The sequence below is a fragment of the Copadichromis virginalis genome, linkage group LG19 (genome assembly GCF_057382275.1).
Source record: "Copadichromis virginalis isolate Kocher_CV1m ecotype Utaka linkage group LG19, C_Virginalis_male_GT1.1, whole genome shotgun sequence".
NCBI lineage: Eukaryota > Metazoa > Chordata > Actinopteri > Cichliformes > Cichlidae > Copadichromis > Copadichromis virginalis.
Window position 1 is genome coordinate 34706996 of NC_140636.1, and position 112160 is coordinate 34819155.

General features: G+C 41.8%; 6 protein-coding genes and 1 non-coding gene across 11 annotated transcripts in view; 6 read left to right on the top strand and 1 right to left on the bottom strand.

The window, feature by feature from the left end:
• The window catches only part of LOC146686661 (delta-like protein 4), a 6303-nt gene extending 4659 nt beyond the window's left edge, over window positions 1-1644 (top strand). The window contains exons 9-11 of the mRNA XM_085441782.1: window positions 1-272; window positions 361-469; window positions 571-1644. The exon at window positions 1-272 is cut by the window's left edge and continues 470 nt beyond it. Of these exons, the coding sequence (XP_085297908.1) occupies window positions 1-272; window positions 361-469; window positions 571-576 (387 nt within the window). The 3' untranslated portion in view covers window positions 577-1644. The remainder of the gene's footprint in view (window positions 273-360; window positions 470-570) is intronic.
• A 1448-nt stretch (window positions 1645-3092) lies between these two features.
• On the top strand, window positions 3093-4676 carry LOC146686662 (glutathione-specific gamma-glutamylcyclotransferase 1-like). The gene is made up of 3 exons (XM_085441234.1): window positions 3093-3271; window positions 3440-3475; window positions 4122-4676. The coding sequence occupies exons 1-3, from the start codon at window positions 3101-3103 to the stop codon at window positions 4536-4538; spliced, it is 624 nt and encodes a 207-aa protein (XP_085297360.1). The 5' UTR covers window positions 3093-3100; the 3' UTR covers window positions 4539-4676.
• An 11272-nt stretch (window positions 4677-15948) lies between these two features.
• LOC146686663 (rho-related GTP-binding protein RhoV-like) lies at window positions 15949-16998 on the top strand. Its single transcript, XM_085441476.1, has 3 exons — window positions 15949-16166; window positions 16247-16305; window positions 16390-16998. The coding sequence occupies exons 1-3, from the start codon at window positions 16007-16009 to the stop codon at window positions 16837-16839; spliced, it is 669 nt and encodes a 222-aa protein (XP_085297602.1). The 5' UTR covers window positions 15949-16006; the 3' UTR covers window positions 16840-16998.
• A 3177-nt stretch (window positions 16999-20175) lies between these two features.
• LOC146686664 (zinc finger FYVE domain-containing protein 1-like) lies at window positions 20176-29351 on the top strand. Its single transcript, XM_085441419.1, has 11 exons — window positions 20176-21696; window positions 21786-22290; window positions 23262-23476; window positions 23590-23696; window positions 23798-23906; window positions 24030-24127; window positions 24308-24425; window positions 24531-24701; window positions 24916-25096; window positions 25216-25329; window positions 27213-29351. Exons 1-11 carry the CDS (start codon window positions 21187-21189, stop codon window positions 27443-27445), a joined length of 2361 nt encoding a protein of 786 aa, XP_085297545.1. The 5' UTR covers window positions 20176-21186; the 3' UTR covers window positions 27446-29351.
• A 287-nt stretch (window positions 29352-29638) lies between these two features.
• Window positions 29639-56057, top strand: LOC146686665 (zinc finger protein DPF3-like). The gene is made up of 11 exons (XM_085442704.1): window positions 29639-29694; window positions 42302-42462; window positions 43220-43327; window positions 45439-45566; window positions 46425-46520; window positions 46700-46760; window positions 49998-50039; window positions 50635-50775; window positions 51192-51305; window positions 51403-52211; window positions 54043-56057. Exons 1-10 carry the CDS (start codon window positions 29663-29665, stop codon window positions 51561-51563), a joined length of 1044 nt encoding a protein of 347 aa, XP_085298830.1. The 5' UTR covers window positions 29639-29662; the 3' UTR covers window positions 51564-52211; window positions 54043-56057.
• A 2099-nt stretch (window positions 56058-58156) lies between these two features.
• On the bottom strand, window positions 58157-107861 carry LOC146686666 (regulator of G protein signaling 6-like). 5 transcript variants are annotated; one of them, XM_085442702.1, is made up of 17 exons: window positions 107369-107860; window positions 104808-104903; window positions 79878-79977; window positions 77701-77751; window positions 77508-77614; window positions 76107-76158; window positions 75532-75596; window positions 74296-74372; window positions 73673-73754; window positions 73217-73291; window positions 65069-65170; window positions 64767-64939; window positions 64328-64453; window positions 63916-64102; window positions 63267-63356; window positions 60613-60669; window positions 58157-60317 (listed from the first exon to the last, which is right to left on the bottom strand). In XM_085442702.1, the coding sequence occupies exons 2-17, from the start codon at window positions 104889-104891 to the stop codon at window positions 60267-60269; spliced, it is 1479 nt and encodes a 492-aa protein (XP_085298828.1). In that variant the 5' UTR covers window positions 104892-104903; window positions 107369-107860; the 3' UTR covers window positions 58157-60266. The 5 variants fall into 5 exon arrangements, with proteins under 5 accessions (XP_085298828.1, XP_085298827.1, XP_085298826.1 ...); XM_085442701.1 differs by having other exon boundaries at window positions 60613-60672; window positions 107369-107859; XM_085442700.1 differs by having other exon boundaries at window positions 58157-60669; window positions 107369-107861.
• LOC146686667 (U6 spliceosomal RNA) lies at window positions 100765-100870 on the top strand. Its single transcript, XR_014916991.1, has one exon. It is a non-coding gene; the product is annotated as a U6 spliceosomal RNA (small nuclear RNA).
• Window positions 107862-112160: the final 4299 nt, after the last annotated feature.

The window sequence follows — 112160 nt, forward strand, 5'->3', positions numbered from 1 at the left end:
AAGGAGCAGGACTCGGACACCATGAACAACCTCTCCAAGGTTGACCTTCAGAAGGAGAACCTCATCTCTACTCTAGAGCTCAAGAACACCAATAAAAAGTTTGAATTGGAGGTGGACTGTCCCAGGGAAAAGTCTAATCACAAATGCATCAACCACTACCACCTGGACTATAAACCCTCCGCGAGGTACAAGGATGAACTGTCCCTTGTGGACAAAGATGAAAACTGTGAAAAGTCAATAGAAGACACGAAACATTTAAGTAGAATGTACAGGTAGGTGGATGAGAAGAGATGCATATGTTGACTTATACCACCATGCACTGTTTTTGTGCCGTGTGCCTGACATGTTGTGTCTTTACAGTGAGAGACCAGAGTGTAGAATATCTACAATAAGTTCTTCTGGAGATTCAATGTACCAGTCTGTCTTTGTAATAGCAGAAGAGAAAAATGAATGCATCATTGCAACTGAGGTAAATCTATTTACTTGTTCCAGCCCTTTAATAACTGGTCATTTAGATCTTGCACGTGTTGCTGTGATTGTCACTAAATGTTTGGACTCTGTCTCTTTCAGGTATAATAAATTGAATATATTATTCATCGTCAACATTGGATTTCTTGTGGACTGTTTACAAGTGTGGAAAGACTGGGATTTATTTAAACGCAAGTTGCTGCTCTTGAAAACTTGATAACTGGATAGAGCTTGTGTGCTCTCTGAATGCAATAGAAGTAAAGCTACTAATCTATGTGCGAATGTAAAGACTGGGATTTCTTTTTTTTTAAAAAAGGGAAATAATGAGCCAATCAGGCTTGCTCTCGCAACCTCGTCCGCTCTGTTCAAGTTCCTCCGAGGGCAACGGGCCAAGATGCGTGTGCCCGCATGCTGAGTGGAAGAAGCGGGCTATCCCGATGGACGCTTTCCATCTTATTGCAGTAATCGGCAATCAAACAAATCAACTCACCGCCAACGGGAATGTGGATGGAGCCGGCTTTTTTTCCATTTCATCTGACCTGCGACGCGCTATGCAAACAAAAACCAGCATTGTGCTAAAGAAGAAAAGAAAAAGGGACTGAAAAAAAGAAAACTACTGAAAACGGTTCATTTTTGAGAGATGTTTAGGATTATCGTTTGAAAATTCAATCCGTTTTATAAAGAATGTATTCAGCCTTGATCACAAAGCCTTATACCCCCTTTTTTAAAGGGAATTGTTGTGCCCTGCTTATCTTGATTTCTTTGTGTGAAAGATCAAATGATGCAATATGCTAAAGCGCCGTGCAGGGAAAACTCATAATAAGGCCTTGTTTTACTTTATGCAAAATCCCCCTTAAATCAAGACAAAGAAATACATGTTGTGACTATCGTACCGAGAACGCCTTTAATGGAAATTACTGAATCAATAATGTTATTTTGTAAGATTAGTATTTCATTAGTAATTTAAGTATATGAAGCACTGATTTTTCTCTTTCTATGTTTTATAAGATTATTTTGTATATAGTGTATATTTATATGTTGAGATTAGAAGTATGACTTGTACATCTGTTTTTAAGTTGATGCCTCGCAAAGGTGAATATATTTTTAAAGTGTTTTTGTTTTGGTGTTTTTATTGTATTGTTATTATTTTTGCTATGAAAAGAAACAAGAACTACATATCTGGTACACTGTTTGTTTGTCGGTCTTCGTCGGTTGAGTGTCCATCTGGTCGAATAGAGATCCTAAATTAAATGTTGGAATCATCTAGAAGCTTTATTTGTGTCGCCTGGTGTGAAAGTGACGTCATTGTCTATAGATGCAGTAATATTTGGCCTGGTAGCTTCTTCTGATGATACTATGTCTATGAGATCTGTGTCTGCGTGATATGAAATCATTGTGCTAGCAATCATTCAGTGGGCAGCATTGTAATTGGCAGGAAATGTAAGAAAATACTCAAACATATATATATATATATATATATATATATATATATATATATATATATATATATATATATATATATATATATAAGTCTGTATGTCATAATAAAGAGTCCTTGTTGTCTTTTCTGCTTAAATGGATCTTGGAACTGCTGCATCTCTTGATATCTGCGTCTATAATGATCAATAATTGATTCTTGTAGCTGACTGAAAGGTGAAAGGTGTGAGAAACACAGCAAAACTAGTGCGCGGAGAAAATCTATATGTCCTCGAACTAATGGCGCATGATCACAGCAAACAAAGGGCCCCGCAGCCAAGGCTCCATGATGCACACAGGGACTAATAACAATTGCACCCTCTCTTTGGAGATCTAACACTTTACTTACTTAACCCAGCCTTCAGCCAATATCAAAGCACCAGGCTGATGTTTCTCTCAAGTAAAGAGCCATGTCTTTCACAACCACCTGGTGGCAGTAGGTTTTATGTGAAGTAACAAGAAAGTAGTTCTCTCCTTTCTTAACCCATCAAATATCATCCTCACCGACTTACAGAGGACAAACTGATCTCAGTTATCAGCCACTGCGGTGTTAAGCTCGTCTATAGAGAACACAGACACCTAATGAGCTTAAGAGAGCACAGATATAACAGTCCCGGCTATTTATAGGTAATGTGATTACCTCTGCACTATGAGTTTGACCCTATGCTGTATATTGAAAGTGCTCATAAAGATTAAAACGTTAGAAACAAAGACAGTTTCTTTCTTCTTTTCTTTAAAATATATCTGCTTATTCTTCTTATTTCCCTGCCCCGGGTGCTTGCGTGTTCTCATGCGCAACGACTCAAAACTTAGGCGAGGCGTCGCCACAAAAGAGCCCCGCCCCTTCTATTTAATTGGCCAAGGTCGTGTCTCTCTGACGTACTTTGATCAACAAATACACATGTGTGCACGTCGGTATACTAAGGAGGAATGGACAGTATTTGCATTTTGATGACACTGACTAATTACTGATGTAATGATCATTGTGACGTGAAAGATGGTTCCTCCTTTCAGCGCTTTATTTATCTATATATCTATATATAGGAGCAGCCTGATGTATGAGACTCTATGAGGTCGTAGAAGACTGGAAATAACATCGAGCAGCTACTTGTGGACTTTTGTTTTTTCTCTTCCCAAACGAAGTTAAGTGCCTACAATGAAACCTCAGGACATTATAAAGGAAAAGAGCAGCCTGTGGATATTTGGCTATGGCTCCCTAGTGTGGAAACCCGATTTTGAACACAAGAGAAGAAAAATAGGGTACATTAGAGGATACAAGAGACGGTTCTGGCACGGAGATGACTTTCATCGAGGGGACAAGGAAAAGGTGAGATTTGCAGCCACACCTGGAACACAAGTATTTCCTGCTGATTCTGATCCTTTAGGAGTTCGCTCGTGCATTTTTAGATGTAGGCTACAGTATGTTGTTGTGAAGTATGAAGCATTTTCTTGTTGGTTGTTGAGTTCTCACTGTCGGTGTTTTTGCTCTCTACAGCCAGCCAGAGTTGTCACACTAATAGCAGATGAGGAGGTGAGTGAACCACTTAAATATTGAATGTGTAAGTAAAGCAGTGGATTCAGAAATTCTATAACCCTTAAAAAGCAAAACTAAAACTAAAATATCTTAAAAATATCTTCTTCTTCTTTTTTTTTTTAAATGTCAGCACAACAAGCCCGATGAGGCTGTGTTGTTTACTCAGACTGGAATGTCTGACTGTGAGTCACTGGTCTTCTCAGATGTATTGCAATACAAGTGACAAATAAAAACAAATAACAAGTAATAACTCTGCTCAGAAAATAATTAGCTAACCGGCCAATCACACTAAAAGAACAACTTTGCTATTTTAAACTTTCCACCTTTCTGATTATGAGTTTTTGTGTGATGTGTTGCAATAAACTGTAACTGTGGCGTGATAAACAGGGAAAATGTTAAACCCATTATTTACTGGTTGTCTACTGTTTGTTCTACTGTTTAATGTTCTAATTTCTATTAAATTCTGGCACTGGGTCAAGTAAAAACTGGACTTTAAATAACATCCTATAGGCTCAATCAATGTTGTTTGACAAACCAAAACACTGTAGTTTTATTTTTAGGTTTTTCTCTCTGAATATGTTCACAAAGTCAAGTCTTGCAAGTGTTGCAAGTGTGTCAACCTCCACCTGTTTGTACTCTGCAGGCTTGCACGTGGGGCGTGGCCTATGAAGTGACTGAGTGCCAGGTCGAAGCGTCTCTTCAGTATTTAAACATGAGAGAGGTTGTCCAGGGCGGGTACATAACAGAGATGGTGGAATTCATTCCTAAAGACGGTCACGGTTCAGTGTTGTCCCTTGTTTACATCGCCACACCTGACAACCCCATCTACCTCGGGCCGGCCTCGGACGGGGAGATTGCCGCCCAGATTGCCATCTGCAGAGGCAACACCGGCCACAACATTGAGTACCTGGTCCGCCTTGCAGAATTTATGAGGCACCACTGTCCGGAGGTGGAGGATGAGCACCTTTTCTCTATCGAGACAGCTGTTTTGAACATTTTCAGCAACTGCAGAGAGCTCAGATCCAACGACAGGAAATCCCTGCTGCTGGAAGTTATATAAAGAGTAAACTCCGCTTTTTATGAAAATAATTTTCATTTTAGTAGAAAAACAAATGAAGTCTTGGTAAATGGCCTGTATTTATATAGCGCTTTACTAGTCCCTAAGGACCCCAAAGCGCTTTACATATCCAGTCATCCATCCACACACACACACACACACACACACACACACACACACACACACACACACACAGGTGATGGCAGCTACATTGTAGCCACAGCCACCCTGGGGCGCACTGACAGAGGCGAGGCTGCCGGACACTGGCGCCACCGGGCCCTCTGACCACCACCAGTAGGGAACGGGTGAAGTGTCTTGCCCAAGGACACAACGCCCGAGACTGTCCAAGCAGGGGCTCGAACCGGCAACCTTCCGATTACAAGGCGAACTCCCAACTCTTGAGCCACGATCGCCCCATGGTGCTTTAAAAGGAAATACTTTATTTGGTTTCAACTAAAAGGGAGAAAACTATCTCATGTCACTCGGAAATCTATGACATTCTCATCTCATCTCATTTTTCAACTGTTCACTTTAATATGCAGGCGACTCTCATTGTATTTCATATTGCACACAAAAATCAGCACGTCATGTTTTTAAGATTCCACACTATCCACAGAGAAGGTCTGACATTTTTATGATATGTTATGATATTGTAACCTTGTTAATATTATGAAATGTTAATGCACATTTTTTAAAATAAAGTTTTTGAATAAAAACATACAAATCTGTATGAGAAAATTGTGTTCGGGATTTCCTTCCCTGTTTATCTAGTCTCATATACATCTCTTATATTTTGTCCGTGCATACAGACCCTCCTGATTCATATTCCCACATCATATCGCCAAAGAAAGCCACCTCTGGCATTATGAAAGTGCTTAGTTTTCCTCAGAGAGCTGTTAAAAGCATGGGCCAAGAATCTTTAAGACACTCTTTTGTGAATTTATATTAAATTGGATGTAAGAAACTTCAAAGCCTCTCTATGCAGATTCTTGTGACTTATAGAATGCTTTAAAACTATTTTCCTTGCTGCTCCCAGGTTTATGCCTCTTAAATTGTTCCAAGCACAGTGGTTGGTCCAGCTTTAAAGGGTCATTTTTTAATTCAAGGCATTCCTCAAACACACAAAATGCATTAGCATCTCATTTTGTAAAACCTCATAAAGTCTTTTAACCGTCGTAAAGAAAACTGACGGTGAAAAATAGCAAAATACTGATAAACATGGTGCAATGTTCAGTGGTGTTGGCGTTGGGAATAATCTGTTTACCAGAGTGCACATAAGCTATTATAGAGGACCCACAGTCCTTACAGTATAGAGGGAGCGTTAGGGGCTCTGCGGGCAGGTGGGGTGCAGATAGGGTTTCTTTCCCTGTCTGGGCTCCTTCCATGGATAAACAAGCCACAGTTCTGTCGCACTGCTCTGCTTTCCTAGAACTCAGTCCCAAACTAGGTCAAAGGTTTAGAGCCATGAAAACAGCAGAGCAAAGAGATCTCACATGCACAAAACATGTAAAACAGACAGAATATCCTCTCAGGTAGAAAAATCTGTAGAACTCATTACATAACTCTGTTCTCAGAGATAAAGGTTTCAGTGAAAGTACATTTCTGTCAATACAAGTGCAAGCTCTCCCTCGGACGAATTACTGAACCGTAAATTATGTTTTCCAAGTGCCAAAAAAGGTACATAACAAAGCAGTAAAGGCTGCATATTTTCACAGTTTGTTCAAGACTTTTAAGGTGTCATGTCAGCTGCTAGTCAGAATTTAGTCCTACAGAAAAGGAGATTAGGTACAAATAATAATAATGAATAAGTCTTCAACTTATAAATGAACATATTTAGTGTATTCTGACATATCTGATTCTGTATCTGTCTTATTACGGTCACACGGGATGAAGTTCTGGGTCCAAATCTTTGTGTGCCATTTATTCTCACCGAGCTTGGTCTGATTCTTTGGTTTCTTTGTTTCTGTTTCTAAGTGATTACCCCTGCGCCCAGCATGCACTTTCTATTGTTGTTACTATGCTTAATTTTTCCAGCATTACATTAAAGAACAAAAGTGTTCCTCGAGATTCAGCGCTGGTCTCTGTTAGGTACAAACCACTGTCCAAGGTACAACGATAGTACCTGAAAGAGCATCACCCAAATGATAAGCCGGGGTTGACCATACAGTGACCCAATAAGATACTGTTTGCAGAAAAACAGTAAAGTGAAGCGAGCTATCAGTGTTGTCTGAGACGTGGCGTTTTCATTAAAACTAATGAGATTATCCAGATAAACAAGACAGAGTCATGTGTTTGTTAGTGGTTTTCTACACCCCATGTGGTCACATGTGGTACACAGAAACCTGGTACTGTGCAGTCCTGGTACAAGCTGTTCATGACAAAAATGTCAGATGACCGTGATGACTCAGAAAATATGAGTACTCGTTTCCCTTCAGTCCACGCCCAACATGCTTTTAATTTTTACTAGTCATGAGTTTACTAAAGAAAGAGACGCTAAATGAATCGAGAGTTTCTGTTTGCACAGCATTCAGTTTCTTCTTTTTTTGATGAGATTTTATTCTTCTTCCAGTCTATTCTTCAACGTATAAGTAAGGCTGCACCTCTACTTCTTGCCATGTTAGGATTTGAAGACACTAATACCTGTTGGGTGCATCCTTCTCCAGCTGGCACAGCAGGCCTTTATCATAAAGTTCTTTCATTCTTGAGTTTTTATTCATTTTTGTGCTTGGTTAGGTTTAAGCATCAAAACTACTTGGGAAAAGTAGTTATTGTAGTATGTTGTAGGAGGGTTGTTTTCACAGTTAAGCTAAGGAAATAATGACACTGACATGGATCTGAGGTCTATTACAGGCTTTGGTCTAACGCTGGGCTGTACACCACCTGATCAGTTTTTACAAAAACTCAAGACAGCCTGAGTCACACGAATCATCGGCAATCACACGCTGTGTGCTCAATCTAAAGTATAATTATGGGAGCTACGACGACTGGTAACAGATAACATTTAATGGACTGATAGCATTCAAAGCAGATGACTGCATGATTTACCGCTTACTGTGGCTATAACAATAAAGATAAGTCAGTCAATAAAACCTCTTTACCATACCAGTGTTTGGCAAAGTGCAGAGGAAATGTGAGACCTGGGATCAATATTCTTAGGAGGTAATTCTTCACCAACATATGTGCAAACATCTCCATATGTCTGACATTTTGCATTCTTTTTTTACTCTTAATTGCATTGCTATTTAAGCCCACAGAATTGGTTCTATGAAGCTTTTTCTTTTAATAAGTAAATTAAAAAGTAAAGTGCATATTTTGTGCTCCATGTGCATTGTGAACCACAATTTTAGGAAATTATGTTGTTAAAAAAGAGCCCTAGTTGTAAAGAACATTGACAATAACACAAAGAGACTGAGGTCATGTGCTCAGCATGTTCAAGCTGTTCTATCCACCACTACACAGAACAGTTGTCACGTCCCTAAAAAACACTGTTTCTTGTGTTTGGAGCCTCCACCTGCATGCTAATGTGTACTCAATCTGAACTCTTGACCTTGGTTTGGTCAGTCAATGGCTGATGGTCATCTTGGAAATATGTTAAAGAGAAAGTGATTAGGCCGCTAATGGAGTCCATCCACTTTAGAGCCCTTGCCCTCTTACACTGGATGGTCAGCTCTGTCTCCTGAGGGTCACCTCACCCCTCTATGAGAGGACCTGAGTGTTTTTTTGATTGGGAAGGCAACTTCATCGAAACAGGAAGACCATCTATTAATAAGACACAAATAATGTTTCAATCGTCTAATAGACGCAGAAGCTCGTACTTCACGTAGTAAGTGCATTATACGAAATATAAAGCTTTCAGGTTACTCAGATCAAAAGCGTAAATCTGACTTCTGGTTTGGGCCTGAGCTGCGTCTGATCTGGTTACATGTGGCAGAAGAGAAAGATCACAGTTGGTATTCATCCATCATTGTGCGGCAATCAACACAACTCATTCATTATCACTAGCAGTTTGCATGAAAAGTGTTTCTTCTCGTCAAAGCAGAACATGACTCATGTGGGCTGGATCTCTTAATTCAATCTGCACAGAGCAGGAACGGGGACCTGCTGCCTCGATCCCTGAGGAACGTCACTTTTGCACCACTTAATTTCATTTCCCTAATCTCATTTACACCCAAACTCACCGCGGTGTCACTGGTCTGGCCGAGGGGTGTTGTGCACTGAGGTGAGAGTTTCTAAATGTACGCAATCTGACTTTAAATCCAAAACACCACAATAACTGTTAAAATTACTCTACGCTGCTTTGTGTGATGTATAATCATGAATCGGGATGCCAGTGGTAGCAGGGCCAGTCTATTTGCCATCCTAATAACGAGCAATGAACACACACAGCACAGCTGCTCTTGAGTAATTACTGAGGAAATGAAAAAGAAAGAAATGTCACAGATGTTTGCACTCTGTTCTGAGTGACACCGTGAATACAACTTTTCATATTTCCTCTACTCTTTGGCAAAGAGTGTGGCAGGGAGCAGTTATTGAATGTCCTATCTTTATTGTTGTAGCTATAATGAGAGCTGCTGGAGGCAGTCGTAAATTATCAGTGCTCTAATGTGGCTCGATCGAGCTCTTACTCCAAATAAAACAGTCTTTATGAACTGGCAGATGCTCTGGGCAGCTTCAGTCAGTCACACCCAGAATGTACTGTCCCTGACACACATCACACCAAAAAAGTATCGGTGGAGTGTGGTACTTGGCATTGACAACAAAGAACAGAACTGGTTTTGAAGGAACAAATTAATTATAGGGTGTACTCTTACAGACAAATACTACATAAACAACGCCTGAGTCATCGGAATTTTTTGGTTGGAACATTTTGTAGCAGGTTTGGCATCTGGTCACTGCATCGTAACACTGGAAAGCAAAACAAACAAACAAGAAAACCAAAAACGAAGTTCACCCACACAGCAAAATCTCCAGTGTGAAATTAACACTGGAGAGTGTCTATATGGGTCCACACCTCTGAGTGTTAAATACAACACTGTTGAGTGTTAAATTAACACTTTTGACAGTGTTATATGTTTAAAAGTAACCTAGTCAGTTTTGAAGATCAACAATGGCTAACACTGAGCAGTGCTGATTTTCTAACACTGGAAAATAACTCAAAATGTTAGAAATATTTTAATTGATGAAATATGTTCATCTACTGGCTCATTTCAGACACTACGAGGTCTCCAAGCTCTCAGGTAGCTTGACTTGATTTCTCAGAGTGAATCAAAAGGCCCTGGAGGTTTCCGGCCATTTTTCTCTTGAGTGTTTTCTCTCAAAGAACAGGAAAGGCTGCTCTGTTTCCCACACACTCACAGAGGTTCCATATCAGTGCTATTTTACAGGACAGCAGTTAATAATCAAGCAGCTGCAGGGTCACTGTAACTTTGTCTTTAATCTGAAAGACTGTGCTTAACCAAAAATGCTGGTCTGAAGTTTTCTAGAGGGAATACTATCTTTAAACCCAACCAACCATCCACCCATTATCTTCCAATAAATCCATTCAGGGTTTCAGGGGGCTGGGGCAGAACTCTACGAGTTAGGTACTCATGGATTTATAAGGGACTTATTTAGCGCTGTTTAATAAAAGCCAACTGTGTAGTTCATATGATAGTGCGAGCATTTCACTCACTTTGCTGTGATATTTGACATGATATTTAAGTGTGTAATCTTAGAAGTGAAATCCACAAATGATACTCTGTGTTTGTCTGTGATGTTGTGTCTATTTGGAAAGTTCATGTTCTCATGTTAGTCAGCCAATTACAGCAGAGCTTCCTGTTTGAAGAGATTGTAATCAGGCCTTGGGAGAACATATGCTGTGTGGATTGATGCGGAGCCAGTTGAAACTAAAATAAGGAGAAAGCACAGATGCTTCCAAAGGCCAAAGGGTGAAACCTCTGTTGATGTTGTTATCAATTTCATAAATGAATTATTGTGATTTGCAGGCCTTTCTGACAACAGGGTTCCTGAATATTATGGCAAAAGTAAGACTGAGATGATGCCATCAGTGACTCACCTGGAAACTAAAAGGTTCAGGTTTTCCATTTCTATAAATGAGAGCAGTCAACAATCCAGATTAAAGCTGTCAGCTATGTGACGTAACCATAAAAAATACATGGGAATATCCAGCAGCTGGTTTTGTATTTGCATTGTGTAGCAGCTGGAAACTTTTCCTAACAAGTGTCTGAGAGAGTCTGCCAGAAAACATTTTGTTTGCAGGTAAAGATAACTACAAAATGGCAAAACAAAGTAACCGAACTACTGCAAATGTTCACAATGTTCCTCACACGAGTTTCTGCAAATTTAGTCAACCTGCGAGTTTTATTACATGTTCACAGTGTGAGGATGATCATGTGAATGTGCCCATTCACAGGCAGCTGGGGGCTTCCCTGCAGTATGTTAAACATGGACATGTATGGTTCATCATGGTGACGCTAAAACACACCTGTGAATCTGAGGTTTGTTCAGATCTGATCCGTTCTTCATCCTTCTCTCGTGGAAGTGTGTGAAAACTAGAATATATACCAGCATCTTTAAAAAAAAATCAGAAACCTGTGTAAACCCACATTTGTACTTTAGGAAAAACATATATTAGCTCAGCTTATATTTTTGTTACGGAGCCAGGTCACCTGCTGGCCGTACCTTTATACGTACTGCATAAATGTAAGTTCAGTATCAGTATTCTCAACTAAGTTCCGAGGAATTTCAAAACTATACCATGGAGTCCACTGTGTGGAAATATCAGCATTAGCTGACTGATTTTTAGAACTTCATTCAATATTTTTTTTCATTCATATCTACAAAGCTAGTAAATGTGTAACTGCCAGGCTGCACATGAGCTAGTTTAAACTAAACGTTTCTCTGCAAATATCGATATAACATCCATAAATATTGATTAGTAAATGCATGTGAATCAACATAAAAGAAAGCTATTATTTATCCTTCTTAGAGTGATCTAATTCTTATTTTTAATTCAGACAACAAAATCTTCTCATAGTTTTAATATTGCTCAGTTGTGACTCATGTAAAGTCCCAGCAGGCGTAACATGTCGACGTTTTGTCTCGTCCCGCAGCGTTCCTGAGGAACGCGAAAGGAGACCTTCGGCGTTCTTATGGTACGCGGCGGGTTATGGCTGGAATCCAGTGCAATGACGCTCCCGCGGTAATGGACGTTCCAGCCCTAACCATAACCTTATTCCTGATCTTAACCAGGACTATAATGATGTTAAATAGCGTGTTTCGAAGCGATTTGAAGAAAAAGAGCGAACATGTGTAGACGGAGTCCAGACGGTTCTCATGTCCTCTTTTTTCCGAGGTCGTCATTTAGGAACGTGGTGGGTAGCCGAAAGCGTAATATGTTGACGATTTGTCACCTAGCGTAAAATGTTACGCTTTGGGAGCGAGAACGTGTTGCAGAAAGAAGATCAATCGATATCTACAGAAATTCATCAACTTGTCCTAAAGCCACTTTGCATAGAGGATGATTTAGAAAACATTTTTCAGGGCTTTTAAATGTGTGTTAATAATCCACATTCCCATGGTGCAGACAAATAAATATTTTTTTTAGTTTTTGAACAGGTTCATGGGAGAGCAGCTCTTTTTTCACTGAGGGCAGAGGACAGACCCCTTACGATGCTCTCTGGAGGGTAAAGTGGGATTAGTCTGCTGCTTCTGGACCCCAGCAAGGATTTAATGGAGCAGAGGTAACTAAATTGGCATGGGTTCTTGCTGGCTAACAAAAGCCCCCAAAATCATTAAGCTTTACTTAAAAATTGGGGCAGGATGACTTACCATAAGCTGGCTCAGATCCAAATGGCTACAATGTCAATCCAGATTAACTGAAAATGCACTGATACCACAGTGCATCTCAATAACTGGCAACAAGGCAAGAATACAAGCAAGGGTCATGTGCAGAACAGACGAAATCCACACAAGTCTCAACGTGAATCACTTTGTGTGGTGAGCATAAGGTGCGAGAATTTGAGATTCACTGAGAAGAGGGCCGCAAAAAAACTGAAGCGGTATCATCACACTAACCCAGCTCCCTACTATCCCTGCACTACTAAAAACAAGTCCAGGTCTGAAACGCATTTATAAACTGGAAGGTCACTCCTACTATATGAACAGTGCCTGGCACAGACTTCCTTCGTCATTTTTGTCTAGCGCTAATAAAAAGTTGAAAGTTTTGAGATGGTGTCAACAACATCAGGACGAAATCTTCCTTTCACTCCCTTGAGCTGGTACGTGTGAGTTCCTCAAGCTTCGCTCTTCTGGACAGAGACCTCGAGGTTGTGTTTTTTATACTAATATGCTGAAGCAATAGAGTAAGTTATGTCAAAAATGTACCTCCTTAACTTAGCATGTTAGTTTTTATGATTGTCTGGCATATCTGCTTTGGGAGTTAGCATGTATTAAAGTATTTAGTACAGCTGCTAGATTAGGTTTTCTCATAGATTCAGAGTGGAGCATGTTAGTGAGGGCCGCACGGAGAAGACTGAACAACAAAGCACTGTTTTGTGAGTGTTTGTAATTGGACTTTTCAGAGAACAGTGGTTTATACTAGAACAACTTAAGTTTAATGACGTATAAGGTAAAGTGTTCCTGTTATGTGGAGTGTGATGGATGCACCCCTCCTGCTCTAATCCTCATCTACTTAAAATGAGATACAGGAAATGTTATGCAAATGGCTTGTTTATCAATCCATGTCGGCATCAGCCACTTGTTTTGTGGCCTGAGAGTGCCATGCTGAGCTCCGGCTTAGGGGGCAGCATAATCTTTTAACACCTATCTGGCAGAGATTCCCTATTGTTGTCAGATTTGATATGAGACAGGAAGTGCAGGCAGATGTTGAGTTTATTTTTAAAATACTGGGCTAATAGTTTGGGTCGAGACGGATGCGTTTGTGCTGATCTCAAACTATGCCTTTAAATAAATAGACTGCAGTCAGAGCACACTGACAAGATTTATCACTACATATTGAAGGTGTGGAATTTGAAGTGAGCTCTATGCATGCCAGAGGGCTCTCCTAAGCCACACACACAGAGAGTCTCTTCCTAAGCAGATTACCTAAATAAATCTATGTCGGTATTCACTTCTGCATGTCTAGTTATACAAAAATAGACCGTGGGAATGCATAGACTAAACATGTTTATAGCAACGTATGCATCCCAGGACACTGAGCCATTAACACTCTGCTGACATCTGCTGCACGAGTTAAGGGTGATGCAAGCCTTTCACAGACATTTGCTTCTATTTGAAAAGCTCTGTGACAGATCTGAGATGATAAAAGAAAGTTACAGAAAAACAATCTTTGGATGCAAGGGTATTTAAAGACGACTTCCTGCATTTGACATTTACCTTGGATTAAGGAACAGCACATTGTGACTCACAGCTGTCAAAGGTGTAGCATGGGAGTTGAGCAAGCAGAATGATTTGTATGGAGAGGAGGTGGGGTGGGGACCAGATGTTGTCCTCCTACCACGGGGAATAAACTCTATCACTCGCACCGCAGGTGGTGGGAAAAGGGGGGAGAGAAAGGGAGAAGAGAAAGAGTAAGTGAGAAACAACGGCAAACAGGAAGCAGAGACCTTACAACACAATGCTCGCAGAGTTTCCTGCAGGTTCAGACAGATAAGGAGCAACACTTTGTTTAAAGCTGCAGTTTCAACCCCCCAAACGTTTCCCGGGCTCTAAAATATGTTGCGCCGCTTGCTGGTACAATTCTTCTGCAGTACAGCTGTGATATGTTGGAGTGCAAAATTTGGATTGTTTGCGAGGGAAACAAGCTCAAGGCTCAGTGCAAATGTTGCAACAAGACATGACTGCAATAGCAAGTTCAATTAAGGAAAAGTACAGTAAGATAATAACCAATTATTTTTGCAGACATTACTAATATTACCATAATGGCTTTTTTGTAAGGTCAGAGACTGGCCTTAAAAGTGTGGCGTAATGTAATCTAGATGCTGGATCATAAGAAAATGACTCCAGCTGCATTATAAACCAATTATAAATCAGTTGTGCAGAAGAGGTTTTCCAAGCCAAAGTTTTATTAATTTATGATTTTTTGTATTTGGTCAAAACTTCCATAACGTCAGGCTTAAAATGCTTTAAATAACTTATTTAATGCATTTGGTATTTCTGCCTAGAAACACAAATCAAATGCATGATGGGAATTCAGACAAACTACAGACTTCACAATTAAGCAGTTTCCCCTGAACTAAGGCCAGCATGTGATCAAAGAATTATCAGTGTGAGCTCCTTTAACGTACTGTGATTAGTTATACTAGCAGAGTAATATGCTGAGTTTCTGCAGATGTGGAAGTCGCTGAATTGCAGATGCAGTCTGTATGAGTGTGTTTGCAACAGAGGAAATGTAAATATGAGATTTAAAAAATATATATTTGGGATTTGTGTGTGTGTGTGTGTGTGTGTGTGTGTGTGTGTGTGTGTGTGTGTGTGTGTGTGTATTTATGAACCCAGTCACCCTGAAAAAAAAAAAGACAGATGGGACCTGACGTCACTACTATGAACTGGACTTGATGACAAACAATGACCTCCACTACTTCCCTTCAGCTCTGCTCTTTGCTCTTTGCGTGGAAGAGTAAAGCTGGTATTGAAATGTAATGTATATACCCAATGAAAACAAACCGGCCTGAGAAATGTTGTTTGGAGCTTCTGGGTGCTGAATATTTCGCTGTGTACTGATTAAAGGAATATTAAAATGAAAAAAAACCCGTTAAGCTTATTTTCTGTCACTTCAGAAAACAAAAAATAATTTTCTGAAAGTTGTGAATGAGTCAGAATAATTACCTTTTCTGGTTCGTTTCACAAAATCAAGAAACTGCACCTGAGTGAAGCACCGTGAAGTACCCGCTCCATGCTGGAGCAACACTGCCCTCTAGTGGCCGGCGATGGTATTACATCACTGTCGCGCGAACATAATGCATCTCCGCACAGAAGAGAATTTAGGAGTTCGTAAATCTACTCTCGCGATAATATCGACGTTATTACTACAGCTGTTCACGTTAGTATATTCAGAATTGGGCATGTATAGAGTTTGTAAAGTCTTCCACAAATTTGTGTGTGTTAAGTTTACACATTTACAAACAAGCACTCTGCGAAATAAAATTAATTATCCTCTTATGCCGTCTTTAACGTCCAGTTAAGTGACCTTTATTGGATGAGTCACATCGAGTGTTTGGTGGGAGTGACTATGTAAATCTGCATCAAACGGAAACAGTCAAAGTGTTGAGAAGAGGTCACTCATCTGATTGGGCGCCTTTGTTCTTTCAAATCGAGGTGGCCTTCTCCCTTTATTGCCACTAACAGGCCCCCGGGGTGGAAGAAGACATGTTTTACATTAGTGCTGCACTCCTGCATAGACTTTCGCACTGCTGGGATTCTAAGATAGTGCAGTGATAATATAAGGGAAGATGGCCTGTCATAGAACTGATAAAGCAAACAGAATGAGAGAAGAAGTGAGCTGCATGCTGGTTGGTGATGGAGCAGTGGGAAAAACCAGCATGGTTATCAGTTACATCTTCAATGGATACAACACTGAGTACAGGCAAACTGCATTTGATGTTTTCACAGGTAAGTGAAGGAGCTCTTTTATTTAAAGGTCAGATATTTCACCCAGCAATAAAGCCTGCTTGTCTCTACCTAACGTCCAGGATTAGTTCATGTGAATGGAATCCCAACCCACATTAAGCTGATAGATACTGCTGGACAGGTAATTATCACATATCACAGTTTTTTTTTTCTAAACAGACAAGTGGGTCCAGTGCTTCTCATCTCTCAATGTTTGATCTATCAGGAGATGTTTGGCCATCTGCGCTCTCTGTGCTATGCCCATGTGGACGTCTTCATCCTCTGCTTCAGCCTCGTCAACCCCATCTCATTTGACAATATCACCTCCAAATGGATCCCACAGATTCGAGCCGCCAACCCAATCTCCCCCATCGTTCTGGTTGGAACTCAGTCAGACCTTCGACACAGTGTGGACGTCCTCATTCATCTGAACCAGCGGGGCACCAGACCGGTGCTCTTTAACAAGGCCAGACGGCTCGCGAGCAGGATCAGAGCTCATGACTACGTGGAGTGCTCGGCTCTCACACAGCACAACCTTAAAGACGCCTTTGACTGTGCTGTATTTGCTGCCATTAAGCACAAGCACGGTGGCACTAAATACAAAAAGCTCAATTTGCTTAACAGTTTAAAGTCTCTTTATGATGGTGGATGGAGGAAAATCTTTAGATTCTTGTGATCTGAAATCCAAAGTGCAGAGCGGGTATCCTCACTCGACCGTAACAAACCATGATTTTTGTTTTTTTAAACAAAGTGTCTGTCTACAAATTGTGGGCTGTGGATTTAAAGAACTGATCTCAAAATCTCCATCTTTGTGTGAAATGTGACAAACCGGACAAACGGTGACTTCAGCCAGCTACACTTCCTCTCTTTATACCTTTGTGTTTCTTGTTTCATATTTTGGCTGTTGTTGTTATTATTTATATTTCTGTGTGCTAGGTAAGTTTTGTAATAAATGGATTAAGAAATGCAGTGGTTGTGATTTGCTTGCTTTCAAAAAGACAACATCAAATTTAAGGATTTGCCTTTAGAAGTTACTGTCAGTGAAGAAACGGAGGGAAAGCGCAGACTGGCATTTAGGACAAATGGTCCCCTGCTGCTGCTTTGAAGTGCTACTTTACAAGATAAAAGCCATTTAAATCCATCCTGAGCCTGAAGCCTGATGATGGGACTTGTTTCCCAAACCTACTTTTAAAACACCCACCCACATTTTCCTAGCTATGGCGATGATTGGTAATGGAGTTTTAATTTCAGTGATTAGATTAAGGATAAGATTTGGCCAACTAGAAGCAACAGGTAGATTTGGATTAGATATTAATTTAAAGAGATATTTAGAGCTTTTCACAATGTTGTGCTTAACAGGACATTATCGTAGACCATGGGCTAGACCAACTGGTTGTTCTGTCAGTGTACGGTAATTTAAATGCACTTTTAAGATAAGAGAGAGATAAGATAAGATAAAACTTTATTAATCCCTCGGGTGGGTTCCTCTGGGAAATTCGGTTTCCAAAAAAGCACAGCACCGACAGAAGTTACAGAGTTACAGAATATTATATATATATATATATATACACATATATAAATACAGAGACATATATACATAAAATATACAAAGGGGATAAATAGAATAAATAGGAATAAAAATAAAAATACAAGTGAAATTGCACATTTCAAGTCTATTGCACCGTTGACTATTAACAAAAGTATTGCACAGTGAGGTGCAGAGGCACTACAGCTTAGTTGTTCCCCCCTCCTTTGTCCTCCTGTTTCCCCTCCCTCTCCCCTCCAGAGAGGAGTTAAACAGTCTGATGGCGTGTGGGACAAAGGAGTTTTTAAGTCTGTTAGTTCTTGTCTTTGGAAGAAATCCCAAATTAATTAATCCCTGCAGTATGTGAATATAATAAAAAGAAGTGCAATTTCAAGAGTATGTTTCAGTTTTTCTACTTGATAAAGAAATGCTGTGGTTGACTAATGAAATCTGCCAACATTACTCTTTGGACTTAAATTGTAAAATTACAGAAATATAACTTTTTGGGCCAAATTGGAGTTTTTGCTTTATGTTTGACACACCTGGTCTATATGACATTTATATCCATATTTATATCCAGTTTATATCCATATTTATATCCAGTAGATATCATCTCTTGCAGATCTCAGTGTTATCTGCAAATGTTACAGTTCATGCAGACTCCTGCCTCACCTCATCTGTCAGCCTGTCCGTCTCCACTACAAACAAGAAGGGGCTCACAGCCGATCCTATCCCCACCTTGAAGCCATCTGTCACTCCTACTGCACACCTCACCACTCTCTTCCTGTCCTTGTCATGTCCCTGCACAACCCTCACATACTTGTCTGCCATTCCTGACTTCCTCATGTAGTACCACAGTTCCTCTTTTGGTACCTGCCTATCAGCTTTCTCTAGATCCACAAAGACACAGTGCAATTTCTTACCACCTTCTCTATACTCCTCCATCAACACTCTCAAAGCAAACATCACATTGTAGTGTTCTTTTTTTGGCATGAAGTCATACTGCTGCTCACTGATTCTCTCCTCTCTTCTGGACTTTTTTTTTTAAACTTTGTTTATATTATATTATCAGAATCAGAATCAGAATCAGAATACTTTATTGATCCCTGGGGGAAATTATTTTTTGTTACAGTGCTCCATTTTAAACCAACATTAAGACAAGACAGACAATACGCTAACTAAGAATAGTACAATATATACATATATATACATACATACATACATAAGTCACTTATAAATAAATATTTGGAAAAGAAACGTGTAGCTGTAGCAGCAAACAGTGTGTTAAGTGGATGCGTTGTACAGGGAGATGGCCACAGGCAGGAATGATTTCCTGTGTCGTTCAGTGGTGCTTTTCGGTAATCTCAGTCTCTCACTGAACGAGCTCCTGTGACTGACCAGCATGTCATGGAGTGGGTGGGAGGTGTTATCCAACATTGTCTTTATCTTGGACAGCATCCGCCTCTCCGACACCACCTTGAGGGAGTCCAGCTCCATCCCCACAACATTGCTGGCCTTACGGATCAGTTTATTAAGTCTGTTGGCATCTGCGACCCTCAGCCTGCTCCCCCAGCATGCAACAGCATAGAGGATCGCACTGGCCACAACAGACTCATAGAAAATCCTCAGCATTTTCTGGCAGATGTTGAAGGACCTCAGTCGCCTCAAAAAATAGAGACGACTCTGGCCCTTCCTGTAAAGTGCTGTGGTGTTTTTAGCCCAGTCCAGTTTATTGTCAATGTGTACTCCAAGGTATTTATAGTCCTCCACAATGTCAACACTGACCCCCTGGATTGAAACAGGGGTCAAGTGTTTCCTGGTCTTCCTGAAGTCCACGATCAGTTCCTTGGTCTTTGCCACGTTGAGCTGCAGATGATTCTGCTCACACCACGTGACAAAGGAGTCGACCACAGCCCGGTACTCTGTCTCATCATCCCTGCTGATGCATCCAACCACCGCAGAGTCATCAGAAAACTTCTGAAGATGGCAGGTCTCTGTGCAGTGGCTGAAGTCTGTGGTGTAGAGGGTGAAGAGGAAGGGGGAGAGGACAGTCCCCTGTGGTGCCCCTGTGTTGCTAATCACCTTGTCAGACACACACTGTGGGAGACGTACATATTGTGGTCTTCCTGTCAGGTAATCAACAATCCAGGACACCAGAGAAGCATCCACCTGCATCGCTGCTAACTTATCACCCAGGAGGGTCGGCCTGATGGTGTTGAAAGCACTGGAAAAGTCAAAAAACATGACCCTCACAGTGCTCGCCGGCTATATTATATTATATTATATTATATTATATTATATTATATTATATTATATTATATTATATTATATTATATTATATTATATTATATTATATTATATTATACAAAAAATTCAAAAAGAAACGTTTTAATATGTGAGCTTTTAGGAGTTGCACAGAATGTAAACAGAGCAAACTATTAGCAAGAACTACGTTTCCCATGATGCAACGTGGCGTCACCCTGCTCTGACCCTGTGACTGAAAATAATCTGATCAGCTGATCTGACCTGGCAACAAAATAACGTAGCTAGAGCAATCTATCAGGGAGGGGGGCTGAAGAACAAAACAATGACACTGCTTGGAAGAATTTAAATACAGTAACTCTTCTAAAGACTTTTAAAACCGAATCGCGCCGATTTCCCTCCCGGTGTTTAGTGAAAGAGCCCACAGATATTCGAGCTTTTGACATCGACTAGCTGTTGTTTGTTGATATGTTGTTGCTGTTTAGTTGACAGACTGGAGGCTAGCTGCTTGCTTGGACGGCTGTGAGCTGTGGTGGTTTGCTGGCTCGCTAATTGCAGCTTTTGTTTGAGGTGGGGGGGAAAAGTTGAAATTGTCCGGCTAAAGTAGCTAGCTCTAAGCTAGCTGTTCACATTTGGTTGCCAAGTAATTTACTGAATTTGCAAGGTATAGACCCACAGAGGGTCAGCTTGCTAGTTAGCCTGTTGTTAGCATTAACATTTGCTCATTTTTGTTTTGGTATTTTTTTTCCCCAAGGAGGGTTCTTTGTGTCGTTAGGTACTGGTTACCTGTACACACACTTATGTGTTACCTAACTGTTTCTTTCTTGCCTTAGATATATATTTTAGGTAATATTGCTGCTAAATGCTAACTTTAATGCATGAACAAGCTAACAGGATCAAAGGATATTAAACGTTACTGAAGAAGACGACGGTTTTTACTTCACTGCCTTTGTTAGGTGCACTAAATGGCATTAGATCAACCCGTTTAGGTGTCTGAATTTCATACCGCTAAAACTAATTTGATCACTTACATCAGTGTTTAAACTTTGTATTAAATCAGTGTGATAGCTGCCCTGTTATCATGCAGCTGTCTTAAGTTTATTTCATTGTATTTGAGTTTTTCAGTATTACTGCACTGTGCATTTTTCATTAACTGCTATTGGAAGTAGCTGGTGCTGTTGTCAAAGCTGTTCCAATAAGCGCCAGTCTGTATTCAAGCTCACTCCTTAAGAAACGATGAATGGGTATGGCTCATCTTCAGAAAAGGGAGTCAATACTAGTCTGATATGTCAGGAGAGTTATTCCTGTGGTGGCTCTGAGGAGGCGGCATTTGAGTGTGTTGATTGCAAAAGCCTGCAGTGTGTTCGCTGTGAGCTCGACCTCCATAGTCATGACCGGCTAAAGAACCACAAGCGGGTCCAGCTAGGTCCTGGACATGTCCCATACTGTGACAACTGTAAAGGAGGTAGTGGGGATAGTGGCACGCGCCATCGGTCTGTGGTCCGTTGCCAGAACTGCAAAGTTAACCTGTGTCAGGACTGTCAGAAACGTACCCACAGTGGAGGCAACAAGAAGAAACACCAGCTTACACATTATCCTCCACCACCCAAACCTGCAGAAGGCAACTCTGTCCAAACATCTGCCCAGCCTGCTGTCTGTATAGCCGATGAGACCAAATCTCAGAAGGCTAAACTTCTGGAGAAGGTATCAAGCTTTCTTCTGGTTGATGAGAATGAGGAAATGCAGGTAAGTTGTGCAAGTGGGCATTAAATAGGACTGTATTCCATTTTCTTTGTTTATGCTTTAAAGTTTTTACACTTGTTGTTTGTCCTAAGATAAAAGATGAAGCTTCCTTCATGAAGAGCCTCAGCTGCTCGCCCGACCAGCTGCTGAAGGTGGTGTCCATCTTTGGTAACACTGGAGAGGGCAAATCTCACACCTTAAACCACACGTTCTTCATGGGCAGAGAGGTGTTCAAGACTTCTCCTGCACAAGAGTCATGCACAGTGGGAGTGTGGGCAGCATTTGATCCCATCCATAAATTAGTGGTCATTGATACAGAGGGGCTGCTTGGGAACAGTTCCAAACAAGGCCAGAGAACACGTCTCTTACTCAAGGTGCTCGCCATCTCTGACCTCATCATCTACCGCACCCATGCTGACCGTCTCCACGATGACCTCTTCAAGTTCCTCGGAGATGCTTCAGACGCATATTTGAAGCATTTCACCAAGGAACTGAAGGCAACGACAGCACGCTGTGGCCTGGATGTTCCACTGTCCACCCTGGGTCCCGCTGTAGTCATCTTCCATGAAACAGTCCACACTAAGTTGCTGGGTTCAGGTAAAACACCTCCTCCTGTTAAAGGGTGCAATGCAATAACTTAAACCTTTTTAAAAATAACTTTATTTAACATTTTCACTCTGACACTCTGAATATACAGTAGTTATGGATCATTGCATCAAAGGACTACAAGTGGCCCCTTTAAAGTCAACTGAGGGTTAAGCATTGCATATAATTTGGGGTTTAGCAAATATTAGCCTTCTATCCCTGTTATCTGGAGGTCGAAATCAGCTTTCCAACTTTAGTTAAATCTGGAAATGATAAAGAAATGTACATTTCTAGCTGTAGTCACACCAGTTTTTACACATTTACATCTAGTTTTAACACCAGGTATTGTACATTATTGGGAATCATTATTTGAATTTGTCTAAACTCTAATAGTGTGATGTGTTTTCCAGTCCTCAGTATCTACTGGTTTGTGTTCCTCTCGCTCTGGTATAATAATCAGCTTGCAGAGACTTGCAATTTGCTCAAGTTAGATAAGCCCTTTTACTGAGGAAGACTGCCTGTTTTTACCATAGTCTCATATCTTTCATACTCTTTCTTTAAAAAAAAAAATCCTGTTTGTCTGGCAGCTTTTGCATTCAGAATTGTGATTTGAATTCACCGTTGTGCCAAACACATTTTGCTTTTCCAAGATGAGCTCTAAAAAATCTCCACAGGTTCCTCCTGTTCAGGGCTTATTTCTTCATTTCTATTCGTGTTTATTTCAGGTATTACATTATATGTGGTATACCTTGCTTACCATATATTGCTCTTTGGTAGATGCAGGCCATTTTATTACCCACTCTGTTTTTTTGGAATGAAAGGCACATTTGTATTTCTTATAAGGCAAATATTGTCTATTTCCCCTCACATGTCACATGCATTCTTTCAAGCACACTATTTTAAGAACTGTCGATAAATGCTAAATATATCTGCAGTATATTTTAGCTGATGTTAATAATCATTAAATTTTTGTCCTGTTGTAGATAAGTCATTCGAGTCAGTAGATCGGCTGCTGTTGGAGCGCTTCAGGAAGCTTTCACGCTTTCCAGAGGCCTTTAGTTCTGTCCACTACTGGGGTACGCAGACTCTCAGTCCTCCTACTGACTTTCGCGGCCTACAGAATAAACTGGAGCAGCTCCTGGATAACAACGCCACCCGTTCTCCACGCACACCTGTGGTCATCTTCAAAGCCCTGCAGGTAGGGCTGCATTTAGAAGTCTGCTTGTTTCTGCATCACATGGAAATGCATTTTTGAATTGGTCTGACAGCAGTTTATGGATTAATATCTGCTGATCTTTAATTTCCCTGCAGGCACTGAGCGAGCGCTTCAGTGGGGAAATCGCAGGTGAGCTGGTAGCACACAGTTGCTTCTTTCCTGATGAATACTTCACCTGCTCTAGCCTGTGCCTCAGTTGTGGGTAAGTATTTCTTGCCAGTCTTTTTTTTTTTTTAATCATTTTTGCTTCAGTCTTTTTCTGTTTTTGCTGTTTTACATTCTGTGTTAATACGATTACCTCAGCTCTGGCTGCAAGAACAGCATGAACCACTTAGGAGAGGGAGTGCGCCACGAGGCGAAGCATCGCTGTCGTTATTCTGCTCAGTATGATAATCGCATTTACACCTGTAAAGTAAGTGTGGTGACTCAGCTTTGACTTTTAGCTTTCTCTGTTTTGACCATAACACTGTAATTACTTCTGTGTCATTGCCAAAGAGCCTTAAATTGAAATCATTTATGTTGTGCATCAAATCAGGCTTGCTATGAAGGAGGAAAAGAAGTGATAGTAGTCCCAAAGACCTCAGCCTCCTCGGATTCTCCATGGATGGGCCTCGCAAAGTATGCCTGGTCTGGGTAAGTAGTAAGGAAATGACCTGCGAGGGCATCTGTACCTAGGCTTTGGTTAACATCATTTTAAAGCTCTGGCCTAAAATTAAATTCTTCTTGTCACTCCAACATGCATGCTCCACATCAGATTACATACCAGATTATTGTCACAAAAAATGAGTTTCATTTTTTTAAATATATGTTCAGGTATGTTATTGAATGTCCCAACTGTGGAGTGATCTATCGAAGCCGACAGTACTGGTATGGAAATCAGGATCCTGTTGATACAGTTGTCCGCACCGAGATCCAACATGTTTGGCCGGGAGTAAGTGACGCCAAGTATTTAATTTATTTATCAGATGCAGACTATATTTCACTGATTTGCATAGACCATAATTATGGCTACAGATAACCTGTCTGTTTCTTGCAGTCGGATGGCTTTTTAAAGGACAACAGCAATGCTGCACAGCGGCTTCTGGATGGAGTCAACCTAGTGGCCCAGTCTGTGTCAGAGCTCAGTGTCAAACCCGCCAAGGCCGTCACCTCTTGGCTGACAGATCAGATCGCCCCAGCCTACTGGAAACCCAACTCCCTCATCTTGGTGAGTGACACACACAGCCCCATCCTTTGCCACCAGCTACCAACGGCCAAGTCAACACTTTCATGTTCACAAGGATGTTTACTGTCTGCGGTGTGCCTATTACACAATCTACATTTGCACGTCTCATGATGAAACTTGGATTCGTGTTGCATCCGCACTCTTTTAGCTCTTGCTCAATACAACACGGACTGTGATTATTTTTCTCTCATGCAAGGTGTGCCACAAGTGTCACACAGTCTTCCAGGATAACGACACCAAGCATCACTGCCGTGCCTGCGGGGAGGGCTTCTGTGATGGCTGCTCTTCCAAAGCTGCACCCGTCCCCGAGAGAGGCTGGGGTCTTGCCCCTGTCAGAGTGTGTGATGTCTGCTTTGAGCAGAGATCTTCATATGCAGGTACACACACTCTAAATAATGTCAGATCTCCTCTGTTTTTCTCAAACCTCTGTTATGCTGCCATTTAACATCTATGAGCATGGCTTTAGTAAGGGTCTTTTTTTTTTAAATTTATCCAGAACTACTTGAAGCAGAGCAAGAAGAGGAAGAAGGTGGAACGCTTGCTAGGAAGGTTGGAGAAGCTGTCACCAACACATTCGGAGTCGTGGTCACTGCTATTGACATCCCACTAGGTGAATGTTTCCCCGAAACAAAACCTAAAGGGGAAGGGTTATGCAACCTAAACAAATGACCCAGTAAATGGTAGTACACCAGAGCGATGCCCTCTTGTGGCGGAGGCCCATTCTGCTTAATTTCAGTTAAAAAGAAATGAAGTCTTTTCCCTTTATTTATGTCATACTGGAGTCTCGCCAGGAATATGAGATGCCCTAATGGCCTAGTTTTAACATAACATGTACTGCTATGAAAAGCAGGTCTCTATGCCGCAAATCAAGGAAACAGTTGAGCCATCTGAAGTGTTTTAAGTTAATGGCAGTAAAATGATTACATTTATATGGAGATTGCATTTTCCTGTAACTAGTTCCTCTTGCCAGCAAAAAATATTTATAAGCTAAAAAACTGAAACCCTCCCACACACACTGGCCACCGAACCTAAAAACGCCTTGGACACTCTGTTCAGGACATATCTGTGGCAACACCTCCATGCAGAAGTGCTCTCCCATCTAATGTTTAACACTGCCAGTGTTTCAGTTCTTGTATCTACCAGATGTCTTTAGTGCAGCGATGTGATCGATGACCAGTTATATTGTTCTTTTTGTTTATGAGACTTTGCCAGGCTTGTGAGTCTCCTTTGCTTTGTACTTGTTTAATATTGATGTTAGGTTGCCTACACAGCATACATCTGTGAGAATTCCTCAGTGATCGTTTAACTACTCGGGATCAATCATTTCTGTACCCTTTGAACTAACCTCCAGGATGCACTTTGGCCAGTGGATATGAGAAAAAGCTTTTGTTAAGTGTGTTTGTTAAGCCAGTGTGACAGGATTCTGCCAGGATTATCCAACAGAAAGAACAAGTTCTGCTTTATAAGAAGAGAGTGTCAACTTTTGTACTTTTTCAGTTAGGCCACAAACTTATTCAGATTTCTTTATTAGCATTCAAAACCAAAGTATTTGTGTAATCCAAACACAAGTTAAATATTTATAGATGTGAAGATACTATATATATACCTGCAGGTCTAAATTTACTGGTAAAGGGCATAGATAATTATGCTTTGGACCACATGATATCTCACTGAAGATATCTCCATATCTGTGACTACCCCAAAAATACCACAGAGTGACGTCCTCTCCAATCACAACAAAATTAGCCAACTTACTTTTAAACCCAGCTCTTGTTTCTGTGTTCCCGTCACAACTTGAAACAGGGCTGCACTTCAGGTAGTACTGGGGAAAGCTAAACATGGGGAAAGCTCAAAAGATTTAAGCCGTTTTAAATTTACAGGACTGAAAGGAATAATTTAAAGGAGATTAATGTGAGTGTTTACTGACCACTTGCTCATCACCCAACAGAAATTCAGGGAAAACATTAAAAGAAGGCGACTGGGACTAACCCCATATAAAACATTATGTTTTACTAAAATTTTTGTATGAATTAATCATGGGTATAATTAGATCAAATTAGAGAGCATTCATCAGCTGGATCAGTTGACATAGTTTATGGGGAACTTCCAGTGTTGCCAACAGATATCCAGGCCAGGACTGCTCAGTCAGCTCTGACCAGCTGTTCAGTGTTGGAGAATGCAAAAAAATAATGGATAACGATTGGATGAATGTTTTCAAGAATGCAGACTGCATGTAGCCTAGATCTGACATTGGTCAGTATTACTATAACAAGACTACAAGTGAAAATTTGAAAGAATTTGGTCCCACAGTTTTTGTCCCTTGCCTACATATTCTACATATTCATATGCAGATATCGTTTTACAGACAATTATTGCGTGACAGAGATTCTATTAGGTTATATTGCAGTATAAACTTAAGCGAACAGGATGTGGTGTCATATAAAGTTTCCAGACCTGTGAGTGTGGCGCATTTATTTTCCACCCTCCTTTTAGGCCTAGTGAAAGACGCAGCTCGTCCTGCCTACTGGGTTCCTGACCAGGACATCCTGTCGTGCCACAACTGCCAGCGCGAGTTCACTGCCAAGCTGTCCAAGCACCACTGCCGCGCCTGTGGCCAAGGAGTGTGCGACGACTGCTCCCCTGAGCGCCGAGCCGTTCCATCGCGTGGCTGGGACCACCCTGTGCGCGTGTGCACCAGCTGCAACCAGAAACCCGGAGAACTTTAACAGGGACTGCTTTCCTTCCTCAGAACACCGTATTGAACCGCTCACTAACTCAGCAGCCTGTCTCTGCTAAAGTATACCTCTCTTGCTCTACCGATTCTGTCTCGTATCAGTGGAAGGGAAATCTTTAGGCATATATGTAGGACATTTAGCAGATTTGGGATTTCAGCGTTCCCGTGGCCTTTGTAGAACAGCCAGAACGTGTGAGCTACTCGACTCGAGTGTGAAACCTGCGTTTCTACTCTGATCATCCGCGGTGTCAATGTTTTGATTCTTATTGACACGAATCCCTAATTTTACATGTAATAAGGCTGTCGAGCTATTTTTCTACTGTCAGAAAATATAACGAAAAACATAATTTAAATAATAATAATAGCTAGTTGAGAATGCTGGATGGGTTGGTGTGATTAGTTTCCAGCAATTCCTGTTATTGAGCATTTTCTCTGATGTCATACACGTAATGGCAAAGAGATATTTTAAACATATGCAGCTGACTGCAGGTTCCTTTGCATGCATGTACTGCAACATTTTAGTTTTTGCACTACGCCTTGTTCAGCTGTTATAGGCTGTTGCTTACCATGGCCAAAAAGCCAGATATCCAGGTGACAAAGCGGTCGCTGCAAACTCAGTTGAAATCTACCGCAGGAGGTCTTGAGTTTGGATATCTGGCGTGCCAAAAATCATTCAGGTCACTGTGTCTGTGCTGGTATTTTATCATATAATATGTGGTCGTATGAAGACGTAGAACTATGTTAGAGGAAATGTTGAAAGTTATTTAAGTATCGACAATTGAAAAAAATATATATATTAGCACTCTGGCATGCATGACAGTGTGAGAGATCATGGCCTTTAATTTGTTCAGAGGACGGTCTCTGAATAAACCTCACTATCTCTTTTACTTAGCGGCATTTCAGTGTTCTTATGTTACAACATGTACTTCATGTTCAAAATGTTTTTATTGACAACTTTTGTTTGAATTATTATATAAATATTTAATATTTGCAGTTCCTGCCTGCGTTGCATATGGATGTTGTCTTTCAGAACTCAAAGATACACAAATAGTCTTCAAACTGGTTTTACTTATTCCACTCATGCCTCCAGGTCGCTGTAGATGCAGTCTGTCATGATAAAGCCTCTTGACAAAGCACAATGGTATTTTTGTTCTGCTTATAATGACTTGTTTTTTCTGTTACTTTACATCCGTTATTGAAAACTGTTTGCTTTAGCTTTTTTTTGGTTGACATCATTCACTGTATGTATATTTATAGACTTTGTAGTGACACTTTGTGAACCACCCTTTTTCTGTCTTGTTTGTTTTTGTGTTTCAGCGTTACGCAGAAATACTAATGCGCGAATGTGTCGAAGGCGAGACGTCGGCCCATATGTAGCGACTGAGAGCTTTAATTGTGTCTTTCATCATTAACTAGTTTTGTTTTATTGAGTATTGAGACCATTGTCATATAAAGCACATGGCGATGCCTTTTAGACGTATGCTAATATTTCATTGTCAAAAAAAAGCAACAAGGAAAAAAAGGGGTTTGTTGATTGTATGCTTTGTAGATAAAGTTAATTCTCCCTGTTGGAAACTAACTTGAAGAAATGGTGGAAGATTTGCATAAGATTAAAGTTGTATCAGCTCCCGTCTGTTAAAACATAATCTGCAACTGCCTCCATGTCTTAAGTGTGTGTGTGTGTGTGGGGTTTAAATCTCCCTGTGTCAAACCACTTACTGTACTGTATGTGGGAGGAATAGATCGTGTGCAACATCCTTGTGTTATGAGCCTTGCTTTCATTCCCTCCAGCACTGCAGTTTCAGATAAACGAGAGAAAAAAATCAAGTAATACTTGCTTGGTGCTTATTGATAATAATAAATGATTTATAATTATTTTAATAAATAATTAAACCCAAGCTTCCATGTTGATATTCTGTGCCAATACACTGCATGGTATCAGTGAGCCAATAGAGGAAGTTGCATGTGATATCTATCCAAAGCTACAGTAAGGGTCTCTTTAAAAGTGCTGTTATTCAGTTGTGTACAATATAAATACAAGGGAAAACCCTTTAAAATAATTTTGACAGTTTACCCCATTAAGCCACGCCCTATCCGCTCATGCTGCAGATGTATTGGTCCACGAATTCACCCTGAGCTCCGATTGGTCAATTTCCGTAGGTTTCCCTCAGAACTGCAAGACGCCGATATTGCGTTACATTGTAGCAAAATGGCGGCTGTCATTCAGAATCCACTAAAAGCGTAAGTAATTTAGACATTGAGGAAATTGTGAATATCTACTTTGTTGCCAAGTCGTACATTTAAACTGAGCGCTAGCGCATGCCATTTCCAGCCGTGTGCATATGAGCTATTAAGCTGTCCAAATTCATTTTGTGTACTTCTTGCATAGCAAAGTAACCTCGTATAGTTTCTTTTTTATTTTTTTAATTCCGCTACATTTCAACATTTGGTTTTAAACAACGTGCGTTCGGCTGCTTGACATTTTCGCTGTACTAGCGGGGCTTTTCCTCTACACGGCTTTGCATACAACACGGGAGAGTGTCGTCTTTTTCTGGGCTGTAAATTTATTTGGAAAAAAAAACTGTCCACAACGTGCCTTTGCGCCGTTACGAATAATTAAAAAGCCGAATTTCTTCCTTCGCTCGGTGGGGCATAGCGGCGGAATATCATCGGACATTCCGAAAGTCCTTTATAGTTGGTGTGAATTGTCGACATGTCAACTTTGGCTCCTCCGAGCGCAGACGTGGTCAGGACCCGGTAAAGCAAGGGAGGAGGCATTTTGTATTTGCATGCTTGCTGGCGAAATCGACAAAAGTGACAGCAGTTGACTCCGCCGCTGAAAATAGGCTGTCACCCTGCGCTCAAATAGTGCATGCACGGCCGTTTTTTGTCCCTCAACTTCAAAGAAATACTCCACCTTTCCCTCCCATTTTCTCCTTTGTTCTTCTGTATTGTTTTACCAGTTCCTACTGGTAGACGTATCACTGCAAGTTAGACACACTTGGCCTCTCGCTCCTTGTCATTTTTGTACTGCACATTGTGGTCTGTTAAATCTTTAAATGCATGTTAAGTTGCGCGGCTGTCACCAAGCAGTCCGTCTGTATTGATGTGTTATAATCACGGGACTGTGGAGGTATAGTGCAGGCTGTCTCCACTGTGCCTTTAAGTGGAGGAGTGCTGGAGATTAGCTTGGTCCAGGATCCTGGGCCCATCTGTCAGAGAGATGCTCCGACAGAGAGGAAGTGTTGGGCACAAGCAGGAGAACCATCTGCTCCTTCACAGAGGTACCCTGCCACCTCAGTGGACTGTGAACACAAGGAGTGGACCTCACAGCACCTTGCACATCCATGCACCCCATGCTGCCATTGTTATTGAGGCATTATTACACCTAGGAAAGGATGCTGGAAAGGATGGTGTTTTTTGCACCATCTAGGGAGAAGTTAATTTTAAGCATCCAGAGTATATATGTATATGTATTTGTGATGATCCAGTAAAGTGGGCTCCTAGTAAGATAACCTCCCTGCACACAAAAAAAAAAGAAATTGGGGGGGCATGTTGAATCGTTATGTACTCCTCAGTCGACTGCGCATGCTCTCAATTTTCGCTCAAACTGCTCAACAGTTTTACTCACCGGGGAATTGCCCGGTGCAATCACAGCCTCCTCCTGCTGGCACCTGAGCAGCTCAGCGAACACACTCGATGTTCATTGCAAATGTTCAATAAATAATTCCCTCCCCATCTAAACTGCTGCTGTTCTCGTACCTCACGCCTTTTCACGAGAGCACGCAGAGGTGCATTTCATGACTACCGGTGTTGGGCCATTTCTCTTGTGTCCCAGCAAGCCTCGGTATCTGTCTGCTGTCAAGCCGCTGCTTCATCTCACTGACGTTTTAGCATTCTGATGTGGAATGTCTCCTTGCTATAAGCTGTGCTTAATGAAGTGTTTCAATCTGCTATAATTAGCCTCTGTCTCGGGTTTCTGACTTCATTTCACACGTTTGTCAGATTATAATTAGTCACACTTGACACTAATTGGATGTCGCTCCCGTAGACCAGTTTGACCTTTTTTGTATTAAGATGATTCACTTCAGGGAAATTGAACTGCTAGTTTGACTTTGTGAGGATGAGGCTGATGGAGCAGGAGCATGCAGGCCCGCTCACGCCTGGTTGAGGTCTGTCGCCTTCTCTGAGCTCTGTTGGACGACAGTAATCTCCAGAATCTGCTGATTAAAATGGAGGCTGGAATATTTAATTAATAAGGGGAGCGCATAAAGCTGCTCATTAAAATTTGAGCCACAGCTGGAGTTTATCTGCCGCCTGGACACATCTTCCATCCGCAGCTCTCCTGACGTTCCACCCGCCGGATTCGTGTTGTCAGCTTTCTTGTCATTTGCTGTTGAGTAGACTTTGAGTGAGTCAGGCTTGCTGTTTATTGGTACTGCAGTGTGGAGGTGTATGGTCTGGTTTTTTTTACCCCTGCCCTCAGCCAGACTGTGTTGTTCTGATTGGTGTAATCAGAGGTTGCTATCAGGATGCAGTCACTCTGTAGGCCCTCCCCCTACCCTTGTTATGTGGTAGCTCTTGCTTCCTGTGGAGCAGCAGTGCACCTGCAAGTTTGAGATACCTTCTAAATAGAGCACACGAGACAGAAGTTGTTTTATATCAGATTTTTGTTGTTGTTTTGTTTTTGCTCTTACATATTCTCCTTACAAGCCGGGCTATTGTAAAGCACTAGCTTTTTGTCATGACTGCAGCTCACTCGTAGCTCTCCTGCTCTCTGTTTGTCGTTAGATATGCAAAACGTGAGTTGACACACGCTTACATTACGGACGCAGCCATGTGACACGGTGAACCGTTGACAGGAACACGCTGATAGCGGAGGCCCCACTGGCCACAAGATTTGCTTTTGTTCTTCACCCTCATGCGCACACTCACCTTCTCTGCTCAGCTGGAAGACATCGGGGATGTGTTGTACATACCTCTGAGGCTGTGGCATGCACACAAGTCTCAAGTGTTTATGGCTAATTCTAACAGCTAAATCTGGTTTAGTGCAAATTTGAGCTCATTTTTGTGTATTTTTCTTCTGTGTCTTGTAATAGAAAACAGACAAGCTAAAAATGTAGCCAGATTGTCTAAACCAGTGGATTGCACACCTCTCTAAGGCTCCAGAGATACATTTTAGTTGTCTGTAGTTGGTCAGAACATAATTGTATTATTCAGCTGCATACTTGAAAGCTTTATCCAATCATCTAACTGCGCATGTGTGATCAGTTCTTCTTCAAACTGTTGCTTCATTCTCTGATCTTAACTCGATTATGAAAATAATGTCCAAAAATATAAAGTTGAAGTTATCTTTCAGCCAAGTCAACAGACTAGTCTCTCAGAACAAGGCGGAAGGTTGTGAATACTGAGTTGGAGGTGGTGTCTGAATGTGTGCGCGCCCCCCCACCCCCCTCCTGAGTCGCTGGACATGTGGGTCTTGTCACTCATTACAGGTGTCAGAAAGTTCTCTCACCTAAGCTGGAACACCTGCTGCTGGGGGAGGCAGGGCTCTGATGCAGCTCGTGCTGTTGCGCACACAGCTAGCAACCACCAGAAGTCTTTCACCCACTTACATGTTCAGATGCTCCACCATCCTCCCTCCTCAAACCCCCTTGCACTCCAGGATTCACTTGAGACCAACCGGCATCCTCTCCCGCCTTCATTCAACTCGAGTAATCGCAGGGGTTTCTTGGCACTAGCGTGCGCCCGTAGCTGACTTCGGGGAGCACTCGCAGCCGATCTGCTTTTAGTAAACTGATATGTCACACTATGCCCCATTGCAGCTGTGTGTTGATATCAAGGAATGCCACTGAAGCACACAGGTTAGGTTGACAGGGATTTACTGTTGGAAACGAGACACTCCGCACATGGTACACATTTGACAAATCTAATTTATGCGTTTTATTAGCAAGCCGCATGCTATTATTTTTTTTCATGAGCTAAACATTTCTCTTAAATCCTCGATGAAGCTACTAGCAAGCATGTCAAACCGCTGATCCTGTGTGGTCATGCTTTGTGGCAAATCTGTTTTGAGTCTATCCCTGTGTGAATACGCTTGTAAAAATTCCTGCACCTTAAAGCCAGAGAAAGCCCTGCTACATGTGAGAAATTTATGTTGTTTTTGGCTTTGTATGCAACGCAAATCAATCAGCTACGTCTTTATTAGGCAGGGAGCAGTAGTAATGCAATTATTCATTAGAATAAAGTCCTGTGTTTATTAGTCATGATCTGCTTGTTAGCTTTTCCTTCCCTCTCCCTTTTCATCTCCCTCACACTTTTCCACCCCTCCCTGCGCAAGCTCTGTACCTGCGACTGTTTACTCTTCTCAATCACACTGACACGAAGCCTGTCCTTCCCGGAAACTTCACACACACACACAATCTGGTTTTGTCTCAAATGCATAGCTGGACGTTGTCTCAAGGGTGGTGGCAAAGACGGAGGTAAAGGAGGAGTGTGGGATCCGAGCAGCACTGACAAATCAGCCTTCCAGCACCTCTACCTCCGCTTTAAAATTCCAGCCTCGACTCATAACCCGCAGCTCATTAGTTTCACTTCAAAATGGCCGTCCTTCTAATGCTGTAATTGAGAACACATGGAGGAACTTCATTATTTGGATGTGGGGATGTTTATACCAGAAGAACCAGTAGCTATTATTGGGCCCTCTTGGCCCTGTGATATAATAGCAAACTGTAGAAAACGCATCCAAAGTACCGTGTCATGATTTCAGAGTTGAAGCAGTTACCTTCGTCTTTGATATAGTCAAATTAGAACCTGCCCTTGTGCTAGGCACTCTGCTGAGATTAATTAAGTAGGCTAATTACCATACCAGGCGTGTGGCAGCGATTGAGGGCTTGAATGTGAAATTTCCTCCCCCATTTCACTCTGAATATTAACATTGAAACCCTCGGGGAGTGCCAAAATCTCAGCAGCACTAAGAAAAGTGGAACTAAAGTGCGAGAGTCTTGGCTGCTTGCTGGTCGGAGGAGTGACTTTATATCAGACCCCAGATTCAGTGTTTGCGTGATAATCTAACACAGTCAGCGTCAGTGTAGCTCACAGCCTGTCTTGAATCAGATCAAACAAAGAGCCCACAGAGGTAATAATATGTTTAACCTCAGGAGTGGGAGCAGCAGAGTGGTCGAACTGTTGTAAATGGGATGCATTGTTTTTTTCTCTTTCCACAAATTCCCCCTGTTGGCAAGGTGGAGACAGCAGTGAGAAGCTCAGCTGTCAGTTTGATCCCTAAATTGAACAGGGTTTGATGCTAACAGCATTGCTGGGTTCTTGCGGACTTGAATATACAGGAAACAGATAGTGTGAAAGATGCACTTTATCTTTGCGGTCTTTTTTTTTTTTTTTAAAGAAGCAACGTGTTTCTTCCCTTGTTTTGTTTTGATCTGGCTTTCTATCAGCTTATAGCTGCTTCAGCTAAGTGATCTGCAGCCAGCAAAGCAACAGGCCTTTATCGTAGCATTTGTACATGATGAACATCTTGGATGTCAGATGCTGCGTATGTATAGTCGCCCTTATTGTTAGCAGCACAGCACTTCTTGACCGGTTCTTCAAAGAAGCTTCCACATCAGTGTCCCAGCTGTGTCAACAGTGGTGAGAACTACAAGAGTAGATTTACTCAAGTCTGATTAGTAGTTGCACTTTAAAAGAGCATCCCCATTTTCTACAGTCTGTTTCTACTCCACTATAGTGCAAAGGCAAATATTGCATGTTTACCGGATATATCATTATTAAATTCAGTCCCACTGGTGCTAGCTGTAATATGAATTGCTAATAAACCGATCTGTTCTGTAAGAGTTGTTAAGCTTTTTTAACTTTTGAGTATTTTTAATATAGACTGTTTTCTTGACTTTTCTGTGCTCCTTTTTTGTTCTTCCACTACTCTACATAGACTGTATATAAAAGATGGATGTAGCTTGTGGGTCTTGTGGGTTGTGGCCAGCAGAGAGCGACTCCACCGATTGTAAAAAAAGTATTCTGGAAGAAATACTTTGATGTTGAAATTATACTTCAGCAGTGGTAGCACAAAGGCAGTCCGTGGGCAGTCGTAGAGTGCCCGTCTACCTGCAGAGAGTGTTCTGTTGTCCATAGAGGCAGTGTGCAAAGTATGTGGTGCAACCGGTCTGTGGGCTACTCTTGATGTACTTTTGTTGGTCCATCGGCCAGCTGTGGAGAAGTTAACATACAAAGAACTGAAGTGAAACCTAGACTGTTAAAAGCAATGAAGTGTCCACTGCAGCCACAGTATGTACTTTTCATATTGTATTTTTGGCTCTGTGATGGAGTTTTTTAGACTGCCTTTCCCCGGTGAACTCCACTGTCACTCCCTTCCCTGTCTGGGTCCACTTGTCATTCATTCAGCATTCAACCAACACACAGGTCACCCACATCCAGCGATGTGCAGTTGAGTTTTTTTTCTGTGTGGAAATTCATATGCAAAAGGACACATTTGCTCTACCATATTCATGTACAGGAAACACTTTACTGCTGGGGCTATGGTCTCAATCCCTAGTTTTTGTTGAATACAATATGTTTTTATTGGCTGATTTAAATTTCTAAAAAAAATGTAACATTAATAGTAGGGATGGGCGATATATACGATAGAAACGATATAAATTTGGCCAACGATATAGAGATTTTGACTATACCGCTCTACCGCGATAGCGCATGTTGATGATGTCATCAAGCTGTGCCTGTTTTGGTCGGAAGCAGGGGTGCCCAATCCCAGTCCTCGAGAGCTACCGTCCTGCAGCTTTTAGACGCATCCTTCTTCTGACACACCTGAATCAACTGAATGGCTTGTTATCAGGCCTTTGCCAAACTTGATGGCATGCTAAAGAGTAGGGCTGAACGATTATGGAAAATAATCTAATTGCGATTTTTTGCCCCAATATTGCGATTGCGATGCGATATGAGATTATTTTTTAAGGTCTTTGTCTTCTGTATTATTAAACAAAGACAAGCAATACATCATATAGTATGGCCAATACTATATTACATTAATTTTAAACTGTTCTTTCCTGGAAGACAGACCTCTGTTATGATGACATGAGGTGATGCATGAATTGATGACTGACATTTTTATTTAACTTCTTCAATCACAACAGTATATTTGAACATACACAATAGTTTATTTTTAGCTTACAAACATCTGAGCATAAAGTGCTGACAAGGAACCCTGGTGTAAACATTAAAATGAAAGTCAGTGCAATGTGCAGATTGCAGAAATATACATAAACAAAATCAGTGGCTTTACCACACTCAGTTTTTCGACATCTGTGAACTACTAGACAGTCATTCAATTAAAAAATAATATTAAATAAATAAAACTAATAAATAAAAAATACACACATCTTACTGATCTCTGCAGTCAGTAACATTACACATAAAGTGCAAACATAATAGCAATTGTATAAACACACACACAAACACGCCTTTAAAGTTTAAAGGCATGAAATTGGACGGTCTAGTTCTGATTAGCGTCACCGCTGTCTCGGTGGAGTTTAATAAACTCGGCCGTCTGCTTCTTGCTATCTAAAATATAACCAGACACTGGTGTAAATTCTCGACTGTCTCATACTTCTGTTTAATAAGTTTTCTGTTTGACGTTTAGTCAGCTGTGTGAAAACCAAGGAGGAACCCACCCGGGGGATTAATAAAGTTTTATTTTATCTAATCTAATAACTTTAATCTCAGCCAAACCGATTTACTCACGAACAAACAAAACACTGAAAAAAGCCCAACAATAACATTTTTAGGTTGTCTAAGTGACTTATATATTACGTTTAACCCGAGCAGCGAAACTCCGCGGTGATCTGAAAATGATGTGCCGGGAGTTGTGCCGCTCTCGGCCGCATCAGTAACCCTCGAGCTCCCGGCTAGCTGTCGAGCTGGTGGGTAGCAGACGCCTCTGAAAACGTCGAAGCACTTTTGCAAATATGGGATATCTTGATAAACCGAGCAGATATTTGATGTTTACACAACTACTTTCTCGCCTGAAAATATGTTAAAAGTTTATTTTGTGACCCAGAAAGATTAGTATGAGTAATTTTAAAACTTAGTAGCGGCCGCCATTGCTGGAAACTGGAGTTTGGCTGGGCCGCGCTATGAATTCTGGGATATGGTAGTAATTTGGACAGCCTTCGGCACGTCGCTGTGACGTAATCGGTCTACAAATGCGGCCTCAGGAGGATGCAGCCCATGAATTTGGACATGTCCAGAGTATAATCGCAGCCTTTGCGGTTAGAAAATTGCACTTGATCATGTCGCGATATTATCGCAAATGCGATATATCGTTCAGCCCTACTAAAGAGGTAATCACACCATTTGATTCAGCTGTGTTGGAGTAGTTTAATAACTTCTGTTTTCATGGATGCCTGGATGTTAAACTTAATTGTTGCACCTGGTAAAGCAGCAACGCTGATGATTTTATTAAAGATGAAATAATTTTGACAGTTTTTTTTTTTTCCCTTTCCCCTTTTTCCCTTTTATTTTCACAAATAGTACATAATTACATAACATAATACAGTGTACAATTCAAAACCAAAAAAATAAACAAACAGACAAACAAACATAAAACAAACAAACTGATAACTAAACACACAAAAAAAAAAAACAAAAAAAAAACAGCTCAGTTCCATTACAGTTTAAACACTCAAGAGAATCCTTGTAACATAATATTAGAAACATCAGGTTCCACATAGTTCAAGTATGGTTCCCACACCTTAAAGAATTGATCTGTTTTTGAATGCAATATACATGTAAGATATTCCAGTGGCACTAAATCCAACACTACTCTTTTCCAACCTTTAATAGTTGGTACTTTTTCATAAATCCATTGGAGTAGTATATTCTTCCTTGCCGCATAGGTGAGAACACAGTACAATCTCCTATTATTCTTGGATATTAATCGCCGGCTGGGGAGGCCCAGTATGAGAGACAGAGGGTCCATCTCCAATTCACAACCGAAAATCTTCTCCATTTCAAATAGCACATTAGACCAATATTCTTGCAATTTCAAACATGACCAGAAGCTGTGAGTTAGGGTACCAATTACTGTCTTACATTTAAGGCACATGGGTGAAAGGGTAGGATTATATTGATGTCTGCGAAACATAGATATGTGCATTCTATGTATAATTTTTAACTGTATTGCTTTGGTACGATTACAAACTGATATTGATTTGGCGTAACTCCAGACATCTTCCCACTCCTCATCATCAATTACTATACCTAATTCCTTTTCCCATTTGCCTTTAAGCCTCTGTGACGTCCCTGAGAGTACAGAATATAAAGCCTTATAAAATATCTTCACAGGTACCTCTTTGTCTGTTAAAAATAATAATTTTTCAACAGGAGAGACTTCATGACTCTCACTAAAGTTAGTACTATGCAAAATATAATGCCTTATCTGTAAGTAACGGAAAAAGTCATGCTTGGGGAGAGAATATTTCTCAACCATTTGGTCAAATGGCATAACTACATTATCGGAGAATAAGTCCCTCAGTCTCTGAATTCCTTTGTTCTTCCATTCCTTAAATCCTATATCAAACATCCCCGGTTGAAAGTCAAGATTATTCACAATAGGAGTAAACATAGATGTTAGCTTCAACCTTCCCTCAATTCGACATACTGACCGCCAGGCCTTAAGTGTATTAAGTGTGACTGGATTATCACAGCTCAATCTAATATCTTTAAAGTTCTTGAAAAACAATAGGTCCCTTAATGGATACTTTGAAAGAGAGGTTTCAATCCCCAACCAGATAGAGTGTGAATTATTTGTGACCCAGTCATGAATATAACTCATGTGAGTACTCAATTGATATGTTCTAATATTTGGTAAATCTAGACCTCCTACTGAACCTGGGAGCTGCAGTGTAGCCATCTTAAGTTTTGGTCTACGTTTGCTCCATATAAAAGAGCTTAGCCAACTATTCAGATCCTTCATCACTCTATTTGAAAATATAACCGGAATCATTTGGACAGGATATAACAATCGAGGTAAAATATTCATCTTAATCAAAGCTATACGTCCTAGCCAAGAAACAGGTAGGGAATTCCATCTCTCCAAATCTTGCTTTACCTTCTCAAACAGAGGGGAAAAATTTGCTTTATACATTTCTTTAAATTCTGGAGTTATAAATATCCCTAAGTATACAAAACCTGTGGGGGACCATTTGAAGGGGAAAGAAAACGGTCTAGTTGGCACTGAATTAAAGCTCCCAATTGGCATAGCCTCTGACTTAGTCAAATTTACTTTATAGCCAGAAAATTGACTAAATGTATCAATAATGTTAAGTAAAGCCGGTACTGATGTCTCTGGATCAGAAATAAATATTAAAACATCGTCTGCATATAAACTGATCTTATGCTCATAATCGATTTGCAAACCCCGTACATCAGATGCCGTCCTTATAGCCTCAGCTAATGGTTCGATAGCCATGGCAAACAAAAGAGGTGACAGTGGGCAGCCTTGCCTCGTTCCTCTATACAATGGGAAACTATCTGATTTCAATCCATTAGACAAGATGGACGCCTGGGGATTATCATACAAAATTTTTACCCACTTAATGAAATTATCACCAAGACTGAATTTATTTAAAGTATAAAATAAGTAGGTCCATTCTATCCGGTCGAAAGCCTTTTCAGCATCCAGAGAGAGCACCAAACCGCCTATGTTCCTTTGCTGAGCAGCCTGAATTAGATTGAGAAGGCGTCTGACATTATTACGAGAATTACGGCCTTTTATAAAGCCTGTTTGATCTTCTTTAATAATTACAGGCAAAAGAATTTCGAGTCGAGTAGCTAATATTTTAGAAAGTATCTTCCGGTCCACATTTAGAAGAGCTATCGGTCTATAAGAGGAGCAAGACTCTGCGCACTTCCCCTTCTTCAAAATAAGAGAGATATTAGCTTCCCTTAGAGTCTGAGGTAATCTATTATGCAAGAACGAGTAATTAAACATATTAAGTAACGGGTCTATTAACAGCTCACTAAATTCTTTATAGAATTCACTACAAAAACCATCAGGTCCTGGGGCTTTGCCGTTCTTTAAAGTTTTTATAGCATTTAGTACTTCCTCTCTAGAAATGGGAGCATTAAGGGTAGTCTGTTGTTTATTTGTTATAGTAGGCAGACTAAGCCTGGAAAAGAAATCCTCCATTAATTCCAGTGCATTAACTGATTGTTCAGATGTATATAGTCTACAATAAAATTCTTTAAAAATGCTATTTATAGTTTTACTATCATATACGCGCTCATTCTGAGCATCACAAATAACTGTAATAAATTGTGTTTGAGATCTTTTCTTGATAAGGCATGCCAAGTATTTTCCAGGTTTGTTTCCATGTTCATAAAATCTTTGTCTAGTAAACGTAAGGTTAAGCTCTTCATCTTGCGTAAAAAGGCTATCTAAAGTTGATCTGACTGCAGATATCTCTTGTAGTAAAGCTGGGGTTGGGGAGTCAGCATAAGTCCTTTCTTTTGTTTTAAGTTCTACCATTAACTGATTCTGCTTCCTCACTTTTTGCTGCCGTTTACTGGTTGAGTAAGAAATAAGAATCCCTCTAGTGTACGCTTTAATAGTTTCCCACAGTAAGGCGGAGTAATTTGTTGACTGCAGATTAATGGACAGGAAGTATCTAAACTCAGTGTTAAAGTAAGATATAAATGTATGATCCTTTAAAATAATTGTATTTAACCTCCAGTATTTTGCTCTGTTTGCCATATTTTTGAGAGAGAGATCGAGCATTACATTAGCATGGTCTGAGATTATAATACTACCAATCTCACACGATAAGACTAAGTGCAATAACAACCCCGGTAAAAAGAAAAAATCAATCCTAGTATGGCATTTGTGTGGTGCGGAGAAAAAAGTGTATTCTTTATCTAAAGGGTGTTTTATTCTCCATACATCTACAAATCTCAAGTCTTCACAGATAGAATTAAGTGCCTTAGCTTGTGGTGAGAGAGGCGAAGGTTTGTGGGGGAGCCTGTCAAATTTTGACAGTTTTTAACTCTCAGTGTTCGTTTGATTTTGGGACCTGAAGGGACGGAGTTTTGGACCCAGATTACTCCGCGAAGCTTCTCACTACGGCAGCCATAATGCTCTGACAATCCATCAAGCAGTGCGGCTTACCAAAGTTGTACTAAAACATTTTTTAACAGATTTCTGCACGCAGAAATCGGTTCGAAGTCAGTAAGCACAACCAGAATTCATACATAAGGCACACTCTCGATTTTTGAGAAAATTAAAGGATTTTAAGTGTGGAAAATACGTTATACAGAAGAACAGAATATATCACGATATATATCGTTACCGCACGTGCTTCAAATTATATCGCGATATGAATTTTAGGCCATATCGCCCAGCCCTAATTGATAGCGTGTCCTGTCAGTACCAACTCAACAAGAACCGGTTTTCGATACCCATCCCTAGTCAGGGGTCAGCATGCTAGGATTGGACCGATCCTGGTCCCTGACTGATCAGTCGGTGCATCTCTACAACACGGTGTGTCTGTTTGCACATTGTCTGTTGTCCCCCTAGAGTCAAAATGAATGATAAAGCAGAATGTGCTTTAAGGCAAGCATACATTTTGATTGATCGCTTGGTATTGTTTGAGCAAGTAATGTTCGTCACATCCACCCCTTAGGAGTCCCATGTAGTGAAGGTGTGTTTTAATACTCGTAGGTTAAAAACAGGAGTTCATTAACCAGCAGGTGATGTCATTTACAATTAGTTAAAGTTAACCAACCATATCTACCCTTGTCATTGATCTTTGCTTATTTTTGACAGGTTGGGCGACCAGTTTTATAAAGAGGCCATTGAGCAGTGCCGCAGCTACAATGCCCGCCTGTGCGCTGAACGCAGCGTCCGCCTGCCATTCCTGGACTCTCAAACCGGGGTGGCCCAGAACAACTGCTACATCTGGATGGAACGTCACCATCGCAGCCCCGGTGAGTGAAAACACCCACACTATGCAAAAAGAAAGAAGACTTGGATCAGTTCGACACGGTTTTTAGTGTTTCCATTATTACCTGGTACCAGGTACTTTTCAAGTACCTACTTGACCGGGGTTCCAAGGGATCCGAGATGATCCGAAAAGGAGACATCAACAGACTGAATTCCACCGATTAGATAGTCAGCGACGTCACTCGATGAGTCATGAGAGCGTCTCCTTCATGAAAATCAAAACGGCGATCTTGAAGCCCAGCAGTGAGAGAAATGGCTACACAAAAAAAGTTTGACAAAAAGCCACAGACCGAGCAGCAGTTATGCCATCGCCTCGACTTCCTCCTTTGTTGTGGCATTTGTGTCCCAAACAAATGATGTCATGGGACGTTCGGTCACGTTACTGTAATGAGCCCTACGCATATTCGGTGGAAAACGAGTCGAGCCAATCAGAGTATATACTAATGGAAAAGGGGTATTAGTGGTTGGGAGTGGCAAGTAACCTTCAGCTAAAAGACATAAAATACATTATTAAGTGCTTTTTAGTGAAGTTTAGGGAACAAAACTACTTGGCTAGGATTAGTAAACGATCATGATTTGGTTTAGTTTGTTATGGTTTGGTGGTTTGGAGACTGTCCTGTCAGTGTCAGACAGAAAAATTGGTGCAGGCATAGAGAAAAACAAAACGTTTGAAGGACTTTATGTCGAAACAAACAAATTGCCATGAGACTTGAATTTTCATTCATGGCGTCCATTCTACAGGTGTTGCAGCCGGACAGATGTACACGTACCCCGCCCGCTGCTGGCGAAAGAAAAGACGGCTGCACAACTCCACAGATCCCCGCCTGGGCATTTACGGCCTCCAGCTCGGTAAGACCCTGCAGCCTCTTCTCGGCATGTCACCTGCCCACCGCTCTCTGCTCCACTCAGCTTCTCCTCCCACTCAGCCGGCTCCCCCTCGATCTCCACCCACCTCCTTCAGCTCATGTGATTACTGGTGATGATCTGGAATAATCTCACTAAAAGCATATCAGTCAGTCTCAGCGCAATGAGCAGAGCAGGCTGCCAGTCATTTTTCAGAGGATGAAATGTGGCTGTGTTCACCACGGCTGGTAAACTTGTTTTGTGAGAAGTAGAACATGTAATTAGATTTACCGCTGCTGGGAGCAGCGAGACAGAGTTTGGCCACTGCAGACAGTATTTAATAAATGTTATGGAATGAAGTTTGGTCTTCTCTGACTGCCACTTGAAACATCTCACTCAACACACTTACCCTCTCTATATTCTCACTCCATCTTATTTTCTACTTGCCACCTGCCTTGCTGATTGGGTTTGTCTCTTTCTCTCTGGCAACTCTTTCATCTTTCTCTCCCTGTAGCCTGCCACGCAGTGTGTCTGTGTTTGGTGGCCAGTCTTTCTCAACACCGAGTAACAGGTCCATTCTGTGCCCAAAGCTTTCATACCCACTGGGAGGTTACACTATCCTAAGGAATAAACACAGAAATGCAAGGTTACATCTTTCTCTTTCAAGTAGTTTCTGCAAAAAGAAAATGGCATAATGTTTTGACAGAAACCTCCAAGATTGTGGTGCTGTGTTTATGTGTTTTGCATGTTAGAAGGAAAAATTGTTGGGATGTTGAGGAAGCGAGAGAGAGCGAGAGAGACTGGAAAGAGAAACCAAGATGTAGTGACAGCATGTGAACAAAGCCTTTGTTTCCTAAACACATCCCATTGTAGCCTATTGTTTTCCACTGAGCTTGTGCTTGCCGAGACCACACCACCACCCTGCTGTCCCTTCCCTTCTCCAATAAAAAGTGGATTGGTATGCGCTGTGTGTGAGTGCCCATCAGAGGGGAAACGTACCCCGATTTAACCTGGCGTCTCTTATATGGAGCACATTGTACAGCTGGCCAGAGGTGGCCAGCTCAGGGCAGCAACCAGAGTCTGTCTCACTGTCTGATGGTGTGCTAGAGGGACTGGGGTTGCATGCAGAATCAGCTCCCTGCTGCAGGCTGCTGCCGGCTCTATTTTTAGCCCCCCCCAGCTCCCATCGGTTGAGAGAGGGAGGGAGGGGGGTTGAGGGGGGGTTGTCTCGTCGCGGAGAGTTGAAAGTCAACGTGTGCAGACACAATGGTGAGGGGCTGCTGCCACATGGTGGAAGGGCCAATTTTTAAGAAGCATAGAGCTTTCTCCCTCTCGTACCTATCTCTTTGTGCCTGCCTCTCACCTATGCAGTCCTGCTGTTTCAGGTCCTACGTGCTCAATATTCTGCAAAAGCTGGGGCTTTGAAGTATGTCCTCTTCAAAGACCCACAAAGCAACTGGATGATCATGAAGCTCTCTGTAGAGGAGATTGTGCAAATAAGATGTGTGGATCCGACTAGCTGTCAAAGCTTTTGTTTGTTCTGCTTTGTCTGCTCAACCTGCTCGCCTCCTACACTGTTTGTTTAGATCGTCAGTGTAGGAGGAGATATCTGCATGTGTTCAAGTTAAAGTGATAAGCCACATAAGTACATTCCTGTGGACAAAGTCAGCATAATGTCCGCATAGGGCAACAGTACCGAGAGCTCAGTGACTGTGCAGTCTTCCTCAGAGCCAGTACATGTATGTTTTGTTTTTTGTTGTTTTCCAGCAGTATATTGTTGTGGGAAAATGGCTGTGATGACACATTCTGCTGCAGGACAAAGAGATGATAAGCATTAGAAAAAACAAATGCTACACCAAATTGCCACATGCTTTCATGAGTTCTAGTAAGAGTGGAAGAGAAGGAAGATAATGGAATTATGCTGATAAAAGCTGCTCATGCAGGTCACAGTTTGTGACACTGCTGGTTCCTATCGAAATTATAGTGCTTGATGGTGATACACTGCACATGCTGTGTATTAGCACTCTGACGTTTTCACTTAAAGCGCACAGTTGACAAACACTAAGCCGGTGTTGTGATGACTCATCACATGTTGCCTGTTATTTGTCTTCATGCAGACGGCGGTCTCATGTCAAAGGACACGTTGCCGACTCAGAGCACTACACTGGAAGCTCTGCTTCGTGGAGAGGGCCTAGACAAGAGGAACGCCTCCAAGAACGACGAGGAGAGCCTGCTGGAGATCCAGGTGGGTCCAGTCAAACTGCGTGTGGATCAGTGCGGTTCATAGCATCCGGTAAACATTTTAAAATGTTAATCTTGTGTGGTATCAGTTAAACGATCGAAGGCCTTGGCACTCACAGTGATGTTTAGTGCCCCAACTGGTTGCCAAGGCAACCTGCCAAGTTTTTTCAGCTGACCTGCGGTGCTTGTTAGATGACTGTTGTCTCGCTGAGAGGCATTTTAGGAAAAGGGAAGGTATAGAACTTGAGTTTTCAATGCAGTAGCTCTGCCTGTGAAAAAAAGTCAGTATCTTTATTGTTTCTTGTTGCAAGTCAAAAGCAGGTATATCTCCTAGCATCACACATTCCACTAAAATACTCTTGTGGAAACATTCATATTTATGGAAAGAGGGTGCTTGGAGCATAATGGCCAAGTCCTTTCAGAAGGAAATCTTGCCACTCTGCAGCCGCTCTGGTAATACTATTTTGCGTGAACAAGACCAAAGCCCTTTCCAAATAAATGAGGAGAGCCATAACTTTCAGTAGTCACAACAACTGCACGTATAAAGACATTAAATCTTTGGGGGGGGGGGAATGTGCTTAAAGTGTTTTGTTAATGCTTCAAATGTTTGTTCTAAACTAAGATTTTGAAAAGCTGTATAGCTTTGTTGTTGGGATCGAAATGAAAATGGAGATGTATTAAGATGTCAAGGTTAGGGCTGAGGGCATTGTTGACCCAAATCCTCACAGGCTTTGCAACTGATGTGATCAAAATCAAAATGTTGCCTCATCACAGTGTTTTTATTTATTTCCCCCCCTTTCCTCTAGCTAGCTAAGCTCTAATCAGTACTGATCATCCATTACTCTATCTCTCTCTGTCCCAGAGGGTTCTGGAGGCAGATGCAGCAGAAGATGCTTTCAATGACGATGACGACTACGAGGTGGACACTCCCAAGCGGAGACATCGGGGAAAAGGAAGAGTAAGTGGCTGGAGAAACAATGATGGACACATACTGGAGATGCAGTTTAGAAAAATCAAAAAAGTCAAATCACAGTTAACTCAGGCTGATCTTTTATGTGTTACGTCTGTATGTTAAAAACACAGATTCCATAGCAGACAGTCTCATTGAATTTATTTATTTTTTTTGCCTTTCTTCAGGGTCGGGGTTCAGGTCGCAGGAGGACAGATCTAGATGATGATAAGCCATATGTCTGTGATAGTAAGTCGAGACAAATTCTTAAATCATTTAACCGTCATACAGATGATTTGTAGATAATCTGCTGAATTCTTTTCTTTCTTCTTCTTCTCATTTTGTTATCTAACGTTGTAACCTTGTACAGTCGAGACTAACAGTTTCCTAGAGTACTACTGTTTACACTCCTCACTGATAAAATAAATTGGACAGGCTTTTTACAGAGTCAGTTTGTATTTTAGACCTAATTGGAAGAATAATGTTTAAGCCGCTTTCACACTTTGCTCATGAGCTTACGTGAAAAAAGGAGCAGGTAATTGTTTGATGAATTCTGTGAGTGGGCATCATGTGTCCTGCCTCCTACACCCTCTATCCGAGCTCTGACCTAAACCAAGCTAGGTATTTTCAGTAGCGAGAACACGTCTGATGCAGAGATTGTCTTGCTGTGTGTGAGAAAGGATAAGAAAAAGGCTTTCCTTGGTTGTGAGGCTGTTAAGAGCACCTACAGATCAAGATTTCCTCTTCAAAATTCTGTCATGGTCAACAGCAACCCTCAAAGTCAGTTACCAACAATATAGCTAGACTTGTTAAACTTTAACAATTTTGTAGGTTTGCTATTGTACACCACCACAGTGGACTTTACAATTCGTCCTGTCTGTGTATCAGCAGTCACATCATCAATTAACACCAGTGACCCAATACTACCAGCACCTCTACATGCCCTACTATAACATTATCTCCACTACAGCTGACAGAAAGGGATGGGAATTGATAAGAATTTAGCAATTCTGATTCCTTTATCGATATTACTTATTGATTCGAATCCTTGTCAATTCTCCCATTGATTCTCATTGGGCTCTCACTAGCTGTGCTTTCAGAGTTACTGCCATCATATCAAAGACATTACATTCGTGCCAATTAATTGCATGTCGTGTGATCAACTGTTTGTGCGTGTTGGATGCATTTCCTCTCTTTGTTGTGAATAATTTATTTCACATATTACACAGAACACTTTTATTAAAAGTAATGCAGTACATTACTTAATTAAGGAGAAAATAATTCACTATACTACTTATAACATTACTTTCATGTTGCTCTGTAAAATGACCTGAAGCACACTGTCTGTTCATTATCATTAAACAATATAAACCTGAGGCTACAGCCCAACACACAAAAACAAATCCCTGTCCTAATGAGGCCACACATATGATCTTTCTTAGTATTTTGGTATGAACAGAAAGCAAACAGCACAAAGCAAAAATGAAGCACAAAGAGACTTCAAAGCAATTGCCACAGTGATTTTACGTCCCATGAACAGGTAGAAACGGAGGCTGCAGCTTGACTGCTCATCCTTTTGTTACCTGAGGAAGTTTAGCGGCGACTGACTTCACCGCTGCTCCCAAATGACGAATTACTTGACTCCAGTCCTGGGCTGGGATCGTCATTCACTCGGCTTTAGCACCACTCTGGTTTTTTGGATAGCTTAGCATTAGCATGCTGTCTGTACAGCTGCTTGCTAAGACCGAAGGTGTGTTAACAGTTTAATACAGTTACTTCTGTCCTGGATGCACTTTGCTCTTTACCATTACACTCTTGTCCTTTAGTGCAATAAAATTAAAAGTAATGTCCATATCCACTCTTTAAACTGCTCAACTATTTACCTCCTCCGACAACTGACATCAGCAGATTGTAGCGGAAGTGCAAGAACTGATAAGTGGGATCTATAGGCGGGCAGACTAACAATTCCGAGGAATTCGACTGCTAGGAGCCGGTTCTCGATTTCCATCCATACTGATAGATGATGTGGATTGCTTCAGATCATGAGTTGTTTGTCTTGTTCTCCATAGCTTTCTGTTTCAGTCAATCTGGTGCAAGTTGACCTTGATTTCATCTGTAGAGATTTTTTGTTTCAGAACTGTGCAAACTCTTTTCGATGTTCTCTCACAAAGTCTAATCTGACCTTTGTAATCTTGAGTGTAACCACTGGCGTGCAGCCTGCGCTATTTTTCGATTCATGAAAGCGTTTCATGGTCGTAGATCTTGATAACGATGTGTCTAGTTTACCTCCTGACTAGATGTGAAGCTGGTTTTCTGAGCTATGGAAATAATTCTGTCATCATGTGCTTTTCTGTGTTCTTTCAGAGGTTTTGGTGTTGCTGAGCTGCCAGTACAGTGCATTCATTCTTTTGAATCATGCACCAGATTGTTGATTTGGCCACTTGGAAAGTTTTTCCCATCTCTCTGAATGTTTTTTTTTTTTGGGGGGGGGTATTTCAGCCTCATGACTGCCTCACTCACTTGCATTAACATCTCATTTAAAATCACAGTGGAACAAAAAAAATAGAAATTTAACACTTTGAATGAGCTTCCAATATTATATCCAGGGCTGCACATAAGTGGTCCGCAGGTGCGCATTTGCTGTCAAAATAAAAGACGCGCACCAGATAGGAAGTTGCAACGCGCGTTTGCGTCCATAAGATTTTCTGGAGGAGGACAGACATTTGTTTAGAACTCTTAAAGATGTCGAAGAAGCTCCTTTAAGCAATTACTTTGGTGTTCCTCCACCTCCAAAGAAATGTCAGGAGTCTGAACCACAAAAGAAGCGCGTATTCTCGGAAAAGTGGTTGCAGGAGGTGAGCTGGCTTCAAACAAATGATGAACGCACAGAGATGTGGTGCAGAATGTGCCGTGAAAATCCCACTCTAGCGGACAAAAACAGTGCCTTTTATATGGACGCAAACGCGCGTTGCAACTTCTTATCTGGTGCGCGTCTTTTATTTTGACAGCGAATGCGCACATGCGGACCACTTATGTGCATCCCTGATTATATCTGCTTTCTTATTAGTCATAAAATAACAAGACAAGTACTTGTCAGCCAATTATCCAATTACCAATGAGACCATGTATTGAAATGGCTGTAATTCCTAAACAGTTGATGCACAATTGTTGTAAAACCTGCTTATTTTAAACCTGAATGTTTGCACTTCAACGACATCTTGATTGTTTAATTTAAAATCCACTCGGTGATGGTGCACAGAGGCAAAACTACAAAAAATGTGTCTTTGCAAAACAAATTATGGACTTAACAGGATAAAACTTTGTGAACTACTGCGACTGCAGTCTTAGCTATTCTTGTACATGCAAGTTGCATGTGGAAAATCCAAGTAAGGGGTATTGGATTTGACTCCATTTGCTGACTCTGTGTGGAAAAACACACCCTCATCTTTTCTCTTTCTTCTTGTGTTTTTGTCTTTTCTGTTTCAGACAGATACAAACAAAGGCAGAACTCCAAATCTTCAACCTCAGGTACGTTGATTTGTTGTTCTGACTGTAGTTCTGTAGATATTTATTTTGATCGGTTGTTGAGTGGTATTGTTGCAAGAGTTGCCATTATAGATTTAGCCCTTACATTATGTTATTTTTCTCAAGCTGAAAGGTGCCCTTGGTGCTTTGAATCTGAGCCACGGTTATTATGATGTGTGGCTTGGTGTTTTATTTGACTCACTGTTGTAATCAGATCTTAAAGTGCTGGTGCCAGAAGTAGAATAGTTAGCTCCATTAGATAGAATTTCTTCCATTTTCTTCTATGCTCAATGATGCTATCAGTCTGCACTTTGTTGTTGCCTATAAAGACAAAAGGGTACATACAAATATTTTGTAGCTATGTTTCTTTGACATTATTACCATCTAAGCAGATGCTCTGTGGAATTTTAACTCAAAAGCTTTGTGAAGGTCTCTATGAGAACCAGCCATAATCCTAAAAACAAATGGCCAGATGATGCAGGGGGGAAAACACCTGCCCAACTCCACGTTTAGAAATGCTGTGTTCCCAGAATTATATTTATATAATGAAACGCAGCCACAGTAGTGAGACTGATCATCTCCCCTGTGTTTCTTGCAGTCTGTGCAAAGCGCTACAGGAACCGCACAGGACTAAGTTACCACTACACCCATTCTCACCTGGCAGAGGAGGACAGAGCCGGGGAAAGGAGCACAGTTGCCTCCCAACCCCCCACTGCACCACAGACTGACAGACACAAACGTAAGTAAATGTGACACCTGTGGCTCCTGTTTAGGTTCCTCTTTTTTAACACTTTAAGTTATATTTAAGTTATATTCACCCCGATTATTTTGCTTCTTGTCAACCCTGTTCTGGTTATATTTTAAAGTTGTTGTTTTCTTTTGGGGGGGGGTTGTTTTGTTTGTTTTTATCCCAATGCAAAATCCTAATCCTTTTTTTAGGTGTAGACAAATGTAATTAAATTAAATGTAATTTTATTTAATGCAATTAAAATTGTAGAACATTTTTTTCTGCAAACTGGCTTCTTCAGGACAAATGTCACCTGGTTTTCACTTAAGTTATATTCTGTTTGTATAAGTTGTATAGGTACCTAACATAATCTGGGTTAAATCAACTGTCATTAAAACTTTGATTTCTTTCTGGAAATTCCTGTTTAGGTCCAAAGGGTCCAGGTGGGACCAGCATTCCCAACAGTTACTGTAATAAATGCCAGGGCTCAAACAAGAAAACGGGTAAATCTGTGTCTCCCTGCTCAGCCTGCCAGTGCACAAGTATGTTCACATATATCTTTGCATGATTTATTATGCTGTGATGATTGCCATATGATTTTCTTTCTTGACTCTGTTGCTCTCCTGTCCGGTGTTCCAGCTGACTGTGGAGAAGAGAAGGAAGACGGGACTTTTACTGGAGCTGAGGAGCTCTTCGGCACCACCTCAGAGAGCGACACTTCCACTTTTCATGGCTTTGAGGACGACGAGCTGGAAGAGCCGGCTGCAAACGGCAATGGGATACCCGGCCGTCACAGATAAAGAAAATCTTTTAGATTTAAAGAGACATTTTTTTTAATATGGATTAACCTCTGGCAAAAATCTGCTGCTTCTTTTTCAATGTTTTTTGTTTTTGTTTGCGGAAAGCACAAAGTGATGATTTCAGGACAGAAATGCAAGCAAGTGGTATTTCATCTACTGAACATTGTTAATTAATTTATGAACACCTTCTTATATATATATATATATATATATATATATATATATATATATGACATTTAAGGTTACAAAGGACTGTCAGTTTTTCCTGACAAGTGACTCCGTGCAGAACGGAAGATGTTTTTGGAGTGTGGCTTTTTTGTTTTTTCTTCCCTCACTGGAGCAGAAGGGTTATGAACAAAAACACTGGAGAAATTGGAAAATTGCAGACAAGACTTTTTGTTTTTTAAGTGAATGATAAGTTTGGTAGATGATTGAATGTCATTGCAGACCCATACTTGCATTGCAGAACTACTGGATATTTTTGAATCAGTAGTCAGTGTGACTATGAAGACCTCTTCTTCTGCTCTAACTCTGAATTGAACGTATGAAAATGAAGGAACCAATGAAAGGAGTGCCACAGGCCACTGAAAATGTTTGGATGAAGAAACCTTTATAGTCTTTACACAAGGGGGACAAATCAAATCGAAGGTAAGCGTTTGTGGTACCTTGTCAGAGAACAAGTAGATTACAAGACAAGAATAGATGGTATGCGAGTGATTGTTACCAGTTTAAATCTGATTTAGACAAACTGCATTTTGCACATTGTACTGGACAATAAAACTAATTAAGGGTCATGCACGAGCATTTTGTAGTCCAACATTGGTCTAGTTTTCAGACATGCTTGCAACACGGCACAGTGGAGCACCACTTGTGGTCCAGACTGAAATCTCCCAACAAATCACAGATGTACTGCCGTGACATTTGATGCATCCATTCATGACGCTTAGAAGTTGAATCCTAATAACGTTGGTGCCTTGAGTAGTAGTAGTAGTAGCACAATGAGTTCACATTTGTGTGTTTAGTAACTATCTGAAGAAATATTTGATGAACTGCCAGGAAATTTGTCTGGTAATATAGAGTTTTAATTACCTCATATTTTGAGTTTGTCCAAAAACTTGCTTTATGCAAAATAAATGGCATTCCCATCGTATTGTACCAGAGCTGATGGCGCAAATATTCCACTTATGTTTCTTTGACATGCAGTGATATTTAAAAGGGTAATTATGTTGATGACTATCGGAAAACGTAAAACCACAATTGCTAAGAAACTGGGACACTCTGAAATATGTAAATAAAAATGGATTGAAATGATTTGCAAATCTCATAAACCCGTGTTTTCAGAAAGGTCAGAGCTGCAGGCAGCACCTGGACTCTTTGACTAACACGCCATGCCGTTGTAATAGATTCTGTATGGCTTAGCATTGTCTTGCTGAAAAAAGCAAGCTCTTCCCTGAAAACATGTTGTTTGAATGGGAGTATATGTTGCTCTAAAACTTTTATATGTCATAGCTGATGTTTTTCCAGATGTGTTACATAGGCACTAATGCGGCCTCATACCATCAGAGCAGCAGGGTTTAGAACGCCGTGCTCTTTAGAAGAGAGGAGGCGGCATCTATGTTTTCCAAAATGAAATTCAAATTTCTGTTCATCTGAACACTAAACAGTTGAGTTCTATATGTGTTTCTGAGCTTGTGCAGTGATTTCCATGACAGTCATGCCTGTCTGAGTGCCTGAAGGTTACAGGCATCCAATACTGAAATCTTGGAGGATATCTACAGATTATCAGAATGTTTTGATAATATTAAATATTACAGATGATGAAATGCTTTATCTTCACTTGTAGATCATTTTTTGCAGAGTGGTGAACTTCTCCCACCTTTACTTCTGAGGAACTCTGCCTCTCTAACATGCTCTTTTTATGCCCAATCATGTTACTGACCTGTTGCCATTGAATCTAATTGGTCGCCGTTTCTTTATAGTACCAATTATTTTTGCAGCCTTTTGTTGCTTCCATCCCAACTTTTTTGCTTTTCAAAATGAGCAAATAATTTTCTTGAAAGAGAAACATGTCCCATGTTCTGTGTGTTCTATTGTAAATAAAATATAGGTTTATGAGATTTGCAAATAATTGCATTCTGTTTTTATTTACATTTTGTCTCAACTTTTTAGAATTGGGGTTGTAATTTTTGAAGGTTTTCTGTGGACTTCACCTTATTAGCGTATAGCAAAAAAATGTTGTTATGATTTGGGTACCTCCATAACTAAGATTTGATGTTTCTTTTTTATTATAGATATCCGCTATCAATTATTATGGCCGTGACAATTTTTTTGTAGAAATCTGATGTTTTGACAGCCCTGCTCCTGTTGTATTTGTGCTAAGCTAGTTTAAACTTGAAAAGCTGCTAGCATGGCTGCAGATCTTAACTCTTGCTCAGACATATTATGCGTGAGGCTTACTGTTATTGTCTGTGTTACATAGGAGCACTCAGCACATTGGCATGTGGCCCAGGGCTGGGGGGTGACCAGTGAAGAAGAGGATTTTAACCCTCAAAAACTAATGAGCCTTCATGTCCCTCCTGATTTGGGCCTGAAATAACTGACTGAAACGGATGAATAGGCATCCATCACTTCTCCCAGCCATGTGGCTTAATTGAAGCAACTGCTCCCTTGACAGTATATATCGACCCCTTGTGAACATTTGAAATGTGAGTATCCGGCTTCATTTTATCCTTTCTGCACTGTGCTGGAGCTCCTCTCAGAACTATGGGAACACTAAAGGCCAGGCCTTTGGACTGTTTGTGCCCAACGGGTGCATTTGGGGCCCCTGCGGCCCAGCCTGCCCACTCCTGCTCTGCGACTGTGTGTCTGCTGTGTGATCCGATGTGACACTAAGACGTCATTATCCTCATCACTGTGCCAGCTTGCCGCTCTGCACTGGAAATCAGCTCTGACAGCCATGACCCTCCAACCTGATTGGACCAGTGACCCTCTGACCTGCAGCCATAGAGATGGTGCTCAAACTCACCACTATTACATGCAGACCTCTGGACTACTGTAACAATACCCCGGTGTGGACACAGGTTTTCTGCTTCTGGCCCTCAACCTGTTTTTGCTCCCTTCTTTCTCTGCCTCTCTGATCTCAAATGGATGATTTAGCTCACTTTTTTTTGTTGCATATTTTCTCTGTTGTATAATATTTCTATGTTTTAAAGTTTGATGGTATGACTTCTTGCGTTTGCTCAGACTGTATTGATACCTCTGTCCTGATCAGGTGCATAATAGCCACAACTACTCAGGCATCTTTTCACTTCATCTGCTGTTGATTGTTCAGCCACTCAGCCCTGATTTTATGTGATTGTTCTCAGTTGGCAGAGTAACACACGTGGATCCCGACTGCCAGTAGGGCCTGGGAATACTGCAGTCTCATGCTATAGGAAAACATTGCAATAATAAGCTTCAGCTCTGTCTCTTCTATGCTCGCTCTACCTGCTGTCACGCATGGCATGCAAAAACTCTACAGAGATCGTGACACAGTGAGATTCATCTCGGATTTGCATTTGGAATTATCGTTACTAGAGTGACATTACTCCGCTGGGATACAGCTATTTACTAAGAAGTGACGAGTGTAAATCCAAGTTACTTGTGACATTTCCATTGAGTGCTTTAGAGGGCCTAATTGCTTTATGACATTTAGAAGGAGCTTGAAGTACTGTATCCAAAAGCTTTTTTAGGTCCGCTGGTTGCACATGCTGTCTGAGAGGTCTGTTTTCTTCCATGTGATTATTCAGTATCGCTGCAATGTAATAACAGCTGCTCCGTTTTTGAAGCTAACCATTAATCTTAGATGTGTCTGTTATGACTTGCGTAAGTGCTTCAAACCATCTTTCTTCACTTCCCTCAGGGACCCTCCACACACAGCAGTTTATCTCCACTGGACAAGGAATGCATCTGAGACATGTCGGTTGTCTTGTTTTCCTCAGTTACGTGTTGTTTCCACAGTTAAAAAAAGAAAAACTGAAAAAAAGTGGGTCATCGTGTCATTTATCTTCCTAAGTCAGTCATGCCAGTAAATTGAAGCATGTGTCATCACTCATAATCTGCTAAGTGTTACCTACCGTATACATGAACGGGCCAAGTGCGGTGCAGTTCTGAACAAAAGGAGAAGCTCCCGAGTGCAAAAGTTAGCGATGCCTCCGTAATTTAACGTGTCACCAATCATTGAATAGCCTGTATACCTCGTCAAAGACAGCAATAGGCCCTGGTACTCTCTTGTCAAGCCTGCAAAGGAGGGTGGAGAGGGAGGATCGGGGTGGGAACAGAGCCAAGAGGAGATGAAATGGACATGACCGTTTTAGGGGTTTTGTTTGTTTATTTTTAATTTGTTTGGTTGTTTTGTTTTTTTCATCTTCTGCTGTAAATAGTCAAAAAAGAGAGAATGAAGTCTTTGTTAAACTATTTTTATTGTTCTGAAAAAAATAAACAAAAAAAGGAATATTTTTGCTTGATGCTGTTTTTCTGCAAAAGGGAGATGGGTCATTCTGATAAGCACAGGATTCCTAGACTGGATCGATAAGCTGGAGTGACTCAGAATCTGTGAGCAGACAGAGCGAGAGGAAAAACATCTCTTGAGTGTGTGAGAGCAGGAGGCAGTGCTGGACTCTGTATAAGACAAAGATAACAAAAGTAGATCTCACTCACAGAGATCTTATTGATCAGTAGGTGCTGCTTGATAAATAACAAGTGAGTCTGAAGAAATGGGATGAGTAACAGCGTCTCCTGACAGGAATGTTTACTGGTGGCAAAAACATCATTTGAATGTTAACTGTGGTACACAGAGGAGATAAACGATTCCAATAAATGGCAGTAAAACAGCGTTTTAGGCAGCAGGTAGGAATAAGATCACAATACGAGAAACGTCAATAATATTTTTTTTTAAGCCAGAACTCTGTAAAATTTTGGGATTGCAGCACGTTGCTCCAAAACATACTACTTTCTTGTGTCGTGCATGCTAATGCCATCTGAACTGTGCTGAAACCAAGCTAGGTTTCTCCTCTGTGTGTACAGAAAGCACAGTTCAGATGGCACGATGCAATGCCATCTGGTTATCAGCAGCTTCATTTTTCAGCATGACAATGATCCCAAACACTGCCAATCCAGTAGCAGCATACTCACATAGAAAAACCCACAATGGATCGCTATCAGTCATTGATTTTTAGTCATGAATAATTTTCAGTTGTTGCTGATCCTCCATATACTTTCTGCACTGAATGTTATCTATCCAGATGTAGTATTTAGTGCTCTGTTTTGCCAGTTTTTCTAGCATAACAAACATGATCACAGTATTTAGATTAACAGGCTCTGGGATGTAGTCGGTTTATCAGGTGGGCCTCTAGAATGGTTTACCTCCTAACTTTCTGGCAAAACATTCAATGTTTTTGCAAACCAGTCTCCAAGAGCCTGCTGTGTGGGGTACCACAGGGCTCAGTCTTGGGACCTATTCTCTTATTTTGCCAAATAATCAGGCAATTTTCTGATGTGTAATAAACTGTTTTAGTAGTATTAACCAGAGTCTGTCTGAAAACTACTTGTAGGTGAACTCTGATAAAAAAGAAAAAAGAAACCCTATTTATTCCCCGAGAGAACCAAATAACTGAAATCAAGCAATACCTTGGTCTATTGCCCTCTTCTGTCGAACCAAACCTCAGAAACCTTGGCATCATTTGTGGATTAATCAGAAACTGTTTTTTTTCCCACATGAGAAATGTTTCTAAGCTTTGAACTCTGGTGTCAAAAGCGGATTTAGAGATGATTATTCATTCCTCTTTTCGTCTTGTCTTGATTATAGTAGCAGCCTTTTTTATGTGTTTGAATAAGAAGGATCTTGACCGTCTCCAGTTGGTACAGAATGCTGCTGCTACACGAAAGAAACAGCACTCCAGTTTTAATCTCTTTACGTTGGCTACCGGTATATCTTAGAATTCATTATAAAATTGTAGCCCTGTGTGACCTTCTAGAACCTACACGTCTGAGATCTTCCAGTCAACAGCTGTTAATGGCCCCATGAACTAATTTTAGGACCAGAGGGGATAAATAAAGTTTATTATTATTTTTATTATTACACAACACCACTTAAACTAACTGTTATGCTTAAAAAATGCCAATGCAGTGTCTCTTTAAAAGCCTGTTTCAGATTCCTTTAGCTAGTAATTCAATTCAGTGATGTCAAGATGATGAATCGATGTTATAATATTAGGTCCATATTTCCATTTTGGACCTAATGGTTTGTTTTTTTTCTTCATGATTTTGTTTCCTTACACCCCTACAGTGCAATGGGGAGTGCGTATAAAAACAATCCCTAAACAGTTAATGTAACACTTTTGTTACACCTTTTAAAATCTGCACTTCAACCTCATCTTGACTGTTTGACTTAAAAATCCACGCTGGTGTATATAAAGGCAAAACTACAACAAACGTATGGCTCGTTTTGACTCCACATATCTACGGCATGAAAACTGCTTCTCTAAATCTCTGCCAGAATCTTTTATGCTTTATGGCTCAAGGCAGTAAAAACACCCAGACAGCAGCACAAAGCAGACAGGTCCATAGTATTTATTATTTGGTACCCATGAATAGACAGCAGGTGCTTGAGTGTTTCAGAGTGCCAGTAGTTATCTTGCTGATTGCGAAACTAAAAGCACAAAATGCCCTGAATATGTTACATGCATAGTAATGTGCCCATATCATAATAAAGTGTGCTTTTGGTTAATGAAATTTAGCCAATTTACATTTACAATGCACTCGATACATAGTGTCATTGTGTCTTGTGCTGAGGATAACATTTGGTACATCGACTCGAGTTAAGCATATCTCTCTACCTTATACTCAACGAGGTTACTGGTTTATGTTAACAATAATTACTAATATGACCTGTACAGTGCATTGCAACGACTCTAATACAAAAGAATAGATGATTGACTCATTCAGCAGCGTAGTTTATCTCTATAGCAGTCACTGGCCTCATGGGGGAGCTGTGAGACCATAATCTCCTCAGTCCAAGCACTTTCTGTATGTAGAAGGAGTCTGAAGCCACAGTGGAGCAGAGAGGCCTTTTATCTTCGGTGTGCGTCGTCTATCGAGGGTCAAATATTGTTCCCAGTTGCAGTTCGGGGCTTAGATGTTGATTCGCTGAGGAGTGTTGCTCCGGTGCAGGGCTGGTCCCTGTCTGTGTGCCCTCTTTGGAGAATCCAACCATCCTTCCCTAAATTAGCACTCCATAATAGTCCAGCATGCAAATATTTCTTTTTTCCCCCCCATAGTCATTAAAACACGACAGATAATTCGTGGAGACAACAAAAAAAATGTTTGTTTTTTAAATGATCAGGTAACATTTTGTGATTAAAAAATATTCATGCAGTTTAAAAAAAGCAATAAGTGATCCTATATTGAGTAGCAGGCCTTGTAACGTCTCCAAGACGGGAGATCAACTTGTTCTGATATCATGATATGAAGACAGCACAGTTCAGTCTTTTAACACTCTGGTTTCTGGTCCTGTGGTTCAGCCACCACTAGATGGACCCATGGCACTGGATACTTTAAATACTACAGCAGAAGCCTAAAAAAAACCGGAGATGCTATTTGGCCTGTGACTGTGTACGTATGGCTGTGACTAAACGGCGCTGCACACCACAACTGTTTGCACAGCCACGTTTTTGAACCTCTCAAAGCAAATGAATAATTTGCCAGCCAGAAGAAATGAATCATCGCCACGCGTCTCATTACAGAGCAGTGTTGTAGAAATGAAACATTAATTCTCAACACAGACGTTTGGATGAAGCACGCCACGGTGCAGTGTGAATGCTACATTAAGCCCTTATGTCAAATTTTGGAATGTAATGAAGCATGAAAAGTTATACCTCTAAAAATCCATTTTGTAGATGCCTCTCAGCGTGGAGAATACAGGCTTTGTACTGCGTCTTTTCACAGTGCTAAAGCTGTGCTCGCTGTTTAACTGACACGTGCTTCGCTTAGGACACAAATATAATAGAAAGATATAAAAAGAGGTTGGATATTTCTAAAAACAAAACAATCAAAAAAAACTGGACAGGCTTTATTTATTGCTGGCTGCTTTGTGAGTACAGAGGCAAATGTAAAACAGATTTGTGTCTGTGCTGATGTGCCTCTTAGACTTTGTATTTATGTCCGAGTTAGGATTGGCTGCAGCTATTTTTGGATCCCGAAATCATAAGACGATAGTCATCACTGCAAACGTTGTGGCGAGTTACACGCAGTCCTATCAAAGAATATTTAGCAGATGTTCTTTTCGTTTCTAATAACGCTTAATATAAAACAACCTGAAAACAATAAACTGATCAGCTTCATCGAGACTCACAACCAGTTTGCCGCCTAAGTGATGAAGAGCCCTGCACTGCATTTGCTTGTACTGTACGCTGCATGCCGTGCTGTGTGTTGGCTGAGGTTCCCCTTGTCGACATTGTCTCATCATCAGTGTTTCAATTTGGGGTGTTCACCCCAGCAAGCCCAGTGCTGCAATACCAATATGGCAGCAGTCCTCGGAGCAGTGTCTGAGAGCCTCCACAGCAGCCCTGTCCAGCCCAGCTCCACTGTCTGTGCCCGTGCCCCGGCCCCTGTGCGGCAGCCACCCACCCGACAGGGTCTGGCTGTGCCCCTGCAGCACAGGCTGTGTCAGGATGACTGCATCAGGCCTGTCAGGCGTTTTCCCGTCAATGACTTGCCCTGGAAAGTAGATTAAAACGAAAACTCGTTACCAGTCTGAGGTTCCGACAGCAAAAGTAACACAAAGAATCTCTACCAGCAATGTGGTTTGATCAAAAAGTGTTAGGTTGTGACCATTCAAAGTGACTAGGGTGTTAACTTATTGACACACACACACACACACACACGTCCTATTAAAGGTCTAAAAAAAATTCACAACAGAGTGTAACATGGTTATAACTGCAAACAAGCCACTGATAGTGAGCCAGCCAGTGTGGTTTGTGATATGAACAGCCCCCAGCTCCACATGACTTACCACACTGCGGGTGAACTTCTCCAAGGAGGTGCGGCGGCCCTGTTCAGTGTCTGCTGGCTGCTGTTTTGGAGGGGGGGAAGCAGGGTGAGTGTTTGGGTCAGGTATGGGTGTTGACGAGGGAGTTGGGAGTGATGTTGTTAGTGAGGGAAAAAAGGGGGGCCAAGCATTGCAAAATAAAATAAAAAATGAGGGCCAACGGAGAGTGCAAGGGGTTGCATTTATTATTTTTAGGGAATGAAGTGGAATCAGTGACAGGCCAGCACAAGGAGCAGTGTCCAAAGGGGGAAAGGGCAGAAAGGCTAGCATGAACAGAGAAGCTGTGATTTGCTGAAAAGCTCTGCATTACAGTTAAACAGCTAAATGAGTGCTGCTACATGAGATTTAAAGGTTACACTGAAGGAGACAGACAAAAGTAGCATAGAATTTTTATATAACACGGTAATACTTGTGCTCTGTAAGTTTCTTTTTCAGGCTGGCTGTTGTTCCTCTTTTACACAGCGGTTTGTCTGTGTTTGGCATATGATCTCATGTTTTTTTCAAGACTGTTCCGTTGACATTTTAAATAATTTAGCAGTTTCCTTGCACCTGCATTTTGGGCACAGTGGTTGTGCCTTTTTGGGGCTCTGCTTGTAGCCTTACGGTGCTTTGAAGACCTTATTAAGAGCTGTGAAATGCTGCTACGTGACATTAAATGACCCACTTTATTTCAATGTGATCCAAATACTTCAGTAAGTCCCAAACCTTGAGTTGCTTGTTTGAATATGTTTGTTTCCCATGCATATATTCTTCTTCTTCTTCTTCTTTTTTTAAAACAGTCTGAATCTTTTGCAATTTTTTTGTTACTGCAAAACAATAAAAAAAAAGAAAATGCATATTTCCTTTTGTTTTTCTCCTAGTGCTTTTGGAAGGGAGCTGCATACTAGACTAGTATACGTGTGCATGTGCTAGCAAGATAGCAGAAAGGACAGCATTTACATTGAGGAAGTATTTAAATTTTTTTGTCATTTTATGGGTGAAAAGGACAAGAAGAACATCATAATGTAAATTCTGCCTGATTATAAGTTTTTCAGAGGTTTTGTGTGGAAGCATAAAAGAACCCTATCAAGTAACATTTTTAATAGAAACTACAGTAACAAAACATCACGTTTAAAAGTGCAATATCACCCAACACTACTGACTAGTGGTGGAAGAAGATCATTACATCCAACAATACCACAAAGACTTTGTTACCTAAAGTCATGTGAAAAAACGAAAGTACACCCTCAATTCTAAAGTTTTACATATGAGGGCATAATAAAAATTATCAGCTGGTCCTTGACAGGTTGTAAAATGATTAAATATACACCAGACGAACAGTTACACATGAAATATTACACTGTGTCATTATTTCATTTACAAAAATGAACATTTGTCTCCAGAATACTCTGATATACGAAGGAGTTTATGGTCGACTCGAAGTCTTGTTGCTGCAGAACAAGCTTACATCATCCCTCCACCACCGTGCCTGACAGTTGGTATGAGCTGTTTGTGCTGATGTGGTGTGTTTGGCTTGGCCAAGCACGGTGCTGAGCATTAGGGGCATAAATCTCCACTTCTGCCTTTTCTGTAAAAAGGAAATTGTTCCGGACGTTTTGCAATTTGTTCAGATGCAACTTTGCAAACTTATGCCACGCTGCCATGATCTTTTTAAAGAGAATAGGCTTTCTCCTGGCAAATCTTTGAAACAAGCCGTACTTGTTCAGTCTCATTCTGATTGTATGCCATGAACCTGAACATTTAGATGTGAGCATGTTTTTTGTTTCTTTGTTTTTTGAGATTTCTCAGAGCATTGCAAATGTGAATCTACTCCTGGGAAGATTCCCAGCTGTCACGAATGCTTTCATCGTGTGAATAATCTTCCTCGCTGTATTATGATGAAGGAAATGACCTTACAGCCCTTCCCAGATTGATGAATTGTTTCTCTAAGGTCGCTGTTCATGCCTTTCTTCCTTGGCATTGCGTTAATACATTCTTTAACATCCCAGACCTGGAAACTGACAAAACACTTGCAGATTGGTGAGTTAGTCGAGTATATTTGATTGGCAGGACCTGGCTGCTACTTACCCTCTAAATTCCGATGGAAGCAGAAAGCGTTCGCTTAGTTTTTCACTCACTGCTTCAACATTTTGGCTTAATTTTGTTAAAAAAATAATGGCACAGTGTAATATTTCATGTGTTGTTAATTATCTGAAGTTGTATCGTCTAATTCTAAAACCTGGTAAAGGCCAGATGACATTTTTATTATATTTCAAACCTTGACAGTGTAGTGTATCAATATACAGATATAATACCAATAAGGACCAATGATTTGTAGTTAGCACTAATGTTGCATAACATGACATTGTATCATTATTTAAAGATGATTGTGTGTTTTTATTAATATAAAATGAAGCAGAAAACCTGAAATGTAAACGTAGTAATTTACATTCCATTTACCTTGCAGCATATAGTATAGATAAAATATCTACTTTTTGATTGATATACATAAAGTGATTATAAACCTGGCATGTTTATTAAATGATAGAATAAAATCAAACCAATATGAGGAACGCAAAAAGAGTGATTGCATCATGTTAAATGTGGAGCCGAAATCATGGTCAGCGAGTGCAGCTCACCTTCTTTCTGGCCAACAGGAGGTCTTGGTAGATGTTGGATCGCAAAAAGCGTGCATAGCTGTCACTTTTCATTAACTTGAATATGTGCTCCTGCAAGATAAAGAAGGCCACATAAGCGCGCGTTGGTCTGTGAGTGATAAAGGAGAAAGTGTGGTAAAGAAAAGAAAATAAAATAAAGAGAGGCCTGATTATGGTAATGCAATGCATGCAAGAGGTGATGCAAACCGAGAGTACTGACATGAGCAACAAAGTCCTGCAAGGCAGAGCTGAGTAATGTCCTGCCAGTGAGAGGCGTTGCACGTCACACATCACCGACGCACTTTGAATGCAGAGGAATCTACTGTGAACCGACTCAACCACCTATTCATGGAATTAGTCGGCTCATTAGCTCCCCACACAAACACACTCTGTCATTCCTCCCTTCTCTTTCTTTTTATTCATCCTTGCCCTCATTCATTCCGTTGTGTAACATGAGTATGGAGAGTTTAGCCAATTAGAGGGAAAGCAAACGAGTTTGTGCGTTGTCACTGGGGATGCAGTGTAAAGTAAATTTGAGGTGAACTCAAAATAGATCTGGGCGAAGAAGAGCGCCAAGATAAATCAAAAGTGAGCACGTAAAGCCACGTGAGTCCATCTGTCCCCCCCCCACCTGAGCGTCCTCGTAGCTGTATCGTCCGGGGTCTTTGAGGTTCTGGCTGGTGCGCTCGTAGCTGTGAGAGTCCAAGTTGATGGAGCTTGGAGCTCCTTCAGCCAGAAACTCCTGCCAGATCTCCTGCGCCCTGGAGGGAACTTCATGGAGTGGCCGTCGCTTAAAATCCTGCACTGCTAACCAGAACCTACAACAGTGCCATACACAGTCAATAACAACTTCCAGAAAATGTGTTTACAGTGTCAATTTTACATTTTTTATGACTTATCACTCTTATCACACATGCCTTGTTTTCTTTAGCCACTAAAAAGCATAGCTCTGCATTTTATAGCAGCAGCATCATGCTACTGCAACATACCAGACTGCAAAAAAACATAAACCTTTACAGAAGTCAAATAATAGAGATTCTTACCGCAGGTTTTCTGAGCTGAATTCTGATTCCAGGAACTTTAGGAACTGGTCTCGACCTGCTGGGTCCTTTAGCGCCTCCTCCAGGGAGAAGCCCCATTTCTTCACACGCTGCTGGGTGGGTTCGCGACTGCTCACATTGAAACACATCCGAAAAAAACAGAATAAGATGGGATAGAATAGAATAGAAGGTCTGGTCACTTGGCCTACAGAGAGTCACGACCAGCAAGTCAGGACAGAGTGAACCTTTGGGAATGCCAGTGTTAGTGTTCATGTGAGATGAGATCCAAACAGACAGATCCCAGCTAATTCAGGATAGCAACAGTTCATTAGCACTGAGACCTCTACACTCCACCTGACCTTAGTGTGGGTTTAAAGCATCATTAGTTCCTGGCACACTCTCAGGTCACATCCCAACATGCTTTCCCCGTTTCAAGCCTCACCTTGCCTCCAAGTCCCAGAAGGTAGTGTCGTCACTGATCCATGGGTTCGAAGGCTCTACGGCTGACACAAAGGGGTCATATTCCATGAACTGCTCGGTGTAGGTCATGAGACTGTCGGCCACTTTGGAAACTTTCATACAGTGTCTCTCCAGCTGGATGTTCAAGAAGGTAATCTGTGGGAGAGGGAGGAGGAGTAATGAGGAGGTTAAATAAGGGAACGGCTCATCGGTCTACGTCCCCAACCGCGGCTATGTTATGATGGATGAGTGAGGCAGGCTGACGGTAACAACGCCCTGGCTCACCTCCTTCTGAACATCGTCTTTGGTGGTCTTCCTGGTCGGCTGGGAGCCGATGTGGACAGGACTCGGTTGGCTCTGGCCATCATCTGGTACTCCATAGACCGACTAGAGCGGGCGAGTGGAGACACACGTGGGACACGGTTTCAATTTGTTACCGCTGCCATGTTGTTAACCCCATTTTGATGTATGTCTGGTGATTGTTTTGGGAGCAGGACTCAGTATTGTGTCAGGGAATAAGGGATCTAAAGTGTCGAAGAGGACATTTTCACAGCTGCACACAAAGACCACTTAGTAAGCTTTGAAACAAAACCGAAAAGGAAATATTTTTAGATTAATTTTAATAGAAATAATAAAAATGCCATTTATTTTTTATTAGAAGTTTTTTTATTAGGAGACCGATGCTGATAACGATATGTGTTGAATTAAAAATCTGATCAGCCGATAGGTTTTTGTTTGTTTTTTTGAACACACAAAAGATGATACTCCAAGCAACTGATTCTCATGTTTATAATATTCCAAACAAGCAAAATATATATATATATATATATATATATATATATATATATATATATATATTTTAGGGGTGCAACGATACTCTTATCGATATTGAACCATTCGATACAGTGCTTTCGGTTCGGTACGCATATGTATCGAACAATAAAAATTTGTAATTTATTTTATCAACTTTCCTTCTGACGATGCTGTCTGTGTTGAGCGCTCAGTGAATCTGTGTTCGACTACTCCGCCTAGGCTGCACTGTCGAGCGCAGATCCACTGAGAGCTCAACACAGACAGCATCGTCAGAAGGAAGAGCGCAGGGCAAGCTAGCGAGACAGAAGTTAAGCTCTCCTTGCAACATGGCAAATTAAACCTCCCCCACCCTCATTCAGATCTGGCGTTTGGAATTATTTTGGTTTTCATGTGATGTAGCGAGAGGGGTCACCCGTCACTATGGCAACATAAACAAAACATAACTGTACAAACAGAACCCCGAACAGCCCTGACCCACTACATTATGCTGCTGAGAATATAGCCCAGGAGAAGCGTATAGTATTGCTTTTATTTTGGAAAGAGCCATTTCTCTGTAATAAACTCTCTTTTCCAAAGATGAGTGATTCCTGAATCAGATACATGACCCTGAAGGTAAGCGTGTCATGGACTAAAGTAAAACAGTATGTTGGATGTGCCACGCAATTCTCAATTACATGGGTGGGAACTAGTGTGTTAGCCAGTTAGCTCATTAACGGAGATTTGCCGTGTTGTGGCGTTAACGTCATTTCAACGACATTAACGCTGACAGCACTAGTGGGAACACAAGAATATGACTGCACATTTACTCCGACATCATCCTAGTGCAAAGACAAGTGGAAGCAGACAAAAACAACAAGCATGCATGCTACAAACTTTACCCGAGTCATTTAGACAGCCGTTAGCACATGATTCTCAAACAAGGAGGAGACGGAGGTGTCGTTTGGTCTTGCTTCCCGTGAGCTAGCCAGGGAGCACAGCTGTTTATTGACATCTACAGAAGAACACTGCCGCTAGCTAACTGCTCAGCACAGCAACCACACAGCAGCAACAACAACAACACCACACAGGGCGCCCTCTGACCCCGGAAGGACACACCGTCCGGCGAAAGGGGTCACCCGTCACTATGGCAACATAAACAAAACATAACTGTACAAACAGAACCCAGAACAGCCCTGACCCGCTACAATATGCTGCTGAGAATATAGCCCAGGAGAAGCGTATAGTATAGCTTTTATTTTGGAAAGAGCCATTTCTCTGTAATAAACTCTCTTTTCCAAAGATGAGTGATTCCTGAATCAGATACATGACCCTGAAGGTAAGCGTGTCATGGACTAAAGTAAAACAGTATGTTGGATGTGCCACGCAATTCTCAATTACATGGGTGGGAACTAGTGTGTTAGCCAGTTAGCTCATTAACGGAGATTTGCCGTGTTGTGGCGTTAACGTAATTTCAACGACATTAACGCTGACAGCACTAGTGGGAACACAAGAATATGACTGCACATTTACTCCGACATCATCCTAGTGCAAAGACAAGTGGAAGCAGACAAAAACAACAAGCATGCATGCTACAAACTTTACCCGAGTCATTTAGACAGCCGTTAGCACATGATTCTCAAACAAGGAGGAGACGGAGGTGTCGTTTGGTCTTGCTTCCCGTGAGCTAGCCAGGGAGCACAGCTGTTTATTGACATCTACAGAAGAACACTGCCGCTAGCTAACTGTTCAGCACAGCAACCGCACAGCAGCAACAACAACAACAACACCACCACACAGGGCGCCCTCTGACCCCGGAAGGACACACCGGCCGGCGAAAGGGGTCACCTGTCACTATGGCAACATAAACAAAACATAACTGTACAAACAGAACCCAGAACAGCCCTGACCCGCTACAATATGCTGCTGAGAATATAGCCCAGGAGAAGCGTATAGTATTGCTTTTATTTTGGAAAGAGCCATTTCTCTGTAATAAACTCTCTTTTCCAAAGATGAGTGATTCCTCAATCAGATACATGACCCTGAAGGTAAGCGTGTCATGGACTAAAGTAAAACAGTATGTTGGATGTGCCACGCAATCCTCAATTACATGGGTGGGAACTAGTGTGTTAGCCAGTTAGCTCATTAACGGAGATTTGCCGTGTTGTGGCGTTAACGTCATTTCAACGAGATTAACGCTGACAGCACTAGTGGGAACACAAGAATATGACTGCACATTTACTCCGACATCATCCTAGTGCAAAGACAAGTGGAAGCAGACAAAAACAACAAGCATGCATGCTACAAACTTTACCCGAGTCATTTAGACAGCCGTTAGCACATGATTCTCAAACAAGGAGGAGACGGAGGTGTCGTTTGGTCTTGCTTCCCGTGAGCTAGCCAGGGAGCACAGCTGTTTATTGACATCTACAGAAGAACACTGCCGCTAGCTAACTGCTCAGCACAGCAACCGCACAGCAGCAACAACAACAACAACAACACCACACAGGGCGCCCTCTGACCCCGGAAGGACACACCGTCCGGCGAAAGGGGTCACCCGTCACTATGGCAACATAAACAAAACATAACTGTACAAACAGAACCCCGAACAGCCCTGACCCGCTACATTATGCTGCTGAGAATATAGCTCAGGAGAAGCGTATAGTATTGCTTTTATTTTGGAAAGAGCCATTTCTCTGTAATAAACTCTCTTTTCCAAAGATGAGTGATTCCTGAATCAGATACATGACCCTGAAGGTAAGCGTGTCATGGACTAAAGTAAAACAGTATGTTGGATGTGCCACGCAATTCTCAATTACATGGGTGGGAACTAGTGTGTTAGCCAGTTAGCTCATTAACGGAGATTTGCCGTGTTGTGGCGTTAACGTCATTTCAACGACATTAACGCTGACAGCACTAGTGGGAACACAAGAATATGACTGCACATTTACTCCGACATCATCCTAGTGCAAAGACAAGTGGAAGCAGACAAAAACAACAAGCATGCATGCTACAAACTTTACCCGAGTCATTTAGACAGCCGTTAGCACATGATTCTCAAACAAGGAGGAGACGGAGGTGTCGTTTGGTCTTGCTTCCCGTGAGCTAGCCAGGGAGCACAGCTGTTTATTGACATCTACAGAAGAACACTGCCGCTAGCTAACTGCTCAGCACAGCAACCACACAGCAGCAACAACAACAACAACACACAGGGCGCCCTCTGACCCCGGAAGGACACACCGTCCGGCGAAAGGGGTCACCCGTCACTATGGCAACATAAACAAAACATAACTGTACAAACAGAACCCAGAACAGCCCTGACCCGCTACAATATGCTGCTGAGAATATAGCCCAGGAGAAGCGTATAGTATTGCTTTTATTTTGGAAAGAGCCATTTCTCTGTAATAAACTCTCTTTTCCAAAGATGAGCGATTCCTGAATCAGATACATGACCCTGAAGGTAAGCGTGTCATGGACTAAAGTAAAACAGTATGTTGGATGTGCCACGCAATGCTCAATTACATGGGTGGGAACTAGTGTGTTAGCCAGTTAGCTCATTAACGGAGATTTGCCGTGTTGTGGCGTTAACGTCATTTCAACGACATTAACGCTGACAGCACTAGTGGGAACACAAGAATATGACTGCACATTTACTCCGACATCATCCTAGTGCAAAGACAAGTGGAAGCAGACAAAAACAACAAGCATGCATGCTACAAACTTTACCCGAGTCATTTAGACAGCCGTTAGCACATGATTCTCAAACAAGGAGGAGACGGAGGTGTCGTTTGGTCTTGCTTCCCGTGAGCTAGCCAGGGAGCACAGCTGTTTATTGACATCTACAGAAGAACACTGCCGCTAGCTAACTGTTCAGCACAGCAACCGCACAGCAGCAGCAGCAACAACAACAACACCACCACACAGGGCGCCCTCTGACCCCGGAAGGACACACCGTCCGGCGAAAGGGGTCACCTGTCACTATGGCAACATAAACAAAACATAACTGTACAAACAGAACCCAGAACAGCCCTGACCCGCTACAATATGCTGCTGAGAATATAGCCCAGGAGAAGCGTATAGTATTGCTTTTATTTTGGAAAGAGCCATTTCTCTGTAATAAACTCTCTTTTCCAAAGATGAGTGATTCCTCAATCAGATACATGACCCTGAAGGTAAGCGTGTCATGGACTAAAGTAAAACAGTATGTTGGATGTGCCACGCAATCCTCAATTACATGGGTGGGAACTAGTGTGTTAGCCAGTTAGCTCATTAACGGAGATTTGCCGTGTTGTGGCGTTAACGTCATTTCAACGACATTAACGCTGACAGCACTAGTGGGAACACAAGAATATGACTGCACATTTACTCCGACATCATCCTAGTGCAAAGACAAGTGGAAGCAGACAAAAACAACAAGCATGCATGCTACAAACTTTACCCGAGTCATTTAGACAGCCGTTAGCACATGATTCTCAAACAAGGAGGAGACGGAGGTGTCGTTTGGTCTTGCTTCCCGTGAGCTAGCCAGGGAGCACAGCTGTTTATTGACATCTACAGAAGAACACTGCCGCTAGCTAACTGTTCAGCACAGCAACCGCACAGCAGCAGCAACAACAACAACACCACCACACAGGGCGCCCTCTGACCCCGGAAGGACACACCGTCCGGCGAAAGGGGTCACCTGTCACTATGGCAACATAAACAAAACATAACTGTACAAACAGAACCCAGAACAGCCCTGACCCGCTACAATATGCTGCTGAGAATATAGCCCAGGAGAAGCGTATAGTATTGCTTTTATTTTGGAAAGAGCCATTTCTCTGTAATAAACTCTCTTTTCCAAAGATGAGTGATTCCTCAATCAGATACATGACCCTGAAGGTAAGCGTGTCATGGACTAAAGTAAAACAGTATGTTGGATGTGCCACGCAATCCTCAATTACATGGGTGGGAACTAGTGTGTTAGCCAGTTAGCTCATTAACGGAGATTTGCCGTGTTGTGGCGTTAACGTCATTTCAACGACATTAACGCTGACAGCACTAGTGGGAACATAAGAATATGACTGCACATTTACACCGACATCATCCTAGTGCAAAGACAAGTGGAAGCAGACAAAAACAACAAGCATGCATGCTACAAACTTTACCCGAGTCATTTAGACAGCCGTTAGCACATGATTCTCAAACAAGGAGGAGACGGAGGTGTCGTTTGGTCTTGCTTCCCGTGAGCTAGCCAGGGAGCACAGCTGTTTATTGACATCTACAGAAGAACACTGCCGCTAGCTAACTGTTCAGCACAGCAACCGCACAGCAGCAACAACAACAACACCACACAGGGCGCCCTCTGACCCCGGAAGGACACACCGTCCGGCGAAAGGGGTCACCCATCACTATGGCAACATAAACAAAACATAACTGTACAAACAGAACCCAGAACAGCCCTGACCCGCTACAATATGCTGCTGAGAATATAGCTCAGGAGAAGCGTATAGTATTGCTTTTATTTTGGAAAGAGCCATTTCTCTGTAATAAACTCTCTTTTCCAAAGATGAGTGATTCCTCAATCAGATACAGGGCTTGCAAAATCGCTAGCCCGACATCCCGGAGCTAGCGATTTTTCCAGTCGGGCTACCAAAATCTATCTCTTCCCTGCCCGTGGGGCTATTGTAGGAAGGAAAAATATATGTCAATGCTTTTGCATTCTTTCAGAAATGTAGCTGGGTAATTATGTCATTGGGTGAGCCACTGTCAATATGTGACATATTGAAGTCGCCTTTGAATTTGCGCTTGTTTTTTGCTTTCACTTTGCAATCGCACGAACTGTGTATAGAGAGCGACAGCACTGATTGGTGAGTGATGATAATTTGTGCACAAATTCCTCTGACATCGTCTTATCAATCGTTAGCTTACTATGCAAACATGACAAGTGAAATCTCCCGCAGCTTAAACATATGAGAGGTTGATCGCGCAGAGAATCGCTGAGCTTATGTGAGTGTGCGTGTAAAAGCAGCAGGATATATATTTTAGTTCTGCTGACAGGTCAGGGTAAAGAAGTGACAGCCAAAGAAAAGCTTACCACAAAACGGAAAAGTTATGAGAAATCAGACTATGAGGCAAAAAGAAAGTGCAGCTTTATGGTTTCATGGACAAAATAATTTCTGTGGCTGCAACATGACGAGCTATATAACCGGGGCTGCACATAAGTGGTCCGCAGGTGCGCATTCGCTGTCAAAAACAAAAAACAAAAACGCGCAACGCGTGTTTGCATACATAAGATTTTCTGGAGGAGGACAGACTCTTAAAGTTTAGAACTCTTAAAGATGTCGAAGAAGCTCCTTTAAGCAATTACTTTGGTGTTCCTCCACCTCCAAAGAAATGTCAGAAGGAGTCCGAACCACAAAAGAAGAGCATATTCTCGGAAAAGTGGTTGCAGGAGGTGAGCTGGCTTCAAACAAATAATGAACGCACAGAGATGTGGTGTGGAATGTGCCGTGAAAATCCCACTCTAGCGGACAAAAACAGTGCTTTTTATATGGACGCAAACGCGCGTTGCAACTTCTTATCTGGTGCGTCTTTTATTTTGACAGCGAATGCGCACATGCGGACCACTTATGTGCACCCGTGTAAATAACATAATGTTCTGCCGGGTGTGTTGTTGGTTTTCTCTCGATTTCTGAGTCGACAAGCGCCTTTGTTACTGGGACCAGTCATTTTAAGAAAGGCCCCCATTAGAACCCATGAGAAATGCAAGAAATGCATTATTGCTCAGTCTGCAATATCTTTCCCAGAACAAACACCAATTGTAAATAACATACTAAAAATAAACCTGAAAAATCTGTTTAGAACAGCTACTATGTTGCAAAGAGTGAACTACCACTGGCAAAATTTAGCAGTCTTTGCAAACTTCAAAAAGCAAACGGCCTCGATCTTGGTTCCACTTGTCTCTTACCCGTGACTTCAGTGGAAATTTCAAATTCAGGATCTGACACAGACTGATTCATGTCCTACACAGTTCTTACAAGTTCATAGAAATTTCTGTTCAATTAGAACCAAGTATTTGAGTTGATGATTGTAATTTTTATACATTGTTGTAATTTGTTTTTCAACAATTTTTTGATTAATGTTTTGTTTCCTTTATAATATTATACTTTAATGTATAATATTGTAAAGGAAACAAAACATCAATCAAAAAATTGCTCTCTTTTTTATTCGGGCTACTTACATTTATTTTGGGCTACCAAAAACTGAAGAGTCCCTGCCCGAAGGGCTACCAGGGATTTTGAAATTTTGCGAGCCCTGAGATATATTTATTTTTTTAATTACTTTTGTTTCAGCAACATTAAATTTAAAAACTGTACTTTTGAGTTAAAATATATATTTATAATTTTAATAAATGACAAATTAAAAAGGCATGAACATTTTTTTGTATCGAAAAAATATCGAACCGTGACACCAAAGTATCGAACCGAACCGTGAATCTTGTGTATCGTTGCACCCCTAATACATATATATATATATATATATATATATATATATATATATATATATATATATATATATATATATGACTAAGCAGCAGAGTTATTAAAAAACATTACATTTAAAAATGAACGTGGTTGGTGGCAGCTTGTCTCTTCCTCTCACCTTTTTTACCCTGTGTGGGTTCTTCTCTCTCCGGCACTTGCGAATGTCCATCTCTGTGGTGTTGACACAGCCTGGCTGTGGGAGGCAGCAGCAGACAAAGCATGTTTCTGGGTCAGATAAGACTGTTTCTCCAGCATGTATTGTCTACACTTGTGCTGCTCACACAATACGGTGCTGGTGCTCTATTGAGCAACGCCACACTCACAAAAGACTCTTATGCAAATTGACTGGCACCAAATCTGATTGTGCTACCAACAACACAACATGGCTATCTGCTGGACAGTATGTGGAGCTAAATCTGCTCTTTTCAGTGTTTAAATGCTAAAACTGTCTACCTACAAAACATCCCTTCTTTTCTGTTTTTTTGTTGAGTTCATTTCCATTTTTTAGTTGAACCATGTGACTCTCTTTTTCCTTTCTGCACTTTTTCTTTTCCTTATTTTGGCTGTTACTCACCACTGGCCGATGAACGTCCCAAAATGCCCTCTCCTGGCTGTCAAGGATCTTCCTCTCCGCCTTGTCCTTCTTCCTGTCAATCCTGAGAGCAGAGGATACAGGTCTTTAAAATAAAACGCTCACGGCTCTGAAATATTAACCCTCTAAGGTCCATACTTGCTCTCTGCTGCCGGCATACGTTAAAAACACAGACAGGCCAGACAAAAGAGCAAAGAAACTCAGGAGTGTAGGTCTTAACCTGTCTGCTCAGTTCACCAAGAGAGGCCTGGTGGGACCTAGCTCTTACATAACTGACATTTACCAGCTGGCATTTGCTTGTTGTCGTTACTCTCCAGACATAAGAAGACTTTTTTTTATATCCTCACGTTTACAGCCACAGAGCAGCAACAACTAAATGATGCCAAGACTTTGATTTTCTATTTTAAAAGACAAGAAAGGACAGCTACTGTATGCCATTAACTGCAGGACTATCGCTGCACTTGCACATTTCAGCCACCAGGTGTCAGGCTTACAAAGAACACAAACACTGTGCAGGCAGCCAAAGCTCAGCATTCTCTAAACCTGATTGTATCAACATCCTGTCACATTAGTGCTGAAGTTAGAAAATTAACTGATATACTCACTTGACTTGAGCCTCAGCTTGCATGAAGATAAATTCCCACTTCCTGGCGAAAGCCCTCTGCAGCCTGGCGAGGTTCTCCTGGAGGAGCCAATCAGACACGGTGTAAGAGGAAGACTTAAGGAGTTTATCTTCAAAGGGCTTGACTTTGATTTCAAGGCCCTTGGATTTTTCACTCTGATGCCTTCACTTTTATGACAAGATGCCGATACCACATGTAGTGTGAGTTTCACACAGGTATATTGTTTCAGTATACATCATTGATTTCATCTCCAGTAAACTGCAATGATTAAACGCATTCCCCACAGGGATAACTGTGGGAAAGTTAGATGCGCTTTATAATTAGGCACAGTAGATGCTTTCTCAAGACCTGACATACACGGGAATTAACTTGCATCAATAATTTTTAACATTTTATGAAACAAATTTAAGTTGCTTGGTTCTAAAACATAACATTAGAGTTAAGGGTTTACAGTCCTAACCAATCAAGGTATCCTGTGGTAATAAGAGAGGTGATAATGTGCTTTTTGTGGATTGTTTATCTCTCAGGTTTATTTATTACTATAACAATGATCATAAACAGTATTTACCTGTAGAAATTGCATTTTTTGGTGCCTGTGAGTGAACATTGGGTTCCAAAAAGCTATTCAAGCATTAATACAGTATGTGAGCTTGTTACAAAATCAGAGGGGAAAAAAAACTACAGAAGCAGGCATGTTATCAGTGAAAGCAATGAGGCCTGAAGGCATAAAGTGACCTGAATAGGAGTGAAAGGAAGTCCACTGGACAATAGTTGCAGAGTCATTTAGAATATTAAAGTGTAGCGGATTGCTATTGTGTAACAACGAGATCAGCACTGCAGCAATGCCCCTCCTGAGACTGTATCGATCTGCTGATGCAGGTATACCTAAAGATATTTTTATTTACATTTGGGGGCCGGTAAATGACTGCATTGTATTCCTCAAAGTGGTGTTCCTGGTAAAGAAATCTACCTTTCAGAATTTGATGTTGTTGTTCTTCTTTTTTGTTGTTTGTTTGTTTTCCTTTTCTTATCCTCTTGTAAATACATTTTGTTATTTTAAAAGCCCAGAAGAGACTGCTTCAGCACGTTTTTGGTTTTTCAACAAAGTGAAGGAAAACAGGAAATCGAGAGCATCATCATACTATGGTTCATGCACTATGATGGAATTGAATTAGGAGCTTTCTGGCGATCGCTAAACCAAAACGACAGTTTACTTACAGCCTCGTAGTCAGCGAGCTCAAGCCTGGCTTTATTCTGCATCGTGCGCTTGCACAGGTAAATGGCTGCAGGGTGACAAAGACAAAGAGTGAAACATAGAGAGGGGAATAAGCACTGTCATAACTACAATAAAACAACAACAAAAAGAATACTTGCAATGCATGGTGGGATTTCTTTGTTTGCTTTTTTTTTTTTAAACCAAGGCCGCAGCTGTGTGAACTAATGCACATCCTGCCAGAGCAGCCAGGCAGGCCATGTGTTCTCTTTTGAAATACCAAACCTCGAGTAAATGCCATGCAGATAGCCAGAGATGCTGTCAAAGCAGTGACTGTCCCTTTATTTTGTTAAGCTAATTGTATCCCACAGGATTCTCCCTGGTGGTGTTAGGAGGGAAGGGGGTGGTGGTGGGTGCGGGGGTGGGGTTCCTCGGGGGCCAGATACATTACAGGGAATGGATCAATACTCAGTGAGTGTCAGCCACAGAGCTACAGATGTCAGTTGTGGAGAAAATGAGACAGCTGAAGGCATTAGGGAGATCTCACCGATGGAGAAACAGGGAATAGCGTGTGACTCACCATAGTCTGTGTTCTCGGGTTCCCAACAGTTTGAAGGCCAGAAGTATGGAGACTGATGAAAGCAGGAAGAATAAATAAAAAAAAGATTTTGCTTATTTACACAAATAATCAATTTTTTTTATCATCACGTAAAAAAACAGCAAATACTTCCACCACCCCTGCCCCTTTTATGGATGAGTACTCTTTGTTTGATTGTGACCTTTGACCTCTGCGCGCTCCAGGTAATGATCTGCAATGGCAATGGTAGCTGCAGTCTCTCTATCTTAAAGTCTACTACAAGTGATATTATGCATTCAAAGTTCATTCTCAAGTCCATTATTAATGGATCATTCACATCTATCATACGCTCTTAATAACAGGGCAAAATTAGAACTTATCATGGACATTTTTCATTCGCACTATTTGTCATAAAAGCAATTAGCTCGGGAGCAAAGGCCCGGCACTGATGAGTGTGCTGGTTTGAATGTAATGAACAGAAAAGTTAACGTGCTCTCATTCAGCGGTGTCATTTGGATTCGGAGAGGAAGAAATTATGACAAATCAAAAGAAAGTCACCACTCTGTGCACAAAACTGTGAATTTGTGACAAACAGCAGAAGGCACATAATCAAATCTGGGTCTTCTCCTGGTGTAGCACATATTTAAAATTTCTTTTTTTTGTAGACTAGCAATTCAAAATTCCCCCTGACACTATTTCTTGCAATGTAGGCTGGCCAGCGCATTTCAAATCCACTGTGGACTCTTTTCAGAGGTTCCGATGACGCGAGCCTGTTGCATCACGACAACATCAGAGGGAATATTTTTAGCCTCTGCTGAATAAGGAAGCGCGGCATTCGCTGCCCTCGCTGCACAGCCGCAATAATGGCTTTTAATCTTGAACAATAGGTGAAGATAAATGCATCCAGCGGTAGACTGAGGAGGGGCCGAGGGACGGTTGGCAACAGCAAAAAGTGCAGAGCCAGCGTGTAGCCAGCTCAGCGCTTCCCATAGGGGAGCTTGCCTGGCGTAGCCTGCTTGCTGGATTAAGATGCTAATGGCCCAGTCACAGTAATGAGTCATAGCAGAGTCTGTAGCCATCAGACAGATCTGTCAGTGTTCGTGCTGTATAAGAAGAAGAAGGAGCAAAGGAAAAAAAACAAAACAAAACCACCAGACTGACAAGCTGCATTACTGACCCATCGGCCCAGTTCTACAGGCCACCTCCTGCTCTGATGAAGCATCCAGCAGGGGTACACAGTATCGACCTTGGTGGGATGAGTAATAGGCTTAGGAGGGATTGCTCTCATTAGTATCACGCAATAAACACATCCCTCTGATAAACTGCCATCAGCTCATTATTCTATATTTAAAGGCCTTCTAACACATATCAAGGACAGTCCCAAGGTGGATTTTTTTTTCGTACCTGGAAGCGATAAAGGGTTCCGTCATCTTTAAGCGTCAGAACGTGGTCAGAGATGGGGAAGACGTATCCATGGGCAGCGATCAAACTGCCCAGATGGATGGCTTCAGCTGGTGACATGAAAGAAAGCAGACACGTGAAGCTGCCGTCGTCTTCGATTGGAAGCTCTGCTGTGCTTACATGTACTGACATTTACCTGGATCTTCTATGGAGAGGTTTTTCATCAGCCACTGAACAATGTCCGCCCCTGTTATTCACAGAAGGACACGGGTTAGAAGAGGCGTCACAATTCCAGCTCTGCAACAGTTTCAACAAAAGCCGCAATGTGGAAAACACAAATAAGCTTTGTGATTCACGTCCCTTTGAAGCTGTGGGTCAAAGCTGAATAGGTGTGTAAATATAACGTTAAGTAATCAGGGTGCGGTTCGTTCTCTTTTCGCTCCTGGACGGCTCGTTTTTTGGCCCCGTCTTACACATAGCAGAGGCTGGAGAGAGAAACCGCGAGGCTGTCGGTCCTGGGGGAGCCATGTGAAGGAGTGACTCAGAAACAGCCTCGGGACGGGGAGCAACCCCCTCGTCCGTGAGGGGTGACTCACTTCATACACGGGCACACAGGAGTACAAACGTAAATGAGTACAGTTTGTGGAGACAGAGAGAAAGAAGAGAGGAGCTTTTCTGTGATAGTTACAAGGGCAGCACAGCACCACGGGCAGTTTCCTCAATGGCCAAGGTCTTATTGGCAAAGACATCATCTGCCTCTAACAGTAGTAGCTGCAATTTAAATGAGCCCAAAAGGTCGTGCTTTCTTCACTGACTGCCTCACACACAGATAAACAGCCGCTGAAAAAAACAGATCCATTTAACCTGTATTATCTTACTTAACCAAAAAGGTGACATTTCAGAGTGGCAGGCACACTTTGCTTCCACCCTGACCACAGAAACTCACTCTGACACCTGCCTTCATGTGCAAAACGCAAGAGGAGAGGGCGCGAGTCTGCATTGTGTTCCTGCAAGGGATGTTTGACATTTGTGAATACTGCAATTACAAAAATATCAAATATTTTATGCAACTGTTCTTATATCTTAAATCTATGGTAGCATCTAATGCTCTTCTAAAAAAGCAAAGCCAAAGTCCGCTAAATGAGGCCCAGCATAGGTAAAGTTGGCAAATATACAAGTCTGTGCAAAGTCATCTGGGGGCAATCTTGGAAGATTAGTCGAATTTTTCCAAGTGGATAGGGAGGAGTGCTTTTGCTTGAAATGCCCCAACCCTAATCCCTAAGCCCACCTTTTCCTATGTTCTGTTTTTAGTCACTGATTGTGTTTGAGCTGAACAATCTGAAATCAGTCAACAGCAGCCAAAGTGTGCAGACACAGCTTCCAGTTAGACTGCACTAACAAGCGTTTACTTGTTTTTTTTTTCCCCAGTTGCTGATTTATGATTTTGTATAGATGGGGGGACAATTTAGAGGAAAAGCCAACATAAAGTGTCTTAATAAGATGCTGGTCCACCATGTGCCACCAATAACAGCTTTATCGTACCTTAGGATCGACTCTACGAGCCTCTTTCTTCAGAAAGGATGGTACGGTATTCTTCCCTCATGTTGTGTCACACTAATGGTGGTGATAGAGTACTGACTAAAAGGTTGATCCAAAAATCTCCCAACTCCCCAATATGGTGTCCCATCTGGTATCTGACAAAGTGACTCACACACCAAACCATTGTGCCTTGTGGTGGTGGACATTGTCGTCTGAGTTGGGATGGATAGTTATGTTTGATCATAGAATAAATCACTTGGGACAAGTTTGTACTGATTAGCAATGGGGATCACACACATACACACACACATTCTCGTTTTAATATCTTAGTGAGGACATCTAATTGACATAATGCTTTCCCTAGCCGCTTACCCTAACTCTAACCATCAAAAATGAGTGCCTAACCCTGACCCTTATCCTAAACCTAACCATAACCTAATTATAACCCTGACACTAAAACCACATTTTGAGTCTCAAAAATGCCTTTAAACTCATGAGGACAGGCACCTTTGTCCTCATAAGTGACTGTTGGTCCCCACAAAGATGTCTAAACAGGTGCGTGCACACACACACACACACACACACACACACACACACACACACACACACACACACACACACACACACACACACATACACACACAGTGTAGCAGAGCCAGCACTAACCTGTAAGCATCAAGGGTTTAGCTTTTCCCTATAATCAATCACCAAAAAAATGCAGTGTAGCAAAACCATAATATTTCTCCACTTGCTCCATTAGTTGGGTGTCTATGTGGATACACACACACACACACACACACACACACACACACACCTTTGCACACAAATACTAACCTGATACCACACTTGGGATCTTGGAGAGGAAGCTTTTGACAGTCCGTATGGCTACACCTCCTGCTTTCTCATCTTGGATTCGTGTAACAATGTCTTCAATCTGTGGGGAGGCCAGATGGAGGATTTCAATGAAATAGATTTTCTACAACAGCCAGCATTAACACAAAAAATAGAGTAACACAGTTTGAAAGAAAATATGTTGGCTGCCTTTTGTTCTATTCCCTTCTTTTGTTCTACCAACATGATCTCACACTGCTTCAATAATGTAGGTCTTGGGAGGACAGTCTGTGACCAATAGTGTTCCACTGTGTGTTTTTGTATCAAGGTATGCTTTTACTGCATTGGCAGTGTGTTTGGGCTCATTGTCATACTGCAAAATGAAGCCATTGCCAATTGGACACCAGATGGTACTGCATGGTGGAGTAGCATGCAAGTCTGATGGTATTTTTCTGCATTCATAATTCTATCAATTTTGACAAGATCTACAACATCACGGGCTGAATGCAGTCCCAAACCATGACAGAGCTTCCTGTCTGTTTTACAGATGGCTGTAGATACTCCGTGTCGTACTCTGCACATAGCGACAACCATTTGAACCAAGCATTTAAATTTGCCGCTGATATTCAGTCCAGGCGTTGTCATACCTCAGCCAAATTAGTGAAATTTTGAGTCTGGCTTCTTGGAAGCAAAGAGTAAAGAAAGGAGGCGTGCCTCCAGCACTACTATAATTATAGTACTAGAAGGGACAGTAATCAAAACCAGTCTAAAAGTGGCAGCATGAATAAGTTAAAGCTTCACTTTGCAACTTGAGGGCAACATAACAAGTAGTAGTAGTAAACACATTATTATTGTTATTATCATTATTATTATTTGACAACCAGCCAAACACAAATGCCATCTAATACCTGTTGGAAGGACTGATGCTGGAAAATGACCTGAGGTCAGTCTAATCCAAGTCCACGATCATGAATCATCACATGTGTAGATGTGTAGTTCTTACATTGACATAAACTGGCACCCTGTGACATGTTCCACTCTATAAAGCTCAGTCTTGCAAAACAGGGCAAACCTGGACCAGAGGTTTGGTAGAATTCAAGTATTTATTGAAACATATGCAGGCACGATATTTGAATGGCAATATAAGCACACTGTGATAAAACTTACAGCAGCAACAGCAGCATTATTCAGAGGTTTTGACCAGTTGAAAAAGGATGTCACAGCTATTCCTGGAGGTAGAGATAAACATCACACCTCCGACGCAGCTATACCCCCAAACACATCACATAACAGCCGCCTATAATTAGGAACGCTCGACTGCTCGACACAGCACATCATGCTGCTGCTCCACAGGGAGAACATATACAGAATCAAGCAAACATCCATTCTCAAACACACACTTAAAGAAACTGAAATTTACACTAAACTGTTCTTTTTTTATTTAAAAAAAAAGGTCAATTATAGTCACAGAGTCCATAATTTATAGGAACAGTCGGGTCATGTATTGAGCAGTGAGTGCTGTGGTGCCTGGTGGAGTCTCACTAGAGTCCAAAAGAAGCTGATTTTGCACACTTAACTGGTTCATGAGCAACCAGCCAAATGTAGGTTGTTTAGATGGCTATTAAATTCTTTATGGCTCTCTTAGCTTCTGTCTAGTAAGTAAACACACTGAAATGCTCACAGACATAATCATGCACACAGCTACTGTAAGAAAAAAGCTGATGAGGTGAATTCTGAGTGTCCAACTCGTAGGCATGATAACATTTTAGCAAAATTATTATGAATGCAGTTTATAAGATTAGGCTATATTTTGTCTCTTGTGCTAGCAAATGTCAACATGCTATAAATAATTTAATCATAAAAATGCACCTAATTGTAGGGAAACACTAGTGTTGTGTCTACACATGACAGACAACTTTGCAAAGAGTTGGTTTGAATTGTATGTCAAACATGCCAACAAAATGCCAAAGATAACACAATTTGACAGGCGTAATGAGCGTTTTTGCAGCACTAAAGTGATTTCCAATAACTTGGCATATCTCAATATGGCATGCAGTGAAACTAGACATGTGGAGGACAAAGGAAAATGTGGTAGCCCTAAAAAACAATCTATAGCAGATGAACACTATCTGAAAGTCATGCCCTTTAAAAATAAGAAAAAGAAATCCAGCAAATACCTAAAAAAGGACCTGAGAGATACATCTGACCCATAAGTTAATCCATCTACTGTTCACTGAAGCGTTATCGGAAACGGTCTCAGTGGAAGAGTGCCTGTCAAGAAGGCTTTCTTAAGGAAGAGAAACGGGGAGAAAGGGCTTTTACGCCAAATTACACAAGAATTAGACTGAAATTTGAAAAGTTTGGTTCAACTTGTCATTATTATGTACGGAGGAGGTCAGGGAGAGAGGTGAAACAGTCCAGATGCAAACAGCACTGATGCAGTGTATGATCAACATCGACAAGAGAACAGAACAAAAGGCAGCAAACATCCAAAGAAGAGTTTTGAATGTCCTTCAAGAAGCCTGGAGAACTGTTCCCGAAGACAAATTTCAAGAAACTACAAAAAAGCTTTTTAAGAGAGTTCAGGATGTGAGAAAAATAAAGGTGGTCACACCAAATATTGACTCTGAAGCTCTTTAGAACGATACAAACTTTGTGTTTATCTTATATGCTGTATTTCCTTTTCTATTTGCAAATGTATCAAAACATTATTGAGCCTTTTGCAGTTTTCTAGCAAAATACAAAGAAATGAGGGGTGCCACGAGACTTTTGCACAATTTATATTTGCAAAGTGATTAAATCTTTAATGGGATAACCAGATAGTAGATTTTATCTTCTCAGCTGTCCATCATCAGCTGAATAAAGGTGGCTGTGTACTTTGTATTTCACCTTTTTGTGAGATCAAAACCATTTCTTGACATTTTCTTAATTTAGCAGAATATCTTTACTAAGATTACCACCAAAACTTCAGAAACGTGCCCCGGAGTGTAAAGAGAAAGAAAACAAGCAGAGAGTTTTCCCACGGTACTTCCTGCCTACTCAACCACTTTAAACAAGGTAACCATCCTCCCTGGCAAAGCTTTAAATGGATGGTTCATAAACATACGCCATAAATCTACAATATAAGATGCAGATGTATATGAATTAATATCATACATAATGCAGAGCACAGAGATGATTGAAAGCATGACGACTGTGTGGCAAGACAATTACCAATCTCTCACCATAAGTATAAGAGAGTGTCTCGGCATAAATTATTGAGCATCCACAATGGAGACTGACTGCTTCATCTCTGTTCATAAATCTCTCACAAAGGAGCAGGGAGAGATTAGAGGAGCTGCATCTGCTCTCGTTTAAACCTGCTTTTACCTGCACGTGAGCCCAAACAGCACAATCAGGGCGCAGGGATTAGAAATGGGAAACATCACAATGTTGAAGAGAAACTTTCTGCTCAAAGGAGCAGGAAAGAAAAACTTTGAAATCAACTCTGAAGGACTCCTCAAATCCACTGAGGCACAACAACACGTTAATTCCTTTTCTTTTCCTGTGATTACAGGCATTGGTTTGAGTATTTCTCCATAGACAGAACTCATTACCTCCCAGTAGCAGACAAGAAGCTCTTGGCACAGCTACAGAAAGTGCACATTGTATCTCCTTGATGCACAGGCTAATGGTGCTGCAGCGTGGTGTGGAGGGTTGTTTAGCACCTAACATTGCTGCTCGCGAGCGATAACAGCACTTTGTCCCTTGCCACCGAGCTCTATAAATGATTATCAAGAGAACACTATCTTGTGTATCCTGCCACCATATTGTATGTTTGCATTCGCAGCACGTGTGTGCGTGCACCTTTGTGCCAGTGTATGAATGCTGTCACCTGTCCACCTTATCTTAAGGCAGGACCAGTAATTTGTCTGGCACCGGTAGCAGGTTAAGGATGAAGGGAGAAAGTGCGATGGAGCTTGAGGTGAAATATGGCAAAGCCAACACAACAAGAACATCAGAAAAACATTAAAAATTTAAAAATCCCATTTACTCCACGTTATTTAAAGAACATGCTTAATGAAGTGACATAAAAGCAAATGGGAGCATCAGCGGCATAAATAACCATCATGTGAATGCAATATGTTGCTGGGCTTTAAGTGTGGAAACATTCATTTCTCCTACTAATTGAAAATCTGGGCCCATTTTTTTTTTTCTTTTTCCAAAAATGGCCAGAGATGAAGCTATTTAAAACTGGCCCAGCCTTGAGAAATAAGAGCGCCGCTGTTAAAAGACGGATCCGGCAGTAATAGTGCCATTAAAGATTCAGCAGTCATCAGGAGACTCGGGCACATACTGTGTCATTGTTGGAAGAGATTTGGGGGCAGTGAGGAAAATGACCGATGTCTAGGTGGTGGGCAAAGAAGAAAAATGTCTGGCCTGGAGATGATTCTGACATCAGTGTTAGGGTGTGTGACAATGAAACAGTGATGAGGCTTTGAAAAGTTTTCAGGTTTTCAAGTTTTTCCCTGAAGCAGCCCTGCTTTTGTCTTCTTTTCAGTATCCAAGCATTCATTTGTGTTTGGAGATGGCATTACATTCTCACTACAGAAGATTATGAAAAAAGATATTGTAAGTGAAAGCAGCTGGATTTCACTGCCAACTTCATGCTCCTATAATGTGACTAAATAAAAATCCACTCCTTATTTCTTTACTTATTTTACTATAATCTATAGGCAATCTGCTGACTTTACCAGGACCTCAACAGTCTGAAAAAATATGAATATGTCTCAGAAATAGTACAAAATATCTGACCTTAGCACAAACACATTATAAACCGATAAACCTTATTGTTTTTCGTCCTTTCTTCACCCACCGATCTAAAGTCAAGACCACATCTGTCTCTTCACAAACCTCCAGAAAACAAAGCTTTTTCATGACTAGCCAGGATTAGCACATCAAAAGGCTAAAGATGGCCACCATCGTGTCATCATTATGTTTTTCTTTTATCCTAACAGAGCTTCCCTCAAAGCTGCTAATTTGCCATTGCCCCACAGCATACTGGTTGTTTTTTTACTTCCAAATCATTTGTCGTGTCCGTTCGGTTACTACGTTCACACTTTCTTTCGACATATTGTTCTGGATTGCGCTCTGCTGCTGTGTGCCTGTGCACTGCTGTTCCTTCTCAGCAGATGGCTGCACTGACCCCTTTTCTGAATCATAGAACAGTGACCTTCATGCTGCTTTCATTCCAACTGTGTTGTTATAATCTCTGTATTTTGCAGTACCTACATTTCCAGACACTTGCAGGCTAGCAGGACACCACTGGCATATTAATGTGGCCTGCATCCTTCCATTTCATTTTACATATATAATCTCTGTTACCACTAACTTTTAGTATTTTGGACTTATAAGATTTAAAGTAAGATAATTGTTTTAATACAAAATTATTTTCTAATATTTAACTTTTATTTCCTATATACTGGAGCTGAATTAGCTGCAGTATCAAATAATAACAATAAGTTCTGTTAGTTGCCAGTTACGACTAGTAGTTGTTAGCTTTATTAGTTCAACTGCTAATAAATGCTAACGATAACCAACCATTTAAGCCTGTGCTGAAGATTAAACTGAGCATCAGAATGAGGGCAACAGTTTATTTAAATAGATATGGCGTGATGTTGGCTGTTCTGAGATTTTCAGAAACTGACAATTTTGCTGTGCAACCATCTCAGGGGTTTGCAGATAATGGTGTGAAAAAGAGAAATTATTTGGTGAGGGCCTTGTTACCAGAGGTTAGAGGAGAATGACCAGACTGCTTCAAGCTGAAGGATGGAAACAGTAAATCAAATATTCACCTACTATGAACAAAGAAGAGCATCTCTGAATGCACAGGACACTGAATCTTGAAGCAAATGAGCTACAGCATTAGAAGACCACACCAGGTACTCCTGGTGTGTGCCACAATTTCCATGGGCTAACCAAAATTCTGACAATGTAGATTGGAAAAGCGTTGCCTGGTCTAATGAGTCTCAATTTCTGCTCTGACATTCAGCTGGTATGGTGAATCATCCTGCCTTTTATCATTGATTCAGACTGGAGACGGTGTAATGGTACAGGGGATATTTTTTGGCACACTTAGGGCTCTTTCCTAATGAGAGTGTACCCATCTTCCGATGGCTGCTTCCAGCGGGACACTTTACCATGTCAGAAACCTCAAACTATCTCAAACTGGTTTCCCTGTACTCAAGTAGCCTCCATAGCTACCAGATCTAAATCCAGTGGAGCACTTTTGGGATGTGGTGGAACAGGAAGTTAGCCAACAAATCTGCAATAACTCTCTGATATTATCAACCTAATATGGACCAAAATCTCTGAAGAGGTTTCCAGCACCTTGTTGAATCTATTCCAAAACAATGAGGGCATCTATGGGTCCAGCTCAGTACTAGCAAGATGTACCTAATATTGGCTGGTTGAGTAGAGTTGAGTTGCTCTCATATGAATAAAGAACACAATTTAAACATGTATGTAAGCACATATATACTGCAAAACAATTGCAACATTCTTCATAAAAATCAGTGTTCTCATCCACAACTTGGTGGATGTTGCTAAATAACTTAGACTGTCATATAATACTCCTCAGAGTGCCACTTTGACCTCTGCGCCAAACTGGGTGCATAATTAAGCGAGTTCCAGCTGGTGTGCGGTGCCCTGGGGAACGAGGTGAGAATAAAGCCTGCTGGAGAAAGAAGACGCCCCTTCTCTTTCCCATGGAAAAGCCCTGCCAGGAAATTGTGATGGCTGGAAACTTGGATGGTTTTAGAGATGTGTTAATGAATCACATTTGAGTGAACTCCCTCACACACTGGCACATAGCTGTGCGCAGTCATGTGGACAGGAAAGACACCAAATCACCTGCTACGTCTGGTATTGCAATTCACTGAGGCGTCGGCGGCCCGAAACAGACATATTCAGCGATCCATTTCTTCTCTAAATTGCCATCTCCATGGGAATGCCCTGCAGAAAAAGCCATTTCTTTTCTGCAATAAACAACTGTTTTCCCATCAGGTCCTGCAGCTGAAAAAAAAAAGCTTTTTACACCCTAGTGAAGCCATTTTCACTTTTGCCAGCGCCTTTCATATGTAATTCCTGTAATCATTAGCGATAATGGATCATAAATGCACTAAAGTTAATTGCTAAACACGGAGAAAATGAACCCTATTCACTCAAATCTGCACTCTTAGTAACATTATTTCATGAAAGCCTGCTGAACGTTATGTGTGCACGTCCGTGGATCAGTGAAACGATCTGTGAACCTGTCACTAATCAATTAGTTTTTAGTGATTTTAAAAAATATATATATATTTACATTCTCTCCATGCAAACACACCCTGCCCCTTCAGGGGAATTTTTGCTCCAGCTGGGTGGATTCATTTGCAAATGAAAACGTAACAAACATTAAAAGTTTCTTGAGCTCCTGTCAAGGAGAACTACGTAGGTATAGGGTTGTATGGAAAGTCCAATTAGCCAGTACTGGGCTGCCCATACTGCCGGATGCTCTTCAGGGAAACTGATGAGATCCAGAAGTGTGCAACTGTGATGCCTAGCTTCACTTTAAACCAGTCAGACCCATGTGCTGGAACAGGAAGTGTTGATGAGGATGTTAGCTGCTTGTTTGGGCCGGTCGAGGATCCCTTATGGAAACTGGCGTACGTTTCTATGGCAACACTGGTGTCAAGAGGAGCAGAGCAATTAAAAGTTTGCCAAGTTAAGCTCAAATGCTGGGCAGCGTGCCAGCCTGACTAAATTACAATTACAGATCCACTTCTTTGCACAAGAGGGATAATCTTGTTTTCAAATCATTCTTTTACATTTTTGGGTTTTCTTTCTTTTTTTAATAGGAATTAATAAGCTACTTTTTTGTTCTCCAGCGTCAAATGAGATGCTTACAAATCAAAGCTTTGGGGCTGTGAGCAAACTGCAAATGCAAAGACGGCTTGGCTAAGACAGCCTATAGTCAGGCGAGCGTAAGCCTGCCCACAAACCATAGTGACTCATCAGGTCACCTTTCTGTTGATGAGACTCAAGGAGGACAGAAAAAGATCATCTCCCCTCTTGTAAATGTCTGTTGTTAGATACTCCATGGGTTGCTAAGGGCTCGAGTGCAGTGGGGGGGAAAAAAGGAGTCTGCTGCTGCTCTGAACAGATTGTCCACTCTAAAAACAAAGTGCACTGCACAGATACAGGGGCTACTTTTAAAACAAAAACTGCCTCAAATGAAGGACAACAGCAGCCTCGAATTGGACTAGCTGCTTTCACAGGCTTGCTCATACTCTGCTGTGTATGAGATCAGACATGTCAGAAATGAGCAACAGCCACAGGACCAGTGGGGCAAAGGTAATTTTCCCCACTGGGAGTGAACTGTGTATTACCTGCAGTTCATTCCTTTGCGAGATTTACCTCAGAGATCACTTGCTCATGGCAATTTAAATGCAGGGGTGCAACTTTGAATGCAAACACCTCTAACGGCACCTGCATTTTAAACGAGGGACTCGGTGTATGTCAATGTGGGAGCAGTAGAGGAGAATATCTCTGGTCTCTAGTCTCTAATTGAGACAGAAAAGCAATACAGGACTGTGGCATGTGAGAAATGAAAATGAGAGACGGAGAGGGCGGTGGTATGATGCAAACAAATGCAGAGAAAGCTAACAGCCTGCACCACACAGAAAGCATCTGCGACTGTCTCCCTGACTGCTAGTTTCAAAGATCTGTGAAGAGAGGGTTTTCTGTCATTTAGCGGCTTTTGATTTCTTCGTGCACTCGCTGCCGTAACTTCTCAGTCACCGGAGTCTAAGGCTTGCCTCCATGTCACAGAGTGTTCACTGTAAAAGTGGAGATGAAAAGGGTATGAAATGTTGCGCTATTCTAAGGGTGCGCAGCGATTAAAGCACCTGGGAGTGGAGGGGCTCAGGTCTGGTGTGTGTGTGAGACAGAGGTGGTGCTGAATTCGAGCTCTCTTTGAATCGCTCTCATCTTCTTGATCAATAGCCTCAGTTCATCTTCAGATCTGGGGCACTGCAACTGTGTAATAATGTCCGCATGTAATTGGTTTGAGGTGGTACCATCTCTCTATATTCATGTTGTCACTGCCCCCTGACATGCCACTCTTTGAGTCCTCAGTCCCATTCCTTAAGTCCTGGTGGGAATTGGGTTAATAGGAAAAGGATGAGGCATGCCCAGGTTGGCCTTGTCCCTCAGTGGACACACAGGTCTGCTCTTGATGTGGGAGACGCAGGAGACTTTGCAATGCAAAGCTTTCTCAGGAGGAAACCAGAGGCCGTGGGGGGGGGCCTTGATGACATGTTTTAGCTTTAGAAGTTGAAAACAGTGAGTAATTATTTGATCCCGTGCTGAATTTGAAGGTTTATTCTCACTTACAAATCGAGAGAGACAGAATATCAACTATAGATTTAGAAAGAAGACATTACATAAAATCTATAAATTGCATAGCATGTTATTGAGTGAAATAAACATTTGATCCCCAAGCAAAACATTACTTAGTGCTTGATGGAGAAATCAATATTTGCGAACAAGTTGGTCATCAGGTTTGCACATAACTGAGGAGGGATTTTGGTCCACTCCTCTCTACAGAAACTCTCTAAATCTTTTAAAACTCAAAATCAACTCCCTCCACACATTTTCTGTAATGTGCTTCCCCTTTCCATTTTACCTTGGCGGTATGTTTTGGATCATTGTCATACTGGAAGACTCCTCTTCAGTGTTCCGGCTGAGGAAGGGAGGTTGGCGTCCAAGATTTTTATGGCCCCAAAGCTCAATGTTTCCATGCTTGACTGTATGGATGGTGTTCTTTGTGTCATACTCAGCATTTCTCTTCCTGCAAACATGGCGGATCAACTTGATGCCAAAGAGCTTGATTTTTCATCTCTGGTGTCATCTGACAACAGCACTTCTCCCAAGCCTTCTTTGACTCATTTAGATGTTCAGTGGCAAACCTATGATGGGCCTGTACATGTGCCTTCTTGAACAGGGGGCCTGCAAGAATTTAATCCATGGTCCTGCTCGCAGTGGTGGAGAGGCTGGAATGGAAGAAACTGATTTGGTGGACAGGTGTGTTATGTATATCCAAAACCTGAGGTTGGTTGGTTGCTTGCTTGATTAGTTGTTTGATTGATTGATTGATTGACTGGTTGGTTGACTGATTGATTGATAATTGATTATATGAGCCACTGGGGCATACAGGGAGATCAAAATCTTATTTCAGTCAACCGCATGCAAACTAATTTGTAACTTTTAAGTGGTGTGTGTGGTTTTTAAAAATACAATGTTGGTTGATATTCTGTCTCTCTCCAGTAAAATGAAACTGCCATTAAACTTACAGATAAGCAAACTTACAAATTCATTAGGGAGTCTGTGATTTCCCCAATGAACCTCCTCCTTACTTGTAATATTTACTCTGGATTCCTTCTTTAGAAATTGGAAGTAACACTGACTTGTTCCATGTTCCTTTTTCAAAGTGATAATTTGATATTTGATCGACCTGCAACAGAAAAGACACGGAGCCAGCTCCCTGGGGCTTTAGTTGAGATTACATAGTGTTCTTTAGTAACAGTATAATAATAAAAGTCGACTCTCTGAACTCGATCCAAACCCATCTCATCCACATGCGCATCTATCCAATTCACAAACGCACTCACGCCTACATCGTCCGTACATATTCTGTATTAGCCTATCACCAGAAAACTGTTGAATCAGTGATGCATGCATGTGCATTTGGCATATAGCAACACTTCACAGCCAAATGATGTATCACATCTTAATCAGCTTAGCCAAGTTTTGATCCAAAGGATTTTTTTCCTCCCTTTCTCGTTTCATGTCATAATTCTATAATGCCATCTGCTCGACTGCTCCACATTCTTTCCCTCCAGGGACACAGAGTATGGCTCAGTCCTCCACACGTTTTATACCTCGGCTCATAACGATGCTGTTTTTCGTCTCTGTTCCTTTTGAATTCCTATGTTTACAAGAAATTCTCCTGAAAGAGAGGCCCTTGACCTCTAAAGATGTATAGGAGATGCTCTTTACAACAGCACTTTGTTTTATTAAGCGCCCTCCCCTGCATGCCCTTCCATTTTTCCTCATTGGCTTCTGTCATCCACACATTTTTTGCCTCTCTTCATGCACAAGGATCCTGATGGGTTTTTAGAGGTAAAGGATGTCACAGTGACAACAGAGGGACAAATTGAAAAAGGACCATAAAGGAAAGAGAAGGTGTTGTGGAACACAGTGGAGGCGGAAATGAACTTTAGAACCCACACAGATGCTGAGACACTCACACAAGTCCATCCTGCTATCAGACAGCACATTCACCAGCAGTTTTATTTGTAATATCATGCAACATTAGGCCATTTTTCTTAGAGGAGTATTTCAAGTTTGCCGAAGAGCTATGAAAACAACTCGACTCTCGCTGGCAATAAAGCCTTGTTACCTCCAACTTGCAGCTACAAGTGATGAAATCCAGGCAGCTGGGCGTACATGTGGTGATAAAATCTCATCTCGCAGTGCCGTGGGGCATCAAGCGGCGGCGTACACTCGTAATGTTCTTTGCTGCACTCAGTCCCTGAGGCCATGCCTCCTCTTCCTGATAAGGAGCTGCCACAGAGATGTTCACAGTTCTGGCCTTTGTCACCCTGTCATCCTCGCTCTTACACACCACTCGTCCAATTGTCATCCACTAATGACTTTTAATGAAACTACATGAGTCCTGAGGAAGCTCGCACAACTGCATTGCAGGCAAAAAAGGATATGTCACAGAGCTATGTTGGCTAATTGACTGAATAATGAAATCAATAGATAGTAAAACACAGAAGCTCCAGTCTTTTATAGCATCAAATCTTTACTTACTGCTCATCGATTGTCTATAACGTCAACAGACCACCTTAACTGCTAACCAAAGCATTAATAGGAAGCAACCAAATTTTCTCATAAATCTTTTATTGTTTCACCCCAGGCGAGCCAAAAATGAACCATCTATTACGCCTGCAAAGCTAGAACTTGCAACCTTACCATCACAGCCCCCTTGAATTATTGAATAGGCTTCTTAAGAAGAGACTAGGCATGCTTTGTGATCTAAAATCCTCTCAACATATTTCAGAATGAAGAGTGGTGTCCGTTTGAGTGTTTTTTCCCCCCACTGCACGCTATCTGCTTGTGACAGCAGGCTGTAATGCTGAGAAGGATTGTGGAGGGATTGCTCTGCCACACTTGCTTTGGAGGACATCAGAATTGTCTTACTATTTCCTAGACAGTGTTAAATCATGAAGGTTCTTCTTTGACCAGGCCTTAGGGTATTAGCAGCTCTGTAGTGCAATGGCTTCCACGTTCACCTTACAAGCGTAAGATCCCCGGTATGATCCTGAGAGGACGCACAAATCCCTTCGGGGGTTGCGTCGGGGAAGAGCACCCAGCATAAAAATCTGCAAACATGCGGAGTCACCTGTTGTGGTAACCTCATGTGAATAAGGGAGCAGCTAAAAGTAACTTCATGCTGTAATCGGCTATGAATTATTTTATGTTGATGTTTAAACTTTGTTTAAACTTTAACCATCGTCATTTCCATGGAAACACCTTGGAGAGGTGCGCCTTTTCTTTTTTGGACACTATTCTTTCAGGCTTTCTCTTGTTATATTTATTTATTTATTTATTGCCTCAAACTTATATACATATAAAACAGATTAAAGACTATATAGAAGAAAAAGGAAACGCTGTTTTACCTCTTCCAGCTTGTATTAGTCCACTTATGTCCACTAATCAAAGTACAAGTGATTCATGTTGCATGTGAACATGGCCTCGTCTGCATACAGCTGTTCTCTCTGTGCCACCATGCACAAAAAAAAAAAAAGCTTAAGCTTATTTTATCTTTCTGCTATATCGTGTTATAGGCTCGAAAACAGATGGAAGGAGCTGAATAAAGCTGATCTACAACAGATTGCGACTATTTTTCAAAACTATATCTGTTTTTCTTATGTTCGCGCCTGGCTTGTCATTGTGTGAAGTAAGCATGGATTAGTAGACTCTTCATTATTTTCAAGTCACTGTGATTCCTCCACTGTAGCTGTTAGAAATGACAAACACGTCACCTGAACCGCATAAGGCAGGGATGGGGGAACTCCAGGCCTCAAGGGCCGGTGTTCTGCAGATGTGTCCTTGATCCAGCACAGCTGATTTAAATGGCTGAATTACCCCCTCAACAAGTCTTGAAGTTCTCCAGAGGCCTGGGAATGAACTAGTGATTTGATTCAGGTGCGTTGACCCAGGGTGAGACCTAAAACCTTGCAGGTCACCGGTCCTTGAGGTCTGGAGGCAGTGCTGTGAGTAGACGGCAATGACATTTTTATGATTAGGAAAAAGCCTCTGAACATCCAGCCACTGCGATGAAGCCAGACTGCATGATTTAAAGTACATTGCTATGTTCTTAGCTGCCCTGAGAGTAATTCTTACAGCATTGTGTGACTGATTCTTTTGGGAGAACATTAACGTCACAGCAAAACCAACAGCGGCCGACAGCTCTTTTTGTGGAAAACAAATCCACACATTTATCAATACACGTTTTCTGCCTTCCACCAGCTGCACTTCCGAAATGTGGGAGTAACCACGTTGGATTCCTCTGGTGATACCATCCTACTCCACCATCATCACCGCCTTTGTCCCTCTTGCCCCGAGCCTGATCGATTCTGATGATTACGACGAGCTTAAAAGCTTCGGCACTCCCTTCCTCTCTTTTCTGCTAATAAAGACCAATCTGCAACTAAAGCAAATGCCGCGGTGTCAAATTAAAGGCAGGATGCCGGAGTGTCTAAATGAATTAAGCTCACACTGCATCCAAGTAACTGGTTGTAAAGGAAGGCGTGAAGCAGATCAAAACAACTACTTTTAAAAACCCTGAAAGACCAAAGTTTAGGAGCAGGTTTAACTTTCACCCAAGCCTCAGATTCAGGTTCACTTTCCCTCCGCTCACTTAGTTTGATAAAAGTAATCACAGCTTTGTTTTAAGCACCGGGGGCCTCTGCTGTATAAGTTATTGACAGAACAATTGGAGTGGAAATAGGAGTCAGCACACAGCAAGGTCTCCCGCAAGGACATTTCTATTATTTTCGAGCTGAAAAAAGGAAACAAGGAGAAATGTGCCAGTGATTATCTAACATAATGGAAACTTGTACAGCCTTCCTAATGTCACAGATTCAGTTTGAAATCCCCCCACGTACCGCGGGACAACAGAGTCGCTTTTGACAAATGGGTTATTTAGACCTTTATGACTCTGGCGGCAACTGCAACGGACAGATGTGCAAGGACATCTCAGTCGTTTGGCCAATTAATTTTTAAGTGATGGGGAAGTGTCGTGACAGTGCACAGCTCAACACAGGCATCCCAAGAGGCAAAGTTACTGAATCGGGGTGGTCTAAAGTGAACCCAAGTAGAGGGGAATGTGTTTTGGGGGGTGCAGGTCCCTGCTCTGGAACAGAACTAAATGGTCTGGTCCGACCTCCAAGCCATGTTTAGTCAGACGAGCTAGCCAGGGTAATTAACACTTGGGGCATGGGTGACTCATCCCTGCTTCAGCCTTTACCCAGAGACAATTACAGAGTCACACCACTCTACCAACTGACACTCCATCATTACCTGCGAATCAGCAGAACACAGATGATACTCGCCGTCTGTCTCTTGCTCATCTGAGTCAGAGCTTTTATTCTGAGCAACGCGTCTCTCTATCGACCCATCAGATGTGTCTGTAAACAATATAAATGGGTGTGCAGATGGTGCCACAATTGGAGTACATTTGTATGGTTGCTCAAAGTGCTGTCGATCGGTATATGTCAAAGTTGTAATTGTGCAGCAGGCTGAAAGGTGCCGCATTGTGCTCGTCTTTGTCAGAAGTAATTAACGGCCATTTGAAAGATGTGCCTTCTTTTGTTGTTTTTCATTCTTTGAACTCTTCTTTTAAGAGTCTGAGCAGAGAAAGAGGCGTCTAATGAAGCATTCAGTGAAATGGCACATGCAGCGAGCTTCGTTTTTTCCATCAGGGAGCCGTACTTCATCAGCTTGATTCAGCATATTGAGGACATATTCATCACTTGCCGATCCACCGGCACAAGGATTAAATACACCATCAGTGGAAAAGAAAAACTGTCTGCAGTGATAAAATCCTCATTCCACTTTGATGAGACGTGAAAATGGGACAAGATGGAGCATGGAGCAGTTCTAGAGAAGATCTCACTGGGTTTAAAGAAAAAGTCAGGTGACAGTTACAGCTGAAATTGACACATGCAGAAGATAACGTTGTAAAAAAGGAAGAATGGAGCGGTAGAAGAATACAGTCGCAGGGTCTCGTTCATAGGAAATGTTCAGATCCTTTTTCCATCTTTAAATGTGGAAAATCTCCACAGTGGACTATGGACATTGATTTTTAATGTGGCTTTAAAGATCGTTTCGGACAAATGAGCGGTCTGCTTGTGCATCCTTATTAGCCAATCAGCTGGCTAATTTAAGTCAAATGTGACCAGTGGCTAATTATTCTCATTCTGTACGCTGCATGCACAAATGTACTCACTGACCTCTTAATACAGGTATAACTGTCCAACCAATCACATGACACAAGTATTTCAGGAACTGCTGATCCACTTTGATTTTCCCAAACAGATGCAACATAGAAAGGCAACAGTAACTTAAATAAAGCACTCGTTGTGACCAAAGTGTGCAGAAGAGCATCTCTGAAAACAGAAACAGCATAAGACCTGTTACACTTGCCACTCCTGTCAGCTAAGAACAGGAAACTGGGGCTACAAGTAACACAGGAGACTGGAAAAATGTTGCCTCGTCTGATGAGTCTCCATTTCTGCTCTGACAGTCCGATGGCAGGGTCAGAATTTGGGATAAACAACATTTAGGCTGCTGGTGCTGGTGTAATAATGTAGAGGATAATTTCTCGACACGCATTGGCTATTATTTAAATGCCAACCTGAGTCTGGAGCAGGAGATTCACATCATGAGAGCAGCAAACCTGCTGCAGCTGTGTATCTCTGAGGAGTGTTTCCAGCACCTTGTTGAATCTCAGTCATGAAGAATTAAGCACCAGCAACATGTACCTAATAAAATAGCCTGTGAGTTGTTTGTTTGGTGAGACATTTGAATGACCTTTGCTCAACAAATTAACAAAGTGAATCTATCACTGGCTTAATGACAGCAGTTGTAAAAATAAGAGCACATAAAAGCAAAATTCAATAAGTTACTGCTACAAATGCATTTTGATCTTTCAAAAGGAAGTAAGAAAAAACAAATTCACAGGGCAGATGTCACCTGTCAGGATCCTTCATGTCTCTCTGCTTCTTTTGTTGTCTCCGCTTCACCTCTTGGCAACATCATCTCAAATCGAGCATGGCTCAGTCTGACCACATCAATCCACAGCTGACTTTTTACTTTTGTGTCAGCAAGAATCCGGCTACAGATCCCCGTGGCTGCTTCTCAGCCCACCCTCATGAGGTGTGATGTTTCTCAGGAGGACATCCCTAAATAGAGGGCTCTTACCATGACTTTAGAAGTAATCGTCTTTGAGTCTGTGTTTAATGTGTCTCTCATCTGCGACATCCCTTTTAATCGCTTGTCCTCCTGACAAGCGCTTTGCACACTTAAGATAATATTAATACAGATGTGTCAGAAATTATTATTTTTGCCGCAATGAATGCATTTGTTTTGAAAAATGTGACAAAACCATGTTGTGCAGTAATAGCATGCTCTCTCTTTACATTTTCCTAATTAAGCGTGTCAGCGCTACCGTGGGGCTACAGCTTGATTATCAAGTGGAGAACCAGCAACTTTTCACGCAGCTTACAAATGTCACAGCTGGTTTCAGTAACCCACTAGGATTTACAGCTGTGATTATACATCAGTTGATTCTAAAGTTAGCAGAAAACGTAAGGAAATTTGTGCTTGGTCGATTATTTCTTACAAATGGGGCACTATTTAAGGGGACATAGACAGACTTTCCAATTATATAATATAAGCTTTATCGCCATAAAGGAAGCAAATTTCCTTATTTTTTATGCTAAGTTTATATATCAGTGTCATTAAAAGCGGTTTAACTGGACAACAGTGTCCTCACTGATGCCATTAACCATCAACCCCCACTTAATGGGAATTTTATCTATTGTGGAAATCCTCTCTGAGTCAATTGCTGTAATTTTATTCATATTTCCAGTATTTCCATGTCATCCGCTCTGCTAGAGAGCTGTGAGTAGCGCCAGCCGATCCACCCCATCAAACTCACTATTAACGTCACTCTGTATACACAGCTTTATGCTGCGAGCCCAATAAAAAAAAAACCTCAACGCCGGCCGCATTTATTAAATGCGCTTCTTTAAGAGCACCTTGTTAGCGATGTTCAAACAGACGGGCAGAGCAGGAGAGGCACTGGCGCAGGGAGGACTATCCTCACTGGAGAAAAGCCTTTTATTTTAGTCACAGCGATTTTTCTATGGAAGAGGTGAATAATCCTGTCAACACGAGGGGCAGACTGCCAAAAACGCCAAATTATTATCCAGTTATGATTTGATTTCGGTGGATTTTCATGTGTTGCTCCATCTGCTTTACTGGAAAGAAGAGACTGGCTTACGTATTAAACACACCGGAGCTGGTTACATAAGAGATAAAGCTTTGTGCTGTTACTGTTGTTTTATGTTATTGACCCAAATAGGAAAGCAACCCACACTGACACTTAGCATACAGGCACACGGGCTTCAGCGTGACCCTGACAGTTCAGCCCATGCCAGCGCCTCAGATAAAGACTCCCATGCTGCAAGGGGAGACAGTGTTAAAAATGGTAGTTGATATCCAGAGTGTTTGGCTGGGCCTTTCTATCTTGAGTGCATACTGGAACAGTAAATAGTGGCTCTAGACACTTCGGATGGAGGTTAGCTTTAAAAGAGGAGAGATATACCGTTCACGGGCCCCCAGGGGCACTTAAGAGTGCCAAGAGAGTGTGACGCACGGGCAGCTACCTTCTGACCAGTGCAACTAGAGTGTCCTCGTGCCCCTTCAGATCCAAGCTGCAGTAATTCCCTGCTAGAGCTCGGGAATCAGTAGTTCAGGAAGTTGCCATTTACAGTAATTTCATCTTCTGCCAGTTGAGGGAAAGTTAATGTCCAACCAGTCGTGTGATTAGTGTAATTTTACACTGATGATGTAGGAGTGGAGCAGACCCCCTGTCCTGTTTCTAAAAGGTCTTAAACCGGACATTACTCTGTCACTGCTCCCATCATGACGTATCGTAATGCTGCACACGTGCAAGCAAATGTGAAGATGTGTCCAAACGATCCAGATACGCAAGTTTCTAACCCTTCATGCTAGGGCTGGGACCCAAAATTCATATCTCGATATTTTTAACTGGATGGCGATATACGATATATATCTCGATATATATTTTTTTTTAAAGCCATACAGTAAGAACAAAAAGAGAGTTCATAGTCAAAGCTGTGTCCCAGATGTCACACAGGCACTTTTATTAACATACAGCACAGATGTACATGAAAAAAACTACTCAAAAATAAATTAGGAGCATTTATTAAATAATAATGCTCCATAAATAAAAGAAAACTGTTGTTTTTGTGCATAACAAAGAGCTCACAATTGTGCAGTCAGAATGTAAACTAACAGACGCTGAGCACAATAACAAAGACAGATTTCACAGCTGCTCTGTTCCCAACTTGTACTGCGTGACTGACAGCCTGGAGTTTGAAATCCGCTTCGTAACCACGTCTCTTACAGGTGCCATTTATGGTCCTTATACACACACAATACGGTAATATTACGTTGAAGCACAGTACGTATCACTCCACGAGGCTCCTCGGTAGGCGTAATGCTCCGACAATCCATCAAGCGGTGCAGCTCCGTAGCTTACCAAAGTCGTACTCAAACATTTATTGACAGATTGCTGAGCGCCGTGTACCACCTAAGATCGGTTCGCGGCCATCAAGCACAACCAGAATTCATACAAAAGGCGCACTGTCAACTATTGAGAGAATGCAAGGATTTTAGGCCGTGCAGCCCCTCTGGGCTGCATGGCGTTAGCGTGGTTAGCTCGTTAACACGTTGACGGCGTCCAGCCCCACGCACGGGGCGATGCGCAGTAACTCATTAACGGAGATTTGCCGTGTCCATCATGTCGCTTCCTGCAGGTGAAGCGATGGGGGAGGAGGGGGAGCCGTGTTCAGTGAAGGAGGGGCGAGGCAGAGTAACGTTGCGTAGAGACGAAAGAGAGGCAAACCTGCGGCTCCACAACTATAATTATAACGTAACATAGACTATATCGATATAAAGGATATTGTCACATCTTATATCTCGTATAAAAATATATCGATATTTTTTTTAAAAAAAACCTCAATATATCGCCCAGCTCTACTTCATGCTTATACATATATCGTTTTCCAGCCTCTCTTCTTTTCCCCCAGCGGTCCGACTCTCCTCACGTTTAGAAGCACACACAGGAACAAAAATACAGAGCCATCACAAAAAAATGTGCTCGGTATGAATAAATGAACGGTGAGAGAGGGGATATGATGTCTCAGAAGACCCGATTTTTTTTCCAAGATGGAATGCTTGAAATGGACTTTAATTATTAATCATCAAGAAGCAAAAGAAAGGCTGAAATAAAGAAATAGGGACAGTGGAAACTAAAAGAAAGTCGACAGTCTACGGCAATGCTTGCAGCTCTGCGAGGCCGGGCTAAGTGGCACTTTCACTGTAGTTTCGTATTATAGCATGCTAATATTTTTGAAAACATTTCTGGTATTTGATAATAAACACAAGTAGTACATATAAACAACTTATGACCTCAGATGTTCAAAATTAAAAACAAAGCACCCAGTGATCTATTTGGGGCGATCGTGGCTCAAGAGTTGGGAGTTCGCCTTGTAATCGGAAGGTTGCCGGTTTGAGCCCTGGCTTAGACAGTCTCGGTTAGGGTTGCCAACCGTCCCTTAAAATACGGAATCGTCCCGTATTTCGAAACAAAAGTACACGTCCCGTATTGAGCTAATAAGGGACGCACTTTGTCCCGTAATACAGTGAGAATCAAAAGTAGTCTATAAATGTTAATGGAATTAACGCTTTGTTTGAAAACATAATTCCCAGCCCCTCTCCTGCTTTGTGACCAATGAGCTGACAGCACACTTATGACAATTCGAGTATGACAATTCAGATTACCGCTCATCTCATTGGTCGAGGAAAGGTCGCTTGCGGAGAAAATACCGGAAGACAACAGATGACCACAACAAGAAGCATGGCCAACAGGGAAACAAACGCCGTCACTGCGGTGCAAGTCTCGGACGACAGTACACCTAAAGCTGGACAGACACTGTGCGATTTTTTTCAGTCACGTTATTCAGCTCCTGCTCAAACTGCACGATTGACTCGCAGGGGTTAGAAGTTCATAGGTCACGATGCAGGTCTCACACTATACGGCCCGATGCTCTGATGCGACCTGAGTGCTCACACTGTGCCTCCATAACATGAAGGTTATAACAGAAATTCTGTCGCTCGCTCTCTCTGTCTTACACTCACACAGACACACCACCACCATCAACTTTGCTAAATTGCTAATGAAAAACATGATCAGGCAGCTGTGATTGAGCAGCAGTGTAAATCCAACTATTTTCACGGTTGTTGTGGTCGTGATAATTTTGTGATGCCACATCGAAAAGGCTCGGATGAGCTTTCCAAAGTTCTACAAGTTGTGCCTCCATCGCTTGTGTCCAGATCACACGCTGCACAGCCGAGCTGCTCCGTCTTTTTCACCAACGTTTACGTTTGCGCGCGAGCAGTGTGAGCGGCTGTGGTGACACCCTCAGTGTTACTTCGGTAGCACATATACTAAAATTGGAACGATACAGAGAAGATTAGCATGGCCCCTGCGCAAGGATGACACGCAAATTCGTGAAGTGAGACCCTCATAGATGAATAATGATGATGAGTTATGATGCGTAATCATGGGAACAAGCGGGTTTACAAACAGGAGCAGCTGATTAGCATTAGAAAAGCTGAAATAATACCTCAGCTGAACTCAATTGTACTAAATGCACTATATGTGCACTGTTACAAGAATGTTTTTCTTTCTATTATTTTCTATTATTTTAAGTTAAGCAGGACAGAGTTCTTTTAAAGAAAGATTTACTTATATTCTCAAAAGTTAAGCATGACAGGCTTCTGTTTAAGAAAGAGACCTGTTTTACTGTGTTAATGTTGTCATTTTGAGCTAAAAATAAATGGCTAAATGATCACTTGTTTCACATGTGTTCATATCACAAAGAATAGAATATGCATCTACTTAAATCAACTTCAAGTCAAATGGTTAAAAAAAATAATTTCACACACAAAAAAGAGCTAGAAAATTCACCACACTGGGAAGGGTGAAGACAACTGGGTTGCCCGGCCCTGGCCACGAGGTGTCCCTTATTTATTTTCCAGGAAGTTGGCAACCCTAGTCTCGGTCGTTGTGTCCTTGGGCAAGACACTTCACCCGTTGCCTACTGGTGGTGGTCAGAGAGCCCGGTGGCGCCAGTGTCCGGCAGCCTCGCCTCTGTCAGTGCGCCCCAGGGTGGCTGTGGCTACAATGTAGCTGCCATCACCAGTGTGTGAATGTGTGTGTGAATGGGTGGATGACTGGATATGTAAAGCGCTTTGGGGTCCTTAGGGACTAGTAAAGCGCTATATAAATACAGACCATTTACCATATGGAGGAAAATTAACAGCTGCTTTGGAGATTATAGCGCACCGGCTGATTGAAAGAAACACATCAGCACAATAAAAGTACTGCCACCAGTGTAGACAAGTATCTGAGGTTCATCCACCTCTGTAGATGCAGTGATTAAATAACTGATCGGACACAGATCAGTACTAGACCACTGAAGAGAAAGGAGACCACTGTGGCTACAATCACCATGAGGCAGCGCTTCAGGTGACCAAAAATATCTGACAGACAGTTCATCCATTCACTAACCCACCCCTCACTGTCCTTGACAGTGTAGATTTTCTGTACTTTATCTTATGTGAGGCTTTTCTCGCACTAATGATGAAAACTTTTGGAGTGTCTTCACCACTGTAATTGGGAACCAGACTGCACTGTCTCTTAACAGACTGTTAAAGCTTACACGCACACTGACCACTGACACCAAGTAGTGTCTTTAAACTTCCTGGTATGATGGTTCATTACTAATATTTCCCCACTAAGCCACCCTTAATTCCATCTAGATATAAGTCTCGTGGGCTGTAACACACACAAAAAGCTGTAAAACTCGCCTTTGGGTACATGTAGACTGCCAAGGATTATCCAATCTAACATTTAATAGCCTGACTTAAGCGAAGAGGGAGGTGGGAAGCAGTCAAATCCTTGACTCTCCCTGGGCAGGACAGGGGTACTTTAATTCGTCTAATTAGCTGCGTGTGTCAAAAGCCAGGCAGGCGTCACAATTCGGAAGAGTCTCGGGCCGAAGCGTGGAGGAGAAGAAGCGAACGACACGCTCAGGGACGAGAGATGTTGGCTATTAATAGTTTGCGAGCAGTGTGTGGCCTCTCTCCTCAGAGTAATTGCATTTCCCTGCACTGTAGTGTTTCTCGTGGCGCTTGGAGTTTCATTTTTGTGCCCCCCCCCCTCAGTGCCAGTCCTGTTCATCTCCACCATATGAGCATGGCAGAGGAAAACACAACAATGAACAGGTAGCGTGCATCAAGCTGTCTCCAAGGGTGTGTACGTCTTTTTTCCCCTTTCCTGCGAGCTCCCGAGGTAATAAGACATTCTGCAGTTATTGGATTGTTTTGCTTCACTTCCCCTTCTTTTCATAGGAGGACAGAGACAGAGTAAGATAGTACTGCAGCACCTACGCCGCACGGACAGAGACAACCTCCTCTTCTTCTCTGCGAGCACTCAGCCTCTCTAATGGCTAAATACATCACTTTCACCTTTGTCTAACTGCCCACACCGATAACTTAACACTTTTTGCAGTAGATGTGGCAGCAGAAGGGAAGGCGTTTTAAAGCATCCATGCATTTTGCACTTTCTCTTTGCGATATTTTTATCCTTTGATCGAGTCTGCACAGTCCTCCTTGCAGAAACATCCTGATGTCTCCCAGCTGTGGGTTTGAGCCTTGAGGATGAGGCTGCCAGTGTTTTCCCAGGCGGCGCAACATATTGGTGGCCATCTGCCTCTCTGCATGCAGCACCTTCACACTGAGCCAGGCTGCCCACCCACTGAGTCCAGAGGCCATGCGCGCTGAGCCCTCAAAGTCCCAGCACCTCTCTATTCTGCTTGACCTATTCGACATCTTAAATTAGACAGGCACGTAGGTAAAGCAACGATGCAAGAAACTCCACCAGGTTTAGACCGCAGCGAATGCTTTTAGTATTTAATCCTTTCCAAGATTTTGTCAAAGATACCTTCGATTATCCGGCTGCTTGGCTTTTTTCTCAAAAGCTTCAAATCAAAAATCGCCTTTTCAAAAACAGGAAAGGTGGAAAATCCTGTCATCTGAATCATCTGTCTGTTGTCACTGCATGTGAGTAAAACATGGAATGATGAATATTCCCTAAGGCAGCATCCCAACAAGCCTCTTAAATACGCCACCTCCAGACATGTGTAGCATTACGTAACGAAGCTGTACAGTGAAATCCGTGGAAGTACCCGGTGTTACCGCAGCTATATGTTCTCCTCTACCAACTCGAGAGCCTCTCAGAATGGATGAACATGAACAACGCTGCATAAATAACCTGCTGCCGTGTAGAAGAGCCACAGTTATGACACATGGCATGAAATCTAGGTTTGGTAGCGCTGATTTGACGATCATTATGGGAGATTGTAAAACGCCCCCGCTGCTATCCGAGCAGGCAGAGTGTTTACAGTACGACCGAGTTGTTGCTGGCAATGCACTTCCACCGACTCTTATCTCGCCAAATGCATGTGACACCATCATAGCACAAAATGCCAACGGCATCATTATGAGAAGTGATTCATCAAGATTCAGCCTGACACTTTTTTCCAGGTGAGTGGCACACTCGAGTGTTTATTACAAAGATTTCCTCAGGCTGTCACCAGGCCTTAAAGCTCCACAGTGGCACATAGTTAACAACATGCCTAAAAGGAAAACATTTTTATCAAGCGATGCCGCTACTGTCAACATCTATTTCGCACCTGCTCTTCTGGATTTCTTCCCTAATCTGTTTGCCTGGACATATGAAGGGACGGTGATTAAAAGCAGGATGAAACACGAGACTGGGGGCAGCTTACAGAGGCAGGCTCGTAGCTCATATTTTACCATAACCAAGACCGATCCTGTAGTTAAAGTCTGATCAAATGATCAAAAGAAGCTGTATAATTCTTTTTTTTTTTCTTTTTTGTTGAGTGGGCTGTCATAGTGCTCGCAAAGGAATAAAGAAGTAATTCGTGGGTTGAGGAGAAAGAACCAGCCCTGGAGAATCAGCCGCTTCTCCCCAGCCGAAAAACTCGACACCATTAACCTCCAATACTGCTGAACCTTTCCAATCAAACAGCAGCTAGTGGAAGTGAAGGCACTATGGGGATGTGGTAATTACACATGTCACCGAAGGCCCTCTTGCTGCCAAAACCATCCACCGAAGGGATTGAAAACTTATTAAAACTTTGCTGGGCTCGGGTTTGCCAGTGTTGGGATACAGTAGTAGGAAGTGGGTCCCGAAGAGACAGGAGCTTGTTGTAAGACAGTGGAAAGAGGCTTCCTGACACCTGACAGTGAAACCAGTGTGTGTGAGGTAGATACACATTCATACAGACCAGTGAGCTGTCAGGAGCCCGTATACGGGTCACTGCCTCTCAGCAAAGTCTTTTTCCCATCTCACAGAAAGCACAGCACACGCAGACTTGCCTTTCTGTAGACGATCATATTGGGGGAGTCCTCCTCGGGATCAGCGGTGCCCGTTCCTCCCTGGTCTTTGGACCCTTCTGCCATTTTCTCTAAATCCTGTCGAGAAAAGCAAACGCACCATTAGAAGACAGCATCCGGCATCCGCTGAAGGGTCGAAGAAAACAAAATGAAAAACGACAAACATCAGACGATAACTGCATTTCCCCCGAGAACCAAAAGTTCTCCAGCCTTTATCGGAGTGACATTCAGCTGTCAAAACGCATGCTGCTGTCTCAAAAGCAAAAAAAAGAAAGAAAAGAGGACGCCTGTCATAGCAGAGGCAGATAAAAGGGCCCAGGTAGGCCGATGTAGGATGAATAATAAATAAGCCACAAAGCCAGATCGTGAACACACAATACCTTAACCTCAGCGGGTGTTTCTGCAGTTGCCAGGGGCTGTGCGAGAGGTTGCGTGTAGCTCTGTTTAATTTGAAAAATAAAGACTGTAACTACATAAATAAAGTCAGTGCTAAGGATGTGGTAACAGTTGAGCTGGGAATGCTCAACAGTTTGTGGATAAAGGTTGAAATAAATAGCTGGAAATAATGGAAGGACAACTGGAATAGTTAATAATTACCTCAAAGGAAATACTCAAAGTAGCCCAATGAAGAAGCGCTGATGTGGAAGAGTAGTGGGCTCAATAGCATAACAAAACACTGACGTATGCAGACAGGTAGATGCACAAGATATTTGCAATTAACACTATTAGATAACCTCATCTGAGTTCATCTTATATAAAACTGCCACTGCAGTAAAGTGTGTCAGCAAGGAGGAATCAGGAAGGCACTAATTATGTATAAAGCACAGATGTCGGTGTCCTCAGCACACACTGAGTGCGGCTGCGACGTTGATGACTCATCTTAACAGAAAGCTGATGTTCATAATGAATGAACCTTCACCGAGGTGATACCGATAGTGGCTTTGAGCGTGGTTAGCGCTGGCCACTGTGTTTGTTGTTGTTTTTATGCTAAGCATAAGTAAATGTTGACTCCATTAGCTGCAATCATACAATGGTTACCTCTGATCTGCCTGCACTCCCAACATTAACCTCCCCCAGGCTTCATGCTTTGAGAGCCGCTGTTAAGGGATTTATTTACTTTCTCTAAGCAGACACACACACACACACACACACACACACACACACACACACACACACACACACACACACACACACACACACACACGGAATTAATTCTGCTTAAGTAAGGATTTTCATAACCTGGTGACTGGTGCTTCACAAGCCCTCTCAGCTCCTTTTGCATTCGAGGTACCTGTAAAATGTAAAATGTCTTTTTAACCATTTGCTGGTCCTTTAATTGGGAGATGAGACTGGTGAGGAAGTAGATCACATAGTTTAACACATCCTTAATTTTTGGTGTGAGAGAAGAAAGCTGCAATTCATTGTTGTTGACAGTTATTCGTGTTTAAACAGAGCTGTGATAAGCTACCGAGGGGCAAAGAATAGTGGATACAGATGGCATTTTATGACAGGGACACGTGAGCGTGCTCAAATGAAACCTTCATACATTAAACCTGCAGCTGGCATGGGGGATTTGGAGTGGCTGTATTATATAATCGCAACTCGCAATGTTACAACTTACTTCAACTTTTGAAGACAATAGCCGTGACGGAGACGGGGGGGGGGGAATCATCGGTGTTACCGGTTCGAACGGCAGCAGCCGTGCAAGGTGGCTTCGTCACTGTAGCTTTCATTTATTACACCGTAGAGCATGGTGATGCGCATGAGTGAATAAGTAATCATCCGCTCTTTCCTCACTGTTTGTTATTGCCACCAGAAGTGCAGAGTGCAGCACTCCTCATTGGCTAACACGTCTGTGCTCTTTTTAGAGTCTGAGCACATTAGACAGCTAATCTTTGCGCCTGCCTCAAGGGTCGTATACAGACAGAGGAGGTATGGATTGCATAGCACCTGTTCGAAGAAAACAATAGTGTACCAGTAGTTCAAAGCTGTAATTCTGGAGAGCAACTTCCTTCTAATGAAGCTGCTCAAACATGCAAACCCACAGACGCCTGCCCAAGAGAAACAGATGAAACAGGCATACTGAGAGCTGCTGAAAGAAACCCAAGTGGGCCACATATGCCCTCATGTACACCACATGTGTGTATGTGTGTGTGCGTGTGTTTCTACCCATGCATATCCACAAATCTAAGCACGCAGCAAAATCCAATTCATGAGGAAACACAAAAGGACATTGCACACACACACACACACACACACACACACACACACACACACACACACACACACACACACACACACACACACACATATTCACAGAGGCAGACCCCCTGTGAGTCCACAGATGCCCGGTCAACTGAAACAAACTGGAATAAAACTGGCAGAGAGCTTGCAGAAAGAGCCACGCAACAAGCCGTGCTCCAGTTACAGCCAGAGCCATAAAAACAGCGAGTCCCAAAGCCCTGTTCACTTGAGGCAGGCGAACGTCTGCAGTGCAACATCTGTGACACCTGACAGTTGCTGATACTGAAGCGTTTTATTACCTTAACAACAAAATATCGCCCGGTCCACTCGGCTCCCCCTGGCTGGCTTCCCCTTAGCAACAAGCAGCAGGCAGGTTCATGGTATAATTGGCACAGGGAGAGAGAAGGGGATGGAAGCAGTGGAGCAGCGAGAAAAGAGAGAGAGAGAAATACAGAAGGGAAAAGAAGCTGGTTGGCCACTGCAGTATTCCTCTAGTTCTCCTCCTCCTCTTCTTCTTCTTCTCTCTTCACCAGCCCTGCCTTGCCCCGGCAGTTCAGGAGATCCTCATGTGTGCACCTCGTTCATCCCCCCTCTCCCTCTGTCTGCATGTGCACGACTCAGAGCGAGAGCAAAAGAGAGAGTGTGTTAGGGAGGGAGGGAGGGAGGGAGATCAAGTTGAAAAAAAGGGGGGAGGGATGAAGGAATTAAAGAGAATATAAAGAGGAAAACAGAGGGAGGAGAAAGACGGGCAGGAAGAGAGAGCGAGAGAGGGTGTGCGTGCATGAGAGAGAGAGAGAAGTGGATGCACAGCACAGAGAAAAGGAGGACAGAGAGACGCACACTGCAGCAGCAGCAGCGCCCACTGATGCTGAAAATAAGAAACATTTCATTAAGCGGATATTGAAATGCTAATATAAAAACAAGTTAGTGAGCACACACTTACACACACACACACACACGCTGGCTATAAATACATATCCCAGACTCTTTGAGCAAGCAACCTCAGAGAAAATGCTTTCATTATGCATTCAAAGCTCATGTATGAGAAGCTGCCCGGGTCCCAAAATTAGACTTTTTCTTGTATTTCTTAGTGGGGTGGGGGTGTGTTTCTTTTATCACGGACAAAGTCCACTTTCCATGTCCTCGAGTACGCCGAACATCCTCTCATGTTTCTTCCTCCACCCATTCAACCCATTCTAAATGCATGTTCTCCTCCCGTCCTCTCTTCATGTACACTCATTCAAGCTTAAATGGCAAACCCAAACGAATGAACCTTTTTCTTTTTCCCCCCGTCCGCCATAAATTAGATCCCAAAAGCCCCCGAGAAACACAGCCCAGAAATACATGGCATGGCCAATTTGTGAGTGCACGCGTGCAGAGTGTGCACACACACACACACACACACACACACACACACACACACACACACACACACACACACACACACACAGATGCCTGGGTTTGACAAAGCCGGTTCACCAGCTATCAAGGAATTGTGTAGCCTGCTCCTCTTCACTGCACTTTTCCTTCTGTTTTTTCCACAGCGTGCTGTTTGGCACGGACCTCTCCTCGTTGCTTTTTGAAAATATTTGAGGAAGCTTCAAAATGTTCTTCACAACACGCAGGTTTAATCAAGCCTGAGAGATAAAAAGCCGCACTTCTCATTATTAGAAGTACAATTTGTTCGGTGTGTGTTTCTTCAGGCAAAGAGCAGATTAAAATTTGAACAACCCGAAGCTGCTACTGTTCTCTGTAAATGTTGTAACCAAGGGAAACTGAGGTCACAGATACTCACCCTTACCCTGCACATTTTCCCACTACTTATAGACAGGGAAAGAGCAGGAGTGTTACATCCTCCCAAAACTACAAAACTACTATGATAACTACACATTTACCCTTTTCGTACATCTGCAGTGATACATAACACACCTCACCCGCAGAATACAAACTGCATATGATCCATGTACCATCTTTAACAAGGTGACAGACAGGCAGCCGGCAGACAGGCAGGGACTCTAATCTGCTTTGAGGGGGCCAGTCCTGCCATAATCTGCATTAATGCTAAATTATTGAACAGCCTGCTCAGATCCACACTACTGCTAGAGACCAACAGTGCTAGCCACACACAACACAGCAAAGATCTCGCTTGCTTTTAGAGAGACTTAAGAGGAATGTTTTTAGGCTTTTTGCCAGATTTTACATCTAAATATGTGGAGATACACAGAATAGATTCATTATTTAAAGAAATTATTGTGGATTAGTTTGCTGTTTTTTAAGGCTGTCTGAAAATATTATTTGCATTACTATTGGTACCATGGGAGTGTCATGCTAGTCTACAGTACTGTGCAAAAAAACCTCTCAATAATTAGTATAACCACCTTTATTCTACAAATCCTGAACTCTCTTCCACAAGCTTTGTTCAGTTTATTTAAGTAGTCTTTAGGAGTAGTTCTCCGGGGTTCTTGAAGGACTTTTTGGGTGTTTTTCTGTTCAGATATCATCTTACTGCATGACCACTGAGATTATTGTCATGCTGAAAATGAAGTTGATATTAAAGATGCTTTCTAGATGATCAGCTACAAGGACTGAACTAGAACATGAGGGAAAGGGCAGCCAATGTCCAAAGACAACATTTGAAAGACTTCAGAAAGCCTAGAGAACTGTTGCTCAAGACCGCTTTAAGTTTTAAGTTACAAGAAAATCTGCTTGGAGGTAAAATATAAAGAAACGAAGGGCGGCTCAAGACTTTTGCACAGTACTGCATATGCACTACTAGCCTTGCATGTCTGGATGCAGTTTTAAGATAACAGTGACATTAAGAAAAAGTGAAAGATTTATAGGGTATAATGTTAATAATACATAATTATCAATTATGTAAATGTTCTTGTTCGTTTTAGGTTTAGTTATGGTTACAGAGGCCTAATCTGTACACTCAACAACACGGCCTCCAATCACAAAACAAAAAGATGAATTTGACTGCTGGATATATACAATGTGTGTGTGTGTGTGTGTGTGTGTGTGTGTGTGTGTGTGTGTGTGTGTGTGTTAGCGATTAGCTATGAATTCTTTTAAACATGACAATTTGTTAACATCTGATCCAAAATAGCCCAGGAAGATCCGTCCTGAGCAAATGCGGCTTCAGCAGTCTGTGTAACACATTGTCATCATCTTACACTGATAGTCTTTCAAATACAAATTCCCTCTCCGCCGCCATGCTAGCAGCAGAGCTGTCATTGCCGGGTAGACAGCTACAATATATTACATTTCATGACTTTTGCAATAATCAAATCAGAAGCAGAGTCCACCCCACTCTTATGTCCCAATAGTGCCAACAATATAAACATTAACAGTTGAGACAGTTGAGATGTTCAAACACTACAAGAATCATATTTAGCTCATCTAAATGTCACTGCTAAAGGCACATAAGACTAGATTATCTTTCACATTTGTTTTAACTGGATTCACAAAACAAAGGGACTTCTAAGGCCAGTGTGGCCAAGAGAAACTACTTTAGTGATGATTACTTAGCAGTGGCTCAGTAGCCAGAAACCTGCAATCTCAGCAGTGACTATGTTTTTGCTACCCCTACCTTAGCTTTGCCATTAACCAGGGTAAAGCGCTTCATATGTCTCCGAGCAGACTGCTCTCTCACTTGTCATATTAGTAAACAACACTTGATGGCACTAACAATAGTCGTGGCAAAAGTACAGAAATCCTATACTTCATCAGACGTACAGATACAACTGTCTAAAAACAGTCCAGCAAAAGTTAAAGTACTGATTCAATTTCTTTACTCAAGTAAAAGTTAAAAAGTACAGGGTCTGAAATCTAAGTAAGCAAGTAAAAGTAGCTCTTTGAATTATGTTTCTACCAGCTGTTTTTTGTGTTATACTAATGTAATGATAAATCTTCTAATATTAGAAGAGGGGAATACAAATTTTACTTTAATTTCTAAACAAAAAAATGAGGAAAATTTTAAAAAGAATCTTTATTTTCTGATGCCTACATTGTAGAACCTGATTGAACAAGATGTTTCATGAGTTGTCCTGGCTGATTTACATCCTCTTCACTGACAGTAACCGGTTATGCTGTCTTTTTTTCTAGATGCTATAAAGTTGGAATTCATCATCAGCTAAAATTCACATTAGTCTCTTCAACACTTGATGTATCTCTGACCATGAGCACTGCAGCCACTGTGCACTAACAAACTGTTCTTCGCCTTAATTTCATCACAACACTGATCTGCGATTATGCATCTTTCATCTCTTCTTTATGCGACGTCCCCTGGTGATTAATACACGAACCAGACTTTCTTTTATTTGTTCCTGTTTAGCCTTAAATTGGTTTGATGTTTGAAGGCCCACAAATTGGTTAAACCAAAAGTAACAAGCCTGCTTTGAAAATGTAAAAGTACAGATATTTTTTTAAATGTAGGGCGTAAAAGTAAAAAGCTATCAGAAAAAAAAAACCTCAAGTATAGATAATTGAAAATTCTACTCAAGTACAGTGTGGGGATGAACAGAAAAGTATTTTACCAGCATAATATAATCTGCAGTATGATCATTGCTTTAACATTGTAACAGATAGCTTTAAGATGGCCTTAAGATGTTTATGATGATGTTAACTTTGTATTTCAGGTGCAGTTATAACTATTTTATACATATTGCATATCTGTGCTTATTTGAGTTGATGTTCAGGTTCTTTAAAGGTCGTAAGCCTCACTGACGTGACTGTTCAGGTGATACATGCTGAGGGAAAACTAGAACATAGAAGGAATTGCAATACATGCTTACAAAACACTTATATCAAGTCATTTTATATTAAGGTTTTAGTAGAGGTTCTTGGTTAAAACATTTATTTAGTAGAAGACATACACATAGTCTCAGTGAGCCACTGTCCTGGTGAAAGGTCAGAAGTGCAACAGGTGAATTGAGAAAGAGCATTTGAGGACGAGACACAGACAGTAGGAGGTGAAGAGGTGACACAAAGAGCATGTGAGGTCAACACATACACACATATTAGTTAGACTTATTTAGAGGAGAGATTAAATTATGTCTAGACAAGAAAGAGGAACAATTCATTTTAAGATAA

What these genes read in the sequence shown, in the direction of transcription:
- LOC146686662 (XM_085441234.1), top strand. Translation starts at nt 3,101, where the DNA reads ATGAAACCTCAGGACATTATAAAGGAAAAGAGCAGCCTGTGGATATTT. An exon ending in ATCGAGGGGACAAGGAAAAG is followed by an intron (nt 3,272 to 3,439) that starts GTGAGATTTGCA and finishes TGCTCTCTACAG; the next exon opens with CCAGCCAGAGTTGTCACACT. An exon ending in CACTAATAGCAGATGAGGAG is followed by an intron (nt 3,476 to 4,121) that starts GTGAGTGAACCA and finishes TGTACTCTGCAG; the next exon opens with GCTTGCACGTGGGGCGTGGC.
- LOC146686663 (XM_085441476.1), top strand. Translation starts at nt 16,007, where the DNA reads ATGGCCTGTCATAGAACTGATAAAGCAAACAGAATGAGAGAAGAAGTG. An exon ending in TGCATTTGATGTTTTCACAG is followed by an intron (nt 16,167 to 16,246) that starts GTAAGTGAAGGA and finishes CCTAACGTCCAG; the next exon opens with GATTAGTTCATGTGAATGGA. An exon ending in TGATAGATACTGCTGGACAG is followed by an intron (nt 16,306 to 16,389) that starts GTAATTATCACA and finishes TTGATCTATCAG; the next exon opens with GAGATGTTTGGCCATCTGCG.
- LOC146686664 (XM_085441419.1), top strand. Translation starts at nt 21,187, where the DNA reads ATGAATGGGTATGGCTCATCTTCAGAAAAGGGAGTCAATACTAGTCTG. An exon ending in TCCAACATGTTTGGCCGGGA is followed by an intron (nt 24,426 to 24,530) that starts GTAAGTGACGCC and finishes TGTTTCTTGCAG; the next exon opens with TCGGATGGCTTTTTAAAGGA. An exon ending in GCAGAGATCTTCATATGCAG is followed by an intron (nt 25,097 to 25,215) that starts GTACACACACTC and finishes AAATTTATCCAG; the next exon opens with AACTACTTGAAGCAGAGCAA.
- LOC146686665 (XM_085442704.1), top strand. Translation starts at nt 29,663, where the DNA reads ATGGCGGCTGTCATTCAGAATCCACTAAAAGC. An exon ending in ACGTCACCATCGCAGCCCCG is followed by an intron (nt 42,463 to 43,219) that starts GTGAGTGAAAAC and finishes TCCATTCTACAG; the next exon opens with GTGTTGCAGCCGGACAGATG. An exon ending in CTCAGCCTGCCAGTGCACAA is followed by an intron (nt 51,306 to 51,402) that starts GTATGTTCACAT and finishes CCGGTGTTCCAG; the next exon opens with CTGACTGTGGAGAAGAGAAG.
- LOC146686666 (XM_085442698.1), bottom strand. Translation starts at nt 104,891, where the DNA reads ATGGCAGAAGGGTCCAAAGACCAGGGAGGAACGGGCACCGCTGATCCC. An exon ending in ATATGATCGTCTACAGAAAG is followed by an intron (nt 79,978 to 104,807) that starts GCAAGTCTGCGT and finishes GCCTCCCCACAG; the next exon opens with ATTGAAGACATTGTTACACG. An exon ending in TTCTGGGACTTGGAGGCAAG is followed by an intron (nt 64,454 to 64,766) that starts GTGAGGCTTGAA and finishes CAATGTGAGCAG; the next exon opens with TCGCGAACCCACCCAGCAGC.